The sequence below is a fragment of the Sander vitreus genome, chromosome 9 (genome assembly GCF_031162955.1).
Source record: "Sander vitreus isolate 19-12246 chromosome 9, sanVit1, whole genome shotgun sequence".
NCBI lineage: Eukaryota > Metazoa > Chordata > Actinopteri > Perciformes > Percidae > Sander > Sander vitreus.
Window position 1 is genome coordinate 11,660,526 of NC_135863.1, and position 144,179 is coordinate 11,804,704.

Here is a 144,179-nt window from a genome sequence, read left to right on the forward strand (position 1 = left end):
ACTTGCTCGTGGCATGTACACAGTTAAATTTTAGTGAACTTTGACACGCAAATTCTCATCATTGAGCAATTGCAAATTGTCAGGACAGTGATGACCTTTGAGGGAATGAAGACGCCAATTTAGCGTGCCTTCAGATCAATAGCAGCACTGCGTTTATCGCTGGCAGGGGGGAAGGGGGCCAGGGGGGCGGGTGGCGTGTTGCTTCAGATAGTATTGGTAAGATGATTTAAGGTCACGACGATTGTCAGGTTAACTGTAAAAATACTCCATTCATAAATGAATGAGGGGGCTGCTTTTTTTCACAAAGGGCTAAAGTCGGTCTGTACATGACCTTAGACTAGCAAATACTTACCAAATTTCCATCACCATCTATTTTACGTGGAAATGAATTTCATTGTTCCACTTTCTTGTGTGACTGGGCAGTAAGGCATTTTGCGGCAGTATAACAATGGCACACCAATTTTTCCTTTGTCTGAAAAAACTACTCCTTGCGGTTGTGTGAATAATACTTGCCTCTTTTATCTGCAAACATAAACACAGGTTTTTTTAATTGTTTGACTTGAATTTAGGGCACTTTCCCAATCAGAAAGACAAGATAATTTGTCGTAGTGATACATTTTATTTATTTATACATGACCTTGTCTTGGAGGACTTGTTAGAGAAACCTAATCCACAGTCAGTCACAAAACTGAATTATGAGCACATTATATATATTACATAAAACGTAAAAATACATGCTGTACCTTATCTCTTACCTTCTGCTATATGTGAAGGGAAAACATGTATTCCCTGACAACTCTACAGACACAATTACTTGACACTCAACCAAGTACATTGCTTCTCAACAGTGGAATTAATTCACTAATATAACACCACACTAAATTACAACATGGTTAACTTCTCAGTACAGATAAAGCAGATGTAGGAGCTCATCATTCCTGTGTAAACACCTAGGGAGGATGTTAATTTGACACCCCTTAGCCCCTCAAAAGTGGAAATCTACCTAAGCAATAATTCACTTCTGTTGGAGGCATGTGCTTGATATTATAAAAGAGAATGTTTATGGATGGCGCATCAAGGCAGATTGCCCAGTGGACCCATTTCATAGCAGACATTTTTACTTGTCATTGCAGGAAAAGCACAGCGGTAATTAATAGCATTAATGATGACTCCATTCCATTTAAGTGCTTTAAGTTCCCTGATACAGCGATCCAGCACACACAGCAGGGCCTCTGGAACTGGTGAACCTAAATCAAATGCAGCCATTATTAATGTTATTAATTACACTTGTGTTTGCCCTGCTTCCTGTTTAAATGTATGCTGTGTGAAAATGGCCTATAGTGGGAGCCAAGCAATACAAGAGCATTTATGTTGTAAATATCAAAATCCCCAGAACGTGTAAGTGTTCTTGGGGTATCATGGCTGTAATTTGTAACTTGTCAACTCTTTTACATAGATTTACATATTGTAAATGTATTGCTGCTTGTTAGAGTGCCACTCAGTGATTGCAATGAAAGGTTTTGCAGATGGACACACTTGTAATTGAAAGTTCATGTGCATTTCTGTTTTAACTGAATTGGAACATTGACAACTTTAAATAACTACCCTGCAGAATAAAAAAAAAAAAAAAAAAAATGTCTGTAGGTATTATAGGTATTACTTTATTTGTTTACTCATTATTTTTCCCACAGAGTGACTTAAAATACCTTTTTTGAGGTAGAGCTTTACTTGCCTGGGGCAACGAACTTGCCCTCACTTGAAGTGGAAGGGAAAGTAATATCTGAAGAAACAGTGAAAAAGTGTGAGATTCACTTTATTTAAGAGGGTACAGAACCACTTAAGTCTGGGTTGTGTTGACCAAAATAGTTTTTTCCATTCACAAAACAAGCATCACAACAAGTTAACAAGAGAAAGCATGATAATGGAAGTGGTAAAACGAAGGTCAAAGTAGCTTCATTGAAACCAAGGTATATAGGGGTTGATTGCTGGCCTTCATTGATTGAACTGTTCTGAGACGTACTATAAGTTTCCACCTTTGCACAGTTCTTTTGTATCCTGAAAATCTGGATTAGACATTACATAACATGAAAAATTGAGTAATTTGTCCTGAATAGTGTTTCATGTCTTCCTCTGCCGAACATCCATCCATCCATCCATCTTCATTCGCTTATCCGGGGTCGGGTCGCGGGGGTAGCAGCTCCAGCAGGGGACCCCAAACTTCTCTTTCCCGGGCCACATTAACCAGCTCCGACTGGGGGATCCCGAGGCGTTCCCAGGCCAGGTTAGAGATATAATCCCTCCACCTAGTCCTGGGTCTCCCCCGAGGCCTCCTCCCAGCTGGACGTGCCTGGAACACCTCCCTAGGGAGGCGCCCAGGGGGCATCCTTACCAGATGCCCGAACCACCTCAACTGGCTCCTTTCGACGCAAAGGAGCAGCGGCTCTACTCCGAGCTCCTCACGGATAACTGAGCTTCTCACCCTATCTCTAAGGGAGACGCCAGCTACCCTCCTGAGGAAACCCATTTCGGCCGCTTGTACCCTGGATCTTGTTCTTTCGGTCATGACCCAGCCTTCATGACCATAGGTGAGGGTAGGAACAAAAAACTGACCGGTAGATTGAGAGCTTTGCCTTCTGGCTCAGCTCTCTTTTCATCTAATGGTGCGATAAATTGAATGTAATACCGCACCTGCTGTGCCGATTCTCCGACCAATCTCCCGCTCCATTGTCCCCTCACTTTGCGAACAAGACCCCAAGGTACTTGAACTCCTTCACTTGGGGTAAGGACTCATTCCCTACCTGGAGAAGGCACTCCATCGGTTTCCTGCTGAGAACCATGGCCTCCGATTTAGAGGTGCTGATCCTCATCCCAGCCGCTTCACACTCGGCTGCGAACCGATCCAGTGAGTGCTGAAGGTCACAGGCCGATGATGCCATCAGGACCACATCATCTGCAAAAAAGCAGCGATGAGATCCCCAGCCCACCCGAACTGCAACCCCTCTCCACCCCGACTACGCCTCGATATCCTGTCCATAAATACTACAAACAGGATTGGTGACAAAGCGCAGCCCTGGCGGAGGCCAACTCTCACCTGAAAGCGAGTCCGACTTACTGCCGAGAACCCGGACACAGCTCTCGCTTTGGTCGTACAGAGGTGGATGGCCCTGAGAAGGGACCCCCTCACCCCGTACTCCGCAGCACCTCCCACAGTATCTCCCGGGGCACCCGGTCATACGCCTTCTCCAGATCCACAAAACACATGTAGACTGGTTGGGCATACTCCCAGGCTCCCTCCAGGATCCTTGCGAGTAAAGATCTGGTCCGTTGTTCCACGACCAGGGCGGAATCCGCATTGTTCCTCTTCAACCTGAGATTCGACTATCGACCGAACCCTCCTTTCCAGCACCTTGGGTAGACTTTACCGGGAGGCTGAGAAGTGTGATACCCCTGTAATTGGCACACACCCTCTGGTCCCCCCTTTTTTAAAGGGAACCACCACCCCGGTCTGCCACTCCTTAGGCACCGTCCCAGACTTCCACGCAATGTTGAAGGCGTGTCAACCAAGACAACCCCTCCACACCCAGAGCTTTAAGCATTTCTGGGACGGATCTCATCAATTCCTGGGGCTTTGCCACTGTGGAGTTGTTTAACTACCTCAGCAACCTCCACCAGGGAAATTGATGCCAATCCCCCCCTCATCCTCCAGCTCTGCCTCTACCATAGAGGCGTATTAGTCGGTTTAGGAGTTCCTCAAAGTGCTCCTTCCACCGCCCTATTACCTCCTCAGTTGAGGTCAACAGCGTCCCATCCTTACTGTACACAGCTTGGATGGTTCTCCCGCTTCCCCCCCTCCTGAGGTGGCGAGCGGTTTTCCAGAAGTACCTTGGTGCCGACCGAAAGTCCTTCTCCATGTCTTCTCGAACTTCTCCCACACACGCTGCTTTGCCTCTTTCACGGCAGAGGCTGCAGCCCTTCGGGCCCTTCGGTGCCTTGCAGCTGCCTCCGGAGTCGTCTGGGATAACATATCCCGGAAAGACTCCTTCTTCAATCGGACGGCTTCCCTGACCACCGGTGTCCACCACGGTGTTCGTGGGTTACCGCCCCTTGAGGCACCTAAGACCCTAAGACCACAGCTCCTCACCGCAGCTTCAGCAATGGAAACTTTGAACATTGTCCACTCGGGTTCAATGCCCCCAGCCTCCACAGGGATGCACGAAAAGCTCCGCCGGAGGTGTGAGTTGAAAGTCTGTCGGACAGGGGCCTCCTCCAGACGTTCCCAATTTACCCGCACTACCCGTTTGGGCTTACCAGGTCTGTCCAGAGTCTTCCCCCACCCCCTGACCCAACTCACCACCAGATGGTGATTGATTGACAGCTCCGCCCCTCTCTTCACCCGAGTGTCCAAAACACATGGCCTCAGATCAGATGAAACGATTATAAAATCGATCATTGACCTTTGGCCTAGGGTGCTCTGGTACCAAGTACACTTATGAGCATCCCTATGTTCGAACATGGTGTTCGTTATAGACCATCCATGACTAGCACAGAAGTCCAACGACAAACAACCACTCTGGTTTAGATCAGGGAGGCCGTTCCTCCCAATCACGCCTCTCCATGTGTCTCCATCATTACCCACGTGCGCGTTGAAGTCCCCCAGCAGAACTATGGAGTCCCCGACTGGAGCCCCATGCAGGACTCCACTCAAGGTCTCCAAGAAGGCCGAATACTCTGAACTCTTGTTTGGTGCATATGCACAAACAACAGTTAGAGTTTTCCCCCCCACAACCCGCAGGCGTAGGGAGGCGACCCTCTCGTCCACCGGGTTAAACTCCAACGTAGCGGCGCTCAGCCGGGGGCTTGTGAGTATCCCCACACCCGCCCGGCGCCTCACACCCTGGGCAACTCCGGAGAAGAAAAGAGTCCAACCCCTATCCAGGAGTATGGTTCCAGAACCAAGACTGTGCGTAGAGGTAAGCCCCACCAGATCTAACCGGTAGCGCTCCACCTCCCGCACAAGTTCCGGCTCCTTCCCCCCACAGAGAGGTGACATTCCACGTCCCCAGAGCCAGCCTCTGCTGCCCGGGTCTGGTCCGTCGAGGCCCCTGACCTTCACTGCCACCCATGTGGCAGCGCACCCGACCCCAGCGGTTTCTCCCACAGGTGGTGGGCCCATGGGATGGAGGGATGTCTGCCACGTAGCTTTTTCGGGCTGTGCCCGACCGGGCTCCGTGGCAAACCCGGCCACCAGACGCTCGCTGACGAGCCCTCCATCTGGGCCTGGCTCCAGACGGGGGCCCCGGGCTTCCTCCGGGCAGGGTAACTTCATCCCTTCCTCGATTTTTCATAGGATTTTTGAACCATTCTTTGTCTGGCCCCTCACCTGAGACCACTTTGCCTTGGGAGACCCTACCAGGAGCACAAAGCTCCAGACAACACAGCCCTCAGGTTCATAGGGACACACAAACCTCTCCACCACGATAAGGTGATGGTTCCCGGAGAAGATCCCTGCCGAACAATGACTCTGATATGATGATACACCACTAGACAGGTGTTTGTATCCAACATGCAATGTTGATGCTCTACCATTCCCTGCCGACATGTGAATGAGTGTGTGTGTGTGTGTGTGTGTGTGTAGTTTTATTTTTCAAAACTATAGTTGATGTACAAACTCATCACTAAAACACATAAGTCAAATAACCATGTTTTGTTTTGCATTGACTCTGCACACTGGTGGTGGCATGTAACCTATGACCATCAATAATTGCATTGCAAATCTTTGCTGTCCACCATCGTTACCCTTACTTTATCGAGACAGATACCACAAAGGAGAATTTCACGCTAACCGCAAAGAGAATCTGAAAGTATGTCGGGGCACATTGCTGGAATAGATCAACCTAAAAGGAAAAATTAAGAACACAATGGAAGTATGGTTAACATAAAGAAGTGACGCTTCACAGATATGGGGGTGAGGAGATATTGGCTTTTTCATGACAGCAATGCCAATACCAATGAGCTGGTGTTGAACAAATGAGACCTGTTCGTATGTTTGTGTAATTTTTTATCTGATGCAATTTTATGACAAAAAAAAATATATATATATATTGACTGCTAGATTGTTTCAGTTTACCAGCCATTGGCAGATAGAATTAGAGATAGAACATTTTGGACCCTGCTTAGTGAGTGAGTGAAGATTGTTCCACCAGTACAAAAAGAGCCTCCACATGTATGCATGAGTGTGAATGTATAAATCATGGTTTATGAATGGATGTATGTGTTCATGTGTGTAGCTCTCCCCCTCAAGCTGGCTATTGGTAGCACTGCATGTGTAGGACAGAAGAGGCTGGGCACTCGTTGCAACAGAAGGTACGTTGGTTGTCTGGGGCTGGACTGTTCATCAGCTGCTTCAAGCTGCTGCCTCCTGTTGAACCAGCGTTCGCTGGACTCTGAACACAGAGCCTGCAGAGCGAGGGAAAAAAAGACAGATATGTTGATACAGGTAGAGAGAAAAGGACTAATAGTTTTAACAGGGAAGGAAAAAAACCTAAGAGGGAAAGATATGGGGGAGTTCAGGGAGTAGAAATAAATTAAAACTTGATCCACCCATCCTCCCAAATGCCCAACAAATAAATGTCAAAATAAAATAAAGTACAAAAATAAGAGCAAGAATTAACTAATTGAAATCATCTAGGTCAGGCTCAGGATATATTCCATGGTTGTTGTAGAGTTAACACACACACACACACACACACACACACACACACACACAGCATTACAGGACTTTGTCAATGAGCCAACTTATTCAGGAGGGCGAACAGATAGACTGTTAAAGTAGGAAATACAAGGGTGGCACTTTTTTAGACATCCCTCGCTAATCCCTCCCTAAGGGGGTGTGGGGGAGTAAAAATGTGGCAAAAGCAACAACCGAAAATGGCCAAAGTTAAAAAGATAAGAATTTTAGAATTTTAAGTTTTTAAATTCAAGTCAGAAATTAACAAGAAATATCCTGCTATTAGTAAATTCTGTACTGATAAATTCATCAAACCAGATTGACATGAACATGACATTTTATTTTATATAATTTACCAAGGCAATGGCAAATAACACAATTTATATCTGGAGCTTACCCTATATGGATGTAGCTTGCAAAAACAACAAACTATAGTCTTGGTAAAATAGAAGTTAATTAAATGAATGAGGTACAGTGCAGTCAACATGCCAAAGCATTTAATAAGGCTGCAAATAAACAGAGACAACCACATGTGCATCAATAACCAATTCCATGTCATATTGAAGGTTTGTAGGTTTATAACAGCAATGTAGTTTCTTTAGTAAACACTTTGAGTCATTTAATGAAATATGAATCTGTTACTTTGTAAAAGTAACACATTTCTGAATGCAGTCTGGCTTGCGAAATGTAACAGGAAAGGTTTCGAGTAGCTCATACGTGACAGCCATTCCTCCCTGCATTGCACAAGTTAAGATTTTGTTTCCAGATTGAAACCTTGAAAAGAAAGTTATAAAAAAAACATCTAAAAGATCTTTCTCACTTGTTTATGTTCCAGAAAACTGGTATGCTATCACTTGGAATGCACAAGTTGTGCAGGCCTTGAGCTTGCCAAAGTACCAGCATGCTTAATGAAGACACGCACCCTTTGAGGAAATCTAAGTGAAATCATAGGAAAATCAAGAGTTCTTATGCTACATATTGAGTTCTTCTACTTGAAAGAAACCATGGTTCATTTAGCTATGAGCATAAAACTAAACATCGTGTGCAGGAGAGGACCTCCCCCCAGGAAAAACCTCCTAACACCTGGTTTTAAGCTTCTGAGAAATTTCAAATTCAAATCATTGTGATATATCAGCTGGAGCTGCAAGATAAACATCTATTTATATGGAAATTGTGATTGTCATTTTTTTTCATAATGCAAATCAAGTGAAAGTTACAGCAGCTTTGAAATGATAGACGAAGAACATTTATAGTTAGCGGTTCACTGCAGAGAGAGCGAGAGAGAGAAAGATAAAGAGAATCATGCATGCCTGTATGTTGACAGATCTAATTCAATTAAGCAGCAGGAGTTCTGACCAAGAGGCAAGCATTGTCACCCTACGTGTCATGTTTTGATGTGCAGTTATGTAATACTCAGCTAAGTCTGTAACAGCCTAGTAGATTGTGGAGGGCAGGAATCTGGAGCTCAGTCTTAATGAGTTGAAAATATAATTGGAGAATAAAAAAATAAAGTACATTAGGAGTGATTACTAACCTGATGAGATTGGTTACGTTTTTATAAAGAGAAACCTTAGATTTTAGAAAAACTCATGTTTGCTTAATATGACATTTAATTAAAAGATTACATTTTCATTTTCACTGTCATATGCCCTGCTGGCCTGTTGAAATCCCACTGTGTACTACAGATATGAGAAAATTAAATGAAATCCAGCTTTTTGCAGATACTGACCACATTATGAGTCTGGATTGTAAAGTATTGCATGGACTGGAAATTTCAGCCCAACTTAGCCTGATTTGTTTTGCTCTCCTGCTGACATTTTTCAGCCCAAACATGCTGCCCCGTACACAGTCCAACCCCACAATCACAGTCAAGTTTTTCCTTTATTTACAGCAAGAAAGACCTGCTGTCTTCCTTTAAAGTGAAACAAAAGGTTTGTGCTGGATACCTCGGGTGCCTCCCAAAATGAACTCTTGGTCCAATTGTCCTTTATTCTCCTTTATGAGGAGATCAGCTCCAGGTGTGTGGCTTCCCACACCTGCTCCCAATAGGAGTGGGTTGAGCCGCCTGGTGGGAACATAGATACCACCTGGCCCTTTTGTTTGTTCCATGGTGCCATGGAAAAGTGTAGTATATACACTGTATATATTTGAATTGGGCGCATATACAAATGACTAGGGATGTCATTTTGGTTGGCATCATACTCCCTGCCTCAGAAAACAAAAAGCAGCATTTCTGTGCTAGGCTTTCCAAAAATTAGAAAGTGTCTTTTTTTCTTACACACACCCAACTTGCATTTACATCAGCTCTCCTGTTGAATTACACAGCATTTTTTGGAAGTACAAAGTCTCATTCTCAGGCATCTTTATAAAGTTAAATGGTGCCACCTGAGATCAAATTCCAAAGTGATATAAAGAGTAAAGATGCTTCATGTGGGTGTATGTCTACTCCTCCTTTAGCGAGAACAGAGTCTTTTCAGCATTATTTTAAAGGACAGCACAGTCGAGATGAAAGATAATGCAAATATTGTGAAAGAATAAAAAAGGCTTTGTGAATCTGCTCTGGTGGCAGAGAGAATCATTTGTAGTTATGACATATTCTCTCCCATCAGCGCCATTGAAGTTTGGCTTGAAAATGTCAAGAGTGGCCTTGTCCAATTAAAGAGCAGTCTTCTAGGTTCTCTGTTAATTCTCATTTCAGGCATTCGCTGGCTGAATAGGCTTACAAATTACATTTTGTCCTCTCTGATTCATTCTCTTCCTCTTTTCTTTAGCTGCTCTCTCTCACTCTCCCTCTGTCTCCAACCCTCCCTTACCGTGTCTGTGCTTCTCTCCTTGTCTCTCATTATTTTAAATGAAATGAGGAATGTGCATTGAATATTTGAATAAATCAAGGGGCTTATTATAAAAAACATTTCTTAACCTGATTAGCTAGATCATTAGGGAATCCAGAGGGGTTTTGCGTAGCGTGGCCTGATCCAAGCAAATTTGCGACCACTCTTTGAAGGTCAGCATGCATGTGTGTTCAATAATTCACTCTTTTTTTATGTCCAATTTCCTTTCTAGCTTACTTCCTTCCTATCCATCTCTCTCTCTATCTACTGTATCTTTTTTGTACAATTAGCTGCCTTACTGTGTTAGCATGCATGTATGGATGTTTCACCCACAGTCCCTCACTGGTTGTTTCAGTCTTTTTTAGTTGGCTATTTTTAGGTAATTACTATTCAACAGGTTAATTTAGATGTCTGTTGCAAGTTTGACTAAAGGTAAGCTTTAACACCTTGTAGACACTTTGCCATGAATATTTATGCTTTGTAGCTTGCCTGCGCATGTACTGTGCAACACAGAAGGTTGTTTTGCATCTGAGAATATGCATAATGCCAGAAGTGAAAGCTGACCTCTTGTACAAAGATCATATATCAAGTTCACCTGCTACCAGTCACGGTGACATAACATATGCTTTGTTATAAATGTTTTGTTTTTCATACAGGGCTTTATAGCGCTGTAGAGGGTGCAGACATGTTTGTCTCACATGGTTAAAAGAGGAAACAAATTTTCTTTCAATGTGACTGTCATGCTCCTAGTCCAAACTGTTCTCATTCCCAACTCGTCAAACACTGACGCTTAGTCAGTGGCTCTAAGCGTCAGATAACAATGCAAAAATCACCCTTTAGCGTCTGTATGGGATGCACCACCAATAGACCATATTATATACCTGAAATAGAAGTATTTTAACCAAGTAAAGCGCTGTAACGTTAGCGGTCTATAGTGCCTTAGAACGATAAAATCCAAGTGGCAGTTGCTGGTTGTATTTAGCCGCTACAGAGCTCAGGGACGCCGGCTACCAGTGGCAGTTGTTTGGCCTCCAATAGGTGACTACAGGCATCACCTGATGGTAGTCCTTTCAGGGGCCATGGTAGTTGAGGTTTGTCAGAAAAGGTGAGCGTTACGCTTCAATGACAGTCATAAGCGCCGATTTATGTTTCCTCTGTGGGTGCTCACAGGCGCACGCCCTTTAAAAAAAAAAAGTAGTCAAAATATTTTTGCATTTCAGAACCTTAGGAAATGGACAGCGGCCGACACGAACACACACGCCTATTATCTCGATGATAAAGCCGTAAAGTTGGCTATCTTTCAACTCAGGACAGCGCCACTTCTCACAAATACAGATAGGATTGGAGATGAGAAGTTTAACTGACACGTAACCGCGATCAGCTTCGTGGGAAATTAAGAATCAATGCCACCGACATAACCAATCACACTACGACAGAAGCTCCACTTAGCACCAACTGCAATGTTTAATTTTAAATGAATGTAGACTACCGGCAGTCTGGCACGGTATTGGCGCCTATGATGACAGTTAAGGCACCAAAACGACTAGGAGATTGAAGTTCATGAGTAAGTGTTTTGGCATGACTGGTCGAGTGGCACTATATCTGAAAGATGGATATAATTCTTGCATGTTTTGTTGTGCATGATCAAAAAAACATTTCTTCTTGTTTCATTTCACAAATCACACCCTACATATACAGTATATACTGCAAACCTGTCCTCTGCCTGTTCTCTATGTTTAGTTTATCAAAAACATTTTTGTAGTATAGAAGACTCACTCTTTGTGGGCGTAAAAAGTAACAGTTTGTACGGTAGTTTCATTCTTAAAAGTGGCTATGGTCAGCTCATGCAATTCACAATGTTCTTTAATGATACGTTTTAATGTTGGAAAAGCACATTTCAAAGTTCACAGAAAGTTCTCAAAGCAATCCTGCAGCATACTCCACTTCTCCACTGTTCGTATGTTCTGTATCCAAACACTTATACAGTAGCTTTACCTAAATGTGGTTGATTACACTACTTCTGTCTGAATCTGTAATGATACCGGTGTAACGGTAATGAAGTTGCCGCATGGGCGCACAGCGTAGCCCACAGTGCGTTTGTTGAAGTTGGAATCATGGCGTGAGGAGGAGATGACAGCGCTCAGGACATTTTTCAGCTTTGTAAAAAAGGCCATAGTAACACTTGTTCTCTCTCCTGAGATGATTGACCAATCATTGACGAGAGTCATCGCTTTAATCTCCTGCCAATCACTCGCGCTCAGACAGGAGAAGGGGACAGAACAGCAGCTGTAAATGGACTTTTTTCTTTTCATTACTTTCCCGTTTTCGGACTTGTTGAAGTGATGTGTGTAGCCCAGAACATAAGTTAAAGCTATTCTGTAGCTTGCTAAACTGTCATAGGTTTTACTGCCTCGTTATCTGTGTAAACGTTTAAGCTACGTTTATTCATATTTCAGTAAGTGTTCTGCTACAATGTGGATTAAGTTTTGCCCGTGTTACAACATGACATTTATTTGGAGTGATAATATTGCTGTGTTTCTTATTGCATAGCTGATAGATGTGCAGATTGTTTAATATTACTTGTGCAGCCACGTGTTGATATTCAGGTTGTGTTAGGGTAATTTGCTAGCAAGGTGCAATCGGCAGTAAAAACACTAGCGCTGTGGAGCCACGTGCTTAGCTATTAAAGGTGTATTACATTGTTTGCTCCGTTATGGATATGTGTGCTGTAATAGATGTGGCTTATTCTCAGTTGAGCAATATGTTAATTATTATTCCTGTTATATGCTGGTGGCTATAACATTTAGTTTTGGTAAATAATGTTCGTAGTAAGTCAGATGCTTATTAATGTGCATTATTATTTGCTTATATTTCAGAACCACATCCAACTTCACATGTAACGTCAAATACAACTTCATAGTTGACTTCATGTTCGAGTTGTAAATAAATCTTTCTGGATCTCAAAGTCAGACATCTCTGGTTCAAGTTCTTACCAGACACCCTACAGCGGGCCAGTGTTTCAGTAGCCAACTTTCAATAGTTTTTACAAGCCTATTGCCTATATTTTTGTAATATAATAAACACTGTTACACTTTTTGAAACTATTTCAGCTTGTTTCAAAAAGGCCTATCTTTTTTCGGTATTTAAAAATACCGCGATAATACCGAAAACCATGATAATTTTGGTCACTATAACCGTGAGGTAAAATTTTTATACCGTTACATCCCTAGTATGCACTAGCTCATGTTGCTAAATATTGCTTTTAATAAGTAATAATAATTAATAACTGCATTGGCTTTAACCTCCAAAGTGTGAATAGGCTCACCGGATCTGGAATTCTTCACAGAGCAGCCACCAGTGTGTGATCTTCCACAGTTGGTCTAAAATATCACATACTTGACTGAATGCTTCTACAGTATTTACATATCTGGAGCTGCAGGAAGTATAGCACTTTTGTATGCAATGATGTGTTAAACTGTTGTACGTACACTGACATTTATACTCATATTCACATATGCACTGATCTGGCAGGGATCTTCTTCAAACAGAGATCTTCCAGTGCTTCTAGCTGTGGAAGATTCCAATTTACCTCCATTAGATTAGAGGATACTAATAATTCCAAAAATGAATTGGTTGCTAAAACAAAACAAACTAGGTAAAAATTGAATCATTAACTTCAAAAATTCTATATCTCCATACATTATTTACAGTTTACAGTTTTATAATTTACAAGAGCTAACACTCACCACAATACACACAGAAATCTGCTTCTTTGCATATCACACAGACACACAGTACATGCATGAGTGCATTTCGTTAGAGGGGTCAGAGTGCAGTTCATTTAAAAAAATAGATAATTAGGAATGTGTTACTGCTTGTAGAATGGATTAAGTAAATCTGATATTTTCTGCAAGTTGAAAATATCAGAGCTCAAAGTATGGTTGAAGTGATCACGCACTGTATGTCACTTTCCAAAGCCGGGCACAAATTTAACAAAGCATTCTGGGTAATCCTTGGTTTGATTGTTGCAGCACCTTTAGTGCTACAGTAGATTGGCCTCCCTCGAAAATCCGACTTCATAAGTTGTTTGTACAATCAGCAATTATGACTCATATTTACATTTTATTGTTTGACGGTGGTGCCCAATGGTGGGGGTAGTAATTATGCAGCCCGGTCTCAAGGCAGTTTGTGTAAATGTCACGTTATTTTTAATCTATTGATACGTGTTCACAGGGACATTTTTCTAGTTTTTTACGTGGTGGCCAGCACGAAAATGTGAAGTCATGTATTTCAATGGGAAGCATATTTCGTGGTCACAGCACGAAAATGGTAGGGAGTAGTATAAAAAGCCGAAAATCCGCGTAGGGAGGTTGGTCGGGGTGGTGGATGGGTCAAACCGTCCCGTTATTGTCGCGCGTCCCCAGCGGCTAAATGTAACTGCGACCAACACCAAAGTTGTCCAATGAAAGTACATCTAATAAGTCAGTGTAAACCCCAAACAAACAAGTCCAGAAAACAATGGCTCTTTTTTTAGTCTTTATTTCAAACGGAGGGAACCAAACTAAGGGTGTGAAAACAAACTGAGGAAAGAAAAAGTAAAATGAAAGAGAAACGAGATTTAGAAGAGAAATATAAAATGAATTAGAAACGTGTAAAAAAAGCTATTGCAACATTTCATTTAAATTAGTGACAAATGACAAATCCATTTTCTTTGAGTTGGCAGGGCAACAGATGACTCATTTGAAGTTTGCAAATGAAAAAAAGATTCATGTAAATGCAGGGGCAAATTATGCAGAGAGGTGTTACAGACTCAGACTCAGGACACAGAATACCATCCGAATATCTTTAATGGAGGTCTTGGACAGGGTACAAAAAGTAACAATTGTAGAAAACTCAGGAAACTTCCAGTCAAAAACACAGGCTCAAACTCAGGAAACTAGGATTCCAAAAAACACAAAACTTTGGAGACTTCAAGTCAAAATAGTTCTAGGAAGCTCAAAGGAACACAGGCAAGGAGAGAAACACACAAAGCTCTGGCGAGCCCAAATGACATGTAGAGTGTTATAGTGATGAGACCAGACAACAACTGAGCCATGGAGAGGGTTCTTGTAGATGGGATAACGAGTTCAAGCAGGCAACAGGTGAGGAGTGCTAATAGCCTGGGGATAGTGAACGATGATACTGATTGAGAGGAGACTGTGTAGTGGGTGTGGCTGAGGGAGAGCCCAGTGCCGGTGTGACAAGGGGATTTGGAGGGACTGTTTTCACATTGGATTCCCTTCCTCGAGAGATGCTAATGTGAGCTATGTCTCTGGTAAATAAAATAAACACCTTCTACGAACTGCAACACGCCCTTTAGAAGTATTTTTTGTATAATTATTAAATTATTTTCATGTTCATTTTCAATGAACCATTCATACGTATAGTAGTCTTGCATTGTCAGACCTATCTCCACAGCACTGAGGAGTAAGGTCTGGCTACATCACACATACATTCTAGGATAGGAGAAAAAACACTCTGGGTTGTTTTCATTTCTTTATTCCAATCACAATCTGTGCTAAGCTCCGCACGCAGCGACTATATGTGTAACTATGAAAAGTAATGCACTGGAATTTGTATGTATTACATACGATTAAGTATGAAAGTAATTGAGTTTGAAATCAAAGGATCCAAAATTAAAATTAGACAGAAACTTTTCTATGATAGGTCGCGCTAAACAAAACAAAATGTAGGTGTGATTTAGCCATTAGTCAGCCAACAGCTACTAACAAAGCAAGTCTCACACCTGCTATGATTGAGAACAGTTGAATGTGAAAAATAGATATTCAACAGCACTTGGCAAACACTTCAAAATGACAATGATTTACACATTTGGGCATATTGTAGCTTTTCAACAAGCCAGTGGAAAGCTGCAGTTCATGTATTCTAATGGTTAACAGTGCAGTATAGTCAGTTATGTTTAATTTTTTTTACTTTACTTACCCTCCAATCTTTCAAAAACCTTTCAAAATCATGCAGCTCTGCTCCTATTTTTCTACTTACAGTATATCTGGGTGTGAGGCATGGATGGAGGTACACATATTTTTACTGCACCTGATTTCACAGCTATCAAAGACTTTTCACTATTGTGGGAATTATAATTTAAAAAGAAGGCGCTTTAATTACTGTGCAGTTGCCTGGTCAGTTAACCCAGATGAATTTCAAATATGAAACACAGCCGTAATTATTACTCCTGTTGAGTTGTTATGATTTTAATGGGTCAGGTACGTGTGGAATACACAACCATCCTAGGTGGCTGAGTCGGCATAAGTAAGCATACTAATTAATCAGCTGCTTTACATACTGTTACTGTACGACTACTAGGTAATGAGCAATTAAATGTTGCACAACATTGATAAAGGCAATTGCTGAATGTTTTACTGGTTACAGACTACTAAAAGAAGAAATGGTCTAATTTTGGCAATGCTTTAAGCTGTAGGAAATAGCTGAACCTGAAAGTCAAATCTAGACTCTGAGTCATGTACTGCCAGATTTCTAGCTGTGTGGCTGTGTGCCTCACAAAGTCGAGGTTAAAACAATTCTTCCTCCTCCGTTTTTCACTTTCAAATAAAGGGATGCAGACTGGAATAAAGTGGAACTACAGCTTCCTTTCAGCTTTTTTCTAAACAGTTTGGACCGTTAAATGGTTGGACTTTGGACACCTTTATACAAAAGCTGTGTCTCAAATATGCTACAAACTGCACTAATGTATACAGTACTAACTTCAAAGTAGTTTGTATTACTTAGTATGCAAAATCGTAAAAGTCAAATACTTTTACCATGTACTTCAGGGAATAATAAAATACATGCACAGTAACACGCACATTTGCAACTTTAGAATGTCACACTACATACTGTGATTGTTGTCAGCATTGTTAGTAATAAACCTGCCAGTCCATTTTATTATATGTTGCTGACAGGTTGGTCTGTTTATAACGCTTTTGAACAAAGTTGACCTTTTAAGGTCATTCATAACAGATCTATGTTCAATGTTGATATTTGTGATGTCGCCACTATCTAAATGATGCCATATTTAGTACTCAAGTTCATGTCCCATTGTATATAAGTTTTCAGGTGTAAAGAAACACCAAAGTTTAAATTCCTCAAGAGTGACAAAAGAGTCAGGAGTCGTCTGCTGCATCCTAAACTAATTAAACAGCAAACTACCTTAAACGCCAAAATAAACTGGGCTTTAAGGTAAAGAGTAAATAAGCATATCTTTTCTGCAGAATAGAGCACACACTCTCCTGTGTTGGGCTTTGCAAGGCTCTGATTACCGAAGCTGCCAGCACAAGGTGAAGTGCATTTCAGCTAACGAGGCCTTAAACAAGGAGAATCAGATTTTTCTCAACTTGGAGAAGAAAACCACTGTCAGTCGACACAGAGCAAGGAATCATGAAGAGATTTTGTATTACTATGAATGAAAGGTTTTTTCTAAACACAGGAGGTGGATATTTTTTTCCTCATTTCTTTTCCCTGTCAGATGATTTGGGCCAAGAAAACAAAACAACACTGACCTAGTTTGCATTATATAGTACTCCTGAAAGGAAGGTTTCTTTTTATGACACAGACAGTGAACAACACAGGACTTTACCTTTACTACTTTTATGACACTTTAGCCCTCCACAAAATAACGGTATTCTTTATATAGATCATACTGTATGGTACACAGTGAAAATGCAAGTCAAACTGCAATCTAGTTGGAACAGTGACTTTTGAGACTAAGGACCTTTAGTGGCTTAGTTGGCTTCATAGACTGTAAAAATAATGGACGAAGCTTCCCGGCTTAAAAAAAGTGAAGATGATGTGGAAGTGCCTTAAACCTGCATTCTGTCTAATTTCCAGCAGGGGGTGACTCCAGTGATTGCAAGAAAACGTCATGCTGTATTTTAACACTTGAGAGTAGTGATTGAGGACAGAAACTCATAATGAAAGTGTTAATTGAGGTAATAAATCAAGTGAGAAGAATGGTCATGTTCCCATAGACTTCTATAGAAACTGACTTTTCCTTCATTTTGTAAATTATGGTCCCATTTATTTTATAATTGACGCTGGGGATGCTTTAGGGGCGTGGCTTAGCATTGCGTATCCATAGCACTATGTACATTAAAATAGCCGTGAACTTGTTTTTGGGTGTTGTCCATGTTTTCATCTCTTTGACCCTTTTACTGTGTGTGTTCACTTTATCAGAGTTAATTGAAACATTTGGTCGCCAAACAATATCTTGTTCAGCGTTATGCCAACCAAGCTAGCTACCGCTAGCGTTAGCTGGTAACTTAAGGGAAAGTTTGCTGATTTTCTGTACTGCCGTACATGCAGATGAATGGCGCCAGCACCCTGAGGTCCCTGTTTACCCGCCGGTAAATCTCCACTGGATGACTCACTTCAGAAGGGTTGAAAATTGGCAACTTTCCCTCTTTAGCGTTTAGCGTAGCGCAGTACCATTGCAACCATAAACAACGCTGGCTTGGCCACGTCATCCTCCCCAGCTTCACCCTCTCATCAAAAATTATCACATGCGGTTGCAAAAAACAAAGATGGCGATGCTCGTATCGCCAAACTCAAGGATTCAAAACGGCAGTCCACAAACCAATGGATGACGTCACGAATGCTATGTCCACTATTTTTACAGTCTATGGTTGGCTTACACAGAGCAAGCTAATACTAAATCTTAACATTAAAAAAACAAGAGCCAACATGATGGGCAAATCTGGTTGTCCATTGCTCATTCCAAACTTTTATTCCTGTACTGTGTAAAAAAAAATCACAAATTTGCACGTATCAGTCCCAGTGTTGAGAGAATCTAATCTGTGCAAGAAGCAAGTAAAATCAGAAATCTTAAGATGCCAAAGAAGTTGACTAGCCATCACAATGTGATAACAAATCTGTGATGGTGGTGATAGCTGATGAGTATGGGAACACGTCAATTCAAGTTCTGCTGATAAATGAAAATGTATATATTTCCTTGCCTAAGGATATTTCACTAAGCCACATGGCCGTTTCTCTTCCTCAGGTGTCCTTGAACAAAACACTGAACTAAGGGACAGCTGGCCTCAGCGGTGCCTGTGTGTAGTATCCTCAGAGGAACAAAAAATAAATACATAAATTATCCAAGGCACTTGGCATTGTATCTATATAATCTCCTACCCATCATTTTTATTATTACTATTATCATGAGCATCATAATTCTAAATGTTCACGTGCCACAACATGTCTCTGCCCACATGTATGTACTTAAGTCAGGGTCTGTGTGTAGTAGTGGGCCTTTCCACTACTCCCCCATCTGTCTTCTGCCTTCCTGATGGAATAGCGGGCCAGGGGAGGCCTTCTGCAGCACAGACCCGCCCGGCCTTGACCCATAATGCACCAGGCATGCAGCCCCTGTTAGCCGCAGTGACAAAAGACTCTGTTAGGTTTGTGTTTAATGAGGCGCTACTGTGTATTCATTCAGTAATAACAGCCATATGGTTGTCATCGCTGAACATGCCTCCACACTTTGCTAAAAAGTTCGGCAGCGTCTCCAAGGGAGGACAATTAGTATGCTCATGTGCAGTGCATTGGGGTGGGTGGGGGTTGTTTTCTTATGTTTGTTCATTAGTTAGTGATGACTGTTTGGAAATTTAGAGTTGGAAATTGACATTATTAATCAAGGGGGTCTGTGCTAAAATAACTTGCCCAATGTTTTCACAAAAATAAAGCACATTGTGCACTACCATTTCAACTCTTGTCATCATATTTGCTATCACAATAGTATTTATTGACCAGCAAGTTTTTAGGTAGGCCTATTCTTTATTTTATTCAACTATGTTGAATATAAACGTTTGATGGTACAATCTGTGCCTACCATGGTGACCACAGGTAACGGGAAATCCAGGTTCTAATCAATTGATCACTGTACCGTCCTTTTTTCCTGTTCAAGTAACGTGCTGTACCATTAAAAAACATCAATAATAATGGTAATGAAGGCAAGACTAGAAGACAGTTGAAGCTGGTGGAATATATCTAAAAGACAGTGTGGTTTTCAGTTAAACATAATACGTTTGAAATAAAGGTTTTTCTTTTTTTTTTCTCAAGTGACCCATCCATCTTTAGATTGACCCCCAATATTAGATTTTAATATGAAAAAATAAAGATGGGCATAGTACTTACTAACAATATATTCCAAGCAGATCAACTACATTAGCCCCTTATCTCAGACATGCATGCAACAACTCATGTCAGATGAAAAATCAAGTCAAAAGTCTTTTTTTTTTATTGCAGGCAGCCAGCATTGTCTGTAGCAGTTCCATCAATAGTCTATTTTGTTGTGTTGTATGTGTTGAGTTCTCACTGAGAATGTCAGCTCTGGAAAAACTATAGTGTTGTCCAACAAATTGGACCAATACACTTTAAGTAGGTTTTAACTTGCCAGTACACGCATTGATCATCGCCTCACTACATCGTTCCTGCACCTTTAAGTGCATTTTCAATTTGCACCTAAAGTTCCAAAACGATTTTACTCACTGAACAGAAAGTAATACATGAAACAAACATAAATTACACATTTACATGTTCTACATGGTTTTCTTCTGTTTGAGGTTTGACTGGCACACTGTCAATTACATAATCTCGTTTTGTCCTCTTCCTCTGCAATGGTTTAACCCGACTGGAAAATTGGTGCAACCAGTTTTGAATATTCACAATAGTGGATGAAAATGCACATTCATTTTCATTATCTTTTGCTGATTTTTTGAAATGTTGGTTAAAATGTGCACTACAGTTGGATGGAAACATGGCTAACTTTATTTTTACCAGAATGTGGATGTTCAGATTAACATTCGTACCCAACAACAACGTACCCAAAGCATACTACACCCATCAATATCCACCTCAGCTAGGTTTGAGTCACAAAACAAGAGGAATGCAGAGAATGAGCCAGGTGTCTACTCCACTGAGATGGTGTAGTATATTCTGCCATTACACCTCCCTTGCTCTCTGTGTCTCAGGCCATAAAACATCTCCCTATTAGCATCCCAGACACTTAGCTGAGGAGCGGCTTCTCTCTTTATATGCAGGCTCAGGCACATGATCATTTCCATTACAATCATTTGGGTGAAAATATGCAGCAGACACAAACATGACATTAATTTTAATGTGGTGCCACAGCTCATTTCAATTACATTCCATAAAATATTCACAGGGGATCTCACTCGGATTTAGGTAAAGGATATAGCACAGGTGGATGTTCATGGGTTTGCGAATACTGAAGATAATATACAGTACAAGTGTGTAGGTGTTTTTCATGGCAAGGACCCTATGTGCTGTAAGCAAAGTCAGGGCTTCTACATGCTGTCCTGGTTTTCATTCTGGAGCACATCCAAAGTACTTTCATGTACTTTCCCATGTTTCATACTCTAACATCTGGGACTCTGTAGGTGCTTTGGAACACAGACATATATAGATGATATAGAAGAGCTACATCTGCATCAATACCCTTTTTGCTATTTTCGGAATTTAGCCGACACTGTTGGCACAAAATAAAATAAATCAAAGCACACGTCAAATCCACTTTTCCTAAAAATGGTTTCTGTCATTTCAGATAGTTCTTATCGAGCTAATGTATGTTCAAGTGTGGTTTTAACTAGTTATTTAAAGCTCTAGTGAGTAGTTTCTGTCGCCCCCATGAGGAATTCTAAGTAATGACAACACCACTGTTGTTGCATCCACATGACACAAGCCTTCCGTAATCGCGCACGCGTCCCCACCCCTCCTCCATGCAGTTGCTAGTAGCCAAGGAGGACACGGAGGATTAAAAAAACATGATGAACTCTTCAGAAGAGGTATTATCTTCACTCGAGTTTCTGCGCATGAATGTCGCCGGACAACAACAATTTCTAAACACAGCCATGCTGAGAAATACAGAGAGTGTTTTGTGAAGCTCATAGTCTTAATTAGCTTTGTATCAACTCATTTGGCAATGGCTTGAATGTAACGGACATTCAATAATATAAAAAAGTTATGCACTAAAGCTTTATTGCTATAAAAACAAAGATAACATAATGATTGACATCTGTAATTGTAATTTATGGACAGGACTTTGATACCGCAGCTCCACCGCCTGATCACCAATGCGTAGACTTTGGCTTCAAGTGACCAAGATGGCAGCGCCCATATTTAGGCTTCATTTTTGTACAGTGGGAGGAAGTGAGACGCATCATCCATCTTCATATAGAGTCTATGGAACAAACCATAGACTGTAGCTCAGGCTGGAAACCTGTACGTTTATCTATCATGCTTCCGTTACAAATTTGCGGGAACCAATCACAAACTGGCTTATCCACCTGGGGCACCTGGCGGGTTTAATACGATGACGATAGAGAAGCGAAGGCAAGCAGCTTTTTGTGACAGCCACCGAAGTGCATCAACCCTCTACAGATTTAGTAGATTTCAAAGGCAAGTTTTCTCTGAAAACGGAACAGAAAGTAGCCCAGGAATAATTCAAAAGAATAATGTGTTTGCCTTACTACTGACCGGCTTTTGTTTTTTATTTTTATTTTTTTTTTTACCACCGACCAGCTTTCGCTCTGCCTCACTCTGCAAAGTACGTCATCCGGATCATTGGTCTGATTGGTTGGAGGACTATCCAATTGCGTACAGAGTAATTTGAACTATGCCCGTTGATCACGCCTCTTGTGCAGTAGAAAATACAGAGCAGACTCCCCAGACTAATGTTCAATCTTAAAAGTTTGAGCTTGGTCTGGTGATAGCCAGACTAGGTTTCAGTGACAATGTCCCAACAAAGCAGAAACTGAGAGAAGTGCTATGTAAAGAAATAAAACCGAAGCTAAGGATGGAGATAAAATGATTATTTTCTAAAAGGGGGAAAGGGAGGACATGTCTTCTAAATCCTGTCACCATTCCAGAAAAGAGAGCCATTGAGGCCACCATACTCCAGGACAGTGCACTCTCACGCCACCTGGACAACCCAAGCTTGCCAGCTCATAGGCATGTGAAATGCCTTCACATAGTCAGTAAGCCTCTGTTTCTACAGGGGCATGCCACATGACTGTAACAAACAGCTGCTGTGAGCATCTCTTAACAGCACCACCACTGAGTTGAAAATCTAAATTTAAAAGTGTCATTGAAATGGAATACAAATACTGTCACAAATTTACAACATGTATTAGTAGCTTGACACTGTTTTGACTTTGCCATTCATTATAAATAAGAATATGTGACGGGAGAAAAGGTATTTTATCTGAGAGATAATTGATTCACTTATTTCAGAGTGTTTATTAGGATTCTACGGAGCCCCCCTTGGGTCAGCTGATAAAAAAAAACTAAACCGTGCGCACAGATTCATAATCCGTGCTCTCGGTTTTATAAACTGTACGCACAGATTCAAAATCTGTGCTCTCGGTTTTATAAATGTAAGCAAAATTAGAAGTTAGAAGTAGTATTAGATATTCACAGATTCGAACTTCTGGGATCAATTATTGACAGCAGTGAGGCGAGTGCTTAGGGACCATCTACAAACTACAACACCGACACAAAACTATCTATTAATTTAGTGATTAAATAAGGTAGTGTCTCCAAACTTATCTCAATTATAACTTATCTCCTTGTAGTTGTACTACAGCATTTACTTTTAAACTAGATATTTTTGTGTCAGTGTTATAGTTTGTAGATGGTCCCTAAACACCGTCTGACTGACTGCCGTCTCACTGTCGGTTGCTCATAGAGACCAATTTCTCCAGGTCAGAGGACGGCTCGTTTTGATGAAAATTAGTTTGTAGCTCGTTGTTAACCTTACCACGTTAGGAAAGATGCGTCGTTTGTGATTTAATAACATTTCGCTATAGAGAATTGATCCCAGAAGTTCGAATCTGTGAATATCTTTCTAATTTTGCTTACATTTATAAAACCAAGAGCACAGATTATGAATCTGTTCGTACAGTTTATAAAACCGAGAGCACGGATTGTGAATCTGTGCGCACGGTTTAGTTTTTTTTTATCAGCTGCTGATAATCAGGGCTCCATAGGATTCTCTGTTTGACCTGTCAACCATCAGAAAAAAAAAACAAAAAAAAACAAAGAGTTAAAATGAGTGAAAAAAGCTTTGTTAACTGGTGACAAATTCCTCATATAATCTATTTTCTGAATTGGTCTGACCCATACATTTCAACTATGGGAAGAGTATCAATGGCCAATTTAAATTTAGTGGGTGGTTAGTGTTCTGAACAAACAGCTTTGACTTTCTCTTGCCACTGGTACTTTTAGACCAACTCAACAACATTATTGCACTAATTATTCATTTGGACAAAGTCAGTGTTTTTTTATGTTCTGCTGTATGGCACAATGATTAAACTGATTATAATGTATACATTGAAACTATGATTAAATGCATTCAAAGTGTCAAGTGACAACGTACTGTATATTGTGTTGGTATATACATTGTCAGAATTTCCCCCGCCCCCCCAATATGAAAACACTGCACATTTGAAATATCTTAAAACCATACACATTTTCAAATAAAAACTATCTTCGTCCTTGTCTGTCAAGAGGAAATTACTTTTATCACTGAAAAACTGACAAAATGAAGCAGAGGGAGAACTGTCCGCCTGCAGACCTAAATAACGTGGATAATGTAAGGCAAGGCAGCTTTATTTCTATAGCACATTTCAGCAACAGGGCAATTCAAAGTGCTTTACATAAAACATTAAAGAGCAGTTAAAAGTGAATAAAAAATGAAAATAAAAACAGATAAAATACGAGAATAAAATTCACAGTGCAGTTAAAGAAATTAAAGAAAGGCAACATCAAAAAGAAAGGTCTTCAGACTTGATTTAAAAGATCTGAGAGTTGCGGCGGACCTGCAGTTTCCTGGGACAGCAAGCAGACCTGGCCCAGACGACCTGAGAGGTCTAGATGGTTCATAATGTATCAGCAGATTAGAAATGTATTTTGGCACTAAACCGTTTAGTGATTTATAAACTTGCAGAAGTGTTTTGAAATCAATTATTTGAGGCAGAGGAAGCCAGTGTAAAGACTTCAGAACTGGAGTGATGTGATCCACTTTCTTGGTCTTAGTGAGGACTCGAGCAGCAGCGTTCTGAATCAGCTGCAACTGTCTGATTCTTTAGGGAGACCTGTAAAGACACCATTACAGTAGTTAAGTCTACTGAAGATCAAAGCATGGACACATTTTCCAAATCCTGCTGAGACATAAGTCCTTTAACCCTTGATATATTCTTCAGGTGATAATAGGCAGTCTTTGTTATAGTCTTAATGTGGCTGTTGGAATTCAGGTCTGAGTCCATGACTACACCAAGATTTCTGGCTTTGTTGTTGAGCGCTTTGTTGTTGAGCGCTGACTTTCAATCGTTCCTCTTTTGCTCCAAAAACAACCACTTCAGTTTTTTCTTCATTTAATTTAAGAAAGTTCTGGCACATCCAGTCGTTAATTTGTTCAATGCACTTAGTCAGTTTTTGTAATGGACTATAGTCTCTAGGTGATAAGGTTACGTAAATGTGTGTGTCGTCCGCATAACTATGGTAACTTATTTTGTTGTTTTCCATAATCTGAGCTAGTGGAAGCATGTAGATGTTAAACAGAAGAGGCCCGAGAACGGAGCCTTGGGGTACTCCAAACGTCATATTTGTAAGCTCAGATGCATAATTACCTATAGACACAAAGTAGTCCCTATTCTTTAAGTAGGATTCAAACCAGTTTAGTACTGAGCCAGAAAGGCCAACCCAGTTTTCCAATAGTCTAGTAATATGTCATGGTCGACCGTGTCAAATGTAGCACTGACAACAAGTAATACTAAGACTGAAGTTTTGCCACTATCTGTGTTTAAAGGTGCTGTAGGTAGGATTGTGAAGATTCAGGACTTATCCAAAGAATTTGAACATCGACAACTTCTAAGTCCCTCCCCCCCTTTCTGCTAAAGCCGGAACGGTCTCCTAAGCCCCTCTTCGCACAAGGGAGAATGAATGTGTGTGCATGAGCACTGATTGACACGCAGTTAGACACCCCCCCTGGCCATGATTGGAGCATCTGAGCAGGGAATGGTGGATTTTGCACTACAGGTTGTAGAGGATTTTTTTTTAATTACCTGCTTTATGTAGTTCTACTGGAACATAGGGTCAGTTTCAGCAAATATGACAGAAATTTAGTTTTATAAGTCGTACCTACTGCATCTTTAAGTGGATGTCATTAAAGATTTCAGCAAGAGCCGTCTCAGTGCTGTGGTGTGATCAAAAACCCAACTGGAAGGCATCAAAACTGTTGTTTAGTGACAAGAAAAGGTTGAGTTGTTGAATGGAAAAATGGAAGGTTTGATATCGGCCTGTAGTTGCTCATTAATAACGTGTCTAGATTGTTCTTTTTTAAGAGACTCTGAGTCTAACCCTGATGTCTGAGTTGATTTACCCTGAGATGGGAAACTCTGAGTTTTCAGTTTCAGAACAGCTGATTTGAGTTGGTTCAATCAACTCAGAGTAGGTTCACACACGTGCACCACCACAATAAAAAGGCAGCATGAATGGAGCCACGATACTACAATTCACCATGGTAACCACAAAGAAACGGGTTGGCGGAAATAGTCATGCGCACAGCGAGATAAAAAAACAACACAGCGGCTGCTGCAAAAGAGAGAGAATTTGCATGGGAGAAAATTGCTGCTAGAGTAAATGCGTATATTCCAATATAGTGTATAGCATATTTAATCATAAGTATAGCCTAATATTACTGGTGAAATGGTATCGAACCTATAATCTATTTCATTTAGGTGCTTTGCGGACGAAAAAGTAGACCTACGTCTACTAATCCCACTGAGGCTGCAGCACCATCATTAACAGAATTATAATTCATAATCTTTTATTTCAAAGGGTTTACATCATTCACCTGCAATACTACAAAAAATGTTTAAAACACGTTTCAGAGCGAGTCACGCTCTTCTGACGGCGCTTTGCTATAGTGGCTTTACTAATATGCTCCGCATCACCAATGTTGTAAAGAAAACTGTCGTTTGCAAAACAATGTACGACACAAATAATCTGCTGGGATGTAGAGCATAAGATGTTGGCGTTGAGGACGGATAAGGTTATGTAGCCTAGGCTGCATAACAGACTGGGAAGAAAAACGATACCGCTCAAATAGGAAGTTGTCTGAAAATGTAAATGTCGGGGTTTCAATATCATCTCCCGACATATAACACCCTGCGAAGTAGGCTAAAGCAGAAGTAATACAGCTTCTTCATCAATGGGATCGTCGACAAAAACAAAAACGTTTTATAGTCTGCCTAACATGGTTAATAAACCAACAATCTTTTTTTATTCATGCCGATAACAAACTGCGCTAAAATGTGCCTGATACAGACTGAATGAATGAATGAGGAAATGAAAGCGCGCTGTGTCAGAGGGAGGAAACTGAGAGAAACTCAAGGTTTCTTGAAGAAAACCTGCTCCCGACCAGGTTAGGTTCACAAGCTCAGTTACCATAGTAACTGATTCTGTGGTGAAGTTACCGCTCTTTCTGAAACAGAAAACCCAGAGTTTCCCTCATCTCAGGGTTAACAAACTCAGAGATTTTTACTAAACCTGCTTTCTGAAACGGGCCCCTGAAAGAAGAGACATGTTTACAATCTGTAGAAGATCTGAAGCCAAACAATTTGAAACATTTTTGAAAACGCCCATTGGTAGAATATCAAGGCAATAGCAGGAGGTTTTCAGATGTTGTATAATGTCCTCCAGGTTTTTATGGTTGATTGTATGAAATTGTGTCATATTGGAATTTATTTTGCCTGGACACTGTGACAACACATAACCTGTACTTGATACAGTATGGAAGCACTGATTGTTTGTCCAATTTTCAGAAATTTGTCTCTGAAGAAGATGACAAAGTCACTGCAGGCCTTGGTCGATAAAAGTTCAGATGCTACTGGTACTGGAGGGTTTGTTAACCTATCGACAGTAGCAAACAAAGCACGTGAATTATTATTGTTTCTAGCAATACTGTCAGAGAAGAAGGATTGCCTTGCATTCCTCAGTTCCAAATTATAAATGTGAAGTCTCTCTTTATAGGTGTCATAATGGACCTGGAGATTAGTTTTTACGCCACCTGTGTTCAGCTTTTCGACACTCTCCTTTTTCTGTTCTTACCAGTGTGGCATTTCTCCATAGAGATCTTTTCTTACCAGAGACAGCTTTGACTTTAGTGGGAGCAATGGCATCAATGACATTTGTAATTTAACAATTGAAATTATCTACAAGCTCAGTGACTGAGACCCCAAAGAGGGCGGGTGTGGAGGAGAAAAGCTGAATGAATGATTCAGATATTCAGATACCGTTTTCTGATTACCTTTGTTTGAACACTTTTGTGCACAGAGATAGTGCCATTAAAGAAAACACAGGAATGATCAGAGAGAGCAACATCAGTCACCACAACCTTGGAAATGTTCAGACCCTTGGAGATAATCAAGTCCAGACTGTGCCACTTATTGTGTGTGGGCTCCGTCACACGCTGAGTCAGTCCATAGTTGTCAAAAACACAACACAGTTCTTTGGTTCCTCGGTCCTGTGGGTTTTCAACATGAGTGTTAAAATCACCAGCAATAATTACACAGTCAAAGTTAATACAGATTATAGACAGCAGTTCAGTAAAGTCATCGAAGAAGGTTGCACAGTATTTAGGTGGTCTGTAGATATTTAGAAATATAGCTTGGGGGGAGGTCCTTAGCTGAAGAGCCACATATTCAAAAGAAGCAAAATTCCCATATGATATTTGTGTACATTGGAATGAGTCATTAAACAAAATGGCGACTCCACCTCCTTTCTTATTCACTCTATTTTCACTATAAAAAACATAAAATCAAGATTGTACTTAATAATAAAATCATTAAAAATTATTTTCCCTGTCAAAGACCTGACGTTTAGTAGGGCTAGTGTTAGTGTGTTAAAAAAATTATCTGTCTCATTTTTTGGGACAGGCTGTGGCTGACGAGGAATGGATGCTAAGGGGCCCAAGAGGGGCCCAAGAGGGGCCTACAGGGGGTGCTCTTGAAGAAAACAGAGTTTGACTGGGGCATGGGGCATGTCCTTATGGGAGAGTGTGACTGGCAAGTGTGCCTGTGCACAGGTTTACGAAATGTAAACAGTCAATCATAATTTTGTCTGACTGGCATGCCGCAAATTCCCACAGAGCATTTGTAGAGAGATAATCTAAAGAGTCAGACTTTGTTTATTTTCATGATTGTGATTAACACCAATAACCTGTCATCACATTCCAGCAATTGTTCGGAGTGAAAGTGATGTTGTTCATTGCCGCCTGACCATGTTTGTGTTACAGGCTGTGGTTTTCCCATGATGCCTTTCACTCTGCTCTGCCACTCCACCTGCTCACAAAGTGAAGAGAGTGGAAATAGAAGTTTAAATTGTCTTATGATGCTATTGGTATCCAACCAAAGCACTTCATGGTGAAGTGCCAATAGCATAATAGAAAGTCACATAAATAACCATAGTTCTCTGAGAAAAGACACCACCCCTCTCCGCATATTTACATATTTAATATATTCACAAGTGGCAGGTGATGTGGATAATAAGACAAAACAACTGTGAAGTGGATGAACACCTAAAACTTCCTGGTTACAATTTTGATGGAGAGGGTCTTGTAGCTGCCTCATGCTGAAGAGATAACCTCCTCACTCGGAGAACCATGGTTACATATGTAACCCACCTCTCTACAAGGATAGTTTAAGGGCTGCCCTGCAGAGGAGAATAGAAAATATATAGAATATAAAATATTCAGATTGAACTCGACAAAGGTGTGGAAAGAGAACCAATAATATAATATATACAGCAGGAACAAGAACACTGCTATTGAAAAAAAAGCAAGAAAAAAAATCACAACGTGACGTTGCACACATGGTGCTCTACAGGGACCCCTCAATGCTGATGCTGAAAATAACATTTCCTGTCCCTCTGACAAACTGTCATCCATACAGGTTTTTAAGCATAAATCATCTCATTCTGTATATAATGCTGTAAGGGTGAATGGCTCGGCCTTCCAGATGGACTGTAATGTCAGCTAAATCTATCAATTCCCCACAGCTCACCTGGGCCAAACCTCCTTTATCAATATTAGTAAGTGTCCACTTCCTGCTAAAAACAGACTTCCTGTTAGTGTTCGCATCCGTTCCAGTACTTTTGTTGGGTGGATGTGACACCTTCAGAAAAGGGCATCAGGGTTATCCTATGGTGATGTGATTCAGCATTTTCATTACCATTTCAGTGAGGTCAGGAGGGTTAGAAATAGGTATGAAAGGGTAGAGATTGACAGCAAAGGTGAAGTGAGACCAAGATATTTAACCTTTCTTCATATACAGTAGGAGGCTGGTGGTTGAGAGTGGTGATGCAGCATAGCCAGTAACTGCAGCACAGTGTTTTCTTAGTTCAGGACTACTTAAGCAATACACTGTCGCTGTTGGTATAGCATTTTAAATATGGGTGTTGTAAATACTCAGTGAATGTGCATATTTGATTCATGCATTACGACCTGGGATGCACATCCAGCTGGCAAAATAATCTGTATTCGGGGAACTTCTGCATAGGATGTAGTAAGTGAGTTGTTAACATTAGACTGTAAAAACAAGGTTGTTAAGATGAAATGCAATAAAAGCTCAGTAACTAATCAAAGAGTCTCTACACCATCCTCATGTCTCATGGTGCCAGGTTTGTCGACAAGTACACTTTATAAACTTTTTACATTTTGTAAATAAAATAGCTTCTTTCACTAAATAGTATCTCACATAGTTCTTGAATACAACCTAACCTACCTCTTTGCATCGTAATAAACTGGAGAAAATGTGTATAAAAGCAACAATGGTTCACACATACCTCCCCAGATTAAAGATACAGTACACTAGTCTACAAGCCATACACACTATTTACAATGTTTACATATCTGAGCAGATTGCCTAAGAAAATGGCTATCCCACATCATCTCAATTATTTGGAGTTCTCTGGAACTGCTGAACATTCAATGTAAATAGGCTGATATTCACATGGATAGATACGATAGGATTGCATTATGCCTGACTAATGCTTGCTTTGGCTAGCAAAAATAGTATTCTAAGAGGGTGTAAGTCTCTTTCTTATAGTAGTAAGTAAGTAGTGATATTTGCCTTCTTCTATATGTGAAATCACAAGGCTGAAATTTAATATATCTAAAAAAGCAGGACAGTTTTATTTTGTGTCATACACTCAATTGGCACTTACAATTTACAATCTGCATGTATTTATCACGTGATTTACTAAGGCGGCAGCTCATCACACAGTCATACATTCTTTCTAACAAGTGTATTCTTCTAGTGAAGTAAAAAATGAAAATGAATAAACACAAACGCAACTCCTCTCTTCCTGTGTATGGTTAATAAAATGGTCTAGATATTTCTCTATTTACTGTTGTTGCCCTTTTTCATTCTAGACATTTTTAGTTATAATTTATTTTAGGTAACTAAGTCAGTGCAGCTCCCTGGACATCTTTGCTGCGTGCTCCCTCTGTGTCTGCAGAGATTTCAGTAGAATAAAGGTTCATTCAACTTCCTATTTCTCAACACAACCTTTTTAGGACATGTGTAGTTTTTTTCACCTGCTCTTCAAAAATGTGAACTCCCTTGTGAACTTCCTGCAAAACTGACCCTGGCAAATTCAGGGAATCTTAGTCAATCAGTGTGACCACTGTTTTCATATCTTACTCTTATCTGTGCAGGCCCCACATACATGCTCAGAAATAGAATAGTAGAAATACCATGCACTTTACTGCTGACATGCAGAGTGTACATTACTCAAGGTACAGAACGCATGAGAAACTAGGGGCAAAAAAACATTGACAGCCAATCAGAGTATCTTGCACGTTTTTTGTACAATATAACCTACAAGGCACTACCATATTTTACCCAGTGGTGGTAAATGTCCATGCAGCCTTGATCTGAGACATGAAATCCCTCTGTAAGTAAGACAAAAAGTGAAATATCGTCTTAAAGTGACAGTTCACCCCAAAATGAAATATACATATTTTTCCCTTTTACCTGTAGGCTACAGTACTGCTGTCAAAGTAGACTACATCTGCCCACCATATCACCGCACAGAAAGAAGCGTACTCATGCACGAGAGGCTTGTCCTTCTAGGCTGAGCTGTAACTGTAGCTAACCGATATTGTTAGCTCACTTGAGCTAGCTAAAGGTGAGCTCAGCTGAGGAGAACACCATTAATGTTTACATCTCATGCTGTCACAAGCATGAGCCTCTCAGCCTGCGCGGTGATACGGTTGGCAGGATAGTTCGGCAGAAAGAAAATGGTTCCTACATAATACTGCTCACAACCAGGTCTGTGGATTATTTTGAGTAACATGATTTCTGGAAGGAGACATTGCTGTTGTGTTTTTCAAATGTATTTGTGGGGCGCTTTTAGCACTACAAACCGAGTGCTATCTAGTTCCATTATATTGGAGAGAACGTAGACTTCTCTATGGCTGACACCTGGCAACTCACACCAAGCAATCTAGATTGATCAATAGCACTACAGGTAAGAGGAAAAATTTGTATTTTTGATTTTCGGGTGAATCGTCCCTTTAAGAGAAATACACGTAGAGGAATCTCTTTCCAACTTGCTTATGATGCAAAGCACCTCCTGACATCATGTCTGCAGACCCAGCTGACAGCCTGTCTTTTCATGTGGCTGGCAGCCAACCAATGCCACTATGGTGATTGCCTCTGCCTCTATCCCAAATCCACCTTGTTCCCAGCAAAATGTGGCTTAGAGGGCACAGCAGGTAGCCAGGCCAAAGGACACTGGCAAGGTCCAAATGCCAGGTCATATCATGTGTACTCAGACCCTGAGACAAGCATCCCAACACTGTGCAGCCAAGCGTGTTTTTTTACCCACGCGGGTTATTATATCAGTGCCTGGCCTGCATTGTGCTGTGCATAGTCAGAACAAATCATGACACCTTAGGCATAAGGCATAAGGCATGAATATCCCAAACAAAAGCATGACTAACTCATGTACTCTGAACCTCGGACAACGATTATTTTTGCGGCTACACATTATAAATTGTAGAATAAAGAATATTATGAGTCACAAACTGTGACTGTTTAATTTATGATTTGACTATATTAGATTTTTTTTTTTAGATTAGATTAGACCGCCGTATCCTATTTCTGTGTCATCACAGGCCATCATCCAACAGGAAATTAAATAGAAACACACCTGAAACAGAATCAGGAGAGACAGCTGCAGTGATTTAGATTGTACTGTATATGATTAGGGAAATTACACTATATTCAGAAAGTAAATACTCAACATCAGTACCTCATATAAATGAGAGTTGAATCACAGTATGTCTGACCAGCCCAGAATCCTGGGGATTACGTCTATATTGATTATATGATATGATAATGTGGCATGTCTGCCTTTTCACACAGGACACAGGATTCGTCACAGACCTGCAATTAACATGTGTGTTTTTAGAAATAATTACGGCTGCCTTTGTCTAATCTTTAGCACATTTTTTTAACCTAACTGCTACCATACCTAAATCATACCTTATGTCAATCTTTCCTGTTGCCATGTGCAGATATTGTAGAAAGTGTATTGTCAGGGTTATTTTGATAGCTTTCGTTAAGACATTTTCTTTAGCATTTGGGATAAAATTGTTCTTTTAATGAAATAAGTGCTGTTTGGAGGATGAGGATTCTCGTAAGAATTTAGCATTCAGTATACTTCTGTAACCTGTGCGTATGAGCTAGTAAACACAAAACTGACTAAATCCATTTTGCACAGAGACCTGACAACCTCTTGTACTGTATAAATAAAGAGAACATGAAGAAACTGGGCTACAGTACATGCAAACCAGCTTTTCATCTCGTCAGTGGAGCGCAACCAGACCAGACAGGTGGAGTAAATACAGAGCATCACCTTAACCAGACAGGCTGAAACAGCAAAACTAGCAAAAAAACACAACCCAGCACATGATACAGCCCTTGTATAATGGACAATAAACACAAAGGAAATATTTATACTTGTCTGACAGGGAGAATTTGGCTTTCTCCACCTGAGGGATCCCAGGGGACACTTTATACCGGCCCTTCAGCAAGTTGACAGATATCACAGCAGACAAGGCGCTCGCTGAAAAGCTCCTCACTTCCTTGTTACAGTAAATAGTCAGTTAGGACTTTCCCTAAACTGTGCCTGACTATTTGTATTTGACATAATCTTATATTTAGACAAAATGCGATGACATAGGAGAAGTCCATGGCAACACATTTATTTTCACCCGTTTAAGATCACAAACTTGATGCAAGGTTCTGTTGTCCCTGTATTATCTTTGCCAGTATTCATTTACATCACAGTGTGAGCAAACAAAACAGGATGTCCCATGAAGTAGCTGATTTTGAGAGAGAATTCCTACCTTTAAACTTGAACTAACAATACTACATACTGAATGTTCTGTGCTGGGATGGCATTCTTAACTATAAACATAACAATATCTTACCTGCCTGGTGAGCAGCAACAAAGTACTTTGGCGTGCTCAAGTGCAATTAAATAATTTAAGGCTTATTGGCTTATTGAGTATTGGAGGATACTTGTGCATGTTTAAATTATAATAAAACAGCAATTAAACGTAATTTAATGCTTGTTAGTTTGAAAATACCAGAATGTGGAAGCACCTTTGGTTAGTTTCCTCTTCAGGTAGAGGCACTTCATATTGTATCTAGCAACCACGAAGGTGAATGATGACATTTCCCTAACCAAAATGTTTTTGAGTCCATAACTCAGAAAACACTCACACAGGTATGTGTTCTATTTTAGTAGTTTTAAGGGAACTGACAAAAGAATCCTCACCCCCAATTTACACTGACTGCAGAACGGCTGCGTTCCTAATCCGGCACAGCTCCGGCGGTCCGCAGCCCTCCGGAGCAGATACGCAGAGCTTCTATTTTTGCCGGACGCCTGAGAGCTCCGCAGCAATTCAGCACACAGCAGATAGTGCGGAACAGGAAGTTGAGCACAGAAACAAAACCTTGAAAACACAGCACAGAGTTGTTTCCCCTCTACTCCTCTGGATGGAAACAAACTGTTTTGTGGTTCTATTCTACGTGAATTCGCGAGATCTAGCGGGTCCTTGTGAATTCAGCTGTCAGTCATGGCCGCAGCCGTGCCGCAACAAATCTGGACCTAGTGGGTATTGACGGATGGCGGAGCACAGAGCCGTTCTGTAGTGGAGTCGGTCCGCAGACATGCTGCATTCAGTGGAAATCTGGGGTCAAGCTCATCCACACAACTGGAACAGTGCATGTGCTGTTGCAAAGATGACCCTTTGATTTTGACAGTCTCTCTTAATGCCAGGATTCCTATACTGAACTATGGGCTGGCTGATTCAAGGAAATCCATTTCTTGGATGTTTAATCTGTAAGTGTGAATGATGGAATGGTGGCAAGAACAGAAAGCCTGATTGAATTAGAAAATCCAAGCTGATCTTCCCCATCAAAGTCAGTTTTCATCAAGGTAGCATGAGTTCACCTGAGAACACCTTGTTCACTCAGACTCTATTGCGATAGAGAGAGTGAAATAGACAGCAAGTACTACAGCACAGTTAGTTTTACATCAAAATCCAGTGGCTATTCTCTTGATTTTCATGGTTGTTGCAGACAGCCCCACTATAAATGTCAAGCCAATTTACAGATGTCAAATTTGATGTGATCATACAGTTAGGAGCAGACTAGATGTGGGACAATGCACTTTGTAATGACTGATACATTAACTTGTGCATTTAAGGATTTTTTATAGGGTTATTTGTGCATTTAAAGAATGTAAGTAGAGCATTCAATGGGAAAGTGGCTTATTCCAAGTACTTAAGTTACAATAGTCATTTTGTCAGATTCTGGATAACTTTTATTTTCCCTCTCATACTGTACACCTGTTTTCAATTTCATATAATGTTTACACGCCAGATGTCTGACATGATCACATCTGCACACACCATATGTACTAGTGTCCCTGGGGTGATAATGAGTTATATTTTCGGACTGAAAAATGTTTCGGTTAAATCACTTTTTGCACTTGTTTCTGAGCGTCTGCTGTATGTACATCAGGTGAAATGATTGCTTTTCCACAAGTTTTCACCTCTTCAACAGATAAGTTAACATAGCATACACCTGAAATGCACTTTTACACACACATGGCTAATCAATGGGGTGTCATTTAGTGGATTTAATGGGTGTCCTTGCCTGCTTCAGCTTCATTTTATGATTCATGCTGCTGGAACATTTTTACATAAAATCTTGATTAGTGCAGCTGCAAGACAGCTAGGTCGTGGCTTTAACAATGTTTTGGGCTTGTTTTGTCACACTGGGACCACACAATTGTTTTCATATTGCATGCATATATGCTGGTTGCTCCTTTCAAGAAATCACCTCCCCATCCTTTTAGCCAACTGGACATCTGTCTTTCCCTGTCTTTTTTTCCTTCTTCCCTCCAGCCATCCATTCATGCCTGCTCTTGCATTCCACTTCTCCCGCCTCCTATATCCACCACCTTTTTCTGTTCCTTCCTTTTAGTCATCCATCTGTGACAACCTACTCCTCCCTCATACACTTCAAGTTTGTCCATTTGTTGCTCTCTCTCACAAACCAGACACACACCACTCGTCCAATGTCTGCCTCTGTGTGTTCGTCCTACACACACTCACACTCTCCAGCCTCTTCCCTGACACCTCTCCACCGTTGGTTTCCTGCACAGCACCTATTTTGTCTTCCCACATTGTGCGTGGTATCAAATACTTATTTTACAGCTATCAATGGAGAATTTCTTAATTTCCCCTTCACTAACTTAAATCAACTTAATCCCAATGTTGTCACATGTAAACACAGTACTCCTTTTCAAAATAACCTCTTCAAATACCTTTCGCCCCCATTTTGGGTTGCCAATGTGTAAAATTACAGTGCAGTTTAAAATACCGACATCTCAGGGCTTTTGTGGGATTCCCAAAGTCACAGTGAGGGATTGACACAAAATGCACAAATCCTGTGACGTGCCGGCTCACCAGCGAAGCTGCTTGTTGTAGTACATGTCTACTGTAAGTGATAAGGAGCATATTTGATTTTGTTGCAATTTAACTCATGTCAATTTTTTGACTTGCTATAGTCTACTTTATTTGCTTTACTATTGTATAAACTATAGAACCCTTTTGTTAGTCTTCATTTATCTAGTCATATACTGTTTATGTATTTATTAATTTATTTACTTTTATGCTACACATTATTGTTATTTATTTTAATCTACTGTTCATTTTGGAATCACATTTATTTTTGCATACTTTGTATCTATATCACTGCAGCTATTTTTATTGTTTTGGGCTATAGAGTTCCTTGCTGTGCCATCTTGACTGCTTTATTCTTCTGTGCAATTATCAGATTTTTAATTCAAATTTATGGAATAATTGTAAAAAATGTATGGAATTTTTTTTCTTCTAAATCATCAATGACAGCATGATATTGTTTCTTCTATGGAAAGTAACACATATCTTTACTTTTTCTCTGCTCTTCTTGGCTTTTAAGATTAGGGTTGGGCATCGTTTGGATTTTAACGATTCTGATTCCAAATCCGATTCTTCCTTTCGATTACAGTTCTTATCGATTTTCGATTCCAATTCTTTGAGGGGTGGAGTTGAAACAGGTCAAATGCTTATGTTCACAAATAAGAGGAAAGTTTTATTTTGATTCAGTGGTGGTTTGCAGTTTTACAGGGCTTTTTCAATGTAAAATAAAGCCACACTAGAGTGCTGCTTAATGTGCTCCAAGGCTGCAACACAACAAGCGCCTGGCCGCTTCGGAAACCAAAACTTGCGCATGTTAAATTGGGAAGTGATGATCGGATTTGAAACCAAATCCTCTTAACGATTCCAAACGATTCCAATAAAGAAACGATTCTACTGGAATCGTAATTTTTGAAACGATTCCAAGTAGGAATCGGTTCTCGATGCCCAACCCTATTTAAGATACATATCCACCTGAACACTGACAACCTACCTAGGCAGGTACATAGAAAGGTACTTTATTTATTGTGAAGGGAAATCATATTATCATTGTCACAGTTACATTAGACCTGAGATACAAAAAAATAGCACAGTATGAAACAAAGCACAAATAAAAACTGTAAATTACAAAACTTGTAACCAACCTACTGATGCATCAGTATGTATACTTTCAATAAAAGTTGCCCTCATACATGTAGAACACCACAGGAGTATGCATTGTGCAATATCATATAAATACCGGAGTCATTTATTACAGTCAAATTAGTTAAAATTCACCCAGCAGATGCATTTAATGTGTCTTTATATTAATGAATCATGTCCTGGATGTGACATGGTGTCACTTAGGGCATGCAGAGACGCCACAGGGGCCCCATGGCTTCGGCCTGGAAGTTTGATATACCTCACAAAAGCCAGTTCTATTTTGTATATGCTTCACTCTCTAAGAGCTATTTCTATTGGGTTAATCCCTTCGCGCATGCGCAGTCGTGAAGATTTCTTTCGCGTCTTACGTCCGCAGATACTGTATATTACTGTGGTGCGACCAGAGATCTGCTCAGTATTTTTCTTCAGCGACAAGCAGTTTGAAGACTTCGAAGAACAGCGGTGTCCGCCGTGTACCAACCACGGACAGGCTACATCCTGCTGCCGGCCCGCTGGCACCCCGCCGGCTACTGGCAGTTCTGCGGTCGCTTACCGCTGGAGGAATTGAAGCGGAAGGCAATGGCAGCCAAGACAGTCGAGTAAGGTAAGGTTACCGCCTGCGGCGGCACCCAGACAGCCGGGAAGGGGACCTATTTGGCGGGCACGAATCCGCTGACTCAATCCCCCGAAGATAGTTCCCTTGCCGGTTCTCCCTCCTCCCTGTTGGGAGGACTGGAGCTCGTAACGGCAGAAGACTACGAGTCCCACTACGATGACTTTCTCCATCCCAGGAGAGGAGCAACACACACCAGCGGCACAGCCATGAGGTCCAGCCGGCAGCACCCACCTCGCTGTTTCACAAACGGCGGCAGAATTGACGGTGACAGGGCACCGGGAACACGTGTCTCACTCCAGCTAGAGTTGGAAACATAACAGCATTTTTAAGGGCCACACAGTTCCCTTAAAAAGCAGGTTTTCCCTCTCAGTCAGTCCACCTTGTCCCCCCTTGGCGTCATGCGGCCGCTGGACCTCATGTTTCACCTCACACTCACGCAGACAGGCTCGCCGCCACGCCCACGGGCAGTATGTGGTCGGAGCCAGCCACACTGTGTCAGAATTGACAGGCTCACACACACCCACTCAGAGTGCGTGCTTATAGCCTACTCAGTTTTTTCTCCACCTCCCAGCTGATTACTCGGAATGGTGAGAGTGTTGAGTGAAAGGCATGTGAGAATCGAACTACCGCCTTTCACAGCGGCGGGAAGGCACGATACTCACTGCTCTGTCAACAGCCGACACACAGGCATGCGCGTGCCGCTCTCTTGGTCACGCTCTAGCGCGGGAAGGCTCAGCACTCTCTGATGCTATGGCAACAAACAACACACGGCTATATGCCTCAACTCGCCAGCCTTTCCCCGGCTCTTACCGGCATGTTAAAATCTATCATGCTATCTCGAGTTCAGATAACAGCTCTGACGCCTTGCACACATGTGGTGCCGTAGGCAGAGCCCGGTCACTCCCACACTGTGTAAACAGCGGGAGCGAGCGCCCACTCAGTATGTGCGTTCTACACAGTCACTCCTCCCCCCGGGAATGCATGGCTGTCAAAGCTTATTACAAAAAAGGCTATACGCCCCAGTTTACCAGCCTTCCCTCCTTTTCGACGGTGTTCGATGGTTTCTGTTCCCATTACTTCTCACATCGGGAAAGACGGGCGGAATGAAACCCTTCTCGACCGGTCTCAATTCAATTATGAACATTATGTAGCGCCCATTCCACATGCTAACGATCATACACGTGTTGGAATGTGTGCACCACCACGATTGGCTCACTTCTGTGGATCTGAGAGACACGTATTTTCCACGTTCTCCAAATGCATGGAGACACCGTTACAGCCGTTACGCAGAAAAGGGATCTAGTCCCCCTTTTTATTTGGATGATTTAATCATTATGGCTCCTTTCCAGGAGAGGGCTGCGCTCCACACAATGGAGTTTGTGCAGCACCTACAGACACTGAGTTTTGCCATAAACTGGCAAAAGAGCTCGCTGGTCCCCTCACAGACAACCACTATGAGAGCCAAACTGTCAGCGCCAAGGCTGGACGCAATAAGCTTTCTGTTGTCATGCATCACGCCTCACACGACAGTGTTGGCACTGTCTGTGATGCGCCTCCTAGGCATGATGTCTGCGAGTCACGTGGTGGTTCCTCTGGGTCTCCTCCACATGGGAAGGATTCAGAGATGGTCCAGTTGAATGCACCTAGACCCGATACGGCACTAGTGGCGAATGCTTGCCATCCCTCCTTCTCTACAGTCAGACCTGGCATGTTGGGGAAACCCCCGGACCCTGTCATCCAGGGTTTTTTCTCCTGTGGAGAGTGACGTCACACACATCTCTCGCCAGCTGGGGAGGCATGTGTGAATCACAGGTGGTAGGGGGGAGATGGCCAGATTCCCCTCTTCCCCACATAAGCTGCCTGGAGCTGTCCACGGTGCTGATAGTGTTGCAACATTTTGCCCAAGTGATGGCAGGGAGACATGTAATCGCCAGAACGGACAACATGCGGCAGCGTACATAAACCGTCATGGTGGCGTGTGCTCGGCTCGGCTGTTGGAGATAGCCAGGAGCCTTCTACTGTGGCCACACAGACACCTGCTGTCACTCAGAGCAGTGTACATCCTGGGGGTTTTGAACCGCGCTGCAGACCTAATGTCGAGGGGGGGGGTCCCCCTGCCAGCGTCCGCAGCCTCCTCATAGGCTTGACGGTGGCCGATGTTTGTGCAGCGGCTTACTGGGTGTCCTTGTGCCCGTTCATCCGTTTTTTATCTGCACGGTGCGTCTGATTCCCCCATCACTCATGCAGTTTTACCCGTACTTGACGGCAGTTGATGCGCTGTCAGGTTTGGTTTTGCTACTGTCTCCATCCTCCTGTACTTGAGTGGCTTGGAGGAATGCAGGGTTTTTTTGCAGCTATTAATTGTGATGTTAATTTTTTGTCACCATAAAACATTTTCACAATCCACATGATATGGGCCTCACGATCAGTAGGCCTACTCATGATGATTACAGGGTTTTCTCATTAAAATAATGTATATTTTGATTCATTAAACCTTGTTCAGTGTGAATAGGAAGACAAATTAGTCTATATTCTGCTTGTGGACCTTGTGTCGCAGGTGGAGTTGACTACGTCAGCCCTTAACCCAATAGCAATAGCTCTTAGAGGGCGAAGCCTATACGAAATAGAACGATAGTTACGTATTGTAACCCTAGATCCTATGAGTATAGGCACAGCCCTCTAAGATTCAGGCCACTTGCTTCACCAACATTGGCTGAAGAAAAATGCTGATGTTGGGATCAGATCTCTGGTCGCGTCACTGAAATATACAGTATCTGCGGACGTAAGAGAGGCCCGCAAAAGAAATCTTCACGACTGCACATGCGAGAAGAGATTAACCCAATAGAGGGCTGTGCCTATACTCATAGAATCTGGAGTTACAATACGTAACTATCGTTCTCCCTGAAATGAAACATATGGGGAAATTGGCAGTAAAATGGATGTCCACAAATGTCATTTGTTCAGCGAGATGAAAAAGGAGGCTTTATGTTTTTTTTTTCTTTTTTGTACTTAGAATGGCTTGGGTGTGTTGGACTGAAGATATTGGGGTGTTATTCATTGGGTTTCAGGACACACTCGAGATAGAACAAGGCAGGGGGGCCATTGGAGTTACTTCAGAGAGGGAGAAAAAAATTCTCTTTCTTTTAGGATTTTTCTTCCTCCAACAAAAGAACAAGATAGAAAAAGGGGAGATGGATCACACAGTTGATTGCTGCAGAATGCAAAATATGGATTTGAGTGTTTTACTGTTCTACCTGTTTAAATCTAATTACAGATGCACACAAAGTCACAGTCATTTAAAAATCATACAGCCAAACTTAAAACTCTAACCGTTAGATGAAGGAGTCCTTGTATTAAGCTGTGACCTGAGGTTGTTTGGTTTATTCAGCTAAGACCATGACTTTTCTTACTGGCTGTTTGTATGTACACATTAATGCAATGTGACAAAAATGTGATTCCTAGCTGTTTACAAGTAATGTGGTAAACATGCAAATGTCAAAGAAATTGACAGACCACTGAGTACAACCACAAATTACATTTTAAGCAGCTTGATCATACCTAAATATATGCAATTAATGTGTATAGGAGTCTATTAGTAGCAGAAAAACTGATACATTGCAGCATAATGTTGAATATGATGCCTGGACCCTGCCTTGTTCACAACATTATATTAGTTGCATCCCAATCTTAATTTTTATATGCATGTAAACACAATAGAATTCCTCACAAAAACCTGGGTTATGTCACAGAGATAAGAAATGAGCTGTGACGTAACTGAAAGATCACAGGTTTGATCCCCACTTCAAAAGCTTTTTTGCCAAAAGCACCACTGTAACTGCTCAGTTTAATGCACAATTTCACTTGAAATACAACAAAGACATTAAACAAATACTGATACACTGCAAATGCCCATGTGGGTCCAATAAAAGTACAGTGATATAAATAATACCAATATGAAACCCTCTAAGAGGTATGATGCACGTGGGTTTGGTTGCTATTGGAAACTGCTTTGCAAGGGAGTGGCTGGTATTGTACGCCTCAGAATCCTGGTGTAAATAAAATTTATTTATTTAAGTATGTATGTATGTATGTATGTGTATGCACGCACGCACACACCCACCCACCCACACACACACACACACACACACACACACACACACAGAAATGTCATCATGATCCCATAACACCATCGTCTCCTCAATACTGACAAATAAGATGTAATCCACTCTAACATTTCACCAAAAATAGGTATGATACAATTTCCTTATAAATATATTGTCCTAATCTGCATTAATTCTCAACTGACTTCAACATAATCCACTAGAGATGGGTCTGTCCAGTCCTCAATATCTAACACTATTACTGGCCAACGTGTCCATAGCAAAAAGTCGAGGAATGCAGACAGCCAGAAAACAAAGGATGAAGATCAGAGTATGAGATCTGGCAAAGAATGCATGGCAGTGGGCTGTAGTAACTACTGCAGGGCTAATGAGGAGTGTGATCAGGTGTGCTGGTAGGCAAGGGAAGGTTAGGTAGGGGGTTACTGCAGGGCAGGGGGGAGTGGCGGGATCTGAAATGACAGGGAAGTTAATGCATGGCAAGGAAACAAAACAAAGTTACATTGCATTCCTAAATAAATAAAAACATGTTGATAAACCAATTGACCAAACACCAACAGATAACTGGTAGTGCTTATTGACAAGTAGCACAACCCGGTCTCTCGGCAGTTCGTGAAATGGTCACGTTATTTTGATCTATTGATTCGTCAACAGGGACACAATTTTCTCATTTATTTCGTGGTGGCCAACAACGGCCGCCGGGACACAGTCCACGGTCTCTGGGGGACGCAACAATGGGGAAATGAAACGCCCGTTGTTGCCCGACAACAACGGGACGAACCGCCACACGCGGGACCCGCTACAACAACTTGACGGTTGTGGTTAGGAAAACAACGGGGAAAGGAACCGTCCCACGCAGGATACAGCGACAACAATGGGACGATTGTGGTTAGGAGAAGAAGAACGTGGAAAGGAACTGCCAAAAGCAGCGGGACGTGATCTCCGGTCTCCGGGGTGAAAGTCCTGTGTTGACTGACCCATCCACCACACCAACCAACCTCCTTTCAATACTACTACCGTAACAGTGCTGTCATCAGGAAAGATGCTTCCCATTGAAATACATTAGTTTAAAATTTGTGCTCACCACCACGAGAAAAACGAGAAAATCGTGTCCCTGTACACGAATCAATAGATTAAATAACGTCACCATTTCACGAACTGCCATGAGACTGGGCTGTGTAGCAACACGTGCTATCTTCAACTATGGTATTATTCTCCCCACATCATTTGCAGATCGATAGGTGCGTCATTGGCAGCAGTCTGACTGAGGAGTGTTTTTGTTTAGGCACCACTTCATCTCTGTCTCAGTATTGTGGCAAGGCAAGGCTCACCTGGTCTTGCACGGTTGTTAAGTTTACCTATCCCATCACCACCACCACCACCCACCAGGAGCTGATTGGCCCTGACAACCTCCCGCTGTGGGCATCCAGCAATCACTAGGATGATAGAGTTTGGAAGAAGAGACTGATGGATAAATTCTCAGTGGTTGTTCAGAGTAGGTATTGGTAGGGCAATGGACAGAGGACAGACAGAGATGAGAGGTGAGGTGAGGACAGGTGAGTTAAAGGGAAACGTTTTTGAGATAGGTGACATGTAAACAGGGTTGCGGATTGAATTAGAGATTACAGCATTTTAGGAAAGCTGTAATCTTTACATAAGAATGCACACTGGAGATGTGATATGAATGATGTGAAAAATATATATGATCCCATGTTTACATAGTAAAAAAGGTGGAAAGTGGTACTGTGAGGAGCTGTGTTGGGGTATGGGTATGGTACTGCAAATGTAGAGATGTTTGGGTTGTGTGTGTGTGTGTGTGTGTGTGTGTGTGTGTGTGTGTGTGTGTGTGTGTGTATGTGAGAGAGAGAGAATAAGGTGGCACTGGTCTGAAAAAGTGCACACAAATAACACACCTGCCCACAGCAGGTTATAGGTGAGGGATCAAAGAAGAGCTGCAAGGAGAGAAATGGGGGGGGAGAGAGAGAGAGAGAGAGAGAGAGAGAGAGAGAGGGATGAGGATGGCAATGGAGGCAGATGGATGGACAGATTGAAGGAGTGTATATATCTTCAGCATGATTAACTGTCATGCCACACTAACAGCTCTCTCCCCCTCTCTCTTTCTTCTTCTTCCGCATTCTTGCTCTACTCCTCGTCCTTATACATCCATTTATCAGGGAGAGGTCACGCAACTGGCCTGGTCTCTGAAGAAAAAAAAGCTATATCCATATTTGTAAACTTTGGCTGGCAAGGTAACATAGGATGTTATAAACTTAACTGCAAAGTGCTACATATATATTTAGATTGAGTCTGTGCTGTTAATCACACTTAAGCCTAATTCACACATACATAGGTATTTTTGTAAATGGGGTTTTTCCCTCCTTTGTTCTTCATCCAAATTAAAATGCAAAAATATAGTTGAAGCGCTGTTCAGAGCATGCCAAACCAACATGCGACAGTATATATATGCATAAGCCATGTTGGCCAATCAGAAGCCTGAAAAAAGGGCCAGGGCTGAAATGGCACATTGATCGCTCCCTAGTGCATTCTGACACTTCTGTTCCTCAATATAGTGGAAGAGTAACTGTACATTTATGTGTAAGCAAGTAAAAAAAGTCCTTTTAGCAAGGTGAGAACGAGCACTATTTTGGCTACATCCGCCATTGCATGTCGCCTTATTTGTGATGCCTCACAAAGGAGATAACAGCCCTCAAGCGATCATTAGAAATCCGTGTAATGAAGCACAACTGCCTAATTGTAGCGTCTTACTAATTGTTAAAACAAAGTACTCCTGAGCCTATTAATTGATTATGCATAAAACAGTAGAAATAAGCACTAAGAAGGAGACTGGAAAAAGGGTTTTGTGACATGGTAAATATGATGTCATTCTCTTTGGATTTCCTCCCACTGCCAATGTTCAGACAGCACCCCACCTTGGCCTTTCTAACACTGTTACATAGATTACCTTTCAAATGCAATGACATCACACCTGACTCATCTCTCAGCAACTGATAATATCAGTTGTTTTTGTCTTGTTTTTTGTCTTTTTTTTATTTTCAAGGCAGTGGTTTTAAAGCTACAGTACAATATTGAGACAGTTGGTCAAAGTAATTGTCACCCATGTCGAAAAGCTGTATACAGGACATACCTGAGGTAACTGAAATCCAAAAGTAAACAGCAAGCCAACTGTCATTCTGCAAAGCAAAGCTGATCATCTTATAACTAATGTGTGTTTAGCTTTGTTGTTATTTAAATGAAAAAGCCTAACCAAGAGCATATTTTATTCATCTGTTTGTGTGGAAAGAAAGTATTTGTAAAAGGATTTGGATTCAATTTTGTGTTCAGATTCTGGTGTTGACGTTTCCACCCAACAAAGGGGTGATTGAATTTTGGTGATCATTTGTATCTACTAATTGTGGATTTCAGATATCTGGGAATATATATATATTTTCCAACAAATAGAACAAATTGTGGATCACAACTACAAGATAATATATAGTATTTGTGGATTTTGGTGATTTGTATCTTGTATTTGTGCAATTATTTTGCATCCATGTACTAGTAGGATTATGTTGTGTCTAATGCAAAGTAGTCACACACGCATGGTTTACAAATGAAATACCCAATTATAAAATAAGTGGGATTCTGTGTTGTATCAGCTGTAATTGGAGTGAAGCATATGCTCTTTTCCAGAATCAAGTGTATAGTGTTTACTGGGGATATACCCAGTTCATCAGTAATGTCGTTGTTTGGGTTGTAGATTTAACTTTTATGACTTTCTTAAACTGCATAAAAACCCTACCTGTTGCTAACCAAACAGTCATAGCCATGGGCTGTGTGATTAATCTTCTTCATTGTGCAGAGTCCTAAAGAGGTAGTGTTTGTCAGGATATCAAGGTCAGATCAATGAAAATCTGATCACTTGATTAGGCATTAATCCTCGGGACAGAACATGCAAATGAGCTGTTAAATAGTTAAGACAGTAACTACAAAAAAAAACAGTCTGTATTGCATCATCACACACATACAGTGGGGCAAAAAAGTATTCAGTCAGCCACCAATTGTGCAAGTTCTCCCAATTAAAAAGATGAGAGAGGCCTGTAATTTTCATCATAGGTACACTTCAACTATGAGAGACAAAATGAGAAAATCCAGAAAATCACACTGTAGGATTTTTAATGAATTTATTTGCAAATTATGGTGGAAAATAAGTATTTGGTCAGTAACAAAAGTTCATCTCAATACTTTGTTATATACCCTTTGTTGGCAATGACAGAGGTCAAACGTTTTCTGTAAGTCTTCACAAGGTTTTCACACACTGTTGCTGGTATTTTGGCCCATTCCTCCATGCAGATCTCCTCTAGAGCAGTGATGTTTTGGGGCTGTCGCTGGGCAACACGGACTTTCAACTCCCTCCAAAGATTGTCTATGGGGTTGAGATCTGGAGACTGGCTAGGCCACTCCAGGACCTTGAAATGCTTCTTACGAAGCCACTCCTTCGTTGCCCGGGCGGTGTGTTTGGGATCATTGTCATGCTGAAAGACCCAGCCACGTTTCAGCTTCAATGCCCTTGCTGATGGAAGGTTTTCACTCAAAATCTCACGATACATGGCCCCATTCATTCTTTCCTTTACACGGATCAGTCGTCCTGGTCCCTTTGCAGAAAAAACAGCCCCAAAGCATGATGTTTCTACCCCCATGCTTCACAGTAGGTATTGTGGGCTTTGGATGCAACTCAGCATTCTTTCCCCTCCAAACACGACGAGTTGAGTTTTTACCAAAAAGTTCTATTTTGGTTTCATCTGACCATATGACATTTTCCCAATCCTCTTCTGGATCATCCAAATGCTCTCTAGCAAACACCAGACGGGCCTGGACATGTACTGGCTTAAGCAGGGAGACATGTCTGGCACTGTAGAATTTGAGTCCCTGGCGGCGTAGTGTGTAACTGATGGTAGCCTTTGTTACTTTGGTCCCAGCTCTCTGCAGGTCATTCACTAGGGATTTTTGCTCACCGTTCTTGTGATCATTTTGACCCCACGGGGTGAGATCTTGTGTGGAGCCCCGGATCGAGGGAGATTATTAGTGGTCTTGTATGTCTTCCATTTTCTTATAATTGTTCCCACAGTTGATTTCTTCACACCAAGCTGCTTACCTATTGCAGATTCATTCTTCCCAGCCTGGTGCAGGTCTACAATTTTGTTTCTGGTGTCCTTTGACAGCTCTTTGGTCTTGGCCATAGTGCAGTTTGGAGTGTGACTGTTTGAGGTTGTGGACAGGTGTCTTTTATACTGATAACAAGTTCAAACAGGTGCCATTAATACAGGTAATGAGTGGAGGACAGAGGAGCCTCTTAAAGAAGAAGTTACAGGTCTGTGAGAGCCAGAAATCTTGCTTGTTTTTAGGTGACCAAATACTTATTTTCCCGAGGAATTTGCAAATAAATTCATTAAAAATCCTACAATGTGATTTTCTAGATTTTTTTTCTCTCATAGTTGAAGTGTACCAATGATGGAAATTACAGGCCTCTCTCATCTTTTTAAGTGGGAGAACTTGCACAATTGGTGGCTGACTAAATGCCCCATTGTATATTGTGGTTCCCCACCCATTCTGTGATCCAGGAATTCATTGTTTGTCACTTATCCACAGTTTGAATGGTTGACTTCAAGTAGTTGAAGGTAAAGGCAAACCACAGTTCTGGTTCCATTCCCACATCCAAATGCAAATGGTGTTCTCACCACATGTGATAGAACATTATGAAATTGTCATCTTCAAAATTATAAATATTGTGTAATCATGCATCTAAAATGAAAAACATTTTTAAATAATGACAAATCCAAATGACAGATTAACACTACCCAGCTATTGTGCCTTGCTAATATCATTTGCATAATTTTGACATCTTCACACAAGATTGGCGACATCTGGGATAAGGTGGCGAAGGGAAGAGAAGTAATTGGCGAAAACAACAATTTTACAACTGGAACGCAGCTCTGCCAGTTTTTCTTTCCTCACAGGGGAGAGAGATAGAGATGGTGAACGAGAAAAGAGACAAGGGAAAGAGCTTGAGAGAATGTGGGGGGGAGAGACAGGAACATCTGGGGTCTGCTGGAGACTGAGGAGGTTCCCAGCTGTCAGAGTTTCCCAGCTGCTCTGCCGACCTTCACTGTGCCAAAAAGAGAACCATGGGAATGACTTTGCTGCTCCCCAGGTCTGGAGCTGGATCTACATGCCCTATAATGACTTTTTAGCCTCATATCGCACTAATGTCTCACTGTGTTTGAAGGGATGAGGTTGCAGAGTTCTCAAATCTGTCAGTGTTGGTGCCAATCACACCCTTGATAATATTTTAAAGTTTTAGTTTAAAGGAAAGCTTTATGCCAGGTCATATCATGTGGGATGAGAATCTTTTGGCAAAACCAAGCATAATAAGCATTGATAGTACTAAGCAATAATAAGCATTGGAATACATAAGGGTGACTGTCACTAAGCTCTTCCTCCCAACATTAAAAGTTCTAGCCTCTAGAAACATAACATAAAGTACGGAAGAATGTGCTGGTGAAAAACAGCTGAACTTGTGACATTTCTCTGACATTAGTATTGTATTTATGCATTTTTAAACTTTATTCTTCCATTCATCCTATCATAAAGTAAAATATCTTCTTTTTGACTCTATACTTAACAGTGAGGTTGTGCTATATTTCTTAAATTGTATCAGTTTAATAATATTGTCAAGGCTGTCAGTCTGTGCGTCCTTTCCACAGGCTGTTCTCTTCCAGTTGTCAGTCAGAGGTGGTGATGTACTGTTCAAAGCTGTTTACTTTAACTGACATATTCAAAGGGTTAGGGTTAGGATAACCACACTCAGCACAACAGTGTAGACCACTTAAATGCAGTATGGACACAATCAACAAACATCCTTACTGTGTCATTTTGCTTAAAGGACAATTTGGCGCAAAACGAACCTAGGGGTTAATAACAGATGTGTACCCACTCTGTCGTTCTCTGGGACATGTTTTCATGTTAATCAAATGTGTTTGTAGCTTGAAACAAGCTAGCGTGGACCACTGATTAGCTTACAACGCTAGTATTCGGGGCACAGGGAAAGGAAAAAGAAATCGCTATTTATACCACTAAAAAGGCTCAAAATATCACCACACTTCAACAGTAGCATAATGAGGGTCCCTAAATGTTAACCGAAGCATTGAGAACATTGTAAGTGTACAGACAGTTTATTAAAAAGATAGTTTAGAAAGACAGTAGCTCCCAAGATGGCGGCCGCCTGTATACAAGAACGCGACTGTCTTTACATGTCCCAGAGAACGACAGGGTACACATCTGTTATTAACCCCTAGGTTCGTTTTGCGCCAGAATTGTCCTTTAACGGGACCAAAGTGCAGAGAACACACAACCACAAGCATAAAATCTCAAAAGCAATGTAGATCTTTACTAAGGTCAATACAAAACAAGAAAACCTACTCCCAGAATGGGCACATAAAACTAACTAAACTGACCAAAGACGTTAGACAACTGAACTATTTAGCGACTCTCAAAATTGACTGGAGCCAAAGTAGCTTAGCAAGACTTAGTAACCAGGTTTTGCACCAACATTGTATGAACATGGTAAACATTTTAGGATATCAGTCCCCACCTGCAGGATTCCAGCCCACTAGTTTCAATGTAAGGGAACACCTAGTACAGCTCCAGAATCAGCACCCTGGACAGCAGTCAGAAGAATGGCTGGAAACAGCCAACTGTGGAAGAACAAAGAAAACATTTAACTCTTTAATGGCAGTCCATTGATCATTTGCATTATAAGTAATTCAAAAGACAACTCGTTGTCCACTGACAGTTAGCAGAGGACCACTTTTTAGTGTCACCACCAGAACTGTATCCACCTTCAGCAAACATAGAGCTGCATGATACCTGTTATACTACACTTTGACACCTGAACACTCTTCATTTTTTGCTATTATTTTAAGTTATAATCTCCTTAATAATCCTTTTGATTTTGTTCATTAAGCGGCCATTGCCATAGCGCTGTCTTTCACGTTTCTCTGTCTCTGTTTGTGTCAGCATATCTTTACTCCCATCTCACTCATTTACATTTTGTACTTTTCTTTTACTTTGTCTCCTTTGCCTACCCACATACTTTCACCAGTCTGCAGTGTTGTAGTCAAGACCACCTAAATCGAGACCAAGTCATTCCCAAGACCAAGACTTTGAAGGGTTGAGACAGAGACCAGACCAAACAACAAAGAACAAACAACTAGATCCCTGAAACATACAGTGTAGGCCTATACACAGCTAGATAATATGTAAAGCTAATATTTGCTTAATCAATTTGGCTGAGGGGTGTAGAGATTCCTGAAGAGTTTTGGTAGAAATGAGTCAAGTTATTGGTTGCATTTAAAGCAGGAATATTTACCTACAATCACAGTAATGATGGTAACACATACGTCAGACGATACACAGGCTATTTAGTGATATCCCTGCAGTTGTGGTCTTGACCGGTCTTGAAATAAAATACCAAATCCTCTTTTTTCGAGACCGAGACAAGACCGAGTAAAAATGGTTGATTCTGAGACGAGGCCGAGACCTTCGAAAAGTGGTCTTGAGACTGGTCTTGACACCAAGACCAATCTCGAGCACTCCGACACTGCCAATCAATTCTCTGTGAAATGGTATGTGTGCTTGACTGTGACTGGAACTATATAAAAATAAATATTAAAGTAGTGCCTCAAATGTAAACATTTAAACAAGTGCTTGTTTAAAAGTGTTGGATGGAAAAAAAGTTGTATTTGTACATGCAGTTTTTAGTTTATAGAAGACCATGGGACCAAAAATTCAGATACAGAGGAGCATACAAATTTCAAACGGATCAGGTTAAATATGAAAACCTGAGACTGTAATAATGTACAAACCTCTCTTTCTGTCTCTCTCTCCTGCGGCTGCCATTGAGGGGTGCCTCTTATGTAAGTCCATGTTTAAACATGAACATCTGGCTCTATTGGCAAACACCAGGGTTTCAACTCTGTTGGAGAGCACTCTCTTATGTAAAAAAATAAAATAAACTGTCTTGAGCTGCAAATTTTAAATGTGTTTTTATAAGCTTTTTTGTAAGTTATAGTTATAAAGTGCATGCATGAGAAACAGATTGGATGAAATCATAATAAGATTGGAAAATACCAAATAACTCCCAAGGAGTCAGCACATTTATGCCAAATTTAATCAGAGACGTGACACAGTTGCCAAGTCTTGCAGGCTGCATGTGTGTGTTGGCACTTGTCTAAGTTGTGCAGTATGATTGTGTGTGCATGTGTTTGTGTGCTTGAGTAGCTCTGTGTGCCTACATATTGCAGACATGCACAGTGCACAAGTAGGTATGTAATGTAATCCGAGGAGCGTATTTGTCTGTGAAAATGAGCCAATGAAGACAGTTGATGCATATGTGTGCATACTTGTGATTCCATGTGTCTAAATCGTAATTATAGTAATCATCATGGTAAATATCCACTGGTTTGACCATGTCGATCTGTGTGCGTCTGTCAAACTGTACATTGGCATGCATTTATATAGGCTGAACTAAACAAGCCACCATTACTGCAGCAGCGTCTTGTATGTTATTTTTTTGTCAAAAATGTGTCCATGAGATCCTGCAGAACCTGCCCCATGTCATCAAAAATACAAATTAAACAATGATTATAACCAGATAGTCAGAAAAAACAACTTTATAACAACATTTAGCTCAGTTTTAGTAGATGCTTAAAGGAGAATTTCGGCCAATTTTTTTTCGATAAGTTGTCTGGTAAGAGGCACAAAGGCACTCTAAAACTTGCCCCGACAACTGCCGTTTTAGCTCAGGGGACGCTTGTAGTATGTAGCTGCAGCTTCTCCGTGTTATCTGCACTGATTCGGGTCGGGGTTTTTTCTATCGAAAGTACTCGCGCAGCTATAGCGATCAAGATTAACGTAAAAATTGGCCGGAATTCTCCTTTAACCTTAATTCCCAAATACCACGCTGAGCTGTGCTTCCCAAATTGTTAAAAACAAATTGTGACAGGCTTTTGTGTGACTTATATAGCACCTTTCATGCAAGCATGCATCCCAAAGTGCTTCACAGAACAAAATTAAAACAATGAAAAAAGCCAATGTTATAACTGGCATTGTGAAAGTGAAAAACACCCACAATACATTCACATGCAGCCATAGTATATAAGTAAATACATCATATGGCACATACGTCTATAGAATGTGTGTGTGTGTGTGTGTGTGTGTGTGTGTGCATGCGTGCGTGTGTGTGTCTGTATGAATGTGCATCTGTGTTAGTGTTCCTGAGCACACCATCATATGTTTCGTCAGTGTAACGGGGATACAGACACGTATTCCAGCATTGATGTTGGGGGTGTGGTGGGGTTGAGGGGGGGTTGGCTGGGTACAAGGCACCCAGTGGGAGAAGCTGGCGCAGATGTAGCACCAAGCCCACTGAGCAGCACTCCATCGTCAGCTGCACTGCTCAAGAGAGCCCCTGGGATCCATGGGGCCTTTGGCAGACATGAGCACTTTCTGTTTGAGTTAGCAATTACGTTAATGAAGCAAAGTCTAAAATCACTTCAGACCAACACAGCTATGAAAATAAATGACACGGGGGGACGGCTTTTGGTCATTACTTAGGTTTTAGTCTAATTCAGGTTAAGCTGTTTACATGGACAGAAAGACAGGTTGGTACTTTTGGATCTCTAAGGAGGTTTTGTTGCACCAGCATTTAGGTTGTGGCTGCTTGGCAAAGACTTGTTTGCAATGGGAATACTGATAACATATTTCTTTTTTTACATTAACAAAATTCATTCATTTTACAACATTACCTTCAGTTGTTGTATTCATCAAAAATATAGTGTGGCGTCACAACTAGGTTTAACCATTGAAATATTTTCATACTTATGTTTGAATTTAGTCCTACCAATGTTTTTGTAAGAGACTATATATGATTTATTTTTTTAAATTGAGAAAAATTCCTTTGAAATATAGCTCAGCTTCCTACTCTGCCAGTTCCGTAATGCCACACAGATTCCCATTCTGGTGACATGGACTTCACTTTTGGTCTGTTTGTCCCTCTACTTGTCTATCTGTCTCTCTCTGTACATCTAGTGCAGCTCTATACCTCTTATCCTTCAGGGAACAGGATCGCTTGAATGACCATGATGCAGCCGATTAGACCTCTTTCGCTTCCCCTTAATAGAGGAAGGCTACAAGAGTGTGTGTCTGTGTGTGAGAGCATGTGCGGCTGCATGTGCACGCAAAGGATTGTGGTACTTCTCACTGATATCTTCCACACTACACAGAATGGGAATCAAGCCAAATTTATCTATGGAGCACTTTAGAGCATTACCAAGAGCAAATATCCAAATGAATTACATAGAGATAAAAAAGCAAGGGAAAAAAACAAGTATGTGTGTGGTAAGGACATATATTTCCTTTTTTCATTACAGTATATGTACTGTATAATATATGTAATGGATAGCAGAATTGGCAAAGGTTCTGTCAGGAATACTGTAGATATGTAATGCAGGACTCTGCATGGTCACTGTAAACTGTAAATGTGCACTGCAACCCTAACCCTATTTACCAGCCATACATATCAAGGTAGTTTTGGCTCTTTATTTCTGGCTTTGTTTGAACATAAAAGCATGAGCAGAGATGAATTCAAATACATACAGTACATCCCTCACAAAATAATTGTTTTGCTTACCATGTTGCACCAAACTTCTGCAATGAATGTGTGTCACTATACTGTACTCCAAACACAGTAACAGTGGAGTAACAATGGCTCCAGTGTAGCCATCATTAAAATAGTGTAGTGGTAGGAAGCAGCTCCCTTGTGCCAATGTAGCTCTAGAGTGTGTAGCTCTGACTGTCAAATGGTGCATTGCCAAAATAACTGCATGGATGCCCTACCCTCCTATCATTTAAAACCTGCAACTTCAAAAGTGATGCAAATGTTCTATTTAACGTTCTTAATTATCAATCCATCTCTGAATAGTATTATTTGCCACAGCCTAATTTCCTTCCAGCACTTCCAGCGTATAATCAGGCATTGTATGCATATCAAACACGTAATGCACACAGGTAGGTTTAAGAAAAACCTAACCACAAAATATTGGTAAATCTTAATCACTAAGAGAATTTTTGCTGCAGTCCTAGTTTGTCATCTTTACCTTCAGCATCTGTGTCGCAACACACATCACACAATTTCACTTCCGTTAATTGACTATTTTGAACTGGAGCTACGAGAGTTTTCCATCATCATATTGTCAGGAAGCAGTTGCCAGCTGCATAGCAAGCTCATAATGCAATCAGCTACTTTGTGGAGGCCTTCAGATTCTCATTGTGTTAGGCATTGCATAGACTCCTAATATCCCTCGATTGGTCAAAACATGAATCATTTGTCTCAGATGGCATGATGCGTCCGCAATTTATCATGCACTTAATCTATCTATAGTTTAATTTCATTATTGCATTATTTCTATGCGCACTATGTAAATCTTTGTTGTGAAATTGCATTTTCAGATGTTTGCCTTTGATGTTCACAAGGTAAAACACGGGACTCTGGCTTCCACGCCTACCAGATACATCTGTGCCAACAAAGTGTGTGTTAATAACCCATAACACTTTCTGAAAATAAGTACCAACCATGCCGATGTTTGGACTACAGCAAACAATAGGTGTTAGTTTGTGCAAATATTTTGTGCATATCAAAAAAACGAAATAAACATGCATACAAATTATCATCTTTATGCCAAAAATTCACCAAAATTAGAAGAATAATTGGATGATGTGCTTTCCTGGTTATTTTAGTACCACTACAACTCCCCATTACAATGTAAGCTAATGAAATGTTTTATTTAGTTTACAGTTCCTGAAGGCATGAGAGGACAGGTTTTACTGCGATTTTAACAGAGTACCACCTCTAAACCTACCTTCTCCTCCGTAATCATGACAAGCAAAATGTTCCCCTTTTTTCCCCACATCTTTTTATTAGTAGCACACAGGCAAGTGGTGTAAAGAAGAGGACTTTGCCAAAAGTGCCCATCAGTGACATTCATCACATCTGTGTCACACAGTCTGGCTCTGTGTCCAGATGCCCTCAGACTTTTAGTGAAGACTGGACTGAGCTCTGGGTTTTCTGTTTGTTGTGTATTTCATCATGTGTTCCTTTGCAGCCTTTCCCAGCTTTGCCCATCAACACACCTGCTCTGAATTAGCCTCGTTAGTCCTTCTCTTCTCCCAGAGTTTTTCCCCTGCCAATCAGCTCCCTGCATGTTTTCCTGCCTAATCACCTCATTCCCTTTACCTGAGCTTCTCCACCCATATCTCCACCTGCACTGAATCCCCTAGTCAGATTAGTTTGTAATTAATGCTGCATTCACGTGGTTTCGGAATAATCAGAAAAAAATAGTTTCCCTACTGGGAAAATTCCAACAAGCCCTTCAAAACATACGACAATATGGGTTGTTTATTCCTACCCTCTCATACGACCCACAGGAGCGTTTCATAAATTAGCGCTCCTAGTGGTGGCAGGAAATAGGCTACAACGCAGAGGAGCATTTTCAGTCCTCATATCTAAACCAGGTTAACGTTGTGAATGGTCGCAGATTGGTTAGCTTTAGGCACTAAAACTACTTACTTAAGTTTAAAAGATTGTTCTTTGGGTTAAAATCAGTACATATGTTACGTTACTTCACTTCTGGTTATGCACATGACACGGAATGTGACGTTCCATTTGTTCTGTCCAAGTTTTAAAACAAAACTCGCAATTTACTTTTATTTTCTGGACACAAACCCCAGTTCCGTGTTAGTTTGACCTAGATTAGTTAGAAAAGCTATTTATTAGCATTAACCCTGATAACAAGTCAGGTTAAGCAATATTTTAGTGGTTTTAGGGAATATAACAAAACCAAAGTCGGAAGAATGGCTTCCCAAACGCAGAAAATGAGACCATCTGATGAGCACGTGAATGCAGCATTAGTCCTGAGGCCTGTACTACGAATCAAGATCAACATGCCCTGGATTGATTTCAGTTACCCGGCTTCACCTAACCTAACAACCGCGGTCCCGCATGAACTGTGTCACAAAGGTGGTTAACAACTAGTTCAATCAACCCAGGGTTTCCTAATCCAGCGGCGCGCGCGTTCACATAAAAGAGGCGGTGTTTGCACAGCATGACCAATCACAAACATCTACCAGAGCTGCATATTTTACATATGAAGAGCAAACTATAATTCTACATGAATATGAAGAACACAGACACAGTTTTACAGGCAAAACGCAATACAGTCGCTGCTTCCTAAAACAGGAATTAAAGCTGGCAAAAAAAAATAGTCAACGCTGTAAATGTGTATATCACAACGCTTATTTATGTCACTTCCCCATAAGTCAGGCACAATATCTGATCATAATTACACTTGTGCTTTCCATAAACTGCCGTTGCTGTAGGCAGTTATTTCAGTTGCACCCTGGCAGTGGTAAGCGATCGTGAGAGCAAATAAAAATACAAAAACATAATTCAAACCGATGTGCACATTGGCAACACACGGCTCAAGAAGCCGACAAATAGCCTATATGTAATTACCGCTGAAAATCTATATCTTAAATAAAAATACCCATCGGGGAATGTTAACGGGGTTGTGGGTCTCTAAATGTTTTAACTTTTATAAGCGCGCCTCTCTCTCTCTCTCTCTCTCTCTCTCTCTCTCTCTCTCTCTCTCTCCCCCCGCACACCAAGCTCCCCCGGATCTTCTAAGAACGGTGACGCCGTTATCAATCCAGTATTGATTGGTCAGTAGGCGGTGCTTTAACACAAGTTGATCTCTAATCTTATTTTTTTTTTTTCTTATTTCTGTTTATTTGAATAGGGACAGATACAAAAAACTGATTATTACACAAAGAACAATCCGATGCCTGTATCACAGTGTTTATAGCCATGGCTAATTCGCAACACCTGTCCCTAGAAGGGCTTTTAACATAACCTGCTCCCGACCAGTTAGATGTTCAGCTTAAGTTACCATGGCGATTTAACCCGGTAACAAGTGATCCACCGTCGTGATACACACGGGTTGAACCTGAAGTTACCTCGTTAACGCCAAATCTTGCTTCGTAGTACAGGCCTCGGGTTTTCTGTTGAGTCTTGTTTGGAGCCTTGTTTTTGCTCTGTTGAGTTATTCCTTTACCTTGAATAAAGAGTTATTTCATTAAGTTCCTGTTATTTTGCAGCATTGTTTAATGTTCAACAATTAAAACTGCCTTGACAATATCTTGGCCTCCATGTATTTCTTTATTTATGTAATCTCGCTTTATTTTAATAAGTTATATAATGAAAGGCATTATGGCTAGCCACAACAGTTTATTCTTCAGCGAGAGATAATTACCACTCTTAAGATTGTAATGGTTTGATGGTTTGTCTGCGAGGACTCTAATTGTTTTTTTTCTTTTTTTACTTTTTAAATTGCAGCACATGAACACATCTTTAGTTGTCACACTAAGAGTAGCTGGCTCAAAATGAAGCAGGAGGCAGATTGCAGATGACTTGTACTGTAGGAGGAAATATGGATAATTAGGGGAGTAATGCAAGAATTAATGGCAGCTGGAACGTACTGCTGTGATGGCATCATGGACTCACAAAGTGAGTTTATGTGGATGTTAGTTAAATGTAGTTGCTATCATTTTATGTTGCCAATACAGTACACAGTAAAATTACTACACAGTGGATGCTAGAGAACTTTGCATAGCATTACAGTAAAAACCTGATTATTAATTATTATTAAGGTCACATTTTTGCAACAACTGATGGTGTGTCAACTCAAACCCAGTGATGCTACATTAACTTTAAGACATGAGGGTGAGATGGTTTACATTTATGTGATGTTTTACATTTTACCTTTAAGTAGTTTTGATACAAACAGTCAGCCGTCTGTCACTACAAATAGTAAAAAAAAAAAAGTAATCCTACTATGCCACCACACACACTCTAGCACATAACACACAGGCACACATTCTTTTAAAGCTACGATCCAATCAGCAGGAAAAACTTCTAAGCAGATCACTTAAAATAAATACCTTTATGTAAAGGAGTGACTAAGAGAGCAGTGCATGATGACCTATGTGTATTGAATTATTTTTGTGTTTTTTTAGTCTTTTGGTGTTTAAGTTTGGCTATGGTTACTACATATGAACGTAATACTGTATGACATTTTCAGTGTGCTGCTGGATAATGGTGTTGCACAAAACTGAGCAAACAGAAAAAAAAAACAGCTGGGTTAACACATCCTTAACACACATCCTTATTGACTGGCTTTTAGCTTCAGCAGGTGTTCGGCTAAATCCTAAGTCTTCTCAATGGTTTTCATTAGCCTCACAGAAGGCAGCCAGCTCATGGGAGGTTCCATTTTTTTCTACATATTTGTCTGAAAAACATGGACAGATAATTGATTGATTCCAACAGGTGGAAGCCAGACCAGTCAGAACCACACACTCTCAAACTATGAGAACATGGTTGATATGATGACAATTTGAACTTAGTACCAAAGTTCGATAGCTGTGCTGTATTGCTGTGACCAACAAGCTGGATTATGGCTATCAAGAGTAGTAAGGTTGAAGCAGTCACTGCAACAACCACTGGCAGTGATGCTTAATGTGCAAAAGACAAAACCTGTTCAAAACATCAGTTGCTTTCTGTTTTACAAATTGGCTGCAATCCCCATCTGCTTCTTCTGCACCAATGGAGGTGGAGGATGGCAGTTAACCTTAGCTTCATAGATGACAGCTCACCAAGAATGATAACAGGTGTTATGGTGGAAACTTCACAAACTAAGGACAAGAAGCAAGAAACCAATAATACACTTACTGCCTTAAGATGAACAGATTCATATTGTGCCTTCAGACAAATTTATTGGAATTCTGCCCCTTAAACCAACTTGAGGTCCTGGGAGTAATCTTTTATTCCTAACCGCTCTCAGACCAGACTGTCCTGTTTTTTGTTTAATCCAAATTCCCCTATGTTTCAAATATTCATCCCCTATACTGCCTTTATTTACCAGACTCTTTTCATCTTCTACTGCACATTTCTTTCCTGTATCTCTCCTCCTCTCATATCACCATTAACCTTCCTTTCGTCTGTTTTTCACGCACATATTGCCCTCATCTCTGTAAGTCTTGGAACAGCGGGTCTTTTCCTTGGCTGCAGGGTGGACAAGTAGTTAGATACATTTTCTATTGACAAAACTGTTCAAAAGGCTCAATCTCTGCAACCAGAAACAGCTACTGTCTATGTCCTGTTGAGGTGTGCTTGATCAAGAGACTGAACCTATAATTGTAAAGTAAGTGAGAATGCCTGCAAAATCCATCATGCAACTCCACCAAATGCACTTGGCTATCTTACCTTCACCTTCAAGAAGGATATAGGCAAGATAGCTGAGGATGCTTTGTAAGAAAGGCATGAGAGAAGAAACTAGAGAGAAGTTGACTGAGAGTTCCTGCTAATCAACGTGGAACACACCTCCACCATTTTGGAGCTGGACCCTATTTTCTTATATTTGTCCTTCACACTGATTCATAACTTCTGTTTGCCAAAAATAAATATGAATAATAGATTATATATTGAATACATGTCAAACAAGGTTAAATTTCTTTCAAATGGAATGAGGTCTTTTGTTGGGGGAAAACACTACTGTATACATGGTCAAATGGTGTTTTGTATATATATATATATATATATATATATATATATATATATATATATATATATATATATATGCCTTGTAAAGAAAGGTCAATCAAGTGCAGGTTTGTTTTTGCCTTCAGTTGCTCCGACCATGAAATAGTAAAAAGATCTTAATCATAATAAATCATCATTAATACTTGTGTGGAAATATGTCGTGAGGAATTTATGATGAATGGTGTACACGTTGGCCTAGTGTTTTTATCATTCCCTGTGATGCAGCGTTAACTAGGGAGGATCAGAAGTGATTTGAGCACCTGCTCCCCAAAGGCTTCATGATACATACACTAAGATGTTTCAAAGGGAAATTAACACATGATGTGAGGCAATGTCTTTTGAGCAGTGCTTGACTACCAATTATCCATTACATAAGCAGTATTCATTCTCAGCAGGGAAACTGATCAAATCAATCAAAAGCTGGTAAACATTATTTAGAGGTAATTAGGAAATTTCCAGTTTGTGTGTGATAGTCTGCAGACAGAATGATGAATAACATGCATGGCATACCTTTAAATGGTGTTTACTCGACAAGGCTACAGTAAACACAATTTACACCCTTTTTTCTCAGCAAGCAGGATTTGCTGGGGTAGTTTATAATTGAGTCTAGCGGTGCATGAACTTTCTACAGCTGCAATCTGTCTAAGCACAGCTATTTCGCCCTCTGCAGGCCCCAGCTTTCTTTTGTCAACTCTGCCTCATGTCTCAACAGTCCCCAAATGTGAGAGATCTTGATGAAAGCAGAATCTAATTATTAGTGTGGTAGTTCTAGGATGGTGGCAGGATCTTTACATGGTTCAACGAACAATACGCTCCCTGTTCAAATGAAGAACATTCGCCTCCTTTCAAGGGCAATTATTTCAACCCTCAGTCAACCCCCCTCCTCCCCTGAATGTCAATGGAATGGAATTGGACCGATGTAAAAGTTATCCAACAATCTCATAATATATTGGGAGCTATTATAGCTTTCCCCTACCCTGCATCAATATTGCACTACTGAATAATGTTCGTCATATAGAGCACAATAGCTATATAGGACATTTGTTACATGTCATCCCTCTTCTCAATGTTTCTAACCTCTTTTATGTGTCTGCAAAACTGTCAGGAAAAAAGTTCAAAGAATTATCTTCAGGGAGTGGAGCAACAAACCAGCAATACTGCAGGAACATAAAGTACATCAGATTTTCTGTGGTTATGCTTAGCTCTACAAAGCCTCCTAATCCCTCTTCAGCATTGGATCAAGGGTAAATGGCACTTTTTCAACCCACAAACCTCCCACCATCACCACTTGGCTGCATACTGGATGATGCGATCCATAATGCGCAGAAGCATAGGCAGTGGTAGTAGGGCTTAAATGTCAGGAGGTGACAGGACACATGGCAAATGGAGACTGAAAATGGGTGACTGGCAGCCAACAGCAAAGATGGAGAGAAGAGGCCCTTCTTTAATCCGCAGAGGTTAGGTGGACTTGGGGAGCTGGGTAGAGAATCTTTGTTGGATGGAGTTGTTGCAATGATATGCTGACAATGTACACCTTTCTCCAGCTAACAGGATTTTTATCAATCATCTAAGAATGTGGTGGATAATGACAGACCAGCCCAGTCTCATGGCAGTTCGTGAAATGGTCACGTTATTTAATCTATTGATACGTGTTCACGGGGACGTTTTTCTCGTTTTTTTCGTGGTGGCCAGCACGAAAATGTGAAGTAATGTATTTCAATGGGAAGCATATTTCGTGGTCACAGCAATGGTAGGGAGTAGTATAAAAAGCCGAAAATCCGCATAGAGACGTTGGTCGGGGTGGTGGATGGGTCAATCAACACAGGACTTTCACCCGGGCGAGCGGGGATCGCGTCCAGCGTTTGGCATTTTGTTTCCCGTAGTCTTCCTAATCACAACCGTCCCGTTATTGTCGCGCGTCCCCAGCGGCTGTCTCCCGGCGTGTGAGGCGTCCTTTCCCTGTAGTGTTTTTCCTAAACCCAACCTCCGCCATCCCGTTATTGTCGCGCATCAGAGTGTAACTAATAATTTAGAAAATAATTCATGGGTGCTGGAAACCACGATGAACCCCTGTAAATACTTGTCGGTGTGCAACAAGAAAATGCCCCCAACCCCAACTAGTTCACTATGACACAGGATAGATGAGAGAAAAAGACAGAGCCATGATAATTCCTTCTATGCACTACTATCCAGACAGACTGCACAATCAACCTCTATACTTAGAAGGACGCAGTCACATTCACTTGAAAAGGGAAAATATTCTAAAACCCTTAAAAAACAAAACCTAAAACTTGAACAGTTTTCTACCACCACTTTTTACGACCCACATCTCTGTTTGATGACCCAACTGTAACCTGGTCAATTCTTCAGAATCTATTATTCAATTATAAAAAAAGACTTACGATAGCTGCAATGCCCAGACGAGGCTAGACAGAGATATTTTGCAACAAGGATGTTGGTTTCAGCAGTCACATTGATGTAATAACTAAAACTTTCTTTTTTTAATCTAACACCAACAGCAAGAATCAAATGATTTGTGTCCACACAAGATTTTGAGAAACTTGCTAATGCTTTAATTATTCAGTAGGAATAACAATTGCAATGGTCTCTTGTCTTCTCAAAAAGACCACTTGACAATGTTTATGGTCGACTCTGGTAAAACTTGGAATCTCTTAAAAAAGTGTATAGATAAATGTGGAAGGGCAGGGTACAGATAAAATGCATGCTTAACAAATCCTTCAATCCAACAATGCTAAAATGTCTTGAGCAAATGGGCTATTCCTGTCCTTGGCTTAACTGGAAGCCTTTCTTTGATTTAGTGGGGATAGCAGAAAGATGATCTTAGCAAGAATAACTGAATAAAGACTTATCACCTGTCCCAATTGTTCTTGACAACTCTTTCCTTCTTCAGAAGGTTACACCAGGATTGCCATGATAGTGAATTACAGAGGAACTGTTTGAGTTCAAATATAAGTTGGTGGTGGGTTTGTTCCCCTTGACATTTTTCCCTGCTATATCTTTTTAATTTATAAACCAATACTTTTTTTTTTTTACTCCTAGGCCTGCCCTTGCTCTCGATCAGTTGCACCCCTCCAGGAGGCACAGTGCACATAAAAGGCAGTACTCTGATGAACATGAAAAGATAACATCATCAGCAAACAGGAGAGATACCACCCTAATGTCACTAAACTTGACACTGTCTAAACCTTTGTAGCCATTTGATATCTTGTCTTTGAAAGTCAGAACCAAAATAGGTACAAGGCACACCCTTGTGAGAGTCCACTACCCACACTCACTCGTGGGCTTAAAGTTATTTTATGAGATGTCTGTGATTTACAATTTTAATAATGAGGTTTTTACAGGTTTTATAGACTCAAGGTTAAAAAAACGCATGATGTATACTACCATTAAATATGTTACCATAAAAGAAAAAAAAACAACTTTTGACACAAACTGTAACACAACTTACCATCTTTAAGTGACAAAATAAAGACTTATGATATAAATACAAAGTGCATCTTTTTGGGAAAATGAAATGATGGCTTAAATTATTGCTTTATTAACAAATATATATATATACATATTCTAGTCTGTAAAAGGGCCATTTTGTCAATATAAGACTTACTGACAATCATTTAACTAATTATGTGCTCTAATAACAGTCAACAACAATGTTGTTTTGATCAAATTGGGGACTTTTTATTTGCAAACTGCAAAAGGTATTTTTAAGACCAGTATGATGTATCTCAAAAGTATTTCAAACTAAATAATTGTGGCTAATCTGATGCCATCACTTTTGTTTGTGGCTCAGCAGCCACATTATAGGTGATGGTTAATGCTGCCCACCTCTTCTGTGCTGGCTTTAGTAAGAGAAGAATTGGAAGGGTTTGCTTTACAAATGGAACATGGTCATCCTTGCTCACCACTCAGTAATCATTAAAAAATTTGGACCATTTGACAAGATAAAACCATGGCAGATAAAAGATTTGTTTTAATACAAAAAACCCTTTTATTTTTTTAAGTTTCAGATAATGACACCCTAGTGCTGAGAAATATATAATCCACTGTATTATTTCATTACACATTATGAAACTTTAAATGAATCACATGGGCTACATCTTCTTTCAAATTTGTTGTGCAAGTAGCTTACAGCAAAACACTGAAAGCAATTGTATTCACTACATATTAGTTCCCAAGGCCTGTTTGGCTGTAACACCTCAATAACATAATAGCTCCAATGGATTATTTGTTACCATCACAGGTGAGATGCAGTATGACAAGAAAATTAGTATAATATGGAGCTTAAAATATTACACTTTCATTGCTGAGGCAAATATGATGACCCAACAACTTCAATTGTTTCAAAAGTTTGAAAACTCAAGAGGCACACCTGAGGCTCAATTGTGGTTTAATTCAATTCCACGTACCTGCCAGGGACATGACTTTCTGCTCCATTTTATTGGCGTGGCAGAAGCAACAACAACCTTTGTAGGAACATCGCATTTTGGCACGGCAGGGATAGTGTTATTGTTCAAAGACCAGATCTGGATTATGGATGGCAGTTTTATTTAACGCATGGTTAAGTCCAATAATAACTGTTTAATAAAACTCCATGAGTGACATTTCATCCTGTGATGATCATGCTGACTACTCCTCCCCAGTCTCATTAAAGCGACCCCTATGACCAAAAATGACATACTGTATACGTTTTCTGATGTGCCACCTCCAAGTATGATGTCTGTATGATTAAGTTTAGGCTTAACTAAATTTATATTTACATGATTAAATTGTGGTCACATTTAAACCTCCATGAATAGATTTTGTGTGATGATTCACTGTGGGTGTTTGTCACTACACTGACATGTTTCACACTATATGCTATAATATATATCACAATCCCACTGCAGCCCACTCGTGCAGGCCATCATATAGGCCTAGGTAAACATCCACATGACAACATTTACATGGGTGGATTTCAAATAGGACTGCCCATTTTACTATAAGGTTACGTCATCATTATTTTTTCTATATAAATACTATACATACATGTTACATGTACTTAAGTGTGCCATACTCATGATAAACCCGAGCAAAATTTCTAAGAACCTAAACAAAGCTCCCTCATCTGATCCGTCGCTCGAAATAGCCCGGCTCCGAAGGCAGGGATGCCGGCATAACTTGCTTGTTTTGTTCAACGACATTCCCCAAACAAAAGCTGAAAAACAAGCCTGTCATCTTTAAGGAGTGGAACAAAAAATGAGGATTTCGTCCAAGAGGTGCCAGAGGGATCTGTCTCTCTTTCCTTTCCATCTCCCTGCCGTGACTGGGAGGGGGTTTTCTGAGGAAAACAACGGTGCTGTCAACAGCTAGTGCAGTGAGCGCTACAGGCTAAATGGAGGAGGAAGCATCACTTAATGTAAGGGAATGGATTAGAGAGGCTGATTACGCCTCGGAGGTGAGAGCAGAACAAAGTGAAAGTAAGGAAAATCTGGAGAAAACGAGTGAATTTGTCTGTGTACATGCATTTCTAGTAGCCCTACGTGCTGTATGTGTGTATGTGTGTATGTGTGTATGAGTGTATCTGTGTGTTTGTTTGTAGGTTTATGTGTATGCCTGTCCCTAGGCATATGAATGTTTAAGTACATTGGTGGTTTTGGTACATGTTCATACATTATGTAGTGTATGTTTGTAAACCTGTAGTGTGTCAAATTCTGTGGATGTGGATGAGTTCGCAAATGCATTTGCTACATAAGTGTAAATCTATTTCAGAAAACACCAGTATGACACCATCATCTACATCGTAGAATTTATTCAACATCTCAATATCAATAGTGTTCTGACTGAACATGATAAGGTTCACAAATATTGGATTAATTACAGAGCTGTGGAGCTATTGATCAAATGGCATGCAGGTGTACCTTATAGCTGGTAACTCAGTTTTTCTCTGTATACTTACGATAAACCAAAAGACCATGGTAGAAACAAGCTTCTACTGTATCTCATACTTTTTCAGGGCAGTGTTTCCTAAAACTACAGCAAGATCACGTTACCCTTTAACCCTGCATTTCACATTGTGATGTTGCTGTCTTTGCTTTTACTAAAGAAGATTAATGTGTATGAAGTGTCTTTCCTACTGGCCTTTCACTCCTCTCACCATCTGCCATTGTGAAAAACTCTGAAAGCTTTTTGCTCCATTTGTGCTGGTCGTACCGGAAGAATCAAGTCATAAATCAAAAACAATCATCACAATGCACTCTAAATTTGTAACACTTAAACCACAATGTAAGATACGTCATTACATGTTTCATTAAAATATTTGGGTCCTCAAAGATAAAGAAGAGAGTGCTCCTGGGATTAACATGCTCCACTACAAGTAGTGATTTGGATAAAGATTGTTTCTGTGAGTGTGCGTGCTTGCGTGCGTGTGTGATCATACACATTGACAACCTGTTGTTCTTCTCATTAAACATCAAACCAGCCAAAATGGAGTAACAGAGTGAGCTGTCCTTAGCCTGAGTCCACCATGAAAGTTGTCAAGTTGTCATCTAGGCTAGGATCAGGTCACTAGAAGCATGTAGCTAATTATGTACTCTATAGCGAAAGACATTAATATTTAACATAAATCCATCATCTTTGTGATGCATGCAGTTTATTGCACAATTCCTTTCTGTGCTGTAATGCTGCTTGGACACCTGTCTTTAGACATTGCTACGGCAACATGTCAAGTTAAAATTGCCTTAACAGGCTTCTTTCGTGGGTGCATTATAGCTATTTGTAGATCAGTGGAATAGTGTGAAACCATTGGTAGGAATGTATATTGCATCACTTGAGTGCTCATGTGGTTAAATGTGCGTCCTGTAACAAAAACGAAGCCGCACTCATGAATAGTGTGTGTGTCTTTTCCTCAGTGGTCATGAGTCTGACTCACTTGATAGATTGCACAATTGATTATTTTACAAAACTCTTCTGTTACTAAGATGGAAGGTATAATATGGTTTATGGAAGCAAAGAGACAAAGTGATAGAGGGAGTGTGGTAGGTCAACGCATTTTCATGAACGGGTCCGTATGATATCGTAAGATAATAAGATAATATAATTTATGCATACCAAAACGTAAGATATCGTATGAAACTAGGAGACTGCCGGCTGGTCACGTGACGCCAACTAAAGTGGCAAGCTACAAGCTTAATGACGACGAGCGGCAGTTGCTAGCCGAGCAGCAGTTGCTAGTTAATTAAGTCGCTATAGAGCTTCGTGACGCCGGCTACGATGCTCCGCATAGTGCTCCGTCGTATCAGCGGTAGTTGATGGTTCAGTTACCCGAGAATAGGTGACTTTGAGCCAGGTACAGAGCACCACGAGATGCTGGTCATTTCAGCGGACATTACTGTTAAGTTTAGGGGACTAAAAGTGAGCGTTATGTGGTGACGAAAGTTAAGTTTAGGCACCGAAACGACTAGTTCAGTTTAGGAAAAAGATTTTGGTTTGGATTAAAACACTCCAAAGGAAGCAAACTTCGCTCCCTGGCTTGAAAATCCTGTGTTTTAACACACACTCATCCACCCTGACCTCCTCTCTGTGCGGCCAGCCGCGTTTTTATACAGCAGCAGTCAATGTGGTGCAAACTGCAAAAAAAGTGGAATGTTTACAAATTACAGTGCTTAACTTTTTCGTAGCTTTTTGAACGTATGGTTCATGAAATGGGTGGGTAGGACAGTAGTCTATATCGACAACACTTAATTTACGGGATTGTTCTGGTGCCGCTAGAGGTTCCGCTGGATGTCCCTCACCTTCCGCTTTCTTTGTGTTGGCATTCTAAACTCCGGTCGATTTATGAGGACTATTGTTAACTGCTACTCAGATCTCCGCAGGGTAAATCCAGACAGCTAGCTAGACTATCTGTTGAATCAGAGTTTTGTCTTACACGACTAAAACAACTTTTGAACATACATGATCCACCAAAAGAAGTTCCTTCCCGAGGCTATTTTGCAAAGGCACCGTTGCTCCATACAGCGCCGCCCAAGCCAAATGTGATTGGTTTACAGAATGCCAAAAAATCATGTTGTGTGGACTAGCCAGACCTTCCGCCGTAGCGCTGTGGAGATAGGTCTGGCAATGCAAGACAGTAGGACAGTGACTAGTGAGGACGAATTAGGAACTAATTAGTTACAGTACAAATTTGAATGACTCAAGTCTAAACACAGTGTAATCACAATAGAAGCAAACACTTAATGATGTCTGTGGTTTTAAATGTTGTGCTTTCAAGTCATGCAGTATGTCTAGAGGTCTGCAGTTTCAAATTCCAATCTGGGAAAATAGATGAATATAAATAGAGTTTGTTGGCCTGAAAACACTCATTGACCACAGCTTCACATTTCTCTTAGTGTGTTTCAATTACTCTTAATTATAAGAGAGAAAATGTCTTACATAAACAAGGTATTACAGTATTCATCTGGATTTTATATCTTTGGTAACCATAGAGACCAGTCACCACCTCCAGCATGCCTATATTGCAGTATGGAAACTAATATTGTTTGCACGAGATACTATAATGAGTTTCATTTACACTGACACGATGTTGCCTCTCTTTTTCTGCATTTTCATCAACATACTCTGCACCTCTGACTTGAATGCAAATTATTTCATTGCCAAGTGAGTGGTATTTGAATTGTTTTATTACTAAATGGTGATAGCAAAAATGTTGCTTGTAATTCCTCACTGTGTGGTTGAAATATACACATCATCTTCAAACATGTCAATGTTTTATAGCAGAAGGAAAAATATAACTTTAATGTTCTCATGAAAAAAGTTTGCACATTGTAATGGGAAAATATAAGCAATTAAATAAATATTTCCTCACGGACAAAGGTTACACTTTGTTACATTTAGTTTTATAAGCACAGGTAGAGACTCTATAGGCATGCCCACTTCCGCAGAGCAGCACATTGAAATTTGTACATACTGTCTTTGGCCAAAGGGCCGCACAGTGGCTCCTTTGGTTAGCCTTGTCACCTTTCATCACTAAATGCAAACCCCAAACCATGGTTAGAATGGCGTACTAGGGGAGCATCACCCTGAAGAAGAGGACGCACGGCCAACCATTATTAGACTAAATTGTCTCATTTGTTGCTGCTGTTTAAGTCACTGAAAGAAAGCAGATGATAGGATAGTACTGTAGAATGGCCATTTCTAGAGGGATCAGTGGGTCCATCTTCATTGGCTTGAACAATACAAATGTGTGCGTCAGTGAAAATCTGATGAGTGAAATAGGACTAATTCCATGTGTGTCATCAGTAAGTGTAGGCATTAGTATTTCCAAAATGTGAATCAACCATTCCGTACCATATAAAGCTACCACATAGACAACAACATTGTCATCTACTTAAGGCTTGATTATACTCTGGAACTGACGCGAACACGGACAGCTGCGGACCCCACGGACGCATAGTAGTTCTGTTTATACTATCCGCTTGGAGGACACGTTCCACACATGCAGTAGATCGCTACGCTACCACTTGTAGCACAGTGGCAGCAGTCACAAAAAAATTGGCAGTACGCAGACGTCCACACAGAGCTTACGCCTACACCTGCTAATGATGATATTTACGTCACGCAGACCCCAGCAGACCCTCGCACACGGGGACAGTATAATTACGGCTTTACAGCTCCATTGCTGGAAAAGGATTCAGTGTGTAATCCCAGTTGGTGTATATGTTGGTGTGTGTGTGTGTGTGTGTGTGTGTGTGTGTGTGTGTGTGTGTGTGTGTGTGTGTGTGTGTGTGTGTGTGTGTCTAGGGCATAATCTAGGCAAGGCTGGAGGATGTGTTCCCCCCAATGTCAAAAGAAAAAGGAAAGGTATGAAAGAAGAAATTACTGATTCTGTTTTATCTCCTACATTGAGACAGCCTGAATGGGTTTATTTGTTTGTGTCTCTGAACTATACCGACTTGGCGGTCGCTGTAGCTTCGGTTTGGTTATACTGCAAGTTTGGCATTGGGGAAAGCTTGAAATAATTTAATGAACACACTGAGCTGTAAAGAATGTTCAGTGTTAATTGCAGTCATGTTAGTATGTGTACAGCTCTGGACTGCTGGTATATGAAAAACACATACAGTTTATGAGTGAAAGGTGAGGCCATCCTTACTCAAAAATGGTAACCTTCAAATGCATTTACTCTTGGTTGGACCCTGTGAAGAGATCAAACAATTAAAAAGCAAAGTGTCATGACTGACACTTGTGGCTTTAACCATGCACTTTTTCCCTACTTATGTCTCCCTTTTTCTCTTCTCTATCTCCTCATTCACCCTGTGTGTGTATTCCTCAACCACTCTTCCCCTACACACTATTCCTGTCTTTGCATAACTTAAAATCTCAGGTTTAGTAACAAACCACTGCTCCTTCATTATTTAATGAAATATATTGTATTTACTCGAAAGATAGAGGAGATAGAGAGTATGTCTTTCCACGTGTAAGTGTGCGTGGTGTTAGTGGGGTGCTTAGGGGGTGCCTTAGGCAAGACAGAATGTAAGCACAGCATAAGTAATGAAATAATGACTGAAATATAAAAGGCAGGCCATGCTCTGTCTATCCGGGGGCCGACAGGTGTTTGTCGGAGCACGGGTGCTGAATCCATTAGAAGGCTGTCAGAGGGCCGCTGCCAAGAAGTGAGGGCGCTGTAATTACAAGCCATTTGCGTCGAGACAATGCTTCGTACCTCGCTCACGTGCGACTAGAAAGAAATGCAGAATGTTGTGTGTCCTTTTATTCTTTCTTCTAACCAAAGAACGGTGCATTTTTATTGAGCAAAGATGTGAGGAATGTTGTATGGATTTAACAGTGGCTCATGGTCACCATTCACTTTTTAGCGAAGGGGGTCAATAGGCCAAGAGGATTGATGGTCACCATAACATTTACGAACCAATGACATTGGAGGTCATAAACACAATAATGACATATTGGAAGTATGTCTACATTTACAAATTATTGAAATTCCCTCTGTCAGAGTAATGACTGGATAGGTTAATTAATAGGTAGCGTAATGGGTTGGATGCATAGGGATTTATATTGGCATTGACTAAATTATGGCCGTGGTTGTTCATCTTGTACATAAAGCCAGCAATAATCAACGGGCACAATAATAAATCAGAGCACATCAGGACTAGTTAATTAAAAAATAAACTCTCCAAATGTTTGTTTCTCACAGTCTAACATTTACACATTTTCATTTCCCTGTTCATTTTAGGGTGTTTTGACTCAGGTAATTTATCAAGAGAGATGATTAGCTGCCATGCATGTGATGTGAGTGCAAATTGATTTTCTACTAACTATTCTTTTTCTCTCCAGTGCACTGTGTGTTCTTCTGTGTCAGACTGAGATATCGCATTGACGATATCTTGAACAATTATTTGTAATGATCCTCAATTAGAAAGTTGAATCAACCTGAATTAAACATTTGAGAGTAGGTGCACCAAAACAGCACAAGAGTTATCTGCAGTTGTGTATCTTCAATGTGAATCTTTTTCAAATAGCAGAGGAGCTTAAAAACACATTTCAAGTCCTACCTGCAGAGAAGCACAGGGCACCCAGCTACCTGTATGATGTAGTTCACACATCACATCTGGCCGAGAGATCTAAGGTATGGTAATAATATTCATTTACCATTAGCCCTTTTCAAACAGTACAACTGAGTAATTAAACTACATTAGGAACTAAATGGTCAATTTTGTGCATTCCTGTTTGTGTTTCCACCACATCTGAAGACCCATGAAGATTAGGCAAACTGGCCAGAGGAAAGAAACGCAGAGCCATCATGTTATTCTTGATTGCATGTATCTACTGTAGGAGAAAAAAGGAGACTGAAATGTCTGTCCCAGTGCTTGATGATTTTTTATTTCTGCTTTAGAATGTAATCACAATGAAACTATTTGCAATTAAAGTTTCACTTCTCTCCTTCACTCTCCATGACCTCTCTCTCATTCATTCACTAACCCTCTCAACCGCCACTTGAGCTTGTTTGCTCATGCTCTTAGCTCGTTCGCACACTCACTCTCTCTCTCTTTCTCTCACTCTTTCTTTTTAACACATCAGAAGACAACAATATCATTTTCCAGCCCTCATACTAATATTGATAGTACAGTCACCCAGTACTTTCTTGTTTCATGAATGAAGCTGTACACATGTTGAAGCAGCCACGGAGTCTGTGTTTGACCAATCAGAAATGGTCAACCCTGCATGATTCGCCTGGATATTTCCTGAACCATGTGAAAGTACTTCCCCCGGAACAGAGATATTTTGCTATAATCGCTGGTTCTTGCAGTTGAAACACAGGTTAAGTTTCTGAGTTCCTTAAAAAGGTTCTTGGTGCTCTGGGAAAGCTCCTGTGGTGGATGCACCAACTGAGATTTCATTAAGTGACCATACCCTGCAGTATCAGGACCAAAGAAGCTTAGGTCAATCAACAGTTAAAATCAAAACAGCCCATAGGTTCCTCACCTCAGCCTCGAATAACACATTTGAGTTGGGAGTTTATAGGATGTGTGTGTGTGTGTGTGTGTGTGTGTGTGTGTGTGTATGTAAATGTTTATTTTCCTTGCCCAAGGATATCTCAGGTGGCGAGTAAACGAGAGAAAATAGAGCAGCTACTGTAATTAGCATTGCATGCATAAATTAACTGTTGTGATGTTCTAAACTACGCCTCAATCTCACCCCCCTCCACACTCTTTGCATGTCCATCAAATCGGCAACATCATTAGGAAAGCCTCTTTTCATCATATTTTCTTCTGTCCTGCTGTCATGTCTTGCCACCATTCTTTGATTTGAACGTGTGCTTGTTGGATACATAATGGTCATCAAAACACAGTTTATATTTAATCTGAACTGCTAAGGCTCTGCTTCACTTATAAACTAAGAAATGCAGGGTATCTCGTTGATAAGGCACCAGAAAGGTTTCTGTTTTCTCATGACACAGACAGAAGAGAAGAAGTCATGAATTTATATGAGTTTCAACAGCAATGAAGCACCGGAAAGCATTGCCTGTGCCAGGTTTACCAGGCCGAGTGGACACAGTAATTTTATGGGTTCATCCAAAGCTAGTCAGGTGTAAAATAGACTGTGGCGATAGCCCAAACACACTCAATGGCAGCCCTTGTGTCTCCACTAGGCTATGAAATCATATTCAGGGATAACAATGAGTTTGTGGAGCTGCACAGAAAGTCATAGCAACCAGAGAGACGCAAGATGTTGAGTATCACGTGCCAAAAATGGTTTGCTTTGAATATCAGTTTGTAGTGTACTCAAAGGATGGTTTCAAAACAATATAACCAGTTTAGTCATCACAGATGGGTACAATTTACGAGAATGTAATAAGTATACATTAACCAAGGTTTCTTTTCTAAAACATAAATCCAACTGTGGAAAACAGTTTGCTTATTTTCACTTAATGATGCTTCATTAAGATCTCCCATGATTTTACATGTTTATTACTTTGTAAGAATGCCATTCACTTCACTATTCAACAACTGACTGAAACTCAAACTCAAGTCTGTAACCCTGTGTAGGTTTCTTCTCGGAAGGCATACTTTTCACTATGCACGACAAAACTCTTAAAACTGATTGAGGCATATGAGTTGGAATCATAAATACCACAACTGTCCACTTTGATTTGAAAATCATTGATCATGGAGATGGAAAATCATTTTAAATTAAAAATAAAGACAAGGAGCATCACACCAGACACTTGGCAGGTGGTTCTGCAACAGCCACTGTGTGTCGAAAACCTGCTGCCTTGTTCAAATGTATTTCAGCAAAAAGCTGAATCCTTACCTACTAGACCAACATAAGGGTTGGTCCTGGCTTTAACATTTGCATCAGCATGCGGTGTCATCTCTCAAAGCCCTGAGTTAGCCAATCAAAAGCATACAAGCATATATATCACGTAGAACTGTGCAGTATGTTCAGTGTGCTTTTGGGCTATTTCTTGTATTTACCTTGTTATTGCAGCAGCGACTTTAAGTTGTAAAATCACAAGAGTATAAATTGTTATTCAGTGATTTGCTATCATAAGCCTTCAAACTGGACTTTCTGGATCATATTTCCTCCCCTCAGTGAACCAGACCTATACAATTCCACCAGCTTGGTGGCAACATTCACCTTAGCCTCTCCTATCTGATCCGCTGTGCTGAAATACAGTGCTATGATAATGCTGCTTAGCTTGGAGCTCAGGATGAAAGGATTCATTGCAGGCATAAAATATCTGGTGGAGAGCCGAAGCAAATCCACCAACGTGTCAGATGTGTCTCAAAGAGTCTCGAGAAAAGAAAGGAGTCAAGATGTTCACTTTTGAGGTTTTCTGCTTACCTTTGTGTTCTCTGCGAGATCCCTCGGTGCCGCCATGCTAAAAGTGCAATGTGGATATGTTAAGCACTTCCTGTATGTGGACAGAGATCCTTGCTGACCTCTGGGTTTGTGTGTGTGTGTGTGTGTGTGTGTGTGTGTGTGTGTGTGTGTGTGTGTGTGTGTGTGTGTGTGTGTGTGTGTGTGTGTGTGTGTGTGTGTGTGTGGGCAGTGATTACAAGAACATTAGATCTTGTTGTGACATTGACATTTCTATGATTGTTTTGAACAGCAGCTATTATGAAGATATTGTTTCCGGGTTACTGTTTAGCCTAACACACGTTTCTGTGCTTCACTATAAGATCTACTTCATGTGGCTTTATTGTTTGTGTTCTAGGAACTGAAGCCTATCTTGCTGTTGGCCTCACGTAGAGTCCCATTGTATGACAGCATCAGAAAGATGTCTAAAATGTAAATGTAGCAACATGGTTCTCAGTTATTTCGCATCTCTGTGATTATTCAGTATCACTGTCTTCCTCTCTTTCCTCTTTGACCTCCCTCCCCTCATTTCTCCTCCTCTCTCACCTTTCTTTGCTGCTGCTGAAATTTTAATCTGTTATTTGAGATCGGACTTCTAAATTAGCACAAGCTTCCCAAGCTACTATAGCAGTGGGTTTCCTCACTGCTCCCTCATCTTTTTCAACCTGGGTCTCCTCCTGCCCTTACTCCTGACTTCACCAGGAAACAAAGTAAAACAGCCCATTCTTCCTCTCTGTCCTGTGTTTTCTTGTTGTGGCAAATAAACTGTATGTTCTATACGAGGCACCAAGGGAATAAGGACCTGTGGAGTGACGACGATGCGCCAGTTTTATAGAAAGTAGAGATGACAAAGATGAGTTTGTTAAATGCACATCATCCATCCATCCATCCATCTTCATCCGCTTATCCGGGGTCGGGTCGCGGGGGTAGCAGCTCCAGCAGGGGACCCCAAACTTCCCTTTCCCGGGCCACATTAACCAGCTCCGACTGGGGGATCCCGAGGCGTTCCCAGGCCAGGTTAGAGATATAATCCCTCCACCTAGTCCTGGGTCTCCCCCGAGGCCTCCTCCCAGCTGGACGTGCCTGGAACACCTCCCTAGGGAGGCGCCCAGGGGGCATCCTTACCAGATGCCCGAACCACCTCAACTGGCTCCTTTCGACGCAAAGGAGCAGCGGCTCTACTCCGAGCTCCTCACGGATAACTGAGCTTCTCACCCTATCTCTAAGGGAGACGCCAGCTACCCTCCTGAGGAAACCCATTTCGGCCGCTTGTACCCTGGATCTTGTTCTTTCGGTCATGACCCAGCCTTCATGACCATAGGTGAGGGTAGGAACAAAAACTGACCGGTAGATTGAGAGCTTTGCCTTCTGGCTCAGCTCTTTTTCGTCACAACGGTGCGATAAATTGAATGTAATACCGCACCTGCTGTGCCGATTCTCCGACCAATCTCCCGCTCCATTGTCCCCTCACTCGCGAACAAGACCCCCAAGGTACTTGAACTCCTTCACTTGGGGTAAGGACTCATTCCCTACCTGGAGAAGGCACTCCATCGGTTTCCTGCTGAGAACCATGGCCTCCGATTTAGAGGTGCTGATCCTCATCCCAGCCGCTTCACACTCGGCTGCGAACCGATCCAGTGAGTGCTGAAGGTCACAGGCCGATGATGCCATCAGGACCACATCATCTGCAAAAAGCAGCGATGAGATCCCCAGCCCACCGAAACTGCAACCCCTCTCCACCCCGACTACGCCTCGATATCCTGTCCATAAATACTACAAACAGGATTGGTGACAAAGCGCAGCCCTGGCGGAGGCCAACTCTCACCTGAAACGAGTCCGACTTACTGCCGAGAACCCGACACAGCTCTCGCTTTGGTCGTACAGAGATTGGATGGCCCTGAGAAGGGACCCCTCACCCCGTACTCCCGCAGCACCTCCCACAGTATCTCCCGGGGCACCCGGTCATACGCCTTCTCCAGATCCACAAAACACATGTAGACTGGTTAAGCATACTCCCAGGCTCCCTCCAGGATCCTTGCGAGAGTAAAGATCTGGTCCGTTGTTCCACGACCAGGACGGAATCCGCATTGTTCCTCTTCAACCTGAGATTCGACTATCGACCGAACCCTCCTTTCCAGCACCTTGAGTAGACTTTACCGGGAGGCTGAGAAGTGTGATACCCCTGTAATTGGCACACACCCTCTGGTCCCCCCTTTTTAAAAAAGGGGAACCACCACCCCGGTCTGCCACTCCTTAGGCACCGTCCCAGACTTCCACGCAATGTTGAAGAGGCGTGTCAACCAAGACAACCCCTCCACACCCAGAGCTTTAAGCATTTCTGGACGGATCTCATCAATTCCTGGGGCTTTGCCACTGTGGAGTTGTTTAACTACCTCAGCAACCTCCACCAGGGAAATTGATGCCAATCCCCCCTCATCCTCCAGCTCTGCCTCTACCATAGAGGGCGTATTAGTCGGATTTAGGAGTTCCTCAAAGTGCTCCTTCCACCGCCCTATTACCTCCTCAGTTGAGGTCAACAGCGTCCCCATCCTTACTGTACACAGCTTGATGGTTCCCCGCTTCCCTCCTGAGGTGGCGAACGGTTTTCCAGAAGTACCTTGGTGCCGACCGAAAGTCCTTCTCCATGTCTTCTCCGAACTTCTCCCACACACGCTGCTTTGCCTCTTTCACGGCAGAGGCTGCAGCCCTTCGGGCCCTTCGGTACCTTGCAACTGCCTCCGGAGTCGTCTGGGATAACATATCCCGGAAAGACTCCTTCTTCAGTCGGACGGCTTCCTGACCACCGGTGTCCACCACGGTGTTCGTGGGTTACCGCCCCTTGAGGCACCTAAGACCCTAAGACCACAGCTCCTCACCGCAGCTTCAGCAATGGAAACTTTGAACATTGTCCACTCGGGTTCAATGCCCCCAGCCTCCACAGGGATGCACGAAAAAGCTCCGCCGGAGGTGTGAGTTGAAAGTCTGTCGGACAGGGGCCTCCTCCAGACGTTCCCAATTTACCCGCACTACCCGCTTTGGGCTTACCAGGTCTGTCCAGAGTCTTCCCCCACCCCCTGACCCAACTCACCACCAGATGGTGATCGGTTGACAGCTCCGCCCCTCTCTTCACCCGAGTGTCCAAAAACATATGGCCTCAGATCAGATGAAACGATTATAAAATCGATCATTGACCTTTGGCCTAGGGTGCTCTGGTACCAAGTACACTTATGAGCATCCCTATGTTCGAACATGGTGTTCGTTATAGACAATCCATGACTAGCACAGAAGTCCAACAACAAACAACCACTCTGGTTTAGATCAGGAGGCCGCTCCTCCCAATCACGCTCCATGTGTCTCCATCATTACCCACGTGCGCGTTGAAGTCCCCCCAGCAGAACTATGGAGTTCCCCGACTGGAGCCCCATGCAGGACTCCACTCAAGGTCTCCAAGAAGGCCGAATACTCTGAACTCTTGTTTGGTGCATATGCACAAACAACAGTCAGAGTTTTCCCCCCACAACCCGCAGGCGTAGGGAGGCGACCCTCTCGTCCCACCGGGTTAAACTCAACGTAGCGGCGCCAGCCGGGGGCTTGTGAGTATCCCCACACCCGCCCGGCGCCTCACACCCTGGGCAACTCCGGAGAAGAAAAGAGTCCAACCCCTATCCAGGAGTATGGTTCCAGAACCAAGACTGTGCGTAGAGGTAAGCCCCCACCAGATCTAACCGGTAGCGCTCCACCTCCCGCACAAGTTCCGGCTCCTTCCCCCACAGAGAGGTGACATTCCACGTCCCCCAGAGCCAGCCTCTGCTGCCCGGGTCTGGTCCGTCGAGGCCCCTGACCTTCACTGCCACCCATGTGGCAGCGCACCCGACCCCAGCGGTTCCTCCCACAGGTGGTGGGCCCATGGGATGGAGGGATGTCCGCCACGTAGCTTTTTCGGGCTGTGCCCGACCGGGCTCCGTGGCAAACCCGGCCACCAGACGCTCGCTGACGAGCCCTCCATCTGGGCCTGTCTCCAGACGGGGGCCCCGGGCTTCCTCCGGGCAGGGTCACTTCATCCCTTCCTCGATTTTTCATAGGATTTTTGAACCATTCTTTGTCTGGCCCCTCACCTGAGACCACTTTGCCTTGGGAGACCCTACCAGGAGCACCAAGCTCCAGACAACACAGCCCTCAGGTTCATAGGGACACACAAACCTCTCCACCACGATAAGGTGATGGTTCCTGGAGACCTGGTGCACATCATTCACAACATATTTTCAGATTACATTTTCTGATTCATATGCTAATCTATTTTGTCCTATTTTGATGTTAGCAGCTTAATTTACTTTCTCTCGTCTGCATAGATTTATGAGATTTTCACCTTTTCTATTTTGAGGTGAGATGCTATTTATGAACACCTTGAGTTCCATTGTCTACCATGCATGAAACTTTGAGGTTTTTAAATGTCATTTAAAAATCTTACACTTTTGTTTGCAAAAAACATGGCATGAATAAATCATTCAAAAGCATTTTCTCATTGAAAACACCTCAGAGCCATACCTAATTCTCCTTCCATCACAATAACATCCAATAACGACAGCATATAATAATTATAAAAAATTAAAAAAAGCATGGATACTCATCACATTTACAGATAATCTTCACTTGCAGACAAGGGTAAAATATGAAAGGGGTGGCATTTTGTGCAAAATTGAATTTTATGTATTGTTCCAAAGCTCTTAATTATACCGTCTGCTGATCCACAGCAATAGAAATAGAGACTCAAGTGAAAACTTATATTACCTTTAGAGCGAAAAGGACGCAAGTGCATTTAATATTATATGCTAATGGAAAATTAAAAGCACAAAAAAAAAGATTAAAAATTATGTAAAGAAAATGCCACATTCTTTTGTATTTTCGGTAACACTTTACTTTAAGCACCTCCTAGCATCCATAAGCAGTATACAGACATTTAATAAATAGTTTAAAACAGACTAAAATGTAGGCTAGTTGGAAGCGAATATAAAGATATTAAGTGATTATCAATTTATAGTATTCCTCGGCAATTATGCCTTCTCCTATGAAGACTGAATATTTTATAACAACTGAATGATGTTAATTATTATGTTTTTATACAACAGCCTCCACTTCTGAGTGCCGGCAGGATGAGTAATGCATTCATAAACACTTATATCTGCTTACAACTACATTATAGTACATTATAAACCATTTCTTAAATGTTAATATACTGCCTAAATGCTAAATAGGGGGACTTAAATAAAGTGTTTCCATATTTTCTTACATTCATTCATTTTAAAGACATATAGGCCTATATATGACTCATCATTCCCCTTTGCCTTTCTGCTCATCTTATGCTCCAACACCATGCTTCTAAGCCATCTTCCTCCTTATCCCATTTATATCTTCTTTACCCAAGTCAAGTCAAAACTACAGTGAAGTTGATTCATGCACTAGATTTCAAAGATAAGGGCTCCCTACCCCATGAATGCTACGGAGCGAGTATGGCTGCTCACAATCATAAACTTTTACCTTCATCCTCACCCAATGAGGTAAGAGGGAGAAGGAATGGGGATGTTATAATAAAAAGAAAAAGCGAGCGCTCTGAATTGCAATTAGTTTTTCATTAGGCTATTGAATTTAGGTAATGTCATCTTTCTTTGCTCACTGTGTATCTTCTATGCCATTTATATGCTTGTGCTTGTACGTAAGCTAATAAAAATGAAGAAAAAAAACATTCTTTGTATTGATCATATTTTGCAGTGCAGCATGGTTCCCTCATATATTCATGTCTGCTCAAAGGCTCCACGTGATTGAATATCTTTGACTTTTGGGTCACCTTATGTTTTCTCTGAGAGTTTATTTAAAGGAACTTGGCACAGGGTAAAGAGTGGAGGAGTCACTCCTCTGCAACCTGTGAATATTTAACTTGCTATGAGATTACAATATCATCTGGAAATAATTATGCAACATAGTAGTTTATAGAGGCACAATTTCATTTGCAATAAATACTGTGTTCCAAAGTCCAAAATCCAAAGTAAAGTATTTGTATTGCGCCCCCATGCTCATTGATGTCAGACCCAGTTCAGGTAAGGCCACATGGCCATTTAGATGGGCTATCAAACATTTCTCAGAAAGAAAGTAATGTTACATTTATATGTTTAGCACTGACAAAATGTCTGCTCCCTGCTGTTTTTGTCTTTCTTAAAAGCCCATTCTAGTGGTGACACTTAGTCCATCAGTTTTCACTAGGGAGTGTGTGGTAGAGCGAGTGAGAGAGTGACGGCAATATGCTTCAGAGCGAGTACCGACTTTAGAGGCATAGTGGGAGAAACAAAGTGTCTTCCCTGTGCTTTCTGACCACGGTGGGAAATCTGTAGCAGGAAAGGTTAACCCTCTCCTTGATTTCATGTTGTTAATATAGAAGGAGAACCAGGAAATGCGTAGGGGAAAATGCAAAGCTACCAAGCCACGACCAAGCTACATGCGTCGGCGCGACGTGTAGTTACATTTTTTGTAGTCTATATCATGATGTTCCACTTCTGGGATTGCTCCTGTGCCTCAGGAAATTCCGCCAGATGCATGTCTTATCACCGATGTCCGTTTCCTTCCGCTTTCTTTGTGTTGGAATTTTAAACTCCGGTCGATTTATGAGGACTGTGGTTAACTGCTCCTCAGATCTCTGCAGGGTAAATAGAGACATCTAGCTAGACTATCTGTCCAATCTGAGTTTTCTCTCGCACGACTAAAACAACTTTTCAACATACATGTTCCACCAAAACAAGTTCATTCCCGAGGCTATTTTGCAGCAGCTCCGTGCGGAACTTAGCACCGCTCATGACAATTGTGATTGGTTTAAAGAAATGCCAATAAACCAGAGCATGTTCCACCCACTAAGCATGAGTCTGCAGAGTGGGTGGAGTCGCTGTTGGGCTTTCTTTGCGATGGCCGAGGTGTTGGTGGAGAAGGTCAGGTCCTCCTGACTGGTGCATGCCGAGGAACTTCACGTTGCTGACCTTCTCCACAGCGGAGCCACCGATGGTCAGGGGTGTATGATGATGATGACTGCTGTCCCTTCTAAAGTCAATCACCAATTTTGTTTTATCAACATTCAGGGAGAGGTTGTGGGACCTGCAACACCCAGACTCCAGTTACTCCACCTCCATCCTGTAGGCAGACTTGTCATTATCAGTCATAAGACCCACCACTGTTGTGTCATCAGCAAACTTAATTATGTGATTTAAATTGAATCTGGCAGTACAGTAGTGGGTGAGGACAGTGAACAGCAGGTGGCTTAAGACACACCCCTGAGGTGAGCCTGTGCTCACTGAGATTGTCGCTGTATGGCTGCCAGCTCTGACTGACTGCTGCCATTTTGTCACAATAGGCATCAGAGCTACAGGGCAGGAATCATTGATCAATTGCCATTGATACAAGCTTGGTTTGACTTCTTAGGTACCGGGATGATGGTGGCACTTTTGAAGCATGTAGGCACAACTGCCTGACTGAGTGAAGTGTTAAAGATGTCTGTAAAAAGACATCTTTCAGTTGTTCAGCACAGTCTTTCACAACGCAAAATCAAACTTTATTTGTATAGCACCTTTCATACAGGCTAGTGCAGTTCAAAGTGCTCCACAGGTGACGATAATAAGAAAACAAGAACAAGTGGAAAATGCAACAGAAAAGACAAAAACAATTTAACATTTTAACAATTTGAGACCAATGCTGATTTAAAATGATTTAAAAGCTATAATAATAACATTGATAATAAATAAAAGCTTGACTAAAAACTAAATAAAATATACTTAAAAGACTAAACAAAACAAAGACAAATAAGAGAGAAAGGAATATGCAATAATGTTGTTAATGATAATAATAAAAAATAAACAGATACAATAAAATAGAATAACGTTTTACTACATAATTACAATAAAGTAAGTGAATAAAGCAATGTAAAGTCTATAAACCATTGTTAATCAAAACCCTGGCTGAGTAGGTAGGTTTTAAGGATCTAAGAGCAGATCCTTAGGCAGACTGTTCCAGCGGCTCAGAGCATAATAGCTAAAAGCTGCCTCACCAAAGGTTTTACTCCTGCACTTTAGAACAACTAACTTGTGCCAGAGGACCATCAAGTCACCTGGTGGCTGTTTTTCAAATCTCTCCCTCTTTCTTTTGGACTTGACCTAGTTTTCAAACATCATTCAGCTAAGACAGTTGTCATTATTTTGACACTGTTTATGCTTGAGCTATAAAGGAAGGAAAGGAATTTGAGTGTTGGGGGGGTGATGTTTCAACTCAGTAAAAGCTTAAAGGCACATAACTGCAACTGTTTATAATTGTATATAATATTGGTATTGGGTATGGATTACATCCTATTACACTAAAGTTGATCCCATGACCATATATCCAAGATCCCAACCCAATACACTGGAATAGCTTAGTAACCAACCGTAAAGGACTGTGGTTGGGCTAGGCAACTAGCAGTAATAAATGTTTGGACTATAATGAATACACAGTGTCAAAGAGGTTGTAACCATACTCAGAAAAAACTACATAAGCTAAATATACACTATACATACACTGTAAATACACACTGAGTGTTATTTTCCTCAATTAAACTATATAGATGATGATCCTTGCAGATGGAGTCCTCCAGAATGATGTGTAAATGTATTCATAATCATTAAGTATTCATTGATTTAATGTTTAAATATTAACATTTTCAAATTGTTGGATTGCTAATGATTCAGATCCCTCTTAAGCTCCTTTGGGAATGTTACCATCCAAAGCAGGGCACAAAGGAGGTCTACACAGTGTTAGGCTCCAGATAAATAGTTTATTTCTCTTTTTCTCTTTTCAAGGCAATTCAATGTACAAGATCTTTAAGAAACGCCTGAGTATTTTGGCCTGGATGTGCGCACAAATGGTCCCTCTTCTGAAGTGTATATAATGAAATGGAGCGAGGCCTACGAGCCAGTTCTGGCAGATAGCTTGAAACTGCTTCACCACACTCACACATGACATTCTCCGCTCTTTACTCATATCCAATGTGTCTACTTAAACTGTCAAGCTCTGCTCACTCTTTCGCTCTGCAATGCTGCTGCCATAATGCTCTACAAGCACTACTGCATCACATCTGCTGCTTGCATTTAACATTTTATTTAATCAACCCAACCTGCACCCCATGCAGGTACGGACTACACACTAGTTTTTCCCTGGAAATTAGTGTGGAAAGTCAATGATTTCCTCCTAGATTATTCTATATTTTGGGTTTGAAGTGTGGTGAATGCATTTACCCACTCACTAAGCTCTCTGTCAAGTGCGATATGCTCCTGCTCACTTTTGACCATCACACACACACACTCACAGTCAATTAAACTAATTGGAGTTTTACCCTTAGATGTTAACACAGTTTATACTTTCTGTATTGTACACACACACACACACACACACACACCAGACATGCACACTGAACCAGCCACCAATTATACATTGTGATTAGGATTCAGCGACAGACTCTGCTGCCACTTTCAATTGGCACTAACATGGCAGTGGTGTAATAAGGCAGGTCAGTGGTGAGACATGGGGTCACATCAGCCATCTGATGTGATGTCAGAAGTTTGGCCTCCGGGTTCAGCAGGCCTCACCAGAGTAAGAGTCAAACTGGGCAGGATTAGAAGGTTTAAGTGGGACTTGTATGACAAGCTGCGAATGTGTAAAAGTAAAAAGTGGCTTATTTGACAATACATTTTACTGAGCATCAAACTAAGACCTCCATGATCCGATCAGACCAAACCTCAGCTTTTATGCCCTGTGAGTAATCTGGCTCCTAGGTCACAGGTGGTTGTGTGCAAAAAGAGTTGCTACAATTCCAGTAAATATAGAGTCTATAACTCCAAATACAGAAATCATGTATTTTGTGCTCCTTTCTTGGTGATAATTTTCATAACATTATTTGGATGGATATAACTAGCTTTTGAGAACTAATTGTAGTATCAATATAAAGAGAATAAAAAAACTACAACAAGGGCAACAGTTGGTGTTTACCCATAACATTTTACCCATTTAACACTTGCCATACAGTATAACAACACATTTGGAAAACAGCTCAGTATGACACGAACAGACTTACTGTAATGTAACTTATCATGTTACTTGCAGTGTAGACACTTACAAAAGATTGCATCAAAATCTTACTTACTTATTAGGATGTTGATACAGCATGTTTCTTGACCATAAGCCATTAAATGCATTACAGGAATAAAAACAGAATGAATAAAACATAAGAACACATTAAAAGATCACAACACAAGAAAAGGCTATAAACTAAAAGCCTATTTTTACATAAGGATGTTATCAAGAGGGATTTAAATGAAAAAGTAATAGAGGTGAGGAAATCCAAGGAAATAAAACAATAATTGAATGAAATGTAAACACCATAAGAAGGTTGACAAGGGAAGATATAAAATCTGAAAGGCTATTGAAAAAATGAGTTATCAAGAGAGGATTAAACAATAACGGAGCAAACACAACAATGGTAAAAAAAAACATGGGCAGGAATTTAGGGCTTTTATGAATGTGTGTCTTAAAAATAAAGAAATAGATGACGAAGAATGTTGACTGGCCTCAGGGATGTATCGCCATTACAATCTACTACGATCTACCTTGGGATATCCAGAGGGCCCTACATACAGGCTAATAAATACACAGAAGATCAGTAACATCTGCAGATGATGATTTTAAAAATGTTGACATACAGTATGTTGCAAGGCCTTTATGTGCCACAATACATCTTATGCAGCAATTTATTTGCACATTCGATATGTCACCATTTGACATACTCAGAAATGTTCGCTCAACAGGCATCACATTCAGGTCGGAGCCAAGTCTTAGTCTTAGCCAACAACAACCTGTTCCAAAATATTATAGTAATGTCAAAACTCTCTCTATTTTCTTTTTTTTGTCTCTTTCTGTTATTCACACACAGCTTCACACAGACATTGATACACTGTTCACAGCCTCTGCTGCCTCTGCTGCCCTAAGACATATAAACATAAGTAATATAGCCCTCACCAAGCATTAGCACGACAACCATCAAAGGCACACAGTCAAAATCTTCTTCACCTTGATGAAGCACACTAAAAAAATAATTATGATAAACCATGAAGCCAATTGCCAAACAAATCAACACAGGCTGATAACCTTGCTGTTAAACAAAAGCTTTAGAACCTAGATAAGTGGGAACCATTTAAAATGTTTATATATATATATATATATATATATATATATATATATATATATATATATATATATATATAAAATGACAATGTGAAAAGTCAGTTAGCACTAAGGTGTGTTATGGTGTGTGTTGCACTAACTTGTGCATACATATACTGTATGTGTATGTAGACACGTATGTATGCTATCCTGTTCTTGTTAAAGCTGTGCCTAACTGAAAGTGTCCCAAAGCATTTGTTGTAACGGCTGCAGATGATTAATGATTGTTGACTCAAACAGAAACACTGGGAAGCACAGACAGAATGAGACAGATGAAGACAGATGGAGGCAAAGGGGGAAGCTCAAGTTCAATACCCACATATCACCAACGCCAATGCTGTGGCTAATAGGCCTCTAAAGGCACTTCTTTTTCACCACAACCACCTCCCTAAAGGGCTGAAGAGTACAATTTGTATACCAGAGACAGTAAGTGAGCATTGGTGAAGGGAAAGAGCAGATCTGTAGCTGAATGCTGTTCACTCTATATTCCAAGACTTGCAATGCATTTTAACTTGACAATCCTGCAGCTTTCACACTTTTTTTCTCCATGTCTTCCCATGTCACAGATGGATTAGCTTCTAGATGTTAATTGGGTTCATGAAGTCGAGGACTTTGTGCTTAAAGCTGAACTCGATCATGTTTTTGATTGATATGTTATCTTCCTTGTTTTGACCAGCAAGCAAGCTTCGAAACTAGAAAAAAAAATCTTAACAAGTCTACTTATCTATTTACAATCAGAATCAGCTTTAATGGCCCACTAAGTGTGAACGCGTACAGAGAATTTGAATCTGTCTTTTGTTTCTCTTCTCTATTATTTAGTCCTAATGCCATGTTTTCTTGACACATGTGAAACACTGGAAATGTAGAAGACCAGAGAGTTCAGGCATCAGTATGGGCATTGGCAGTAGCAGTGGGGTGGTGTCTTCCAGCTGATTAACTGCAGAGGGATATCCTACCAGGCCGGGTCAATAGAGACTACACTCCATGAAAAGCACACCAGATAGCAGCTTGCATGACACAGGTTGGGATGTTGTTTTAACATTTCACCATCTACCTCATCATGTGAACCTTTTGTTGTGTTTGAACAAATCATACATCAACGTTCTCCCTAAGGATTAGAATATCCTGTTTGTATGGTAAAGTATTGTAAGACAGTAAAATTGGCACATTTATATTATTATTTTTTTGCTATGGTGATAGGGTTGTCTCACCTATTCTGACTAACAGTGCCTATTAAACAGTGCCTGTGTGACTGGCAACATGCTGCTTTATTTCCTGGTGTGAATGAATTAATGAGTGAATGAATGTGTAAGAACCTTTCAATATCCATAATGCCACAAATGATTTTTTTTACAATTTTTATTTTATTATTATGGTAGCCAATTGTTTTTAATGTAATGTGCAAATTCTCAATCTCATACATTTCCCTTGACTCCTCCTTTCGTTAATACACAGAGCTCTGTCTCTTCTTTCATAAGTGAAAGCTATTTCCATCCTTAAATGTTATCAGCAGCAGCCTGGCTGCTTTATCTTGTGCTATCACAGTTTAAGCACACACAGGCGTCAGTTCCCATTCTTTTAAAAAGTACACATCTCTCTTTGTCAGTAGTCATCTTAACCTCAGTCACAACCTCTCAGCTAACAGCAATGTTAGCGGCCGCTGGCGAAACATTGCTAACTGACCTGTCTTGACTTGTTTGGAGAAACAGATCAGAAATAGCTGCTGAAAAATGTACAATACACAATAGATGTATTATTTAAAACCTGCTGTATGTTGTGAGTGAAGCATAAACAATGGCACAAATTAAGCATTTATTCATGACCACCTGGCGTCTGCATACCTTTAATGTTGAGTAGAGAGCGCTTGGTTATCAAGTGGGCACCTCCCATCCCAGATGTTTAACTGATTCAGACACCTCCATAAAGCTGTACTGTGACCTCTGGCGTACCAAAATGAATTATTATGTGTTGTAATGTATTCCATCTGACAACCGCTGCTGTATCTATACTCTCACAATTTTTTCATTAACTTTTAATTACCATACCTGCTAAAGGGGATCCATTTAATTTTCTATTTCTCAGTATTTCATCTGTTATTAATAAAGCCTTGAATAATAGTCCAACCCCCTTCATCATTACTTGTCAGACCCAGAAATACAGTATGTACTGGGAATTTAGGAAAGTTAAAGAGGTAGGAGTTCTTCCAAGAAAGAATTTAATTTATGATAAAGAATGTACAATAATGTAAAATATATTCAATACCTTGAAATGTAGTTCACCACTCCAGTTCACACCAGAAGGTTAGCTGCATAGGAAGCATTCAAGGTTAGTAAATTTCAATTCAAACTTTCAAGTCAGTGAAAGGACTTGCATCTGCCAGGAGATACATGATGCCCAACCCTTGGGCAGCCCCATGGGGCGAACAACACTCCACCACTGACCTAAATTAACCATAAAAAAAACGTAAAATTAAAAAAACTTAAAATAAAAAATAACAAAATCCATTGGATTTATTAACATAAAGGCATACAAACAAGACAATACAAAATTCCAGGCTGAGAGGCAGCAAGACCAGCAGTCCACAAACCAGTGGCCTCTGTCTTTTGCTGCTGGCACAGGAACTGTCAAGCACTTCCTTCCCAGGCCAGGTGCACCTCACTGAGCAATACAGCACACCCGAGCAGAGCAACAGCAGAGGGAAAAGAGACAGCACAGGGAACACAACCATAACACAAGTGATTAGATATAGATTTCTTTGGAGTGTCTCATTAGCATATAAGGGTGTTACTAATAGCTGAGTAGCCTACAGTACACTCAAGTTGATTATTAACAGAGTGTGCTATGGCTCAGTGAAGCTGTGCTTTGAGCTAAATGCTAACATCAGCATTCCAACATGTTGAAATTTACAACGAATGCTAACATTTACAAATCAGCACAAAACACAAAATACAGCTGAGGCTGATGGGATTTGTAAGTATTTGGTTATAAACCACATTATTAAATAAAATAAAAATGGAATTGAACATGGCACTAGAAAGTCAGGGGATCACTGGATTAATGCTCTGGAAACCATCTGTGTTAAATGTCATGGTAATAAGTCCACAGTTGTCAAGACAAAACCAAAAATGTGAACTTCATGATGGTTCAAGAGAAAAAGTCAGAGGATCACCAAAGTCATGACGATTCATTCTCTTTGAACCATGGATGTCTGTACAAAATTCCATGGTAATCAATTTAAGGGTTGTTGAGATATTTCAGTCTGGACCAGAGGAGAACAGATCGATATTTCCATCTGCAGAGCCAAGCTGCTAGCGTGACTAAAGATATAAGTAGTTATAAGTAATTTGAAAGGTCTAGTTTCTTTTTTTTTTAACTTCTTTCTAGTTTTATACATGTGACTGAATCTGAGCTAAGACTGACTTGAGTATTGCTTTAACATTCAAAAAGAATCTGTGAGAAGGAAATTATGCTGAACTAAACACTGCATGCTACATGCAAGAATAAAACTGAAATCTGCTCTTATCTGTAAAGCTTTTTTCCTCTCTTAATGGTACCCTTATCCCCTTAAGGTGATGTTCTGTAGTTGTGACACGGTAGTGGTATTGTGATGCACCTCACCAAGGTTAAGTCAGATCTTATCATAGTGCTGGTGCGAGAGGGATGCTGTTTTGCAGGCAGTTGAAGTAGAGCGAAGAGGGTAGGCAAAGGCTGTGTATCAATGCACTGGTGAGCTGCAGCCCGACTCGCTGAGTCACTGCCTGCTTTTTTCTTTCTTTTGTGGTCCTGTATAAAAATATATAACGTCTGTGCATAATGTTAAACTAGCTTCAGGGTGGCTCCTGTTTTTTGCTCAGTGAAGCATGACACTACAACTGGGGTTAAAGGTTTCATTTTCGCTGTTTGTGGCCATGGAGCTGTGAGGTAATTTGGATAAAAGAACCATTGAATGAAATTTGTCAATTTTATAAAAATATCTTTTGTATTTGTGGCATTGTCTCAAAAAGCCACTGACAATGACAATGTATTGGTCTTGAACTTTAATAAAACAAGCCTGTTGGAAAAGTGAATTGATGAATGGCTTGTACCTGTTGCAAAACATCAGAGACGCACAACTGTGTGAGCATGTGAAAAACAATAAAAAATGTAATTGGTGTTCTTTGTCTATTAACTGTGCTTTATCCATTGGTTTATTGAGTTGTTTACCGTGATTTTGAAAGCCCAACCACGGGTTGCAACTTGACTTCTGTTAAGCGCTCTATATGCAACACGGTAAATATAGCCATGTTGTATTTCTAACAATGTTTACCTGTGTTGTCAGTAAGTAAATAACTAAGTACAGGCATGTTGTGTGCATTTAAAGGGTTAGGGTTATATTTGTTAAACTTTGATTTGTCTGTTGTGGGTGGACATGAATGCAGAATGAATGCGCTAATGTGGTCAATAATTTATGCAAATACAAGCTCCAGTGCAACAAGCTTCTACATGGTATAGGTCTACATGGGACTCTGCCCCATCCTGCAGGGAAAATATGAACCATCTCACCCTCATGGAGGCAGTATTCAACAATTGGATTCAAAAAAGTTATAAAAGAGATATAAATAGAAGCATTATAATCATGACAACAGATCTAGTGCTCATTCACACTATTTCCCACTTGTTAGTACATCATGAATCCTTTCGAGCCCACCCAGAACTATTTTAACTAGGCTATACTGTAAATATCCGCTAAATTGTTATGATGACAAGCCCACCTTGTGAAGATCCTGTATTTACGCACATATCATCTATCATGGGGTTGTTGTTTTTTCTTCTGAGGGATGTTCACACCTTCGCCCACCTGAATGTCCTGTCAGGCTGTTGCTATAGATATCCACGCAGAGCACAGCGAGGAGGAGAAGGCAACGACTGAGAAAAAGTGAGAAGAGTGAGCAAATGAGGAGGAAATGCAGCAGAAAAGAGACAGAGTCAGGAAGCAGAGAGAGCTTAGAGAGAGTGAAACAGTGAAGACACCGAATGGGAATCAATAATCCAGCTGGTAGCGAGTTTATCAAGAGCGAGAAGAAAAAAGAGGGAATGATGACAGGGGGAGAGCAGGAGAATGAGCTCTCTACCTGTCAGCGCATCAAAGCCTTGTCGTGTCATATACTCACCCGCTCACACACCCACTCATCCCCTAAATGCGTCAACCTAATGAGCCAAGTGCCTCTCAATGGCTCTGGTCTACACCAGCACTCTCACACAGCCATTACAAGTGTGTGCTATAGACAATTTATTGCCCTGTACAGCAGCTGTTGTCACGACCTGCACCCTTCATACTGTCATGTTACCTACTCACTGCCTTTCTACATAGGCAAATCTCTACTCATGCCACAGCATATGTCATTAGATGGGTGGTTTCTATCCATTGCACCTTACAATAAGATGAGTGACTACACTCCAAATGGGAGCTGATATCCTAATCTTGGTAAGACCATCTCTAAGCGTCATGTATGTGGCAGGCATTGAATTAGAACAGCATCACTTTTGTGGTGCTTTTTTTTGTGTGGTCTGGCTGATCCAATCGCATTCGAATATTAGTATCAACTGATTTAACTGCTAAAGAAACAGTATGCAAACACAAAACCAAAATGAAACGTGTTATTTTGCATTAAATTGCGGTAATATTTAAAAATTACAGCTCAGCTGGGAATTGTAACTATTTTAAGACCTTACTGTTATTAATACTAATGTTATCAATTTATATGCAATAAGTTCCAGTGAGGGTAACAATGTGTCTAGGAATCTCTTAGAATTGCAGGAATGCTGCGAGTTTCTGTGGTCAGTGACTGGTAGTCTGTGCAGATAGCAAACCAGGATGTTGAGTGTGCAACTGTACATGGTTGTAAGGCAACCTAGTGCTTCAATGTCAATGAGAATACTCAGGTGTACAGTGCTTTTTAAAGGAAATACGTGGCGGAAATTACCTACAACTTCTTCTTCTTCTTTGTTTTATGGCGGGTTGCAACCATAAAATGACCTAAGACGTAATCGCAATTCATTATTTATTCGGCAAATGTTTCCAGCAGCGTTTATCACATAAGCCTTTACCAATAAAGAGAACATCCCGATAAAAACGAACGTACAAACTTTATGTCGATATTCGTGGAATTCAATCGAATTTTACTGTTTCGATGACACATTTTTCATTCGATAAGACTTAATTTGCATAAAAACGTGTGGATGGAAACATGGCTGCTGTCTCTTTCTGCTCTAGGTGCCATAATGTCCTAGCCTCGTGAGACCATCCTGATCTCACAAGCTCCAGTTTTCCACTCACAGATCAGTCTGGCATCTTGAGACAGAGAAAATTTGGAGCCGTTCGCCAAACGACCGACCAATCAGCGTTGGTTTTGAGGCGGGTTTAGGTGTGATGCAACGAGAAGCGACTGTTCAGTCTAAACAACATGGCGGCTTCCACAGATGAGATGAGCATAGCTATCGCGCAAGTTTTATCCGAATTAGAAAGTATTCCTTCATTGAAAGAAGAGCAAAAAACAGCACTGAAGGCTTTTCTGGGAGGAAAAGATGTTTTTGCTCTTCTCCCGGTTTCGGCAAGAGTTTGATATATCGTTGATCTATTATCAACATAGGTGGTGATAGACAGATGGTTGATCCAATCAGCTAACCAGTATTTTCGCCCCTTCCCAAAAGTTCTCCAACGGAAAGGTGGCTATGCTGAGCAAATCCATCTGGCGGAGTCAGGTTAATAATGTCCCAGTGCTAGTCCAGCATTTCACATACAGGTAAATTAAGTGGTAAACACAAATTGTAAAAACAATATGAATAAAAATCCAATATGGCCCAGAGTAATTGAAAGGCTGCCACTCGAATGCTGTTTCTAATCAAGTCCGGTCTTATTTTTAGCATTCCAGTTTAGTGTCGCTGCTGCAATCTCTTCTCTCTCCAAAACACTCTTGTTTACGTCTGGTTTGCATCAGAGCGTCAAAAGATTACGATGCATAGCCGGACCACAGTAATGATGGATTTCTCATGAAAATGGTTTAAACCATATACTCAGTCTCATTATGTAAACTGTCACTCATTCGCTTATAATTATTATTTAATACTAAGCTTCCTTTAAAAGAAATCAGAAGTGTTATCTCCAACTGAGTGGAGCAAAGTTCTCCGAAATTCTAGTGATGTTAACGGCTGCATGCCTGTGTATCTTTCAATGTCTGAAACACAGAGGCTCTTAGTTTCTTTTCAATATTCTGTGTTGACATTAATGTAAACCATGAAACAGTATGTATTTTAAAGCAGGGAAGAAGAAGCCCTAAAATATAATATTATATAGAAATAGAAGGAAATGTCACATTCATTTGCATAAAATGTGCTGGTTGATTCATTCATTCATTTAAAGTGCTCATATTGTGCTTTTTGGCTTTTCCCCTTTCCTTTATTGTGTTAGATATCTTTTTTGTGCACATTATACAGTAGGTTTACAAAGTGAAAAAGCCCAAAGTCCACCCCAAAGGGACTTACCATCTACCAGAGAAAACACTGTTCACAAACTGCTCCAAACAGCTCTATTGTAGTCCAGCCTTTACTTCTGTGACAAACGTGCGTCACTTTGTAACACACGTTTTAATGCTCGCCTAGTTGCTAGCATGGCACTCCCTCATGCTCTGCAACTGACAAGCTAGCAGTACTTACTGCGTAAGTGCGACTCCTACCAAAGATGGTACAGAAGTGAGATGTCTCACTCTGTAGCTAAAACAGACAGCTCAACACACAGGGTGAAAAGAGGAGCTGCAGCAATGTGCAGTACAACAAAATTATGGTGTTTTCTGAAAATTAAATCACATAAACCTATTCTGGTACAACCTCTAAATACAATTATGAACCTGAAGATGAGCATAATATGTACACTTTAAGGTACCAGTGAATGATGCTTTAGATATTATTGAGATGGTTTACCCTTAGTTAATGTGAGCGGCTGATCAAGAGCCATCCAGACAGCTGGAAAATGCATATGCCATTTGGGGGACACTTTATCCAAAGCACCACGCAGTAAGAGGAGTGCTACTTTAGTGTTGTTACTTGTGGGAAATTGAGCCACTAACTCTTTTGAAATTAGCACTAAGCTGCACAGAAGACTGATTACTAATATTTGAAACCAAGAATAACTAAGCCTGTACTGTAAATATGTGCCATGTTCACATTTTCACTGAAAACTAAATCTTTAGATCGTTGGCCAACTTTCAAGATTATTTTTTGCATGATTTATTATATTGCAGGATGTGGACGTTTTTTTTTAAGATTTGATACTTTGCTTTTCAGTGAAACTGTAGTCAGAATCAGAATCAGAATCAGAATTAGAAAAGCTTTATTGCCAAGTACGTTTTTTACACATACAAGGAATTTGTTTTGGTGTTGTAGGTGCATGTCACACATTCTCTAAAATAAGTTAAACAAACAGGTTAAACAGAATAAACAATATAAGTATAAATATATGTGTATATATATATATATATATATATATATATATATATATATATATATATATATATATACACACACACAGAATGTATTAAAAATAAAAGAGTAAGAATTAAGATAAAAAGAGCAGATTAAGTACAGTGGCATGTAGAGCCAGAGGTGGGGTGTGGAGAGAGTCAGGGTGGTTTCCGGGCCTTGTTAATAAGGCTAGTGGCGGAGGGGAAAAAACTGTCCTTGTGATGTGAGGTTTTGGACCTGATGGACCTCAGCCTCCTGCCAGAGGGGAGTGTCTCAAAGAGTTTGTTGCCGGGTGGGAGGGGTCAGCCACAATCTTTCCAGCACGCTTCAGAGTCCTGGTGGCGTATAGGTCCTGGAGCGGCAGCAGATTGCAGCCAATCACCTTCTCAGCTGACCGAATGACACGCTGCAGTCTGCCCCTGTCCTTGCTGTGCTAGCAGCGTACCAGATGGTGATGGAGGATGTGAGGATGGACTCAATAATGGCTGTGTAGAAGTGCACCATCATTGTCTTTGGCAGGTTGAATTTCTTCAGCTGCCGCAGGAAGTACATCCTCTGTTGTGCTTTCTTGACGAGGGAGCTGATGTTCAGCTCCCACTTGAGGTCCTGGGAGATGGTAGTTCCCAGGAAGTGGAAAGTCACAGAGGGTGATTGGGGCAGGTGGGGCTAGATTCTTCCTGAAGTCCACAACCATCTCCACTGTCTTTAGAGCATAGTGTATGTAAATCTGCAAATGCCATATTCCATGTGCTGATCTACTGATTGACAAGACAGTTTACATGTTTCTGTTTAATGATGTGTAAGTAAACTGTGTGCTAACAACAAAAAGGCATTGATCAAAGCTGAAACAGGTCATTCATTCTTCATTTAGCATTTTCATTTCACAATATACCATTCATGTTTTATTTTTTACAAGAAACAACAAAACAAAGGCTTTAAACATCACAAAAAGGAACTGTCCATGTATCACTTTTTCATTGTAAAGCTGAGACATGTTTTATTGCAGACAATTTTTACAAAATACAACACAATACAATGCATGAAAATATAAGAAAATTATATAAACCTTGATGATGTGAGTGCACATTTATTAGACAGACACCAGCAGATACAGTTACATGAAATTGGACTGGAATTGCAACTTGGCTCTCTTCAGTACAGTAAATTCCACCGTAGTGCAATATCTTTATCCCTAATCTAAGTCAAAGCTCTTTTAGCGTATCATGTAGACTAAGTAACACTTCTACAATCACCAATCAATGAATGGCCTTGTCTGACTTTTCTTCAAGCTAGTTGCTCTTGATTGCCGGTGCTCACCACGAGTTGACGGACTGCTACTTTGCCTCTAATTAAACCACTCATCAAGACACTCTGACGGGCATGTGTTTCCCACACACAGGTGGGCATATTAAGGAAGGGGGAAAAAAGGAGCAAGGTTGTAGAAAAAGAAAATGGGTGATTGATGGAATGGAAGTAGTTGATGGGAAAAAGAAGGATTGAAATAGGAGGAGCAGAGAGATGCTGTAAGATAATCAAAGACACTGTGCAGCATGCAGTTTTTAAAGCAGAGTGGGTGGACCATTTCCCTTATCTTTATTTAGATGGAAGGGAGGCTGAGAGGGACACAGCCACGAGCAAACACCAGAGGAAATGTTACAGCATACAGTCCAAGCATAGGTGTCATTTTATCAGGAAACCGGGGGACATTTCAGCCCTAATAATTTCCTACTTAACACTTGTCTCCTGCAATACACTATTTCAAGTGTCTAAAACAAAATCTCAGCCCTCTTCAAAGGTATGAGTAACTGTAAATTCACTCCGCTATTTTAGTCATCTACACCTACACTTCCCTTCATTATGCTCGACAAGTTAATTGACTCAAGGCACAAATGAAATAATTCTGCTCCTCTCACTCATGTCATATATGTCATGAACCCCACCAACATCTGATGATGTTCTCATCTGTTTGGGCTTTTCCTATCATATCACAAACTCCTATATATACAGTATATATATATATATATAGAGAGAGAGAGAGAGAGAGATTTTTAGTCTAGTTTCACTTGCCACTTGCCAGATTGTCTGATGTTTTGCCGCCTAGCTTTCCAGCGTTTTCTTGCTCCTGTTTTGCATGACCTATCTGTGTTTGATCCTGCTTCTACTTACCCCTCATTTGATTTGTTTGCCTGAGTGACTGATTACCTCATATTTGAACCCTGCCTGACCTAGTAAATGGAACTGTCCTTGCTGCATTTGTTGGTCTCATTGTCAATCTCTGGGGTTCTCACTTGCCAGTTTCCTCGGAAACCTGTCACACTCTAATACTGTAACTGAGATAGATTTGTATTAGAAACCAATGGATTGGATTACTATAGCCTTTTTCATTGTTAATGCTAACCCTGAAAAGGGCAGCTGCAGCTGAGACACACTCACTTCTGTAGTTGCTTTTTTCATTACTGAGGTTCTTTCTAATTTATCCACCTTGAAGGCATGGCAAGGTTGCAACAGACGTTTTGCCGCCAGAATATTACGTTAACTGTGTTATTGATCGGTCTTACTGATGTAAATTCAATTAATGGAAATGTAGCAATTTACGTTGCAGTAACGTTACCTCTTTAAATGCCTTTAAAAACAACTTAGAAAACCTAGATGTAAATGGACTACAAATGTAACAGCATAAAATATGAGAACACAGCAAAAGCACACATTTACACAACCTGAGTCAGCTGGACATAATTATTAAAACACATGTAGTGTCTATATCCTGCAATATTGTGACTATAAAATCCTACATTTAACCCTGTTGACTTCTTGCTTGCAATGCCTGATGCTCCTTCACTGACCTAAGTACATGTTATCAAAGGAATGTCCAATTAGCTGAGGTAAAGGCAAAGACAGGCAGAGGACAATCACATTATCAGTCCAGGGGACTTAAATGCTTTAGTTGGGCTTAAAGGTCACACATGAACTTGTTTAGCTCAGTGAGGAGAGAATGGCTTCAACACTTCCAAGGTTAGAAGTCTGATCCCCACTGGGTCCACAAATGATGATATTGTTGGCTCTTGTGGGGTGCTTTCCACCTTTTAGTGTATGCATCCTTGTCTCTTTGTTCCACCAGGCCATGACATGGGAATCTACTGAGGTCTGCCATCTTTAAAAGTAGTTATAATATGCACTTAACATGGCCGCTGTGGGCGTGGCCGGACGTGGGCGTGAAACTGGAAGCGGAAACCATGAAACCGGAAGCGGAAACCAAAATGTTCATCGGCGAAACCAAAAAAAATCCCCGCCCTCCCTACTATGATGTAATCCACAGGTTGTTGGGGTTAAACCAGTTTAGTGGGTTGGTATCTAGATTTGAATGGTATTAAAAAAACTAGTTAAACTAGGTGTTTTCAAACTCTAAGACAGTGGGTGACCCCTCAGACAAAACAACATCAGTGCAAAGTTTTTGGGACCCCCGCCTCCTAGCATTAGTTTTCAACCATCTGCGCTATTATAGCCTAATAATAATGTTGTTTGATGTAACTTTAGACCAAATACATTAAAAAAAAGGTCTGTCCTCAGACATTTTTTAGTTTCTGACTCTGGGAAAAATGGGGAGAAACAGTACTGTAGGAGCCAAAAAGTAGTTTTTGTTTATATTTTAAGAACAATAGTTATTATTTTAAGACTTACTTTAAGACTTTGTTTATAGTTCTGATCCACTGATTTTGATTGACAGCTAGGCCACTGATTGACAAATAGGCTGCACCATAGTAATTATGAATGTGGTATAAATAATGTAATAAAGGGAAGTTGGAAACATGAGTGCATAGTTTTGGGGGTCCTAGCTTTAGTTGAGACCAAACTGTTTTTGTTTTTTTTAACCATCTAGTCATCCTGTTCATCTTATTTGTTTTTTACCAAAAATACTGTAATCTCTGATCTATCTCTTCATACATTGTAGGCTATTCTATAAGATCTTTTATTGATAACTTATGTAATAACTAATGTAATAATTGTTCACTTCCATTCACTGGTCCTCCCCTGAAACAGTTTCAGTTTCCCTGGGGAGCCCCGCCTGTGTCTTGATTTGAAGGGTGTAAAAAACTAGTTAAACGTGTTAAACCATCCTATAGGGGGGTGTCTTGATTTGAAGGGTATAAGGGTCCGTGTTCTGACAGTCTTTGTGAGGTAGACTGCTTTGTTTCAAGAGACCAACTTTTATTTCTTCATTTATTTTGTTTTATCTTTTTAAAGTACATAAGTACTACATGTACAATATGTAGCAATGAGGTAGAAATGATTATAAAGAATACCAGATATAAAACTACATAAGGATGGAATCAAAATCTTAAGCAGTTCTCAACTAAATGTAATTACAGAAATAGTGACAGTCTTTGAATAGAAGTGATTCAAGTGGCTAAGTTGGCATCCCTGTGAGACTCTATGTGCTTATCATAGGTTCAGCTCATGGGTTGGTTGTGACTGTGACCTTCCATCACATACACCCTATCTGAATGTCTGTCATTTATTTTCCTTATATCAGGTCTGTCTGTATGGCGTTTTATCTCTAGCTGTAATGCAAATTAAAAAAGACACAAATATAACTTCTTATCCGAATATAACTTCTTATCCATATGCCTTGTGTTACACTGTGCTCTATTGCACCTTTAGGGAGACAAAAAACAAAGAAGCAAATACGTGACAAGATCTGTTGTTGTCGGAGTTATTACAAGTACTACTTAATTTGGCTGGAACATTTCCCCTTTTTAGCATACATTTCTCATGAATAATTGCCCTCTTAAACTTGTGAAATCTGCACTTGTTAATGGCACTTAGGGCTTCTTATCGCCTTCTTGTCAAAAACCTTGCAATGACTATAACTACTTCTTACAATTTGTCACAAAGCTATATCTAACTTTTACTGCAGTGTTGGGTAGTAGCTGTACTTGTTTAACTTTGCGATGTGGTGATCAACATTTTAGCAGCGGTGGGAAAGTTCAGTGGTTTTTTTATATAATTTTTTTTATTTTTGGGGCGACAAGATAATGTAGGGCAGAGTAAACAACAACAAAAAAGCAAACTAAAACTGCATCACTGTTATGGAAACATTTCCCATAAGCCTATAAAAGAAATAAGCTGAAAAAGACGAGACAAAGGTTAAATACCAAAAGAGGTTATTCAAGCTTACTGCAGGTTACAAAACCCCCCACTTATCCGCCATAGTGTGCTCTCTCATGACTCCCTCTTACTTGTGATAATTCAGTCTGTGCTCATCCATATGTCCATAATTTCACCAACTAGCCCCAAATTGTAATAATATCAATAACGTAACTTCAACACAAGTTATGTCTTTTAATTCGAAAGGACAAAGTGTATAACTAAAAATGACAATGAATAGCAGATTGTATTAATAATATACATGCTTTTGTTCTTGGTTATCCTCTTCGGTGCCCTGTCTTTTTGTGCTGTGAATCTAAATGTTGTCCTACTTTATCAATTGGTGCAGCTTAGCGCAATTCTAGGTACAGCATTTTAGACAATAATCTAACATAGTGTTTGTTTTTTCTACTTTAGATGCAGTCATCAACCCTTTCACAACTTCACTCTCAAAAGTTATGGTGACCATGACTAATTATTTAAAATATGCACCAGAGAGGGTGGGTGGTGGTGGCCGTAAGAAGTGAACACTTATTTCTGTATTTATTTTATTAGAGGCAGAGCAGCGAAGTAATTCATGTTACCATGCATGATAACTCACCTTGTACACACTCTTCATTGGTGACGTGCTAATATGGAAAAAAAAAGCTTTAAAATGAGACAAAAAAACTTGCTTTCTCTTCTCCTTTAATGTTCTACAGCTGTGTCTGTTTTGTCTCAGAGTTAGAAAACACCTAGTTTAACTAGTTTTTTAATACCATTCAAATCATGATACCAACCCACTAGACTGGTTTAAGCCCAACACCCTGTGGATTACATCATAGTAGGGAGGGCGGGGGTCCCAAAAATCTTTGCACTGATGTTGTTTTGTCTGAGGGGTCACCCACTGTCTTAGAGTTTGAAAACACTTAGTTTAACTAGTTTTTTAATACCATTCAAATCAAGATACCAACACACTAAACTGGTTTAACCCCAACAACCTGTGGATTACATCATAGTAGGGAGGGCGGGGATTTTTTTTTTGGTTTCGCCAACGAACATTTTGGTTTCCGCTTCCGGTTTCGTGGTTTCCGCTTCCGGTTTCCGGCCACGGCCATGTTAAGTGCATATTATAACTACTTTTAAAGTACCGTGGACATCATGTTTCAGCCTATTCTCTAAATATCAGGATGACTTTTCATTGTTGCCAAAATTTCCACTTATGACTCACTTTGAACATTTAGGGGTTTCTTCTTTCTTTTTAAATGTTTGAAAAAAAAAACTTGAAATGGAAACAAGTGGCTGTGTGGGAGGTACCATGCACTGACTCAAGATGAGCAGCTGATGTGTGATTTGTATTTGCATCTGGCACAACCTGCAACGTGTGTGGTCATACTGTGATTAAGGTTACCAATAGTATGTACCAAAGGTTTTATTAAATCAACATGCCTGTAAGAAGAGTCCATCCATTTATGTTATCAATAGTGGCCTCATGTCATACATTACCATTTGAGCATGTCACTTTAAAATTCAATAATGGATTGTTTTATCTCTGTTAATACAGCTTTTTAGTTTGCTGTGCTTTGCAGTTTGATGTTAAAATGGGACACTACACATCAAACAGCTTGTTAGGGTGGTTTGGTATTTATGGAATGGACCACCTGAGGAAAATAGGGGAGGGTCGTGTCTTTTTATTCTTTGCTGAGGGGAGGGTCATCAGTGTTGCCACAGTTACTTTGAAAAAGTAACTTAGTTACTTTACAGATTACTTGATTTTAAAAGTAACTTAGTTTACAGATTACTTGATTTTAAAAGTAACGAAGTTAGTTTACAAGTTACTTTATTAGTTACACTGAACAACTACCAACAACACCCCCACAGCCTCAACATAAAAATGACAACCGGTTTACTGTGAGGCAGCTCGGCATCGCCAGTAGTAGGGATCTTGTTTATTATGGCACGAAAGAGAGCGAGTCAACCGCATTTCCGCTACAACATACTGCCCTATCAACTTCTTCAACTCTCCCCCACTTACTGGTTTTGCACCGAGGTCCAGCTTTTGTTGTTTGGGTGGTGGGGGACCTCCTGCTCTCTACTTCACACCACCTGGTGGGACTTGCTCTGTAAGTTTGACTGCAGTGCTGCGACTCCAAATGTTGAGTGTACAACGAACCTTAATATTGCCGTCTTTAGCTGACACAAACTTAAAATAGTGACTGTATTTCCAGCTAGAAAACGCGCATCTCTCTCTCCTCCCTCCATTGTTGTTTACGTTTGTGTCGCTGCTTGGTACAAGTGAACTGTCCACATGCTGAAAACGTGACTTGTCGCATACGTTACTTCACTCCCTGAGACGCAAGAAGAAAGCAAAAATATAAATTTTTACTAAGGAAATAATCAGAATAGTAACACACAGTGACTTGGATAAGTAACTTTAATCTGATTACTGGTTTGGAAATAGTAACACGTTAGATTACTCGTTACTGAAAAAAGTGGTCAGATTAGAGTAACTAAGTAACGCGTTACTGGCATCACTGAGGGTCATCCAACATTTTTCAGTCCAGGGGTGGGGGGGGGGGTCACCCAACTTTTGTATTCATGAAACAGCAAAATGTCAAAGTGGCTTGTTTGGTGCATATTTTTCCATGTAGCTCCATGTAGCTCTCTCAGTCTCTGCCCTCCTTTGCTACCAGATGGGTCTGACCCATGAGTTTGCTGTGGGGCAGGGCATAGACATATGGGGCAGGGGGAGCTTCCCCCCTGGTGGCTGAAACAGATAAATGCATTGTTTACAAAATGAACAAAAAAAAAAAAAATATTACCTGGCTGACAACGGGAGCAGCAGGACGCAAAAAAACGAAAATGACTGTTGTACTATGTCTGGACATCTTACCGTGCCAAGGTTGCAATAAAGGTTTCCAAAATGCCACATCAGCTTACTAATTGATTGCGGGTTTTGTGTAGATTTGGACTTTTATACGTTTATTCCACTTTGTTTAAACGGCGAAGTGGAGAAAGCCTAGTGACGAGTCCATAGCAACCAGTTTGTGTGTTTAATATTACCCAGAGTGCCTTGCTGAATGGTCTCAATATTTTATTGTTTTATTTCATGTGAATACTAGTTTACTATAGGAGTAACTTGGTATTTGAAGTAATGCAGTAATTGTTAGTTTAGTTTCCATGCTTATTGTGTTTCCACAACAATGTTAGTGAGTAAATCTACTGAAATGGCCACCACACCATAACAGAGGAGTGTGACGCGTTAGATCAGAATGCAGAGGTTTAGTATCATCTGTCATAGCTGTTGAAAAACAAACAAAAAAACGGAAATCTGTGTGTGTTTGTCAAACACAAACCAGTACAGAACGTATTGATAAATTGTAGGGGAAGGCTCATTCCTTTTTTCAAATCATTTTGGAAGGTCATAGAATTTTTTTTTAACTGGTGAGGGCAGGGTCATGTCTTTTTTGGCTAAAGGTCCTAAAACTCCTCCGGTGGACTCTTAAATAAATAACGAACAGTCCCTTACGTCCCTATTTATGTCTAGGGTTGGAGGATGTAAACAATCAAAATAATCACTCACACACACACACACACACACACACAGGCAGACAACACAGCTCAATTCTAAAGGACGAAATATACCTCACATCTAGTTTACACCTGTCATGTTCGGAAATAAATACGTCAGTTAATATAAAGGTCTTACAGGGGTTTGATCTTCAGCTGATGCATGGGTGTTCGTACTGCTGCTCTGGGTGTTGCAATCGAAAAACATGAAGATCCATTGACTTAAAGACTCACTGGTACCCACAGCTGTGAATGTGTCTGTGTGTGGATGTGTTTGTGTTATTCCTGTGATGTATTGGCAAGTCAATGGCCTGTCCTGTTTACCTGTCTTCTGTTTATATCCTCTCACCCCATTACATGAATACAGATAAGTAGGACCATAAAGTATACAGTAAACTGCATGGATGGAAGGACGGTCTGATAGATGACAGTCATTTTTTTAAAATTGAATAACAGAACCTGTGTTATTCCGTGTTAAACCAACCTTAAGGAACAAGTCCATGCATTACGAGGAAGTATGAATGGCCAAGCTCCAGCAATGGGCTACATTTCAGCTTGTCCCTGTGAGAGCAATCTGTGCACCAATATATTAAGTAGATAAAGCAGCTCTGCCACTTTAAAGATTTGATTAAGTAAAACATGCAGCTGAAGTTGATTGATTAAACGCCCTTGCAGTCTTTTACTTTCAGCAAGCAGCCAGCAGCAAAGTCGGGATGTAGAAAATGCCTTCAAGCCTGCTCATCCATTGTGAGGAATTTAAATGCATTTGAAGATACTTTGAGTTAAAATAGGCACTTAATTCATTGACCTAATTCATACAAATCTAAACAGTATTTGCAATAAGAAATCATCATGACAAAACTTACAAATACTAAGAAATTAAATTCATCCATAGTCCCATTGACAACAATTGTATTTAGTTAATTATTCCGACTAACAAACAGACCAAGTTAGTTGTGAAAGCACTTTGTATTTGCAGTGTAGTATATGACAATGAACCTTACCTATAACAGATAAGAAGATATGATGCTTTATCTTTAAGATGCGCCGGCTGCACCGGGGAGGGGGAGGCTGTCTTGACTCAATGCGCAGCGTGTATTGGTCTGTTTCATGCTACCTTACCTCCCCTCTTATCCCGGGTAAAGGCAGGCTGGCGATGCTACTGGACGATACCTTCAGTAGGCGTGGGGGAACGGCATGACTTCATCACGTCAAGTGGAGCACTGCAAAAACATATCTTCAAAAGCAAGTTATAAATCCTTGTTCTCCAGCTTGAAACCTAATTTAAACGTAGCCTATAGAACATGGTTTACACTGCTCAACAAACAAATGGCAGATTGTTCTGATATTGTATTGCATAGTTCATTTTAATTCTGGAAACATTAAATACATTTTTTTTTTGCATCCCATTTGGTTAAAGTAATATCTCCTCAAATCAAAATGTTAATATTCAGTGATATATTAGATGTTTATTTGTTTGTCTTTTTTCGGTGCAAATGTTAAAACAACGTGCCATAAAGAAAGAAGGGGACGATGAGATAAGGGGGGGAGAGAAGATGGAGAGAGCCGTGAGTTGAGGGGTGGCTGAAAAGGGAGGGCCGGACGCATGACATCATTCCCTCAGCTTCCCTGCGCGGACAGAGCTCTGGTTTCTCCAAGTGCGCACGGCGGCTGCTGCTGAGGGAGGGAGCGACTCCTCTTGCCGTACCCAGACGCGTCCTGAGCAACCTGCGCTCTCGGGGTGGATATTATTAAAAACATAATTTAACCCGGCAGAGGAACCCGTGAACCGCTCCTCACTGGACCTGCCGCAGGGACGCACACATATAACACAAACCAGGGGATTATTGTTTCTTTTAATCATGACGATGTGAGGGTTTATAAGCTGAGAAGAAAGAAAGAGGAACTCCGAGGCTGACAAAAAGGTAGGCACACTTCCTTGTCTCCTTTTTCCTGACTCTGTCCAGCTACTTTTATCTGCCAGGTATTTTTATTTTTATTTTTTTTATTTTTATTTTTTACAAAAGCTGGGAATTTTAATCACGGCTTTGCCGTTTCCTAAACGCTTGAAAATAAATTGTCATGTGGGAATTTGGTGTCTGAGCGCGCGAGATGTGCGTTATTCTGCCGTCTTAACACTCGGACAGAGACGCAGGCAAGTGCCCGAAAAGAAGCATAATTTCAGAATACTGCAAAGAGGCTTGTTCAAGCTGCCACGGAGCTTTGCGATGGAGAGAGATGCTCGGTAGTCCCGTACTCAGCGGGAGACCCGACTCTACCACCGCAAAGCTGCTGCTGCTCGTGCTGCTGCTTGACTACGAAGGATATCCATCGTTCTGAACGACAGGCACGGCTTCCCTTTCATTTCCCCACAGAGAGTTAATTACAATTTATTCTCCCAAATAAAAGAAACCTGGGTGGTTCTGTAGCAGAGAGAAGAACGAATATTCTCAAGAATGTATCTTACACTTGTATAGCTCTGGAACATAACGCATATTTCTGAATCATCTTTTTTTCGGGCGGAGGTGTGTGTGTGTGTGTGTGCGCGCGCGCGCGGGGGCTCCATCTAACAAGTGCATCTCCACAGGGAGGTGCTTCATTATCTAAGTCAACCGTGAGAAGCTTTGCATTAGAATCCACCGATTTGAACATGTCAGTAGTAGATCGTGAGACATTTGGTTCTTGCTGGCATCAATCGGAAATGCAATTTTCGATAGTGGGTTCTCTCTCTCTCTCTCTCTCTCTCTCTCTCTCTCTCTCTGTGTGTGTGTGTGTGCGGACCGGTTGTCTGATGTGATGTCAAAGCCTAAGGTATACATGTTGGACTTTTGAGAGCAGGCTACTGTAGTGTTGGTTTACACCCCTGGACCGGATTTGCCTTTGCGCACCGCGTTGTCGATGGCTTTTAAAGGAGTTGGGCTTATTTCGAGTTGCGCAGCTCTCCTTTCCACAGCCCCACCGAGCTGGAGTCAGCACGGCAATGACACTGACTTTTTCTAAGTGCTGGCGATGCCCTTGTTGAATGCTGGACACTCCGACTTGATTTAAGACCTCAGTTTCAAACTTCCAAATCGGTCATCATGTTAAAATAGCACTGCTGTCTTTATTTTTCGTTAAGCCTACCTGTTTTATGATGGTTCTTAGAAAGAACAAAGATCTGCTGCCACATTATAAGGCTCCATAGACTAAAAATTATATACCATGATGATAAAGATTTAAAAGATGTAGAAGAGCCCTATGTGTGTCCATTACTTCTATAAGCCTAAAACCATGCATACACTTTCTACATCATTCAGATTTATTATATTAAAGCATTAGAGAATATGTATTATATCTGAGGAGCACATTTTTATTTGGAGGTACATATTGAAACGTTTGCCACAGAACTATCTAGTCTATTTTCCCCCCGACGTTGGGCATTTACCATCTTGTTCTGTTTCGATCGCAATGGGCGCATCGCGCGTCTGCAAAGCTCATAAAAGCCAGAGGAGAGAACAATATCTTGCCAGCGCCAGGGTTGTTAAAAGAAAATAGCTTTATTCATTTTTTTTTGTACCCGTGGTAACTTAGTTATAGCTTTTTATGGTGCCTGGAAATGGCTCACAGGCTTGCAGTGCAATGTAATGTAGGCTAATCAAATTTATGATGTTGCTGTGTATTACAATTCCCTGTTATGCTCCATCACATGAGAAATCTGGAGTGACACCCCCTTCACCCTCCTCAACACACACACACACACACACACACACACACACACACACACACACACACACATGCACATACAGTGATATGCCCAGGGTTGGCAAGGCAGGTAACATCCACCACTGGATTTGTATGAGAGGGAGCACACATCCCTCACCTGCACCCAACCACTCTAAATTATATTCAGACTTATGCTACCGCAGATTTATTCTGGCAACCAATCATACTTCTTGAGTTTTGCCTTTTCCATATTTCATTACATTTTTTTTTTTAAATAACAGAAAAAAAGTTTGGCCTCATGCAAGGAAGACATTAAAATATGTCGAGCTGAACCACAGTGATGAAACAAATGATGTAATGCATGAGTTTGTGTACACACAAGATACACATTCACACACAGATTTGCGTACACTCTCTGCCTGTCTTTGTGATGTCACATCTTTTTATGCACGACAGCACCCGTGGGATTTTAGGCTACAATTTGCAAGATTTAATATTTCAGTTTAGATTATAATTATTATCCTTACATCAGCACAGTTGTGTCTGTATGCTCCAGTCCTTTTCCAGATATTAAGTGATGATGTGCCACCCAATGATCACTACGACAGGAGGGAGTCATTCACTCTCTGCCGCCTTAACAGACAGGCCTGTGGAAGGACAGCTATTACTGGAGTCCTTCTCTCAGACTTAATGGGCTGGACACATTTTATGAAGCGTCGCCTCACCCAGCGTTTTGTTCATGAAGCGATCAAATGCCCAGGTTGGACATGCATAGATGCCACACACTCTAAAAAATTGTGGTTCATTGTCAGTTCTTTTAAGATCTTAATGGCGCAAGTGAGGACTTTAAGTTGCTAAGTGGAATATATTTAGTAATTATTTCTTGAAGAACAACCATAAAATAAAATGTAATGAACAACAAGACGGCTCAAGTTAGCACTTTGATAAAAGGGCTCATCAAAGAAACCATCATTGGTACTCATATCTTGAAGTTTTCCTGTTGAGAAGCTATAGGTAGGATAGCTGAGGTACAAAGTGAAATGCTAGGTTTGGGTCCAGCCAGGTGCTTTTTTTGTAGGATGTGATCCCTCTCTTTTTTCTTTCCTTACCTTTCATACATATCACACTGCACTATCACCAGATCTCAGAGAAATTACAAAATATTTTATTTACATTTTTTTTCTTCTTCTAAAGCCTTCATTTTTAGAGTGCACCTTTTAGTGATGTGGCTCTAGAGGCAAGTTAGCGTTTCACTGTGTACATTTCTTAACTTGACATCAATCAGCCAGCCTCTCTGTATGTATGAGATGGGTGATTGGATGGCATGCCCAAGCATCCGTTGTTTTCTCCTGCAGAAATGCACTTCAATCATGCTCACCTGTCACCAGCTGGACAGCAAAGATCCAGGCATGAGAGAGATGGTCGACACACATTGCAAATGCACATAGTGACAGACATGCACCTGCTTGCACACACACACACACACACACACACACACACACACACACACACACACACGCACATATACTTTTATTAAATTTACAAGATGAGCTATAAGTCATATCCGCAGTCTCATTACAGACCACCAAGCCGAAGTGTGTGGCCATGTCATTAATGCAGTGAAAATGGAAACAGATGTGGACGGCTTGCAGAGCTGTTTAAGGGAACCCAAACATGTAAAGCGAGAGGAGACAGAAAGGAGAGAGCGAGAGAGAGAGAGAGAGAGAGAGAGATGAAGAAAATATTTAATCGTTAGCACACTTTATGGAGAGCTTCGCCCATGTGCAATGCGGCAGTCTAATTACCAGGATAGTGCTTGTTAGTTGTCACCACCAGTTAAACAGCGGGCTATTTTTTTCTCTCATGTTTTTCCCCCGCCTGTGGCAAAATTTGAAATTCTAAGTAGCAGAAAGTCAATTTCAGAGTATCCCATCTCATCCCATCCTCACCTTTACTCCTTGAGCCATATGCAATCAAATTAAAGTAATTTGTTTTTCATACATGTCAACGGTAAATAAAACAAGTGAAAGATTGATAACCAAAATTCCAGTAGATAGCACTACGGAGGTAATTTAGATTGAGTTAATCATTAAAGAAAAGCAAAGGAGGGGTTGGATAATGTGACAGAGCATTTTTGTACTCAGCCTTCTGTCCAACGGTGCCATATTGTACAGTAAATCTTGTCAGGAAGCATATGGTCCTGAAACCCATATGCAAATGAGTGCTGGAATATTCCGACAACTGAGAAAGGAATTGTTTGTCATTTTAAATGGCTAAGATATAAGCTCTTTAGAGGAAGTCTTGACTGCCAGAATGAGGGCAAAAAATATTCCATGAACATTCTGACCTGGTTTAAGCCCACCATGGAACTTGACACTTTAATGGCTTTGATGTGTACAGATTTTCCTGGTACACGCCCAAGATGTCAGTAAGGGAGAAGACGGGCAATCCTGGAGTAATGTAACATTTCTCCTCCATTCCCAGGAAGAAGAGGAAGACCACTCAATTGGGCGATGGGGGCTTAAAAGCCTCAGGTCCCCTCTCTCCCTGTCAAATATGTTAAGCTTCATTTCAAAACACCATTCCATAAAGCAATGTCTATTTATATCTGCCAGCGACGATCCCAATCAAAACAATGTTAAAGGGTTAAAGTGGCAGGAGGAAGTATTTCCTGCGTGAAAGTGTTGATCATGTTGTTTTCACAGTAATCACAAAAGTGTGTATATTGAGAGGAAAATGTAACCTTGTCAGGGTTCAATTTCACTGGTGACAGGGAGTCTTAGTTCAGGTTAAAGCAGCATGTTATGTGTTCAAAGGCTCTCTACTTAAGGATAATTGCAGTGGTAATGTGTGTGTTTAGACAACCTGAGAATATGCCAACAAATAATGTTCCCAGCTGTAGTCTAAAATACCCAGTCAGAGGTGACATACAGTATCAGTGAAGGGGGTCAACTGTGAGGCAAACAATAACCTACCCAATATGTCCCATCTATTAAAACTGTTTTCAAAGTGAAATTGAGACGTCAATCTACTCTTTAAGTAAAAAAAAAATGTAAACATGAAAATAAATATTAAGTTAATATTTAAATGGATGTTTCACTCCTATTATTTTTTTTTTGTTTTACTTCAATTTGAGGGATAATCAGCAATTTTGGAACTACCCATAACGCTTTGGGTGATGTACACCGGAAGTACAATGTTGTAGAGTTAGTAGTCAATTAGCTGTGGGAAACCACTTGTGCCCCCCTTTTAACATATGTATGTTTACATTTTGGCGAATTGGCAACATTTAAAGTATGAGGAGTGGTGTATAAGCTAAGCTGTTTTACTTTGCAGTATACCCATGGATGTACAGTCAAGAATAAATGAATAAAACTAAAAAACGGCCATTCCCAGCAAGTTGTGCAGCATACAAGCGGCGTCTTTTTTCTATGATTTCTAAGGATCTAAGGATTTCTGGACGTTTATTCGCAATGGACATGAGAGATAAAGTCATCGGAAAATGTAATTCACACCCTCTCTAATGTCTAAGATGTATGTGTCTAGATTTGACCAAGTGGTGACTCCAACAATGACTTTTACATTTGACGCAAATTGTAGCATTCAGGCGTTAAGGTTTAGATTAACAAAATGCGTGTGTGAAAAGTTTTCCCAGGGTAAACTCCTCCTAGCCCTGGGTTAAGATTATGCAGTGTGTAAAGCACACAATGGTTTGGTAACTAGGTGGTGTGTTACTCTGTAAGTGTTTTACTGCATGCTTTGTAGCTAAAAAAGTAGTTGCAGTCAATAAGGAAACCTGTCAATGGATGAGACAGTTGTAAAACTCCTCAGGGAGAAAAGCTTACAGAGGGTTATTCAACACTGCAGCCACCACCGGCTCCCTAGGGTCGTAACTCTTATAGGTCACAGTAGCATTTCACCCCCCCTCTCCTTTCGTGTCCATGACAACAGTGGGTATCGCTGGTTGTTTCCTGCCATGCTGGTGACGGTCGGGGTCTGTGAGGATGATTCAACAAAGTGCTGTCTCGCCCGTTTACTACTAGCCTGCATCATAGTCAAAGGCAAAATAAAGAATGCATGCTTCATACACTATCTTGGATGTTTAATGTTTATGTAACTTAATTAAGAACTGTGCTGTATGGCGTTGGCCATGGTCCTTTTGTGGCCTGACGGGTTCATCACTGGGAGCGGGTGGATATTGCAGGCAAAGGGAAGGAGGATGTGTGTAGGATGTCACGCTAGAGCAGGGCAGAATTAAGACAGAGAGAAGAGAGTATTGGCGGTGGCCTTGTACGTTTCATCTGCAGGCCCTAATAAAACCCTCACAGGCCGGCATTGATCTCTCCCAGAATAATCCATTTAGACTGTGCGTGCCTGGCCATGTGGGGCCTCTTCAATTATTTATGGCAGAATGCTGTGCAAGCTTCCGTTGGGATGCAACGATGTGCCCTGGGAAAACCTGTGAACTGCGGATTGCAGGAGAGCAAGGGAGACACAGAGGGTGGAACAGGAGAAATGGCAGATGGAAGGAGAGGTCTGGTTGGAGAGAGATGTGAGGAGGGACATAGACAGGAGAGGTGATGGAGGGCAGGTAAATTACACTGAGGGATGCAAGGAGAGGTAGTTGAGGAGAAAGTGGGAGAGGTGACTGACGAAAAAAGGAAGGAACAAAGAGGGAGAGTAAAGTGAGGTGAGGGAATGATGAGAAAGATGGGATGCACATGTTGTAGAGATGCATGGAAGAATGGGAATAGGGAGTTTTTGTAAGGAGGGATTACAAATAAGTTGAGGTAGAGAGAGGTGAAACAGAGCAGATCAGAGGGAGGAATTTATGAAAGAATGCAAATACTGAAAAGAAGGTAAGGGAGAGGAATGAATGGTGGCAAGGAGAAACGAGCTGTAGGGTCATGGAGGGACAAAAGAATAAAGAAATAAGGATAAGAGGGATGGGGGGAAGGGAGAGAAGGAAAGTAATGAGTAGATGGAAAAAAACATTGAAAAGGAAAGTAGGAGGAAATAAGAAATGGACGTTAGAAGAGAGATAACATAAGAGAGTTAAGGAAAAAGATAGGAACAGAGGAAAGTGAGGTAGGGAAGGAGAGATTAGCTAGACAATGTCAGAAAGCATGAGAGGAAACGAGGTGGAATTATAGATGAGACAAAGAGGAAGAGATGACTGGGAAGGAGGCAGGAATAGATGTATAGGAAGAGGGTGGAGAAAGGGACCTTTTTAAAGCAAGTAATGAGCAACTATTGATCATGGCAGAGTTATAGTTGCTATTGTGCTAAGTGGAGACATGTCAGCTTGAATTCCTGTGTAGTTGACCATCATTTCTGCTACACACACCTTTAATGCCACGCTTTACAACCCCCCCCCCCCCACAAAAATTAGGCTACGGTTCATCTTGTGTTCAGTGTTTTGTTTGACCAAAATCAAAGAAAATCTTCCAGTTCGGTCTTCCAGAGTTTATAAACTGAGCAGTATCCCCTACAAAGCAAGTCACTCCACCACAAGATGATTTGGACAAGATCATTTTATTCATTTGGCAGATCTCATTGAGGGCTCAATGTTATATTTTTTTGTTGCAACAATCTGAAACTGTACGCTCAGAGCTACATATCATAAACCCCCCTCTGTCTTCCTGGTCTATAGTCTGCTATTAGCAGCTCACTCTCGGCTCTCATAAATCCAGGCAGCTTTGTCTTACCTGATTCCCCCGGCATTCACTATCAAGCTCTCCTCCTATTGCTGTCATTCCCGGCACCCTATTAGGCTTTCCACCCATCGCCTGCAGCCGAATCACAATTTGTGATCCGGCGGAAGACAACTGGAATTGAAATTTCCATCTGCACGGTCGAGTGATTACGTCTGATACATTTTAAGAGGGTTTACCCTTATTTCTCAGGAGCTCTAACCCCTTGTGACCTCTCTAAAGCTTTTGCTGAAACATAACAGGGCATTTAGTCAAATTTCCACAATTTGGACATGAGCTTTATCTTTGATTTTAACATCTGTAATTCATGTTGTATATTTTGCATTAGTACTGTATACAGTAGTCATTTTAGAAGCCCCTCTGCATGTGTCTATTAACTACCTTACAATAATACTGCTGCCATTTTTTAAAATGATAATTAAAGTCATAATCATTTATTACAACTAGGGCTGTCAAACGATTAAATTTTTTTAATCGTGATTAATCGCTGAAGTTCTATAGTTAATCGCGATTAATCGCATATTTTATCACATGATTAAAATTCTATTATTTTGCATTTCAGAACAGTTTTTAAGTACATATTAACAATCAAAAGCAATTTTTACCAGTGTATCTTGATTGGGAATCAAATGAATGCAAAGAAAGTTACTTTATGAACTTGATTTTAAGATTTGTAATTATTTATTTACTGTAAACAAAAGAAAAATGTGTGAATCTGTCATTATTGCACAATTCCTCCAAGTACCTAACTAAAAAAACTAAAAATCCCTATCCTTACTCGAGTCAATATAGTGTTTAGTAACTCCTAAATAATGTTGATTACTCACTGACGTCCAGTGATCACCGGTTAATGAGACAGCGTTTGCAGCACCTTGCAGCAGTTCCAGTGTGGCTGCTTTCTCCGTGTGGTATGTGTATGGTGAAACTACTGTCTCCCTCGACAGCAACGAGACAGGTCAACCGTAGTACATATTTAAGACCCGAGTCCTCTACGATGCTGACAGGTCTGCAGTTAGTTGCAACCCGTTTAGCCCGCTACCGGGTAGCATCACGTTAACTGTACTACTATGCTTAGCTCCGTAGGTGGTAGCTCAAGCTTGACGTGCTTCAGTGATATTTTAATTCGGCTTTACACAACGTGCATATGGCTTTCGAGTTGTCTACGAGCCGTCCGGGAGTTTTGGAAAATAAAAAGCTCCATTCAGAGTTATTGCTGCTGTGTTTCTCCATCATGCCTACAGCCTGCAGCAGCAGGATGTGTTAGGAGGAAGTGGCAGCTTGATGATAAGTAACGGTGCTGCAAAGGGTCAAAATAGTAGCCTGTTAGGCACGACGCAAAGCCGAGTGAAGTGTAAAATCAATTAATAAATGCCGGCATGCAATTAAAAAAAAAATAAAAAAATTGCGCCGGCCCTTAATCGCATCGCGATTAACGCATTAACGCTGACAGCCCTAATTACAACACAAACTCTCTGGCAGTTAGACACATTGATTTCTCACAGCAAATGGTGAAGCAACCTTAAAGGAATGGAGCTGGATGTCGAGCAGTAGTTCAGCAAGCATGCAGTAGGAAAAAGGAAAAAGGGGCTTTGTAAAGGCTATTACATTGGCTGTGTCAAACAGCCTAATCAGATGGGCTAAACAGTATGGCAGCATAGCTATTAGCTAACGATAGCATACCAGCAGGTTTCTGTTTAATTAGTGGGATCCCACCACTTGTCGTTGTCTGAAGCAGCCACCACTGATTTATTGTTTGTCCACAGCCATTCATTATTGGATTCTAGTAATTGTTTTGCCTTCGCTTGATTAACAAACCTGTGTTTTCTCCGGAGGCTAGCTCAATAGAAGCCTTTAATGGCAGGATCCTAACCAAACTCATAACGCTAACGGGGTGCTAGCTAGCTATGATAGCAATGCATAATCAGAGAAGACAGGAAGAAAAACCTTTCTCATTCTCTCATTTTTGTGTCGAGGGGGGGGTGTTGTTTAACACCAACGAGACAGTTCATTAGGTGCCAGTGCTTAGTGAATGGTTCCATACACAAATCGGTGTATGGGTGGCCCGTCTGGCTGATGTATCCAGGTGCACTGTGTTTTGCGATTCCTGTCCAGCAGTGTGCAGAATGATGGATGATAGATGTGTGGCATTACTGGAATTTTAGGAATTTGAGAAGACTGCCTCTTTTCTTGTGCTTTTTTCCTCTCTTTTTTTCCGAGGGAGGTTCCAGGGATATGGGGCGTAAAGCAGAGTGTATCACAGCTGTGGAGGAGTAGATACATAATGACGAGGAGGAGGAGGAGGAGGAGGAGGAGGAGTGATGGAGAGCTTTTGGAGCAACTTCAGGTCATGCTTTGGTGCTCAGGAGTTTGGAGGAAGTGGTGGGGGATAGAGGTTCATTCTTGTGAAGCATTCTTGTGTATTACTCAGATATATCTTCTTTCATAAGCCGTGATTCAAGTCAGACCTTTACCTTTCATTAGGTGCCTTTTAACAGATGTAGGGATGGGAACCTAGCATTCCCTACAGTCTCCCACAACACCCTGTCTGAACTCTGATTCTAATCACAAGAGAAAGTGTTTGGAAAAATCATTTCTTTTTCTTTTTAGTTCTCATTACAAGGGACACTCTGGTTCCTGGAAGAGTGAGGACATTTTGTTGCTGCAAAATATTTGCTTAGTTGTTCTGTTCAACACCCAGAAAGATCCTGCATGACACTTTTTTCTTTTTTACACACTTTTTTCCATTTTCTTTGTGCGCTGAACTCTCAGTATTCCAGGATGTTGCTTGACTCCAGCTGCCTTTACTCTTCTCCTTGCTAGTGATTCATTTCTGATTTTAGTTGCAGCTTGAACACATCCTGCCAAGAAGTACAACACCTTGCCAAAGTATTCTCTTTATTTGCCTCACTCCATTTGTTTTCCTTTGTAGTGCTCTCCTTTGCTCTTACATGTCCTGATCATTTTATGGTCACATGTTTTTTTTTTTTTTTCTCAAGGCACTGCTTGCTTGTTCGTTGATGTAGGAAATCAATCTGTTGTACTCTTTGAAAGTCCTCCAATAAGGAATGAATGCGTAAATCTAAATGAAGCAATGACGCAGGATAAATACAGGGAGGAGGACTTTAATGCTGGCTGTGACAACTAACTTAAGGCCGCAGTCTTCCACCTGACATTTACCTTTTTGCTGTCCATCAGCTTGCGCCGTAAGCTCAAACCAGCGGCTGAGGCAAGAACAGGATGCTGAGGAGGAGCGAGTTCTGCTTAAAGGTAATTTATTTCTGCTGTCGCTTTGTTGGGTGAAGAGGAAGTGACAAATGCGAGCTGGTTGTTTATGAGGCCTGGCTAAGTGCTGGCAGGGCTGCTTTCCTCTGAGGAAGTTGGCTCTCTGTTTAATTCATGTCCTTGGGAGGTGCATTGCTTTGTGGCGTAGTGTGTGGCAGGCGAGCTAATTAGAGGTGAACCTATCTACTTCTTATTCTCCATCTGCTCCCTGCTTTCTCCAACTTTTTGCACCTGTCCCTCTCACTCTTCTTTCATCCACCTCTCTTCTGACCTCTTTTACCTCCTACTCTGTCCTTTTCTTTCCCACCCATCCCTTTCTTTTTTACAACTCTGAGCCCCTGGAGTCAAAAAAGCAAGAAATGCACACAAAAACTCCTTCCAATCGCCCCTAGCTTGCCCTGCTTGTCTGGAATGGAAACATCGAAATGGAGAACCCTACTTTTACATTACTTTGCGCCAAATAAATCAGTCAGACCTTTGACAAACCACCAAATAGAACTACCAATTTTTCAAAGCTGTCCTGTTCATCAGTTTGATTCATCTTCCCAGCGATGGCAGGCATGCTTTCTTCCCATGTCATCTTTTTTTCCCCTCCTACATTTACGGTCAGTGAGTAAGCAGGGTAGGCTAAGTCGGTGCATTCAGTTTCCAGTGTTTGAAAAGAAAAGCAGTTCAGTGTAGCACCAATAGCCAGGCTGTGAGCTCTAAAACACTCTGAAAGATGGACAGTAGAAGGACAGGGTGAGCTGTATTGTCGACCTCTCCGCCACCTCAGCTCAACTACATCCTCTGCCATTTCTTCCTCCTCCTGGTATACCTTTGTAAAGTGCTGTTTAATTGACACAAAGAAAAAAAAGCCCTCTGGTTATCTGGCTGCCTGCTCTTGTTTCATGTCAATTGAGTTCCTTTTCCCCCCTCCTGTTCCTTGTCCATCATCCCTCTTCTCTGTGTCTTTGCCTCTTGAGCTCTCCCTTCTTTTCTCTGTGCCTCTGTTTCTCGCTGCCTCTCTCTTTCTGTTTCCTCAAGCTCTCTCTCTGCCTCTCCTTCAGCTCAATACCATCCCATTCCCCACTGATTGCCTGTGTTGTTTCTCCCTTCCTCTTCTCTTCATGTCTAGTTATTTACATGTCCCTCTTGTCTCCTCCCTGCGCTGCTCTCTCCTCGGCTCTGACTTCAAAAGTTTTATACGTTTGCTTCGTAGAGTATGAAATGAAGATCTCAACAATATAGATTCAGTTTGGAAAAAAAACACCATAGTAAAAGTTCATTAAAGGACTGGCACATTTCTCCACAAAAAAAGTTTATACATGCTAAGTAATTTACATTTTGTACAATAACTATTATATTTGTGATGTTTATAAATAATTTGTTGAACATGATCATAGTGATCAAATAATTTGTACATTTTTAAAAGCATTTACATACATTTCACTACACATGAAGTACTTAGCTATTTACTGCTGATAAAATAAGGTACTAATAATGATGACAATGTGTCATAGTACCAGATTATTTCTTAAGGTTTAAATGCATAATAAGTAGTGTTTTTTTGAAAATGCAGAAACGTATTGTAAAAACTTTCCACTTAATTGCGTCCTACAGCCTATTGATAGTATCTGTGTCTGGAGCAAACCTGACACCTTTTAAATAAATTGCACATTGTTTTTTACATAAAATAAAATAATAATCACAAAGTATGTGTATTGGTTTAGAAATGACTTGCAACCACAGAAATGTAAGCTCAACAAAATATTTTCAATTATCTTCAAGTCTATACATAATGTTTAATAACGTGCCTAACTGGACAAAATCCACTTGGACCTGTCCAGTCCTGGCAGTTCAACCAACTCTCTGTCCGTTACTGAGCTATTCTCTCATCCATCTGACATCACAGAGATAAACTTGGCTCTGGAAAGCTCTCTCCTCTCATCCTCTGCTCTGCAGTGCGTGACGAGTTTTGTTTGACTGACGTTTCTGTATCTGCTTCCTATGTTCAGGCCCCTTAGCCCTGAAAATGAAAGTAATACATTTTTCACATAGATCTGTTAAGATAGCCACCTGATACCTCTCAACCTCAATACTGTGTTTTTTTTTTTTTTTTTATCCCTTTCAGTGTGGTCATGAGCAGGTGAATCTCATCTATGACTGCAGGCGTACTTCCCCCTGTGATGGTAGGCAAGACTGACAGGAGACAGATAGATGACAAATGTTCTTTAATGTACAATTAAACTGTTAACAACCAGGTCTGTAGATTACTTAAATGTGTAAGTAAATGCGACCCAGCTTTTCAAATGTTTCTTTTTTGGCATGTTGAATGCTGCAAACTGAAAGTAAATGAGTTTAATTTGAACACAAGTGATATCCGACACTTTATTTGCTGTCACCCCAACCCTCGGCAAATTAAACCCTAATTTGATGATTTCATCACAAAATTTGGTTTTCGGTACTGGAACCGACACTTCATATTAGCGCACAATATCTGCTGTTGGTGGTGTTAAACAAAATCAACAACAGTTTATGTATTGGCCAAAAATCTACAGTATACGATTAAAATCCTTGTCAGGGTATTGTAAAAATGATACGTCAAAAGATTTACAATACATCACATAGGTTAACTTTGCATTATTCCACTGCTGTTCAGGCTGTAGGTATACTTCTTTCTCTATGTCGCCTTCCAAAAATAGCTCTTAAGTGCACAGCCTGTCATGGGACCCCAGATACAAATGGCAGTCCCACTTGACATTGATAGCCACCCATCGTGTATTTTTTGAGTGCCTCTCCCTTTTTTTCATCCTTCACTCCCTCTCCGCTCCTCGCCTCCCTCTAACCAGCCTCTTCTGTCACTCTGAGATGTGGCTTTAACATCTGGTGCAGTTTTTCACTGGCGCCCTTTGTTTTCATCTATTGTTCTTAAAAGCGATTATGACCATCAGACAGGCCCATTAAATATTTAGCTGCTGCTTTCACTGGCTTCACAGGAACACACACCACAGATGTTCAAAGTGTCTTTCCCTGCAGCAGGGACGAGCACAGATATTTCGAGGGGCAGTTGCTCAATTACATAAAAGCCGCTATTTGACACAGGGCTGAGCATGTGCATTTGAAGGGCAACGCTCATGCCTGTGTGTTTCTTTGTCCTTTAGAAACTGACAAACAGATTTCTGTGTGTTTGTGTGCATGCACATGTGGTGTATTTCTTGTTTGTGTATGTGTGGTCTGTGTGCTGTATTTACTGATATACTTATTTCTGCTGTGTGTGTATTTTTCAGTGGCTGCCCCTCAGATTACTTCGTTGTTCAATATTAGAAAATGTATTTGCAAATCTATCCTTCGTTTCCACTGCAGGAAGAATAGGAATGATCAGTTGCTTGAGAGAACAATAAATAAGCACTTCTGCTATTGATTTATCTACAGACACTGTGGGAAAATAGCTTCACAAATTCAAAATCCTTTCAATGCTACATTTACGAATGAAGTTGAAATCTAAGAGATTGCACCCTTGTGTGATAGGCTACTGTATGCGCTAGAAAAGATTCATTTGATGTGTCATTTTATTATATTTTGAAAATCAATTTTTGCTGTTTTTCACTACCTTCTCTTCCTGTTTGGTATTATTATACTTTTTTACAGTTAAGATACAGGCAAAAATGATACCCTACAGATGTGAGGTCCTATGGATTTTGAAATATCATTATTTCAACTTAGTGTTTTTATTAACTCATGTGTTAGTGTTGGATTGATTGAGGAGTTTCTTTGAATAAGGCCTCCCGGGTAAATAAAAGCTTGCAGGTTCCAAAAGCATCAACATTTATTGTTGATGTCATCATGTCACTATGAGCTTTGTTGTCTCAGCTGTTATTATTCAGAAGGATTTGAACAGCGTTAGCAGCCAAGGGTCCAGTGTCTTGCTCAAGGATGTTTTGACTGTTCTAATAATGAAATGTGATGTGCCAGTTATGAGACTTCCAACCACAAGTCCACCCTGCCAGTTTATACTCTTATTTAACGATGACTGCAAGAGATGCAAGAAATGTTTAAACCTGCCAGGAATTGTGTCATATTACGTCATAAAATATGGTTCTGCATGTTTATATTGGAGGCTCATTTTTTTTAAGTACACTTTAACACTATTCATTCAACAGGGATTGGTTTAAATTTTCTTTCATGTTTAAGTGGGTTTCCTTTGAATAGTTTCCTCCCACAGTCTGAAAGCAACAAGTCCTTCAAATCAAATGACAAAATATGTTTGTCCATGTCTTTTAGAACAATAGACAAATACATCTAATAATATGTTTAGGTACAAAAAGTACTTTAGGGAAGGATCATGGGAATCATCATGGTTACAGTAGTCTCGCTTTGCCAGACCTTCCTCCAAAGAGCTGCCGAGGAGTCCACACAGCATTCTGGGATGGGAGAAAAACGTGCTCTGGTTTATTGGCATTTCTTTAAACCAATCACAATCGTCATGGGCGGTGCTAAGCACCGGGAAAAGCCATGGTGCCACTGCAAAATATCCTCGGGAAGGAACTTGTTTTGGTGGAACGTGTATGTTCAAAAGTTGTTTTATTCGTGTGAGAGAAAACTCAGATTGGACAGATAGTCTAGCTAGCTGTCTGGATTTACCCTGCAGAGATCTGAGGAGCAGTTAACCATAGTCCTCATAAATCCACCAGAGTTTAAAATTCCAACACAAACAAAATGGAAGGTAACGGACATCCGGCTGAAAAGAGTGAAATCCGGCGGAATTTCCGACGGCAACGGACCGATCCCGGAAGTGGAACATTGTGGATATAGACTATGGTTACAGTAATGTACACTTGGTTAAGGTTAGGGGAGGATCGTTTAAAAAAAAAAAACGTCTGTCGTTTTAACACGGGAAACAAACAGCTGTCTCCGTGTTAACGTCCGCTGATTTATTGACCCATGTATCCCGTCCTCCTTCCTACATGGACTTTGATGCTCTGTAATGACTGCTTTTGTCTTGCTTTTTATTTGTTAGCCCTGCAAAACTGGTAATCTGTTCAGGATGTACCCTGCCTCTGGCCCTTTTTGTACTTGGATAAGCTCCAACCCTGTGAACCTAAACAGCAGTTTACAGATGGATGGATGGATGGAAGAAATTTACTGAGAGAGAGGTTCTCACCATGTTCACATATTTCCTCACTTGAGGTATGGGCATAACATTTGAATGTTCACGTCACTAGTTATAATAGTTTCAATAGTTTATTGACTTGCTGTTTAGATATTTTGTATCTGATCTGACAAGAGGCTTCATGAAAAGATGAAGTCATAACCATAACTCAAGTCAGAATATGTGTATATTCCCCCTCTTAGTGGTTGTTGCGGTGGAGACGGTCAATTAGTCTACCTCCCATGCCCAATTATTGCTAGTGTCACTTCCTGCTTATGGATAATATTTCTTAACAGAAAATACTTGCAAATTGTACAAATCCACAGCATTTTAAAAATAAAATACTTTAGATTTTGCTGAAGCTAAGTAGTCTACTGAAAAAAAGGGTGTAATAGTACACAGAAGTAACGGTTCTGTTCATATGGTTCGGTATGAGTTCAGTACAGCGGAAAATAACCCAAATGCATAAGGATATGTTTCTTTTCATTAATTTTGAACAGACAGTAGTGCAAGTGTAAAACACAGACAAAATCCTCTTGCTTGCTGGGGACTGAGGTAGCATTTTGGCCACTGGCAACTTTGGTAAACAATTTTCATTAAAAAAATATGAATAATGAGATATAAAAATAATAATAATTATAACTTTTCCACATTACACTGTACAAACACTGAACATGTGTGTGAACACTTTTTCAAAGTGCAACAGGTCACGTTTGGCTATAAAACTGAAAGACATCTCTTATGCTATAAATAAAAAGAGGAAGGAGTGCTGATGGGCACAACTGGGTGATGGCTTGAATGTGCGTTAGCACGTTTGATGTGTTTCTATTCACATGCCCTTGTCTTTTACACAACTGTTTTTGTCCGTTGTTGTTGCAGCTAACCAGTAACCCTAATTGTTCCCAAACAACAGGCAGGTCTTCCACCTCCGGTGGTGCCATTGAGTGATTGACTGGCACGCCAAATTAGCTTGTTGTGCTAGCCTAAATGCTGCTTACTCCGTACGGCTAAAAGATTCGGGGCGGAACTCATGTTTGTGAACTTTAGTTTCCCATTGGGTGCATCAATCTACATACCGTGAATTCTACCTGCACGGGACTGCGAATACACAAACCGTTACAGCCTGAGCTGAAGCTGGATAAATGAATACAATACATATACCGTGCAGCTTTACGGCTCAATAGAAGATTAACTCACTGGTTAAAGCAGACATTCGTTGCAGCGAAGAGACATATTTCAAAGACAGTGAAGAACATATTCATACTTATATGCAAGTGAGGCATGTTAATTGATGAAAGTCCTTGGTTTTAATGGCTATCTATAGTGGGTATTGAGTAGAAAGTGACAAGCTATGATATGTGCTTGTAAGGGCCAGCCAGCTAACCCTCTCTTGCTTCCTCTCTTTCTGAGTCTTTGCCTAATGGCTTATAATGAAGAGGGCATCTTTGCAGAGATGACACGTGTACGTCCTTTACGCACGCACACACACACACACACACACACACACACACACACACACACACACACACACACACACACACAGAGGCTGAGCTGACTGCCCTTCAGAATACCAGGCCTGACATTAATCTTTAAATGACTGTTGCCTCTTCCCCAAGACTTTCAATCCATTAGTGGCCACATCTTGAGATGGAGAGAGATTGCCATGAAGGAGGATGCAGGCAACGTCTGTGTGTGTGTATGCATGTGTTGCAGGTGGGTTGGGACGGTGGAGAGAGCGCGACAAAAAGGATGATGTCAATGATAATGGAGGATGAGGACAGAGAGAGAATGAAAGAGACAAAGAAAGGTTGAGACAACACAGAGGTATCAGAGACGGAGGGATGCAGTGATATTAAGAGAGAAAGGAAGAGGACACATGTTTCAGCTGCTCGCATAAATGTAGCCACTTCTACCGCTCTTGGTTTGTTAAAATATGGAAGGGTGGATGTGTAAAACTTTCCACTAAACGACCAAGTTACTCTCTTGACCCATAAATGTAAACAACATATTTTCTTTTTTTCACATAGGCTAATTATTTTACATCCTGTATTTTCTCTTTTCTGTCCAATGCAGGGACAGGGGTGGAGAGTACTTCTTCCTCACCCTTCTAACTCCTCTTTCCAGTCTGTCCCTGCTTCCATTCTTCTATTCTCTTTTTCTACTTCTTAACACCTTAAAGGGTAACTACTGTTTTTTTCAACCTGGACCGTATTTTCCTATGTTTGTGTGTCTTAGTGACTGATTTTTTCAACAATTTTTGACATTGGTCCAGTATTGAGCGAGATCGCTGCAGTTGGCAGTGGCAGAACAAGCTACAATGTAAATTAATAGAGCAATTGTGCAGCTTGTAGCCTATTTATGTTCACAAAAGTACTCGTTTTGCCACTGACAGTCTAAGATTAATATTCTAATATTATATATATTTCTATATAACATTATTATTATTATTATTATTATTATTATTATTATGATTTCAAAGGAAGTTGACCTTTCTGTTAAAGAGTAAGCTCCTTTTTTTGAACATTAAAACATCCGCGAAATTGCATTCGCTAAACCCATCAGACTCCATGTAAATAAACAGCAGTGTTGGGAGTAACGGCGTTTAAGTATAATGTTGTTACTATTCTTTTTTCAGTAATGGAGTAATCTAATTAATTACTTTTCCCATCGTTGCAACACAAAGTTCTTACAATTTGGTTGAATGAAGCGCGAGGTGTCAGGCTTTGGCTACACATCAGCTGCTTGGAGAGAGCAGGGGTGGGGATGATGACACCGTTATAAATGCGATGATGATTGGCTGGGTGGGCGGATGCCCTGCTCACGCTGTCTCACTGCACACTCTGACTACCACTAAACACAAGACAGCAACAATGGCGACGAGCCAGGGAAATTCAAAGATGGCGTTCTCGAACTGGAAGTACTGGCACTACTATTGAAATTAAAGGCAAGAATTTTTATGTAACATGCACACTATGCCCAGGAAAAAATACTTTATCCATGTCTGCCTCAAGCAACTCAAATCTTATGCAGCACCTCACATCAACACATGCTAACACAACGCTTGTTGTTGCTGTTAACCCAACCCCAAGCCCAAGAATTTTCTTTTCAATATTTATTTTTTATGTTTTTATTTCTATGCATATCATATGGCAGGCTGCAATCTATTGAGTTCAAACAAAATGTTCTAAAATACTGTATATAGTGTTTTTATTCTTCAATCAGTTAAAATAAACATCTTTGATGTTAAAGATGTTATAGAACGTAATAGCGTTATAGAACATAAAAAATAACGTCACAGTTACTTTGCTGATTAACTAATTACTTTTACAATGTGGTAACTGAGTTACTAACTCAATTAGTTTTTGGGAGAGGTAATTTGTAACTGTAACTAATTACTTTTTTAAAGAAAGATGACCAACACTGATAAACAGTAATTTTAGCATCGTAAAATACATTTCAAAAATCCTATGAAAAATCAAGGAAGGGATGAAGTGACCCTGCCCGGAGGAAGCCCGGGGCCCCCGTCTGGAGCCAGGCCCAGATGGAGGGCTCGTCAGCGAGCGTCTGGTGGCCGGGTTTGCCACGGAGCCCGGCCGGGCACAGCCCGAAAAAGCTACGTGGCGGACATCCCTCCATCCCATGGGCCCACCACCTGTGGGAGGAACCGCTGGGGTCGGGTGCGCTGCCACATGGGTGGCAGTGAAGGTCAGGGGCCTCGACGGACCAGACCCGGGCAGCAGAGGCTGGCTCTGGGGACGTGGAATGTCACCTCTCTGTGGGGGAAGGAGCCGGAACTTGTGCGGGAGGTGGAGCGCTACCGGTTAGATCTGGTGGGGCTTACCTCTACGCACAGTCTTGGTTCTGGAACCATACTCCTGGATAGGGGTTGGACTCTTTTCTTCTCCGGAGTTGCCCAGGGTGTGAGGCGCCGGGCGGGTGTGGGGATACTCACAAGCCCCCGGCTGAGCGCCGCTACGTTGGAGTTTAACCCGGTGGACGAGAGGGTCGCCTCCCTACGCCTGCGGGTTGTGGGGGGGGAAAACTCTGACTGTTGTTTGTGCATATGCACCAAACAAGAGTTCAGAGTATTCGGCCTTCTTGGAGACCTTGAGTGGAGTCCTGCATGGGGCTCCAGTCGGGACTCCATAGTTCTGCTGGGGGGACTTCAACGCGCACGTGGGTAATGATGGAGACACATGAGAGGCGTGATTGGGAGGAACGGCCTCCCTGATCTAAACCAGAGTGGTTGTTTGTTGTTGGACTTCTGTGCTAGTCATGGATTGTCTATAACGAACACCATGTTCGAACATAGGGATGCTCGTAAGTGTACGTGGTACCAGAGCACCCTAGGCCAAAGGTCAATGATCGATTTTATAATCGTTTCATCTGATCTGAGGCCATATGTTTTGGACACTCGGGTGAAGAGAGGGGCGGAGCTGTCAACCGATCACCATCTGGTGGTGAGTTGGGTCAGGGGGTGGGGGAAGACTCTGGACAGACCTGGTAAGCCCAAACGGGTAGTGCGGGTAAATTGGGAGCGTCTGGAGGAGGCCCCTGTCCGACAGACTTTCAACTCACACCTCCGGCGGAGCTTTTCGTGCATCCCTGTGGAGGCTGGGGGCATTGAACCCGAGTGGACAATGTTCAAAGTTTCCATTGCTGAAGCTGCGGTGAGGAGCTGTGGTCTTAGGGTCTTAGGTACCTCAAGGGGCGGTAACCCACGAACAAACAACACCGGTGGTCAGGGAAGCCGTCCGACTGAAGAAGGAGTCTTTCCGGGATATGTTATCCCAGACGACTCCGGAGGCAGTTGCAAGGTACCGAAGGGCCCGAAGGGCTGCAGCCTCTGCCGTGAAAGAGGCAAAGCAGCGTGTGTGGGAGAAGTTCGGAGAAGACATGGAGAAGGACTTTCGGTCGGCACCAAGGTACTTCTGGAAAACCGTTCGCCACCTCAGGAGGGGGAAGCGGTGAACCATCCAAGCTGTGTACAGTAAGGATGGGACGCTGTTGACCTCAACTGAGGAGGTAATAGGGCGGTGGAAGGAGCACTTTGAGGAACTCCTAAATCCGACTAATACGCCCTCTATGGTAGAGGCAGAGCTGGAGGATGAGGGGGGATTGGCATCAATTTCCCTGGTGGAGGTTGCTGAGGTAGTTAAACAACTCCACAGTGGCAAAGCACCAGGAATTGATGAGATCCGTCCAGAAATGCTTAAAGCTCTGGGTGTGGAGGGGTTGTCTTGGTTGACACGCCTCTTCAACATTGCGAGGAAGTCTGGGACGGTTCCTAAGGAGTGGCAGACCGGGGTGGTGGTTCCCCTTTTTAAAAAGGGGGGACCAGAGGGTGTGTGCCACTACAGGGGTATCACACTTCTCAGCCTCCCCGGTAAAGTCTACTCCAAGGTGCTGGAAAGGAGGGTTCGGTCGATAGTCGAATCTCAGGTTGAAGAGGAACAATGCGGATTCCGTCCTGGTCGTGGAACAACGGACCAGATCTTTACTCTCGCAAGGATCCTGGAGGGAGCCTGGGAGTATGCCCAACCAGTCTACATGTGTTTTGTGGATCTGGAGAAGGCGTATGACTGGGTGCCCCGGGAGATACTGTGGGAGGTGCTGCAGGAGTACGGGGTGAGGGGTCCCTTCTCAGGGCCATCCAATCTCTGTACGACCAAAGCGAGAGCTGTGTCCGGGTTCTCGGCAGTAAGTCGGGACTCGTTTCAGGTGAGAGTTGGCCTCCGCCAGGGGCTGCGCTTTGTCACCAGTCCTGTTTGTAGTATTTATGGACAGGATATCGAGGCGTAGTCGGGGGTGGAGAGGGGTTGCAGTTCGGTGGGCTGGGGATCTCATCGCTGCTTTTTTGCAGATGATGTGGTCCTGATGGCATCATCGGCCTGTGACCTTCAGCACTCACTGGATCGGTTCGCAGCCGAGTGTGAAGCGGCTGGGATGAGGATCAGCACCTCTAAATCGGAGGCCATGGTTCTCAGCAGGAAACCGATGGAGTGCCTTCTCCAGGTAGGGAATGAGTCCTTACCCCAAGTGAAGGAGTTCAAGTACTTTGGGGACTTGTTCGCGAGTGAGGGGACAATGGAGCGGGAGATTGGTCGGAGAATCGGCACAGCAGGTGCGGTATTACATTCAATTTATCGCACCGTTGTGACGAAAAGAGAGCTGAGCCAGAAGGCAAAGCTTTCAATATACCGGTCAGTTTTTGTTCCTACCCTCACCTATGGTCATGAAGGCTGGGTCATGACCGAAAGAACAAGATCCAGGGTACAAGCGGCCGAAATGGGTTTCCTCAGGAGGGTAGCTGGCGTCTTCCTTAGAGATAGGGTGAGAAGCTCAGTTATCCGTGAGGAGCTCGGAGTAGAGCCGCTGCTCCTTTGCGTCGAAAGGAGCCAGTTGAGGTGGTTCGGGCATCTGGTAAGGATGCCCCCTGGGCGCCTCCCTAGGGAGGTGTTCCAGGCACATCCAGCTGGGAGGAGGCCTCGGGGGAGACCCAGGACTAGGTGGAGGGATTATATCTCTAACCTGGCTTGGGAACGCCTCGGGATCCCCCAGTCGGAGCTGGTTAATGTGGCCCGGGAAAGGGAAGTTTGGGGTCCCCTGCTGGAGCTGCTACCCCCGCGACCCGACCCCGGATAAGCGGATGAAGATGGAAAAAGGAAAAATACACTTCATTCAAAGTTGACAGAAAAAAATAAAACTATGAAAAGCTGTTTTCGATCGTCTTTCCTCTTTTCCAACCATCACAACTCTAGTTTTGGTTGAAATAAACACATAGTTTACCAATTTACATGTGGAGATATGTTGGCTCTATACACGCTAAAAAGTTTTTTTTTTTTTTAATGGAGTCTGGTGGGTTAAGCGCAAGCGACCTCAGAGCTGTTTCTGGGTAAACAGAAAGGTCTCAAAGAGGTTTTAAAAAGGTCTATCTCTGTAGGGATCCTTTCCATAATGTTGTCATGATAATCTGACCCTTTTAGTGGCAAAAACAGCGGACATTTGCTACGTTGCAGCCCAGTCTGTGGCTGCCGGTTACAGCGTTCAAGCTTAATACTGGACCAATTTCAAAGATTGTTGTTCCACTTACATACAAAACCATAGGAAAATAGGGTCTAGGTTAAAAAAAAAAACCTGCTTCCTGCCTTACTTTCAACTCAGTCTCCTCCTCATTTCTTTCCATTCTCTCTTCTCGACCCTCTTCTCTTCTTCACATCCTCCTATCACCTCGTCCCCCTTCCTCTGCTCCTCTAGCAGTGAGCTATAGTGACTCTGACATCATTACCCTTGTTGTGACAGGTTTCATTTGTACCCTGTGGACCTATACATCAGCCTGACTGATAGTCCGGGGACTGGGGCCAGCGTAGCCACCCCCAGACTGGGACAGAGTAACAGACAGAACGGTCCTAAAAACCACTCCAGCTCGGGTACCACTGGATATTTTTCCATTACCCGTTCTGATATGTCAGATTCAATGCTGGTTCAAAATACGCCCCAACCTTCGGCTTGCTTGAAGTAACAATCTGTGACAGTTTCTCATAAATAAATATCCACTGTGGCTAAACAAAGGAAAGAGAAAATCCAGAGGAAAAGATGTTAAAGCAGCACCCGTACTGAAAAGTGATTTACATAAAAAATGAGAGCTCAGCATCCCCAAATAGAAAAAAAGGAAGTCATTAAATGTGGAATTTAGTCTTAAACTCTTATTTTTCTTCATGCAAGTGAAAATGTCTGTTGCATAGGTTTTGTAATGTGATAATTTATCTGTTTACATTGAATTAATCACAAAAATAAATCCTGTTTAAACAGGTTCTTTAATCATATTGTGAGTCTTGAAATGTTATCATATTGATTTATATCGTTTCTGACGGAGTTTCAAGGTTGTTTCAACGATATTCCTGAACCAACCCACTAAATTGTGGTATATTTCATCCACAATTTAGTCTTACAACCTCAATTGTGAATATAGTGTTTCATTCAGTTCAGTTCCGATCTACCAAAGACATTTCCTTTTGCAGCAAGGCAGCACTAAAACAATTACAGTAAATAATTAAACAAAGATAATTTGCTGTACACTCAATGGCTCAACGGGTTTCATTTCATTTCATTTCATTTAGATTTAGTTACATAGATGAGACAATGTTCCACATCATTGAAGCATCCGTCAAAAATAATAAAAATCTGCTTCACACTTGTTTGTTTGTTAAATTGCTTGGTTCACATGTGTAACATTTCCCATGACATCATTGAAACATAGAATGCCCTATCAGCCGTTTTCTTATGTTGTCCTCTGTCCGTTCATATGATTTCAGATTTCAGAGGTGGTTTAAAACATTTGGACATACAGAAATACATATTTCCAAATTGTGTAAAATAGGTCCTATAACATTTTAGTGGTCATCACTCAATTCATTCTAGTGAATTACTCTCTGAAATTAGAACCTTTAATCTAAATGTCTTTATATTTTCCATAAATTGTTCCTGCACTCATCAATAACACTAGTTAGCACTTTCAAAGGGTTAGAGGTCTTCCAGTCAACCCTAACCCATATCCATCTCTGCAGCCCCATAAATCCAGCCAATACATCAACAATACCTTCAGACTGCTCACAGCCCCATTGATCTGTGGTCATATTAATGTGCGGCTTATGAGCTCGCTGACATCCTTTGTGGCCAGACAAAAATGAATCCACTTGAGTGTGGAGCTTTTAATGGCCAAACTACCCTGTTCTTTCACAATGGAACAGATCCCCATTGTATTCATTCAGTTGTACAGACTTGCTTGGAAAAGGACCATTAGGAAAGAATCAGAGGAGCTTTCATTTTACAGACGCCTGGACCCCTGTCAAATTTAAAATTGAGGTATTTAAGTGGGAGTTGTGGGAGAGGTTTGAACATAAATCTAAGTGGTGTACCCTAGCCAAATTCCTGCATCATAATATTTTTGTCATGATATAATAGGATTGGATTTTTCGGTTTTCTTCATTTATGTTTTTTATTGCATTATGCTTATACATTACCTTGGGATGTGATGTGTATTTGTCTGTGGAGAAAATAATTATGTTTCAGTTTCTCAATAGTAAGTTTGATTTCTAAAATACTAACTCTTCAATTTTACATAGCAATTATGTTCCAAATATGCATTTTTATTTTAAATAATCCCTTCATATGTTCCTGTTCCTCAGTAACTGAGACAATCAAATTAACTCAACACCTGGTGATGAGTTATGGTTAGCTATGGTGATGGAAGTTATAGTGAGTTCGGTTGTTTCTGTGTGCTGTGTGCATCGTGCTGTGAGTCTTTCTGTTGGCTCAGCAGGGGCATTTATTAATAAAAGCCAGCTGTCTCGCTCTTTAGTCAATACCCCTCCATTCAGCACAGAGAGGTTAGCCAAGAGAGGAGTTGAGCTCAGATTTGAATCTACGGTCCTCTGGAATGTAGCCTTATGGTGATGATGTGTGTCTGTGTGCATGTTTCTGCTCGTGTGCAAACACCTGCGTAGGTTGGTATACATGTAAATGTCCATTTTTGTGTGAGAGTGCATACACATCTGATGCTCTGCTTGTGTGTGTGTGTGTGTGTGTGTGCTGGAGATGGAGACTGACCACACAGAAGGCACATTAATCATCCCTGTTTTTTTTCTCCCTCTGCCTCATGTAGTGTGTGAGTTGAGGCCTGATGGATAGCTTGTCTCTCAGCCTGGATTCCAACAGAAAGGCTGTAGTCTCTCGACAGGCCAGAGACCCCTTGGGGGAATCCCCAGCTTACCCCACAGCCCATACATCTTTGGACACTTAGTGTGGATCCTAGTGTACTTTTTCCACAGTTGGTGGATGCACTGTCCCTTTAATAAAGCTGCAGTGGGAAAATGTGCATTCAAAGTCTAAAAGGGCAGGACTTAAGTCCCATGATTTCCAGGTTGCCAGTCTATGAATCATTTATTTAAAGTAGTATACCAAAGTGATACATGATACGGAGGCTCTACTACTGGTGAGACCAGATTTCTCTGAGATCACTGCTGAGTAGGAGATCGCCTGAATTGGTTTATCTGTAATTCGTGCATCGCAATGATTTGCTTGCTTCCACAGACCATTCCCGGCATCAGGTATGCATGTGAGCAAAATTGGTGAATCTATAGCATCTGAACTAACTAGTGCAGCTTTATTTAGTTAGACGAGCTGCATTTGGTCCGTTATTTACAGTGCTGTATTTATGTTGAGAGCAAGAAAAAAGTCATAGTTCATGCTAGACCACGTACCTGACTCCATACCATAAATTCTTCTGACATATAATAAGTGCAATTGCCACCGTCTGTATAGCACAGAGACAAAGTAACAAATGGCTGGTCTTTCTAATTTTTTTTACTATCTGTCATCTATAGTAAACATAATATGAATTTGTATAACAGGAAAATAAAAACACGCAAAAATAAGTTATCTGTCCTCTTTTACAACAAATCAGTAAAAAGTTTACGTCAACATGTTATTTTATGTTATCTTTGTCCTTTAATTAGCTAATTTTGTGTGCTGTTTGTAATGGTGGGAGGAGTAGAACGTGATTGGACTTGCATGCAAGTGAACTAGCTCAACATTATATAGTTGAGTGGAAATTAAGTACTGTCGAGGAGGACCATATCTGTTCTCAGAGCATTGTCACTTATTGACGAACTTTAATATCATTTTTTTAAATAATATTCAACAAGTGCAAATGACATGTATGCTGGAAATGTGCAGCAATTACAGAATATTGCTTAAGCCCTACCAGTATCTATCGTCCAACAAGAGTTGCATTTTTTTACTTTGATGGTGTGGGTCTGGAAACAAGTTATTTGTTTGAGTAAACAATCCATGATACTTTATCACTATTCATATAAACAGGAAATATTATTTGGAATTGCTAGTTTATGCAATTGTGTTAATGGCTTTAACAGACTTTGCTACGTTTTGGTAGCAGTCGTATTATTGCATGTAGAGGTCATGAAAAGCTACAGTGAAAAACCATTATCCACACTTTCAAACTACAGAAAAAGTGTAGCAACAAGTGTTGCACTTTTGAAGATATTTTGCCTCCTTGTTGTGGCACGAGTGCAGATATAATTTTTTACGTTAAGTGTTGAAATGCCAAAGGAAAAACAACATTGCTAATGGTTGGGTATGGAGAGCATCTTCATGCAGTGTCGTATTTGTTCTATCATGAAAGTGTAATTAAGAAGAAGGAAAGTAAATAAACATACCAAAGGTTTTGATCTTCCTCTCCATTTTTGTGAAAACCAAATTCTGTGGGTTTGCTATCTTTAACAATGCAATGAGTCTGCCCACCACCCCCTCCTGAATTACTAGTCTAACCCAGATATGCCATCACCATGTCTTTTGTAGTAACTAATCAAAATTTTCCCCTTAAAGAAACATATCATGTCCTTCATTCTTTCACTTTCTTCTCATCTAATTATGCTCTCTTTGATTATGTCTTCCTCCTCTTTTTATGTTGAAAATCCACCTGTCAGATAAATAGTAGTAGAGTAGATGGACACATACACAACCGATACATATTTTCTACTTTCCCGGGCAGTCTCTTTATTCAGTGTTACTGTGGCTCTGACCATTGGACATCTTTTGTCATAGTGGTGTTGTTGGAATTTCAAGCACCAACAGGCATTGTAAATCAATCTAGAAAAGAACATCAGCTAATTGTCCTGAATGCAAATGTCTTTCCATTTCAGAAGCAAAAACGGATAATCATTAGGACATGATGCTGATTATCCTCTGTCACTGTATGCTCTGCTAGGCCATCAGTTTGAATTATTAGACACCTTACTCTACATTCTTATGGCAATCCAATCTTTGTTTTGCTGTTGACTGCCGGCGGTCATTTTAACACTGCTGCAGGAATTTTGGGAGTTGATGTGTGATTGGCTTTTGATGCTTGATGTCAACTGTTAACATTTGCCCATTCAGACCACAGCAAAGTAGTGATCAGTGCTGGATATGCCAACATGTCTCTAGTTTGATTTATTGAGGTTGTTGCTCTGGGAATGTTTAGTATTGTGCATAGATTTTACATCCTGCCATCCTCTTTCCTCTATGTCTCTCTTCCAAATTCAAGAGAAGATAGAGGGCAGCTGGGTTGGGTTTCTGAGCTGGCCAATGCTACTGTTTGACCTTTCCTTGGATTATTTGCAGCACTGGTTGCTCCTTGTTGTCTGACAATAAATAATGCAGAGGCAGCATTAGCTGCCTTCTTTTCTGAAGTGAGAGAAAGAGATGGAGACAAGGAAGTAAGACAGAGAAAATTGTGAGTGGGAAGAGGAGCATTGTTTTAGTGTTGTGAGTGTTTTGAGCGTCACAATAAGAGAATATAAACTGCAAGAGAAAAAAAAAAAACCTAAAGGGGAAATGGAGGAAGAGAGGCGGCTAGGAATTATAGAAAGAATATACAGATGGACGTGACTGTAGCCTACTTCTCCTGTTTTTATTCCCTCTATGGCTGTCTCTTGTCTCTTAGTAACTCAGCGTTGTCATTCACCTAACCTTGGTGGCAGAGTGGAAGGGTTCTTTGCGCCTGCCAGTTGTTCTTGGCACAGCAAAGCGAGTGAATAAACCTCGGCGCTTTCATGATGAGTCGCTTAGCAGATGTCTGATGAACAGCTCGACGAAACTTCGATCTCCCAAGGACACAGTACCTTTGGGATCTGTGGTGGGATGTGCTTGTTTGTGTGTGTGTGTGTGTGTGTGTGTGTGTGTGTGTGTGTGTGTGTGTGTGTGTGTGTGTGTGTGTGTGTGTGTGTGAAGAACCTGATTTTGAAATATCAACTCAGATATCAGATGTCTACAGATATTTGGCTTGGTGGCCCCAGTGCAGAGATAGAAAAAACCCAAACCTTTAGTAAATAGACATACAATATCTGATACACAACAGTACATGTACCATATTTCAATAACATTCCTATTAAAAATGCACCACAGCCAGCATTTTATAGCAGTGTGTGTGCACATATTGCTTGCCGTGACCCAAAAGAGTATGTATGAGCATAATCATATAGGGAAGTCTAATATTTAGAATTGTGTCCTGCCTTCATTGTATAGGTAAATGGATGGTGACAGATGCTTGTGTAAATGCAGACTGACACAATTGGTTGTTACGGTCTGGGTCGACGTGTCCTGAGAGCAAAAGAACGGCCGTCTAGATTTCCAGAAGGAGATGAAGAATATTACCCCCGGGATGTCTCAGCCTTGAACATAATCGAGCCTGTCCACTGCCAAAGTGGATGGACTGCTCCAAAGAGAGATGAAACAAGGTTAGAATGTGGATAGCATACCAAATGCTAACTGTATGCAAGGAACAGCAGTTACTTCCAGTAATAACAGCAGGTTAGCTATTGCTGTTGCTTAAAATAGATTCAAAACAAAAATGGGATAAAATTATGAGTTTTTTTATGTAACAACTCTTTGAAATGGTAACCATTTTTAGGTGAAACACCCCACTGCACATCATTTATTGGACTACCTATAAAACACAAGGATCCTGTTTGTAAAAGCCTTACAGTGTTACATGTCAGTGATATTCTAAAAAACTAGAAAAAAATAATATACAAAGTTAATTTTGACTTAATAATTTGCAAAGCAATAAAACAAATGTAATGCTAGTAATAAGAGTGTTCATACTTTCCTAATCAGCCTATAATGTTGATTGCTGCAGTTTCCAAATCACAAAAAAGCTAGGGTTCTCAGGGGAAAAGATGTCCCAGGATCAAGATAAGCGGATAGTGTTAGCTTCCCTGATCTATACTCATCTGCATAAAGTGATTAATTTGATACAAAATGTCACAATCACATTTATCCGTAACATTGTAATGCCCATGTATCACAATCCATACCATAATTGCATGATGAAATGACATTGAATCAGTAGTCTCCACTCAGGATAATCCCTGAAACACATAATTCAAGTGGAAGTCTTTCAAGTGGCTCTGTGTGCATTTTGGAGTATTTGGCAAGCCGCTAGGCAGGGTTAAATACCTTGTTCCTCCTGATGTTTTTGCCCGTTTCACTGGCATTGGTGGGACTAGCGTAATCATTTGATTGAAATGCGGTGGCTGTTACAAGAGGTCAGAAACGGGGGTTAACAGCTATCGTGATTAAGCCTCATTCTCACCCAGTGTGCCTATCCATTGGAATCACACCAGCGTATCCTCCAAGGTGTGAGGTGGCAAGTACGCAAAATTAAACAGCCTCTTGTACAGGCATTTACACCCTGACTCAGAATGCAAATTGGTCAGGCTCTCAAACCCATCTGTATCAGCGGAATGAGAGGGGAGGGGGGACATCAGGACACTCAGGCATTGACACATATACACACACACACACACACCTCACTCTCAAGGTCAGGGACTATTGGCAAATGGTAAGATAAAAGCAGCCCAGGCAGCCATGAAGTAGTCTGAGATAACATCACATGCAGCACTCCATGAAACACAAATGTGGCTATGTATTTATTTATATTGGTGTTTTTTTTTATGAGAGCCTGTCTTCTTTTCATGATATTGAGACAAATTGCGACATGGCCATGAAAGCTCCTCCGCTGATTAACTCTTCGCGGATGGCTTTTTATCTGTTGGCATTTGATGTACAACATCTTTGTAAGGGCTACGGTCGAATGCAATCACGGGCCCTTTCATTGCAGGGGCCCCCCTCAGATTGCCTGCTAGTTCTCGAGGGAGGCCATCCTTTAGAAAATATTGACTGTTGCACAGTGTGCGCCTGTGTGTGTATTAGGAGGGCTGCTTTAGAGATACATTGCAAATGCCTTTGTGTGTGTGTACGTGCGTGTTATGCCTGTCTGTCTCCATGTAATAATGGAGAAATAGGAGGAGCGAGCCACCCAGAGGGCAAAGGTCACTCGTCTTGTTAAAGAGAGAGAGGAAATTCCATTTTCCTCGAAACATTGCTCCCAAATTTACCCGCTCTCCTGTCTCTGTGTTTTTTCCCTCACTGTTGATAGCCTACACTTACACATACGTGAGGACCTCCCAAGCTTTCAAGGAGTTACAGCTCACTTGCTGCATGCTTATCTTTCAGCAAGGTTTTCTTCTACCAACCAGGCAGGCTTTCCCTCTCTTTTTAACATGCCTTAATGAGTAACTACATTTACTTTTTCATGGGAAGGTTAAAACATTTTGACCAAGATCTCATCTTTATCCTTATCGACCATTTTCTGTGAATTAGTGAGAAGTGGCAAGGCTGCTTGAGAGCGGGCAACTTCCACAAAATGTCACTCTCTTGTCTCATAGCTTTCTTCTTACACTGAAAAGCTTTGTATGCATGCATTTCTGCACTTCTCTTTGATACTGTACCTCGGCCATAATAGGGGCTCACAACAGGGATAGAAAGGCTCTAGTGGCTTAGCTTTTCATTTCTATCTACTCATTACTTATAGCATCCCCAGAGTGCATGTTTATGCGTGTGCCTACTGTTTATGTTTTAAAACAAAGAAGTGCAAGAATGTATTTTATCTTAAATAACAAAAATGTATTGTTTGCTAAGGCCATATGGTCAATTTTTAATTATTTATTTAAAATGTAATAACAATAACTTATAACAATAACATTTCACCAGTCAATTGCTGTTAAACAACAAAAAGAAGAAAAGCTAGATGGCAGAAGGGTATTTTACAATAACTTTGAATGCGCCATCAGTTTACGAGTTGGATTGAACGCAGCATTTAGTCCCGTCTATGTTGTTTCTCTGACAAGTCAGACTGCAGCAGTAGCCATAGCGTCTCAAAGTGCAGCTAGTCTACACTGTGTCTTCAGCTGCAGACTGTTGTACTGTTGTCTCGGTGTTGGAATCCTTTTTCAGTGATATACTGTCACACTTTACACTGTTTAGCTGTCAGCATTTTAATAGTATTTAAGCCAGCTACTAGCTAATGGTAGGCTAATGTTACCTGCTGTGTAACGTATCTAGTGTCATGCCCTAGGCTGTTTAAAAATCGCCTCGCAACAAACAGAAAGAAATCTCAACCTGGTATAATCTTTACACATTTATATCGGTTTTAAACCGATTCACGATGCATTGTTACATCACATCCCTACAATTCACTTTTTAGCTTAACAAGTGCGCTGTGGTTGTGTAAAACAACAACAACAACTGTGGACAAAGCAAGTGTAAATATTGCTTTTTTACTTTTTACTCAAGTAAAAAGAAAAACATTACCTTCACTTCACCTGTTTTGCTGTCTCCACTGTGGCCTCTGCGCTACTGTGTGTGTGTGTGTGTGTGTGTGTGTGTGTGTGTGTGTGTGTGTGTGTGTGTGTGTGTGTGCGCGTGCTAAGCCCAGCCCTCGGTCAAACACACAGAGGAGAGGACAGAGAAGCTTGTGCAACCACCTTTATAGGTGTAACTACCTATAAAGGTCACGCTTGTCATGCTAGTCTTATGCTGTAATTGAATAGCAAGTGAATGTAACACAATGAGTGACAATGGTTAATCTGTTTGGGTTAAGGTTTGAAAAGGGTCAGGTTAAGCTTGTGGTTATGCTGAAAAAAATGGATCAGAATTTGGCTAATGACTGGATTTCTTGGTTTGCAGCAATGCAACATGGTAAGGGAAAGTTTGTAAATTCATATTTTTTCACCTGCTTGCTAGTGCCAGCATTGGACTTTTAAAATGAATTGCTTCTCATTAAAATCTTGAACTGTAGTTATTGCATTTGGAGATTGCCCTCACAAGACAAATGGAAAGATGAGTCAAAAACAACAAGTGACTTGGACAAGGGAAACTGCTGTTCATCTTGTTGATAGGGGCGTCAGATCATGTGTCATTTTAAAAGGCGATGACAAATGGTCAAATCTTTTGTCATTTAGTTTGGAGAAGTTTATTTTAATTCAACAGGGTGGCAAAGGCCTCTTGTGTTGAAAACAAGTCTCAAATGTGGAGACAAGGTATCCTAATTGTATGAATATTTTTGAAATGCAAAGCCGATAAAGTCCCTGCAGCCACGAATGTATTGAACCCCTACCTGCACACAGCAGGTCAATGCTTGTAAGTCCTAATGCTAAATGTTTATTAATGCTTCAGTGGATAGTTTGGAGGAGCCTACACAACCGCTAATGTTCCTCCATTGGGTATGTCCTTGAGCAAAACAGAAGGGCTCTACCTGCTCTCTCGTTTTACGTTATACATGGCACTTACAGCCAAGAGTCAAATACAATTCAATTGGAGTGGAAAGACAGTTGCATTTCCTGAAATGAACCCTCAGACAGCTGGTGTAGGTATATTTTACAAAGACACAGTCACTAGCTAACACACATTAATTCCCACCCGTGCTATGAGCTTTCTACTTGAATAACAGTAATTATCGCCTCAGTCTTGACGTGGAGACACAAACACTCTTGATGTCTTTGTTTAAACTAAAGTGAGAGCCCTGCCTCAATCGCCCACACAAACACTGCAATTCACTGTTTGTAGATGTGCATTTTATTTTGTGTATGTGTGTGTGTGTGTGTGTGTGTGTGTGTGTGTGTGTGTGTGTGTGTGTGTGTGTGTGTGCGCGATCTCAAAATAAATTATAATAGGCAATAGTCACATTTGCATCTCTTCTGAATTTTTGTTACTTTACTAGAGTACATTGAGGAGACAATCTCAGAGTTATGTAACTGTGTTTGCATGTACTGGTATAGTCTAAACATTTGAATCAAAATGAGGGCATTGCACTTTATATATACATAATAGCCACGAATGATTGTCATCCTTATTGGGGAAATACAAGTGAAACTTAGAAATTCTTTTTCAAAATGCTGCAAATCCGTTTTTTGTTTATCAAAAGATATAGCCTATCCGAGGGGTTTTCAAAGTCTGACAATTTGGGCCCCCCCGCACACAAAATTAAGACAGGCCTATCCTAATATCTAATATTTCCATATACTAGAGTATATCTCTTTTGTACTGACACCATCTAGCCTTTAAGGAGCACTATTGAACTTATGGGCTATCCTTGGCAGGCACTTTTCAGGTATATTTTTTATCTGATTATAGAACAAACATTTTGACCCAAAAAAGATCAAAAAGATTGTTGAAAGCACACTTAACCTCACATTCCAAACCAGATATTAGGTCCATCCATCCGGTGTCTCTGGAGGAAGGTTAAAGGAAGGCTGGACAGGAGAGCAAGGTCACACCCTTACAATGCTGCTTCTGAGCTTGGGCTAAAAACATGTATTTGCCCTGTGCAGAGTGGGATAGTATGTCATGTAGCGACTCTGCCTCGCTTAAACCATGTGAGCATGTCAGGGGGGGAATTCAAGGTCTTGCCCTTTTTAGCCATGTTCCTCTGCTCTGGGGTAACAGCCCTTGGGGTAGATAATAATGGAGTAATCCTCTTATCTGTTGCTGCTTCCCTCACCCTCACAGATCATTTATCTTTGCTCTAGTGTATCATTCCGAGCTGGCACAGTACTGAATGTTTTCCCATTTGAGTTTTGTGCACAGTTTGGCTCAGTTCAGATTACACTGGTGAAATCCTATGAAAATGAGAATTTATAAAACAGTTTTCAAAGAAAAGTCAAATGATATTAATACTGTACCACACCAAAAGCAATAGAGCTGCTCCCTCCAAGTAAAGTAATTCAAATGTATGTAATTAGTGAGAGTAGAAACTGTCAATGTAATTTTAATAAAAAATATATATATTATTATTATTATTATTATTATTATTTCAAAAGCGGAGAAGCTGAAGACTCCTGGTTCCTGGGGGACAAGTATTTTTGGTGAGTATGTAATTGATAACATGCAGCATTTTTTATTAAAATCATAAAAGAAACTCACTGGCACACATGCACTCAGTAGCTTACAATATATCCTGAAAAGCTACACACATTGGCAGACATATTGGCGCCTCCGTCCAGGCTTGTTGGACACGGTGTGTGAAAGGTGCCCTGCTGTGTGGTTGGTGACAAGCACTATTTCTGTACTTGCTCTCAGACAGAGAGACAAGCAGGATGTGAAGGAGATGAACTCTTATCACACTGTCCTAAATAGCACCAAGGGACACAAACCACACCTAACATTAGCATGCTCCGTTCTAAAGCTGTGATGCCTTTGGGCCACCAGTCCGCAGCTACTGAAAGGTCATATGAAACATGAGCACGTTTTTAAAGCTGATGCATAGGATTTTATTTAGTTTAGTTTTAGTATCAGCATTGTTTTTTTTAGGGAAGGTCAATTTAGCATGAATGCTCTTTTTCAGCAATACTTTTGCAGATAGATACCCAAATATCAAATGTTGTACACTAAATGACTGCTGTTTAGGCACGAGTCTTTTTTTGGAATTCTTACTTAATCTGAGCAGAGACTTGGTAAAACTGGTGTATTATTATTTTAAAAAACTTTGCAAGTGTTGCCTTGGCTGCTCATTATTTATATTATAGCTGATTGTTTAATGCAAGTTGTTCTTTACACTTTACAGCATCATGCTATGCTGAAGAAAGTTTTTTGCAATTACAATGACTCTCTTACAATGACTGTGTACATATCATGGAAAAACACAGCTCTATCTGTAATATATTGTAGCTATTAATTTCAGCTGCTACTATTACGACTTACTATTACCCCTTAATTACCACTCTCTTGTTCAATCTAAAGGTGTTTCTAAAAGGAATCTCCCAGTTAGCCAGCTGACTGTGAGATATATGCGGCATGCGCTTATTCCCTCTCTATGCAAACATGTTTTTATATTACCCGACTGTGATGATGGGTTTTGAAGAAAACTCTCCTGGTGTGATGATAGCTTTCAACTGAATGGCACCACTAGCTCTGTGTGTGTCTGTTAAAAAGTCAATGAAAGGCCTCTCTCAAAGAGCGTCAAAGAGGTGCTGACTAATTCTGTTCAGATGAACACACGTGGAAATGGGAAATTGCATTCCCATAGTTGGATTATGAACTGGATTGGTACTGGAGCAATTCTAAGAGCCAGGGGTAGGTCAAACATTTTTTATGTCCGTTTTTTTAAAAAGAATTTACCTGAAACCTTTACCAAAAAAAAAAAAAAACCTTAGTGCACTTAGTCGCTTTGTTAAAATACATCGTTAAAATGTCAAATGCAAACTGTCTTTTTGCTGTTGAAGTATCTCTTCCTGTGTGCATAAAGGTTAGACAAGTGGTGCTGTGACTGTAATTTCATCACTTTTAAGACCTATAATCTGGAAAAATACTTGAAGGTAATGTAAGTGAAAAGCACTCTCTTGCAATAGTCTTTTCAACATTAGTTTAACAATGTTATCTAAACCAACTAACTAATAAAGCTTGGGTAATTAGGCAAACCTTCTTCTGTAAACAGCCATTGGATTTTGCACAGCCGCAGTACTTCCTGGTCTACCTTTTACCAAGTTTTAGGTTTTCACTTTTGAATTCCAAAAGTTGAGTTAGCAATTGAGTCAACCAACTTATTTTATCATGTGATCACTCAAATTTCTTGCCACAGAGAACTCTGTTGTGAAGGTGTGTCCAGCAGAGGCACTGTATCTTAATGTCTTAGCGATGAAACTTCATACAAAGTGACAGGGATGACTACTAATCCCTTTAGATGGGTCCTAAAGATTTTGGATCTCCTTATGCTCATCGCCAGGATTTTCATTCATTCATTTTCATATCATACCCACAATGCCATTCTGTTCTCACCAGCACATTCTGGTTGTACTCAGCCAGGGTGTGATATCGTATCGCATAATAGAATGTAATAGAGGTGGGCGACAGGGGACATAGGGAGATGTATTGTTTGTTGAAGGAGGAAATGGGGCCCATTTGTCAAACTTTTAGCAGTAGCATCCTGGAGTCAATAACAAGACTGACTGAGCATTGACAGACAACCCTCCAACGTACAATGAATCTGTATTTTTTCACCAGACATCAATGTCTATGCATCAGCTCTATATACAGTATCTTATGGCTTGCTTTTGGCAGGGATTGAGGAGACACGGAGGGGCCACCAACAGGAGTCGAATACTAACTAAATATGGTCTGGATCCGTAAATAGCGGGAGAGTTTAGACAGAACAGCCCCTTCTTTTTTGTGTGTTTGAAGAACCAATATTGAATTTGGAGATAATGTGGGGAAGATGAAACACTGGCTGATCAGACGGCATCCTGCCGCTACTTGTTTAAAGTGCTTTTTTCACTCTCCTCTCACTAATACTCTTTTAAGTGTATTCATATTGAATGTTGGGATATTCAAATCTATTAATAGAACAGGAAGGGCACTTGTGGAGGAGGGGTGCAAAGAAAAACACGTTGATCTTTGATGTCTGTGTTAACTTAACCTTGCAAAAAAGCCTTGATGAGATCCCAGGATCAATAAATCTCCAGGGAGTACAAAAGATCAAATATGGGCCACCTGCGTTCACTTCGACTTTTCCTTCTTATTCCCGGTGCCCTCAATGGCTCTCCCATGTGTGTTCGCCTGTGCACCCCAAGGAGTGTATGCCTCTGCTCATTGGCTCCAGTTGCATTTTCAACCCTGCCCGGCAGCAGCTTCCATAACATAATGATCACTGTTTGAGAAAAGTGCCTCCTGGGGATGGAAGCAAAGCTGCGGTTGAAAAATGATGTTCCCACACAATTATGTGAGGACAGTGTAGGATTCCTCCCCCCTCCCCTTCTCTGCATCTTTTGGTCAGCTGACAAAAGGAAGGAGAAAAATGCTCACTGTTAGCAGCGGATTCAAAGTTGTGGTTGGAGTCAGCAAGGTGTGCCAAGTATCACAGCTGTATCCTGCGATCGATGACCTGTCTACCAGAGAGCTGGGATCAATGATGCCCTCCCTGTTCACACTGCAGGCTTCTCTTGTTTTTTCTCATGGGCATGTGCTACAGTTCTATTTTTCTTTGCTGGGCCTAGGTGGTGAGATTAGTTGCAGCATAATTTAAGGCAGACAGATGGAGACAGATAAGTGCTAAGTTTTATTTAGTTATCTCTGTAATGCAGATTGACTGCTTCTACTTTTTTTCTGTCAGCCAAAATTCCAAGGGCTGCTCATAAACATGTGGTCACAGGCTTAAAAAATATAAAGCGCCTGGCCTCACAGATTTTATCCTTTATTACAGGGTCAGGCAAACATGGCACAGCAAGAGCTAATTTCCACCAGTTTCGAGGGCAATCGGCTCATCGTGTCTTTAAATCCCTGCAAGGAAGCAGGATTGCACTTAAATAGTGGCTGATACTCTGATGCCTGTTGTGTTGAAGAGACAGAAATCACAGCTGAGTGCTGTCCTTTGAGAGTTTGAATGCAAGTAAGCAGGGTTTTCCCTTGCTTTTTAGAGCACTTAGATGCAAATGACGTCATACACTCATTTGCATATTAGTGATGTCATCGCATAATTATTTGCATAAAGCTAAGTGGTTGTCCGTTGCAGCAAAGGGAGAAATCACTAAAGCAAAACTTGGAGGAGAAGCTTGTTACTAAAATGTGAATAGCTAGTCCACCTTAAAGGGGTGATAGAATGCAAAACCGATTTTACCTTGTCGTAGTTGAATAACGACAGTTTGGTGGGTAAATAGGACATACATAGAAGCTCAAAATCCCATTGACACCTCTTTCCTCTGCAAATCTCACAATTTGAAACTGCCTCTGAAAACGGGCAAATCTCAACTTATTTGGCTCTAGTCTCTACCTTTGTCACGCCCCAACATTTACATAGGCTACACCACTGATCTGAGATCAGGAAGCCTTCTGAAGAGGTCGTGCAGATCTCAGAAATTGTATACATTGTTCACCTGCTATTTCATCACTAAATTCACTTCTGAGACTTTTTTTATGCGGGAACTCAACTATGTAGAGGTCAAATACGGGCCGTTTTACGAAAATTAATGGCTAATTGCAAATTTTGCCCGACTGTGTGTCGGCCAGTGCTGCCTGTGTTGCTGCCTCGCCGCCTGGCCTGTCCTCCTTCACAGACCCTGGCCCGCTGTGAGCTAGATGGAGCTCCGTCACGGCCGGCAGCCCGCAGCACTCCCTACCCGCGCAAAGTCACAGTTTCTGGGTTACTGGACTACCAAATGCCGCTGCCCTGACGGAGCTCCAGGGCTTGCAGCTCGCTGCTTTCCCTTCCCTCTTCTGCTAAATTGCCGGTGTGTGTGAGTGAGAGCGCGGTCAGCAAGCTTGTTATGCCCGCAATCTCTTACCACAGCTTCCAGTTAATCT